Source organism: Daphnia carinata, chromosome 8 (genome assembly GCF_022539665.2).
Source record: "Daphnia carinata strain CSIRO-1 chromosome 8, CSIRO_AGI_Dcar_HiC_V3, whole genome shotgun sequence".
NCBI classification, from domain to species: domain Eukaryota; kingdom Metazoa; phylum Arthropoda; class Branchiopoda; order Diplostraca; family Daphniidae; genus Daphnia; species Daphnia carinata.
This window is the reverse complement of record NC_081338.1, coordinates 2,158,103-2,276,672: the sequence shown is the minus strand read 5'-3', so window position 1 is coordinate 2,276,672 and position 118,570 is coordinate 2,158,103. Positions and strand designations below refer to the sequence as shown.

At 39.2% G+C, this 118,570-nt stretch overlaps 4 protein-coding genes and 4 pseudogenes across 5 annotated transcripts; 3 read left to right on the top strand and 5 right to left on the bottom strand.

Moving 5' to 3' along the window:
• Positions 1-32,877: 32,877 nt before the first annotated feature.
• LOC130704139 (uncharacterized) lies at positions 32,878-35,567 on the bottom strand (annotated as a pseudogene).
• A 26,733-nt stretch (positions 35,568-62,300) lies between these two features.
• LOC130703825 (transient-receptor-potential-like protein) lies at positions 62,301-69,760 on the top strand. Of its 2 annotated transcripts, XM_057525275.2 has the most exons (24): positions 62,302-62,356; positions 62,839-62,890; positions 62,986-63,107; positions 63,465-63,576; positions 63,645-63,722; positions 63,790-63,846; positions 63,996-64,138; positions 64,215-64,416; positions 64,519-64,704; positions 64,850-64,939; positions 65,004-65,148; positions 65,234-65,386; positions 65,500-65,755; positions 65,816-65,884; positions 65,953-66,017; positions 66,177-66,300; positions 66,381-66,576; positions 66,643-66,658; positions 66,724-66,887; positions 67,616-67,682; positions 67,757-67,909; positions 67,966-68,236; positions 68,474-68,983; positions 69,091-69,760. In XM_057525275.2, the coding sequence occupies exons 2-24, from the start codon at positions 62,840-62,842 to the stop codon at positions 69,545-69,547; spliced, it is 3,687 nt and encodes a 1,228-aa protein (XP_057381258.1). In that variant the 5' UTR covers positions 62,302-62,356; position 62,839; the 3' UTR covers positions 69,548-69,760. The 2 variants fall into 2 exon arrangements, with proteins under 2 accessions (XP_057381257.1, XP_057381258.1); XM_057525274.2 differs by having other exon boundaries at positions 62,301-62,356; positions 66,381-66,658.
• A 4,054-nt stretch (positions 69,761-73,814) lies between these two features.
• Positions 73,815-84,766, top strand: LOC130703831 (neuronal PAS domain-containing protein 2-like). Its single transcript, XM_057525282.2, has 12 exons — positions 73,815-74,377; positions 77,239-77,405; positions 77,869-77,933; positions 79,230-79,322; positions 80,025-80,115; positions 80,475-80,645; positions 80,740-81,030; positions 81,133-81,277; positions 81,389-81,491; positions 81,594-82,006; positions 82,106-82,584; positions 82,669-84,766. The coding sequence occupies exons 1-12, from the start codon at positions 74,349-74,351 to the stop codon at positions 82,704-82,706; spliced, it is 2,085 nt and encodes a 694-aa protein (XP_057381265.1). The 5' UTR covers positions 73,815-74,348; the 3' UTR covers positions 82,707-84,766.
• A 54-nt stretch (positions 84,767-84,820) lies between these two features.
• LOC130703851 (staphylococcal nuclease domain-containing protein 1-like) lies at positions 84,821-89,010 on the bottom strand. Its single transcript, XM_057525300.2, has 17 exons — positions 88,842-89,010; positions 88,530-88,696; positions 88,380-88,452; positions 88,174-88,319; positions 87,776-88,110; positions 87,546-87,713; positions 87,319-87,483; positions 87,134-87,258; positions 86,875-87,075; positions 86,619-86,802; positions 86,251-86,558; positions 85,824-86,194; positions 85,676-85,749; positions 85,457-85,594; positions 85,296-85,394; positions 85,111-85,227; positions 84,821-85,051 (listed from the first exon to the last, which is right to left on the bottom strand). The coding sequence occupies exons 2-17, from the start codon at positions 88,645-88,647 to the stop codon at positions 84,932-84,934; spliced, it is 2,742 nt and encodes a 913-aa protein (XP_057381283.1). The 5' UTR covers positions 88,648-88,696; positions 88,842-89,010; the 3' UTR covers positions 84,821-84,931.
• A 4,341-nt stretch (positions 89,011-93,351) lies between these two features.
• LOC130704138 (cuticle protein 19-like) lies at positions 93,352-94,272 on the top strand. Its single transcript, XM_059496564.1, has 4 exons — positions 93,352-93,357; positions 93,552-93,776; positions 93,871-94,140; positions 94,201-94,272. Exons 1-4 carry the CDS (start codon positions 93,352-93,354, stop codon positions 94,270-94,272), a joined length of 573 nt encoding a protein of 190 aa, XP_059352547.1.
• An 8,051-nt stretch (positions 94,273-102,323) lies between these two features.
• On the bottom strand, positions 102,324-105,237 carry LOC130703841 (uncharacterized; annotated as a pseudogene).
• Positions 105,238-108,180: 2,943 nt separating this feature from the next.
• LOC130704135 (uncharacterized) lies at positions 108,181-111,766 on the bottom strand (annotated as a pseudogene).
• A 3,616-nt stretch (positions 111,767-115,382) lies between these two features.
• LOC130703840 (uncharacterized) lies at positions 115,383-118,297 on the bottom strand (annotated as a pseudogene).
• Positions 118,298-118,570: the final 273 nt, after the last annotated feature.

Sequence of the window (118,570 nt, the reverse complement as noted above, 5' to 3'; positions counted from 1 at the left end):
GTTGGGCGGAAAATGCTTCATCCGACACTGACAAGCCTTTCGACTTAGGTTGACGAAGGCAGTGGTGCGTTGTATTTAATAAACATCGATTTTAGTGAAGAGTATTTCGTCAAACTCGAAATACTATTTAATGGATCTCCAAAGAAATACGACGTAACGACACGAAATAACCCACAGCAAAAGACGCACTGTGAGAACTAAAACATTCTATTGTTATGCTAAAGCCATCTGTTGTCAGAAATTGTAGTAATATTTTTGGTTCCTAGATGGTGCCATATGTTAAAAGTACCGGGATCGCAAGCCTCAATTTATGCTTCCGATACCGGTATCGATACTTTTTTAAAAGAAATATCGCGGTACCGGTACCGGTAGTATCGCATACTTCTTGTTATCGCGATAGTCCAACCCTGCATCTAGCTTAGTCGACTGGTTTCTTTTTTGTGAATGGCTTTGCTGACCATTTAAAGAAATGAAAGGCCTGTAGTTCAATGTTGTAGTTCATCACCTTCGTCGTTTTCCTCCGCTGCTGAAATTTTCTTCTTCTTTGTTGTTGGCTGTTCCGTAGACGTGTCCTCTTTTTTTCTTGTATTGGTCTCCGATATGTTGGCGTCCTCTAGTTGGTTTTCTGCAACTAAAGATGTTATACTATTAGAAGTTCATAGCAATTGGTTTTAAAATTTAAACAAATTTACCTTCGAATAATCGAATTTCAGCATTCATTTTCAATTGGCGAACAAAGTCTTGTAGTAGTGTGATGGCGCTGTCCATGGCAGGAATCGATAGTTCTTTAATTTGGTTGTTATAAAAAACGCTGTTTGGAAAAATTTGAAATACGGCCGTAATCTTTGGGTTTGAGACCAAACATCCTTTGAGTCCTTTCTTCGCTTTATTTTCTGCTGATGGCTTGCGCAAAATTTCTTTGGCTTTCGATAGTGATGCCATTTTTCCCACAAAAGCGGCAGTTTCATTATCGACAACTTGAAGGCTTTTTCTCTTTTCTGGACAGTTTCAGTCAGCTCCGCGCACTCTGATTCCGATGACGCAGAAGCCAGTTTTGTTATTAAATCGTTTAGCTGATCTTTTGCTTCTCGTATAAATTTTTCATAAAGCTTTTCCAGCTTTGAAATATCCTTCTTTAGCTAACCACTAGCGTGTAGTTTTATGGGCACATTGACTTCCGGTTCAGACTTTTTCTCGGAGGCGATGTCGTCTACAAGTTCCCTCGTTTCTCTCTGGCACGCTTCCATTTCGTTCTTAATGGCCTCTGATACGCGCAGCTTGCACTTTTTGTGCCTTTTTTCAGCCTTTTACTTTTCTACCTTGATCTGCATGGTCAATTAAGTTATCAAAGCGTGTGTCAAGTTGAACGGAGTTTCAGGTTCGGCATCCGAATTAACTGTTGTATAAATCGCAGATTCTTGCCAAGCAGTCCCAGATTTTTGCTTGGCAGGCGAAGATGCCACAACGGCCGTTTCCGGATATGATTCTGTTGGCTGCCTTTGAGGAAGTGTATTGTTTTCCTTTGTGCGTGTAATTTCCATTAAATGCGTATTATCTTGATGTAAATGGAGTTCGTAGAAGAGTCTACGACCGAGATAGTGAGGCATAGTCTACCTCCTTCGCACACGTAAATTGGGAGTATAATAAGCATGCCCTGCAATTCAATAACGGCGTAAAAAAATCCAACGAACTCCTCCCATTTTACGTACTTTTTGTACTTACCTAACCGACGTGACCAAATTGTCCCTTGTTACAGGCTTTAATTCGGGTTCGCCTAAATTTCCGTCATTGATCTTGACTGATGATCGACTCGATGCAACCTCTGTCGATCACCATATCCACTTGATGCTGGTTCATTGTTACCTGCACGAATGACGTTTTGCTGGCATCGGATTCGCTGAGAAAGCCTTGTTTGACCACTCGCTCAAGGTACCTTGATAGCTTCAAAGTACTTGGATTTTCCTCTACATCTTTGACGAAAGTATCTCGTTTAGTTACCTGCATTGATGCTGTTACGTTGTCGTCTGATTTGCAGCTGACTCCGATTTTTCATAGGATTTTTTCCATGAACTGGATCTGTTTAACTCAGTGGTTGACTATGTTCTGTACTTGCTCCCTACCGTACCGTGTCGTTTGCATCCGCGAAACGATAACATCACACGAGCTTGAGATAAACAAACGAAGAGAAAATAGCTTAAAAATCCATAAAGCGCTAGTCAGGCAGCACTATGAAAGAGTATCTTCAACAGCGGGTAACACAAATTTCTTGAATTTTGCTAGGAACTTGATATTTTGCAGTGATATTTGTTTTTGTTGGTTTCTTTTTTTTGGTCGTTGACATCATTCTTGTCAACGTTCAAACAGTAGTTGTCGATAACGCTGAGTACTTGATACGTAGCTGGATACTCCATGTTGATGATGTAATAGATGGAGACCAGCTTTAAAAAGGCAGCACCCACTGAGTTGACTGGAACGTTCTTGTATTTCAGGATACCACCCCATAATAAAAGCATGGAACGGAACATACTCGATTCATCAAAGAAAAGCACTGCGTACGGATTGACGCCATTGGGGTGAGGTTCATAATTGTGTCCAATCTGCAGTTACATATTCGGGAACATAGAAATTGTAAAATATAAAAATTAATGAATCGATAATATAAATGGAAAGGGGCATACTTGACTTGCGATAAACAGTTCAGGAGCCTTACAATCACCTTTTGTTGTAGAACAAAGCTTGTTAATTTCAAGTATTAGAGACAAATTGCCTCTTTCGTCGTTCGGTATATCCACTTTGTTGCCAAGGAACTGACGAAACCTCAATAGCGTACTTGTAAAGTTGTTCATAAATAGCGTCTCACCCATTCCATCAGCTGCCATTGTTTCCATAAGAAGAAAATAACTGTAGACAACAGCAAAATCGTTGCTGGAATAATTTGGAGCAGATGCTCGGTAGTTAGTTGGTTTCCCTCGGCAGCAGCTAGGTTACGTCTTAATTTGAAGCCTTTCGATAAGTCGTCTCTTGAACCTTTTTCCTTTTCAGTTTCGTTGAAAGAGGAAGATGCATCTGAAAGTTTCCTCTTCATTGCTTTTTCTTTTCTTGGAACCTTGTGTTTACTGTTTGCAAGGTGATTGGCGATGGACGTAACTACTTTCTTACGAACGTTAACCTAAAATGAAAAAGTAAACATTACTAACGAAAAAAAGCAAAAAAACAAAAATGATTTACCCATCCACCACCGTGGTCGGCAAGGCACGGATAGGCTAGAACAATCATTTCTGCATATTTACAGTAAATTGCCTTTGATCTTTGTGGGTGAGTAAGATAAAGGTGTTTGGTGCATGTTCTGATGAAGTAATCTAAATGCAATAAAAGTTTGTTGTTTGGGATTGCACTTACTAGCACCGGTCCCAATTCTAAATCTGCATCGCCCTCCTTTGGCAGGGAAAGATGTTCTGGTCCGTTATTTGTATAGAACTTACCTTTATGTATATTTTTCGCTAAATCACCATCATTGTCTTCTAGGAGAGCAATGTCATTGCTGCTAGTGCACCTGCTCGAATCTATATTATACAAGTTAGGAAGAAAAATTATTACATGTACAATTGTAAATGCAATTAACATTACCAATGATGGAGTGGTTAGTAACATTAGAGTTGTTCGAAGCATATTCCCAGCAATCAACTGAGTTTCCTAGAAAAGATTAGTGATAGATTATTTAGTTTAAAATAAAGTAACGAAGAGAACTTTGTTTTTCTTACCTTGTGTTACTGATGCGTCATGATTCTTCAACCTGGCTATTAGATTGTTCTCCAGGCTTGTATGATTTCACAGTTTCCTACTTCAAAATCTAACTGGAAGTCTTCATTAAAAATCAGTCTTTTACGTCCTGCACTTTGTATGATAGCTATCACCGAGGAATTTTAAGTAACTTTCACTTTCCCCCAGCCATTTGAAGACCATCCTTTCGAGTAGCACTTTGTCTTCCTGCCTTCCTGTGTCATTAAGAGACGGCAACACAAACATTTTTTTGGGGTTATTTGCCGTGATGTCTTTTAAATACACAACTTTTCTTTCACTTCTATTCTCTTGATTTTCTGAAATAGACGATATTTTTTTATCCTTTCGAACAGTTATAAATTTTAAACTAATATACTATCATTCTTAAGCGTTGCCGCATTACATTAAATTACAAAATCCTTTTTTTCCTATGTTTCATTTTGCATTTTTTCCTTATGTTAGACAGAAAGTATACAGCATTTGATAACAATCAGGGATGGCATGAAAACTGTTGTTATAACAAAATGAATAAAGCGGAACTTGAAATTCTAAAGACGTGGGACTTATTACATTATACATTTTTGTAGAACGTGATATAGTTTCCATGTTTTCCATAACCAAGTAAATTTTATCATCTGAAGCAATTATTTCAGTAAGCGAAAAAAACAAGCGAAATCGAGTGATGTGGATAGTTTATGTAAATAAACGGACCCCACTTAACAAATGCGCCCACATACAGTACCCACCAAATTATTAGGCACACTTCCTCCATTTACGTGTATTCATATGGCGCTACGGGGTTTTTTTAACTCCCATTGCTATTTAATGGATTCAGGTAGATTTTTTTTTAATTTTTGCTGATCAGATTAGGTCGTGATCTACAATTCACTAATACCTAGTTTTTTTGTAGAACTTACCGCTAAGCCTCTAGGTCCTCGTTCACGAAATAGGCACAGTTTTCCCCATAAGCGTAATGCTAAGACTAGGTTTTTTAAAATTTATATAAAATATTTAGAGTTGAGCTAAAAAAATATATTTTTTCCCAAAAGATATAGCATTTCTTACTTAATATAGATGTAATGTTATTTTTTCAAAAATAATTTTCCTCAATACCCCTCCCTATCCCTTGAAGTTAACTCCCTTCTAAGTTTTGGGTTTGAAAGTGTACTTCACACTTGGTCACCAGAGGCGCTGCAATGCAGCTTTTTGCCGTTAATGTTTGAAGTTGGGTTTTTTTTTTAAAAAACATAAGGGCTATCAATAAGAGCAGACAATGTTTTATTCATTCTTTGTACTGCTTATTTAGAATTCTTAGAAATAAAAATAAATATCACAATTAATTTGAGATCCTGTGTTAAATGCATGATGTTCAAACAATAAAAAATTTAATATCTAGTATGGCCACCCTTTGCTAAAATGACTGCTTTACAACGATCTTGCATTGTGTCGATGAATTTCTGCAAAAGCTCAGGTGTTACTTGATGCCACGCGTTTTCTAATTCTTTCCATATCGTACTCTTGGTTATTTTATGAGGTTCTTCAAATCTTGATTTTACAAAATCCCAAACTTGCTCAATGGGGTTAAGGTCCGGGCTTTGTGGTGGCCAAATCATTGCTTTTAAAACTCCTTTTTAACGAAACTCTATAAAAGTCAATTTTTAAACCAAAAAATACGAAAGAATCAATCAATACCTAATTTTTCTTTTTTGTCTAAATAAGAGCGACACAAAATAGAAGAATGCTTGGGATCAATATCTTCCTGAAAGGTGAACCCTTCTCCAAGCAAAGAGACACCACCAGGAACTACCTAATAATTTAAAAATTATATAACTGTCACAGTAATATTTAGCTTCATAAATACTTTGCGAATAAGAATTTGATGGTAGGTTTCTTTTGTCATCTTGCCGTCAATTTGATGCAAAGGAAGAGCTCGCTTTGATGATATGGCCCCCAGCACATAACAGAACCCCCGCCAAACTTTACTGTAGGAACTAAACATTCTTTTCTAAAGCGTTCACCCAATTTCCGTCTAACAAACGTGCGCCTGTGAGAGCCGAAAATTTCAATTTTTGTTTCATCGGTAAACAACTTTACTCCATTGGCTGGCTGTCCATTGCACATATTCCTTCGCAAATTTTAAACGCTTCTGAATGTTGACTTTCCGAAGTAAAGGTTTTTTGCAGACAACTCGCCCATTCATACCACTACCAATTAAAGATCTTCTGACTGTTGACAACGAGACGGGTGAATCGGTAACGAGATTGATTTCTTCGGCTAACACTGGCAATGTCTTACGTCGATCTCTTTTAGATAAAATGTGCAAATACTGTGCAGTTTTCGTAGAAATTTTTGGCTGTTTCTTGTATTCTCTTTTTCGGGCTAAGTCAACTTCTCCTTCAAATTTTAAACGGTCCACTACACGTTTGACAGCTGTTGCACTACGGCCCATAGTTTTAGCAATATCATGGAGACTGGAACCACCTTGTCGCATGTCAATAATTTTATATTTCTCTAGCACTGTCAAATCACTGGCTCTACCAATTTTAATTCCGATAAGAAGGAACAACGTCTTAACGCCACTACACACGAAATGAGATTGAAAATTTTTATGTAGTGTGAAATTTTATTGTTTTAGAGAGTTTGAGGGGAATTTGAAATGAGTTTGAAGTATCCAAGGTCATATGAGTCATTCCACGCTTAAGTAAGGCCTCACTAGAAAAACGAATTCGTTATCTTCTTATTAACCCCCCCCCCCAATTTCAACATTAACGGCAAGAAGCTGCATTGCAGCGCCTCTGGTGACCAAGTGTGAAGTACATTTTCCGAACCAAAACGAAAAAACCCAAAAGAGTTAACTTCAAGGTATAGGGAGGAGTATTGAGAAAAAATTATTTTTTTAAAAGTAACATTACATCTATATTAAGTAAGGAATGTTATATCTTTTGGGTAAAAAGATTTTTTTTAGCTCAACTCTAAGTATTTTATATAAAATTTTAAAAAACCTAGTCTTAGCATTACGCTTATGGGGAAAAACCGGGTGTGCCTATTTCGTGAACGAGGACCTAGAGCCTTAGCGGCAAGTTCTACAAAAAAACTAAGTATTAGTGAATTGTAGATCACGACCTAATCTGATCAGCAAAAATTAAAAAAAAAATCTACCTGAATCCATTAAATAGCAATGGGAGTTTAAAAAACCCCGTAGCGCCATATGAATACACGTAAATGGAGGAGGTGTGCCTAATAATTTGGTGGGTACTGTATTTTAATTTTCTGTAGAGAACAAATCTTTGAAAAATGTGTAAGAGTAGTGTAATTGCATAGCAATTGTGACCATCGCGAAAACTGTACCTCGACTGGAAGGCTATCTGACATCGAAATAACTTTGAAATCGTCGTTCATTTAAAAAAAATCTTCTTCGCCGTCACTTCGAATCTGCAACCCACCTAGCTTTTGATGAAAAGTGCATAGAGACCATGTTACTTTATGGAAATTGCAATTTCGTCACAAAACTCGCTTAAAGGGAGCATTTTTCGACTCATAACGAAAACACCAACCATATCGAGGAGGTCCAAAGTTTCGAATTTGTTCCGGAAAATGGATCAAGGTATGCAGTTTTGGGGTTATGGACGAACCATTTGTTTTTTGGATAAAGGATTACATGGTTATTGTTATGAATGTGGATATTACTCTCAAGAACATTTAGTCGCTTTCAGTAAAATTGTACGATCTTAAACATGAAATAATTCGCAAAAGCAACAAAAAAACCCATCTAAATCAAGCAAAATGGTTGTGTGTGACATCAGGTTTTGTAAAAGTAAGGAAACTACCAGGTTTAGAATTCCCTCAAAAACAGCATGCATCAAGTCTTGAACAAAACACTTTGTTGGATCGAAGTAGTCGAGCATTGCAAGGCAACTTTCTTTATTAATCCCGTATTTTACTGACAATGCGTCTCGTGTAGCTTGCGGCTGATTTATATCTTTAATTAGTTTTACTTGCATAGTGTAAGGACTTCAAGCTAAGATTAAGTTAATTGGAAGACTCGCATATCGTCTTTTGCTATCTCCCCACCCCACTCGACCTTATTTCTACGATTCTCCTTTATATTACTTTCTTCCGCTTGACCGAGGTGTCAACGACACCAACCTCATCTGTTAACCTCGTCTCCCTTTTTGACACTGTTTCACTGTTTTATTGCCCACGCTAAACTTAGCGTCCCCAAGCTAAGGTGCGGTATAAAACCCCCACCCGAGCTTCCAAATGAGAGTCTTCTCGTAGTCGTCGCACGGACTAGTTGTGTATTTCTGTAATGTCTTGGGGCCAATTTTAAAATAAACCTAAACAATAAACAAAACGCAACTTTCAATTGTTGCAATAGAATGAGAATGTTTTTCCCTTATAACGCAATCTACGGAGTTGTGTATCTTATCTAGGTCTTCCTTGTTAACCATGCAAGTCCTGCACGGAAGGCGAGCAAAACCAACGCCTTCCTTAAAACCACCAATGAAGTTAGATGCCGGCATATCGCCAGAAAAATTAACTAAAATGCCGAACCACTTCCGCGTCTCGTTCCTTACAATAAGATCGACACCATTATATAGGAATTTGATATCAGCTAGGAATGGTGCTATGAAAGAACTAACCTCTCTCCGTTTCAGCAAATCTGAGCTTACCGTCCCAAGTAACGGAATGTTTTTTAAAGACGACCTTGATTTAGGTGGAACATTTAAGAGCATCCAGTAAAAAATTAAAATTTTATATTTCCCTTTTCTACTTCCCAAAGGGTTTGCTAGTTCTACATCATCCATATAAACTTGAAAACCAAGAACTTGGCCTTTCTGTTCTACAAACAAAGGATTATGCTTAATAAAATTGCCATCCCAAACGTCTGAATAGAAGTCAGTTTCATCTCTTCTGCTACCTAAGGTAATGCTATGTAAAACACTATCATATACCTGGCGAATTGAGAGGAACTGCTGAACGGACTGAAGGAAGAGAAGGATGTATCCTACTTCAAAAACTTCGTCCAGAACTTGCCCAAAATTTGCATCGGTTACCCAGTGATAGGACGGGTCGTTCTCGTTTAGTTTGATTTCCTTAGACATTGTAGAGGAGAAGGTTTTTTCCCACAGCGTTTCAAGTTTTCTCCTCGTAAGCACGTCCTCGCCCTCTGACCTTTGAAATAGCTGCTTAAACGAGTTTGTGTTGGGACCGATGTACTTAATATGGAGTTAAGCTTTTCCTGTACAATATACAGTACCCTCCAAAATTGTCGGAACACTAGGGGTTTTGGGGGCCATTTAACATGGCGTCTTATGGCGGAAGGAGACTTGCGCAAATGCAAAAAAGGGACAGAAAAAATGAAGATAAAAAAATAAAAAAACGCCCAGGTGTTAATTAAATATTCCCCTATCTAGCACAATTTTTTTCAATTTTTTATCTATAAGATTGATTGACTAGCATGCTAGTCATGTATTAACGAAATTTTTTAAAGTGAAGACGGCGATAGCTTGTCATTTACCCACTTGAGGCGCTGAACTTACTACGCTTTTTTTTTTTTAGAGGGAAACTCATTTGCATAGTTTTCAAAACGAAACCAAATGAAAAATCATTTTTTCTTTTGCTTAGTTTTGTTTTTGTTATTTCGTGCAAAAAATATTTAGTTTTAGATGCTTATCACTGGTGAAAAGTGCAAAAATGTCATCGCGCACGAAAGAATTGTCTGTAAGTGACAGGGAAAAAAATCGTGTTTATGTGTAGCAATGGCTCTTCGTTTAGAGCCATTGCGAGGGTTATAGGTTGTGGTGTCACCACAGCATATAACACTATCCGCCGTTTTTCGGAAACCAACAGCAATTTGAATAGACCGGGGCGCGGAAGATATAGTGTGTTAAGTGAGCGTGACAAACGATATATAGTGTCTCTCTCAAGAAGAAACCGAAGGAAGACGGTTACCGAAATAACACAAGAATTTAATTCAGGAAGGAACCATGTAGTGTCGAAAACAACCATCCGGAAAGTTCTGCAGCAGTTTGGGATGAACGGAAGGGTGGGATGTAAAAAGCCTTTGCTTCGCAAAGCTAATATAGCTAAGCGTTTACAATTCGCTCAAGAACACCTTACGTGGACAAGAGCGCAATGGGCAAAGGTATGGAAGGCATGTAGAATATGGTGGAACGCTAATATATTCAAATACTTTTAGGTTTTATTTACCGATGAAAGCAAATTCTGTCTTTTCGGTAGTAATAGTCGGGTTTTTGTACGCCGGATGGTGGGAGAGCGATACAGCAAGCACTGTATTGTACCTACCGTCAAACACGGTGGTGGCTTCATTTTAGTTTGAGGCGCAATATGTGCAAATGGTGTATCACCTTTAAAAAGAATTGATGGAATTATGGATAAAAAAGTATACCATAATATCCTTATCCATCAAGCTATCCCAGCAGGCCTTACCTTAATAGGAAAAGGATTTTTATTCCAGGAAGACAACGACCCAAAACACGCTTCGAAACTATGTAGGGGGTATTTACAGAGAAAAGAAGATAAAGGTATGAAACTGTACAGTTACTGTAGCTTGAGGTCTCCGGTTTATTATTACAACATTTATACATAATCATATTTGAATAAGTAGATTAACTAATTATTAATTTTAGCTTAAACTGTTTCCATTTAGGTTTCCTACAACGTATGATCTGGCCACCGCAAAGCCCAGACCTTAATCCAATCGAGCAGGTCTGGGAACTGCTGGATTCTATGATTAAAACAGTGCCTAGAACGTCAGCGGCCAACTTGTTCAGTGCGTTAAGCAATGCCTGGCATTCAATTACAACTGAAACACTGGCGAAAGATGTTTACAGCATGCGTAGGCGATGCCAGGCCGTGATTGATGCCAAAGGAGGCCACACGCATTATTAATATAGGGAATTTTATTGCTATTCATGTGTTATAATTAGTGCAAAACTAGCCAATTACCTATAAACCATTGAAACAACCTGCTAATCTTGAGTTATTAGTTTTCATAATAAGAATAATTGTTTAATCTTTTTCTAGTCTTTCGTCTTATCAACACTGATTAATGACAGCCACGATGGCTTTAATGACAAATACTCGTTCAGGATATACCCTGAACACATTAGCCATAAGCGTAAAGTAAATAATTAGAAACACTCGGAAGAGAAATATGTTTACTTAGTCTGGTATATTATCCAAAAACTTGAGAGGGTTCGTCTCCCAAAGTAGGATTGACAAGGGACAGTGAGACACTTTGGGATCCAGTAGCACAAACAGCAGTTTGGGAGCTAACAACATCTTCTTTACTCGCAGGCTGTTCTATTGACGGGCTGGTTTGCAATGAAGAGCCTGACAAGGTCTCTTCAAAGTAAAAAACATCCCCTGTTATCTCTGCCACTACAGATTTCCCGTCTTCGGATAAAATAACCCTTACCATTCTAGAATGAACTATTATAAGAACAATTAAACGTTATAAGAAATTATATTAGAACGTAGTAGAAGATATAATACCTGTATTTCCTTTGAATATTACAAGTTCAATTAATAATAAGTGTAAAAAAAACTTGACAGTCGTCTTGCCAACAAATTAAATCGTCTGCTTTTACAGCAAACAGTTAGCTGTCACAGAAAAAAAAGCGTAGTGAGTTCAGCGTCTCAAGCGGGCAAATGACAAACTATTCTTGACGGTGAAAAACTTAGCACCGTCATCACTTTAAAAAAATCCCTTTCTTATTATAGTTAATTTTAAGTAATAGTAATAAACAGGGATATAGTTTAATGAATAGTCTATTGATTAATGTAGCTGCGGGGTCTATAAAACATTCCTTTGTATATAAAAAAAAAAAAATCTTAAAAACGAGGTAGTGTCATAAGCTATCCCGTATGCTAAACGCGGTGTTCCGTTAATACATGACTAGCATGCTAGTCAATCAATCTTATAGATAAAAAATTGAAAAAAATTGTGCTAGATAGGGGATTATTTAATTAACACCTGGGCGTTTTTTTATTTTTTTATCTTCATTTTTTCTGTCCCTTTTTTGCATTTGCGCAAGTCTCCTTCCGCCTTAAGACGCCATGTTAAATGCGCCAAAAACCCCTAGTGTTCCGACAATTTTGGAGGGTACTGTATGTGTAGAAAAAACTGATAAGCGTTAAACATATCTGAAATTGTTAAATAATTATAAACCTGCATGACTTCTGCCTGCTTGTGGTGATAGCCATGAATAGATGAAGAAATGAGTATGAGTGCTTCATAAGGAATGTTAAACTTTTGCCGTAGCAGCAAAAGAATTCCTGCCTCCCATTCAACATCAAACAAAGGAACCATCATCTTTGGAACTGGATCGTCCATCTGTTGTAAATTGGGTTGAAGTTCATTTGTCCATTCAGAGCTGACATAAGTGTAGCATTATTTGGAAAATCTTCCTCCGTCACCAAATCAGCTGTGTCTTTAGTAGCACCTCCTGTTGTTTATGTTATAAAGATAAAGTAATGAGTTATTGTAATTCTAACTATAGAGTTTTAAAATATTTTAAATAAGTAATTTTACCGTTACGATGTCTGGGCATACTAGGCAATATATTTTTGTACACTGCTGCCCCATGAAGTTTGTTCCATTGGCGACGAAATGAAATGTATTTGTTATAACGAACATTACATCCAGGATGCTTACATATTACGTTGAAGACAGTAGCCGAAGCATGAATTTTCATGTGGTGAAAAAAACTTAATGAACGTTCACTTGAAATCAAAACAGAACGCATTTGACACTTTGAAAAATTGGATATTTCAAAAGTATATTTTGACTCGGTTGTCAAATTCAATATTGTCGTCTGCTTCGCAGGATACTTAAATATTTTAAGCCCTTAAACCAATTTTTGTAACCTTAAAAGGCTGCAAGCAGTACTTAAAAAAAAAATTCTATACTAAAAAAAGAATCGAAAGGTAAGAAATTTGGTTTCAGTAGGGTAAGGTAAATTTTAAGTATTTTTTCAAAATTAAGTGTCATTTTAGGATACTTAATTTTTTCAGTAGCTTTCCCCTACTGAAAGACCCTTAATTAAGTATCCAGTCGCTGCTGTGTAATAAGCTCGCGGAGAACGAATTCTATAAAGGTGAATTCTGCCATGCGATTGGAAGCCATTGTAGAGTTCATTTTTAATTTGCTTGAATAACACCGCTCACAGTTTTGCTTTATATTATCTACGAACGTATACCAGAACCCACCACTGCTCAAATTCTGTTGTTTTTTCAAAACACAATTCTTAATAAAAAAAAAAGGTAATTTGAATTGTTTGGAGAGAATAAAATGAATTCGCATTTTTTCCCTTAATGTTATACAGTGCAACTATTTTAATTAATGTTTTAACAATTTGAAATAAAATTTTAGTCGAACATGCTGATAATCATCACGTGCAATCGACGAATGGCGTTGTAAATTGCGTGGAAACTTGATCAAAATTGAATAGAATTTTCTGAATTCACACAGCACTTCAAATTAGAGGTTTTATGCAATCCTGATGGGTTTTCCTTATTAATTTTGTTCATTTCGTGTTTTCCATGTATTGTCATTAGTAAGGCCATTCAAACATTTAGCCGTCGTAATGAAATACCACAAGCAGTGAAAAGTAAGTGTCGATCTTGCAGACAGCTATTAAGCTTCACCATGGATGTGGTTTGCTACCCTCGAATAAAAGATAAAAGCTTGCGAACATAGTAGACGGGGTTCATAATTTTTGAAAATATAATTTCCGTTGAATGTTTTATACAAGATTAACAATCAATGACATGAGGCTTCTGTATTTGACACAGGCAAACATGTGTTCCAACATATACGCAACGTTAACAACGCATTTTTACTCAATAAGAATAACTACCAGTGTTGCAAATTAATCCTGTATGAATCGAAATTCGACGTAGCGAATAAAAAAAACAACGCGTACGTTGGGAAAATGCTATATTAAACTTAAAACATAAAAACGGAATGATGCGAAAAATGGCGACAAGACAGGTAAACGGCCAAAAAATGTCTGAGCGATTGACACGTCATGAATCATGCCACTGAGTACGAAAAGCATAGACTTGAGACGAGCGAAACAATAGGCCACAAATGAAAAGAAACGAAAGGAAATCAGGGAGCGTGCGAAGTCCGCCTGTTGTATGTCATGGCAACTAGAAAACAACCGAAATTGATGAAATGTGAAAAAAGAGCCCTCAAGAATAGTTACCACCACGATGTCGAGGAAAACGGAGAAAAGGAGAAGAACGTATCAGTCAATTTACAGACTGTGAAACAAGTCAAGTGCCCCTACTAAACACAACAATAAGAGAACAACGTAACGAGATAGAAAGGGGAGAGGATTTTAACTGCTGTCCCATATTATCTATATATCATAGCTTAATCCTGTCATTTATATATCATGATCCATTTCAGTTAAAATATTATGTTCTCTTATACTAAGAGATGGATTTCAAAATTGTGAAACAACTTTTAGGTTTTTTTTAGGTTTCTAAAGCTAAACATTTTCACATGGCGCCCATATCTCTTCGTTGCTCAGCACCGTTCTTCTCGACACTACTCCTGAAAATGGGCGTAATTGTTGTAGCATGGAGCATCATTTACTTCCTAATCGAAGGTAGAGGTTTAATTAAGAATCTGGTGTATTCGTGTAAGCAATTCCTAGTCGAGCTAATGCTCTCACCACTAGGAAAGTCGATGGCAACCATCCTTACATTTTTATGTTTAATTTTCGAAGTTAAGTGCTCCAATGTAATTCTAAGCCGAGGTGTTGGTAACTCCTAGAATCCTTGTTCTAACCTTCGCCAGACTCTCTCAAATTGTCCTCCAGAATCTCCCTTTCAAAATTGAAAGAATCTTAAAAATCATAAAGAGTCTCTAGAATCTTTCAAAATTGCATTGAATCCTCAGAATCTACAGAAAATTTCAAAATCTTTCTACCTCTTGCTTAATTTTTTTTCTTTTAGCTAGAAATATGATGAAACCTTATAAAGTATATTACATCTGGCTGTACCTCTTTACGAGCCATTTCAAACATTAACGAGTATAAAATAATTGGCATACAGTCAAAGAAGTCAAAAGTACACTAACTCCAACTTCACCAGAAACTAAGCGACAAGTAATGGACATTCAGAAATTGGGCAACATCAAATAAGTTCCATCAAATATTAGTTTTTAGGCTAACACGAAGAAGTAAACTTTGATAAAGCTAATTCGTCGTTCAATGAAGCAAAGGTTTCGTTTCCTGTGAACAATGCAATGTTAATATTAGTAATTCGTTGAATAAAAAACTTGTCAGTTGAGAATTTCAAATGTAACTTGTCCCATTTTGGTAAGTATGTATGAAGTAGACTACTAAATTCCTCAATACCCTATTATCACTGTAATCATTGTTCTTTAGAATACACACAACGAAAGCAAGCAACAAAGTCAAGGCCTAGATCAAGGCAGCAAACATGAATTTGAGAGATATGTAATCAAGCAGTTTCCTCGAAAATCCAGTTGAAGAAGCAGTAAAAGATGCTACAAACGAGATTGCTGAAGACCACATTGATATTGAAGAAGTGGGCCGTACTAGTGATGATAGCATTAAAAAACTATAACTGCAGTTAACAATTAATTTTGCCAAGAGTTAATAATGACCCATTTGAGATGATAGGAACCTAAATGGAAACGTTAACCCATACAAGAATATGAAGGGTTCTCCAAACGTCTTTAAAGGAATTTCCAAAAAGGATTTCTTATTGTTGTTGGGGGTTCGCCGTCTGGTTCCACCACAACAAATTGGAACTCTCGACAAATACGACGGAAAATCAAGTTGCAACATAAAGCCTCAGATAAAATACAACCACAGATCGAAATGTTACTTCCATGCACTTGATGAATTTTTCCAACTTGCAAAAACAAATAAGATCCTACCTAAGCACCTTCATGCTCTTTGTGAAAAAAGGAAGTTTACCGCTGATGGCAAATAATGTGCCCACTAGTGACGAACCCGGCTCAGCTTTGAGAAAAATGTTCACACATGTCCAGCAATCCCTATCCCAGAGCCAGAATAAGAAAGAGAAAGGATACGCATATGTCGACCAGGCTTTAACCAATTTCTGTCTTAACACCTACATTCTTGGAGGTCTTTACACCTTCATTCTTTGTGCATAAAAAGCCCGTAATACGTCTACCACATTTGGCACTAACTGCCAGTCCCCCTTGACCTAAAGACCTATCTTAATTTGCTGTTTGTTTCAGGTAATCTGGCTCAGCGACCATTGTTCTATTTCCTCGAACACAAAACAAATTCTAGAGTATATGGAATTGACCTTTAAGTACCGCGAATTCCAAGGCAAATGGAAAGTACTGAAGTATGCCATTGGCTATCTCATCGCCTACCCGCGCTTTGTCGACTTCGAGAAGGGCCCACTCGTAAATTAACATTAAATATGTTATAATATATGTTCTAATTATATTTTTATTCTAGATTGTCAACGACTTTAGGCTTCGTTATCCTTCTTCTAGAAGTTTTGAGGTGAACTTCAGTCAGATATATCTACTCAAAATCATGAAAATTGGAGTTCTCAAGGAGAAACAGCTGTCCATCAAACCTAATCCAAAAAACAACGCTATAGGTACCTTTTTTTACATTTCAAATATTACATGGGTTTTATTACGTATTTTGATTTTCAGGGGTAATTTCCGGGCTGTACTACCTCATCAAACTTACACAGCGGCGACTGAATACTTAATTTTTAATACTTAAAAAAGGCCAGCGTACTAGATTTTTTTACCGTACTTAACTGAAATAGCATACTTAATTTCTAACTATACCTCCCTGCCTACTGAATAATTCAGTAGGCCACTAGGCTACTTAATCTTTGGGTGGATGCTTAAAATTGTTATCCACTTTCGGAATTATACATACTCAGACAACAATTGTAAGCCAGAAGATCCTACCCCCTAAATCCGTCCCACTAGGACAACCAGGACGAGACCGATATAGGCGCGCTAATAGATGTGCTTCAGCCACCGTTGTTGTCTAGGAAAATCACAACATCTTTTTCTGACTTCTTTAGTCCCACATTTGGCCAAATCCTGTGTTGCCAGTTTTGACATACATGAAATTCAAACGTAGAATGTTCAAATTTTCTTCTTGCAACTAAAATAGTAAGTAAAATGATATGTAAATTTCATGAAATTGAGGGAGTTAGAAAAATATATTTTATTTAGCATAAAAAATGCTCAAAAACAAGCATTAGTTATGATAGGACTATTATCTCAAATAATTCATTTTCTTAAAATATTTACAAATCATAATTAAGTTTCAAAATCTAAAAAAGTTTAGCCTAATTTGTATAATTGCTTCTGAAGGATCGAGGGTCTAACTTAATTTCGACCTTAACTTTATGTTTAAAAATATTTTTTTGTGACCAGCTGTCAAAAAAAAACTTAAGTATTTTTCTATGTTTCTATTGTATTACTTGAAAATTGTGACATTTACAGTATGGTATGACAGCAAGTATAGTATGGTCACGTGGAAAGAGCGCCCGACTGTTACACGGGAGATCCGAGTTCGATACCAGCCACAGCCGCATCATTTAAAATTATATTACTAAGCGGTCCAAAGTGGTCCAGTTCACCGCCTAAACTCATTGTGGACGACTGGTAAAAGACGCACACGGGCTCCGTTTCTGCCAGACATCTAGATGTGCAGAAGGCAGCCAAAACACGTCATTTATGAATTTCACCGCGTCTTATGTACGTCCTAGTGGTCCAGCGAGGACCAAAAATTGTCGTCTAAAGGACAGCAGTGTGCTGTGTGGGTAGGTAGAATAAATAAAATAATGTATTCCTTTGAAATTTGTATTGTTTGACAAATCAGAAATGTGATAACAATTACATTATGGGTAAGAAAAACTAATAATGTCAAATAAAACTTTCCAGTAACACTTTCAGCACTTGGTGCACGTAGCAGGATGTTCCATGTTGACCATGTAGTAGGATGAGACCTGACACTGAGAATTAAAAAACAAACAACACATTATTATTTATCAAAATGAGTTTCACCAAACTTACCAATATCATCTGCCTGTTCTTGAGCAACAACAACTACACCATGGTTGTCCTCAGTAATGGCAGAGCATCCTGCTAGGTGACAATAATATATGAATTGGTATTCGTAACAATATCATTGGCAGAACTTACCTTGGTCTATTTTTTTTTTTTGTATCTGCATTATCATTCTAGAGTAGGAATGGAATTGCTACTGATATACTTGCTTTAACCTATTGTAAAATTTTAGAAGAAAAACTATTACGCTAACCATCAATGTACATATCACTAATGTTACCAATGATGGAAAAGGTATGAACGTTAAAGTTGTTGGAAGAATAGTCCACGTCATCACTTCAGTAACCAAGAAAAGATAAGTTATTGGTCTATTAGTTTAAAACTTTAATAACAGCAGAAAACTTTGCCGATTTTACCCTGTGTTACTGCGTCAAAACTTATTCAACCTGGCTATGGAATTTCCGTTAGGTATTCTATAACTTGACGTTCAAAATTCCAAATCTAATTAGAAATCACTTTTAAGAATAAAGATTTGAACACATAGTTGTATGTTGGTTACCATCAAGCACTTTTTTTTTGTTGATCGACGATGTCTTTGAAATTGACAACCACTTTTAATTCACATGTTTCACTTGATTTTTGGAATAGACAAAATTTATCCATCCCTTTGGAACAGTGACGAAATTTTTCCCCAATCACTAGAATTTTTAAGCGTTGCCACGTAACAAAAATATAAGAATTAGTTTTTGTTTCTGATGGCGTTGTATTATTAATTGCTTTGCAAGATACTTAAATATTTTGAGCACTTAAACCAATTTTTGCAACCTTAAAAAGCTGCAAGCAGTACTTTCGTAAGTATTTTTTTATAAAATTAAGTGTCATTTTAAGATTCTTAATTTTTTCAGTAGCTTTTCTCTACTGAAAGACCCTTAATTAAGTATCCATAGTCGCTGCTGTGTACCCTTGACGTGATTGAAGTTAAAAATACCCCAATTGAAGACATTCTGGAAAGTTTCATCGTGTATCTCAATGTAATTAGAAGCTGCATCATCCTATTGCGCTCAATCTTAACGGTAGCCGGTGAAATAGGACTGAAACCAAATAGGACTGGAGAAATAGGACTGAAAATTTTCAGTCCTATTTCTACCGGAGAAATAGGACTGGGAGAAATAGGACTGACTTTTAAATACTTTTAGGACAGTCCTATTTCTCCACGCCATCGGTCCTATTTCTCCTTGGCCTCAGTCCTATTTCTCCTTAGAAATAGTCCTTTTTCTTTTATTTTGTTCCAATAGGAACGATATGCCTCCAATCCGGTAGGCAACATATTGCGTCAGAGCGTCGGCTTATATCCATTTCCCTTTGCAAAAAACCGATGGTGTTAACGCGTTACTTAAATGGTTCACCAAACATTTATCTCTTATCATATTTTAATTTAAATTGCAGAGTACCCTGAAACATACTATGTCTAATATAGTTCATTTAGTAAAATACTACAACGGCTACACCAGAAATATTTATTATATTTTTCTTACTTTTTAGTGCATAAAATGTTTTCCAGTTGCATTCATTTTGTACTTGCTCTTGCAACTAGCAGCACCAACTTACCAACTAAGTCTTACCATATCGGTAGTGCTCTAAGCTGTGACACGGGTAGTCCTGTGTTCGATTCTCCCTGGTTTCATATCATCTGAGGTTTTTAATAATTATTCTATGAAACAATTTTTGGGAAGAAAACAATTACTGGTGTTTAGGGTAATACTAGTGAAATGGAAAATAATGGTATTCCTGACTTCCCAATTTCCACATGCGGTTTCAGCATTACAGCCAGTCAGTATTTAGCTCTAGAAGGTGTTGGGTGCTGTGAATGTGCTGTGAATGTGTGAATGTGCTGTGAATGTGCTGCGAATGTGCTGTGAATGTGCTGTGAATGTGCTGTGAATGTTTTGTGAATGTGTTGTGAATGTGCTGTGGATGGAGTTTGTGGATATGGCTGCTTTCCCTGCCTGTTGTTCGTGTCCAGCGGCCTGCCCAGTTCCTGCCCAGTTCCTGTCCAGCTGCGGGTTGTTTCTAAGGAGTCGCAAACAGTAAGTACATTTCGATAGATATCTTACTTATACCTTGCTTATGTTTTACTAATAATTTTTTTTTTCTTCTTTTTCTTCTTTATAGGTTATGCCTGGTAATTTTTTTTACAGTTTCCTCAGGCCGGTTTAACGTTTTTTTTTTTTCTTAAGTTTTTTTTTTATCTTTTTCATTAACTTTATTTTTATTTTTTCGTAGGGAGCTGATCAACGAATTTTTGGATGACGAATGGATTTAAACATGCAAGGTAAATTCATTTATAGTTATATGCAGTATATTGGTATAATTATTGCAATTTTATTTTTTTTTAGGTCCATCACCTTCTCGAGAATTGTGGCCACTAACCAACCACCATCAAAAGGCACATTAGTCGTCGGTTGTACAAGAAGTTTTCTCCTAATAATTCAAGCAAAATGTATTACATTACATGTTATATTAAAGTAAAAAAGTCAATTTAGATTATTAAAGTTTATTTATAAAGCATGTCAATTATTATAAAGTATGTAAACAATCGTCAAATAAAATACATGTACAAACAAACAAACGTTATTCAGTTAATGTCATATCCAGTTCATCATTAGTACTATTAACAGCAACATTTAGGGCATGTGATGAAACAGTAGAGGGAAAAGATGAACGAAGTTCTAAAACTATTTCTTCTAGAAGATCCATTGTAGACAGCTGGGAAAAAATGATCAGTTATAGGTAAGCTTTTATTTTTTGCATGTTTAGATAACATACCTCATTATCTTGGTAACGCGCCCAAAGCTGGAACAGTACGGAATTCTTCAGTTGGGTCTCCTTCTTGCGGTGAGCCCTTATTTTATCATGGCAGAGTAGCGTGCTGGTAAGGGAAACTTCTTCGGCCAGTTTCCGCAATACCATTGTCATCTTGTAGAATTTTAAATTAGATCCGCCTGCCAACTACAAACGATTTGGTTCAAAATTATCCCTTACATGTTTATGTTCAAATGTAAATTACCTTGTTCCATTGGTGGTGCATTCCTTCACAGTCGTTATTGGTACGCGTTAATGTGTTGAAGCATGACCAGTTCTCTGGAGTCCAGAACTTGCCCCGAATCCAATTCCGCTCCATATACTCCATCAGTGCTGGAAGTTCTCTAGGTGCTGAGCTCTTCAACGCGTCAAACACGCCAGGAATTTTACCAGCTATGAAAAAAATGTAAGTTAGTAAATGTTTTTTACGACCATTAAATTTTACATTTTTGTGATAATTACCAGGGAGATATGCAAGGCATAGCAGGCGAAAAACAAAGTCTCGCACTGGATTCGGTCCCTTGTTGTTATATTGGGCGGCAAGGTGAAGATCCCGGACCTTTTTCAGAACGGCTTGGCACCAATGGAAATTGCAGCCAAAATGCTGAATATCCACAAAGTGCCTGCGAACAGCTGTAAATATAGCGCGTTCGAAATCGGTCACGATCCGCTGGACTCTAGGAAGGGGGATAATTTCCTATAACAATATAACATTTATTATTTTTACATGATAAACTATTTGTAGACGATATAGTAGCTATACCTTTATCTTCTCGAAGACAGCGCTATAGTCAGCTGCTCTTCTCCTGGTCATGCAACAGAACAGTAGGGGAACTTGTTTTATTTCGTTCTTGTCGTTCTTGATAAACCCATTGATCGTGAAGAGCTATATAGAAATAAATAGGTTATAGTTAACTTAGATTACATTATTAAGATAATTAAAAGCACCTGTTTGATGGGTTCATCAACAAAATAGAAAGTTGCGTCCATGAACCATGTCTTGCAGTCTTCCAGCTGCCGCTTCATAGTAGGGGTGAAAAATAAAAGGTGCCGGGCACGGTCTTGGGCCGTTCCAGCGAAGATGGCGCCCTGATACCAGTTTGGTGGGAAAAAATTCTCCACCACAGGAAAGAAAGGGTCATCTTTCCTGGGGTTGGCGGGCATAACCTTCGCTCTTTTGTACCTGGAATAGAAACGTTAATCATTAACCCTAATCCTGATATAATTCATTTATCTAATATACCGTAAACGACGTGTGGCCAAATCAACATCCGGCATGTGTCTTCCTTCTATGGACTTGCGTTTCTTTAATTCGGCAAACAAGATCTCCCTGGGGTCCGTAAACTGTTGATCAACGCAGGCTTTCTTCGACTCTCTAAAGATGTCAACCTATAAAGCAAAAAAAATCCAACTTACACATATAGAAACTCAAATATATTTTTTTCTAAAACAACTTACCCTTCTCTGGTTTCCAATGTCTGGTGGGTGATTGTGGGTGTTTTCTTGATCGTGGGGAACAAGGGTGAAGTCAGCGTTATTGTAATTCACCAAGCAGTCCAAAAGGGGGGTTTTCTTTTGTTTCACGATAGCTTTACATGGGTTTGCAGAAGGTCGGGAGGTACAGCGCCATGTATATGTGCTCTTACTGATGGCTTTTTTGCTGAAGCAAAATCCTGTAGTAAGAAAGGGAACCTTCAGTCTGATTCAATAAGCACTTTTATTTTAATTATTACCTAATCCATCAGTAAGCTTATGGAGTCCCTTGTTCGTTCCCTCCTCATGAATCTTGTAGGATGGTTCCGTCGGTTCCTCATACGATGATTGCTACCAAAAACGTTTAGTTAATGAAATACTAAGACAAGTTGCGATAAAACAGAAATATATACCTCCATTGTCGATTCGTTGGGTTCGGCAAATGATTCTTCTCTTCTTCCATCGCTTTCGTATGATCTTCTCGGGATTGCAGCTTCTGGAGACAGGTCTGGTAGGATGTTGCTGGTCGATTGAGGCTGAAGTTGGGCCATGCGTTTTCTTCGTGGTGGTGGAACTGGAGGAGTTGACCTAAGAAGAGGAGACAACATTAAAAGAACAGGAGACACAACAAGACTCACCAAGGGTGACATTGTCAACGGAGAATGTGGGGAGGGTGGAGAGGACGGAGCTGCTGGACGATGGGCAGAATGAGTCTGAGGAGATGTGCGAGGAGTTGAGCGCTGACGTGGTGATGATGGACGACGTGGAGAAACTGGAACTAGAGGCTTTTTCTTGACTTCGTGTGAAGGATCGAAAATGCTCCTGGGCTTTAGCAATCTTTTTGGACGACCTCCTTCGGAACCAGCAACAGCAACAGCAGCTACATCGCCATTGGATCCCCCAGATACTGCACCATCAACATCCGCTACATCTACGTTGGAACCTTGAACTACACTACCACTAGAACACATGGCGCACCGATAAAAGTTGCTGAATTCCTTCCATGAAGGCGCAACACCCTTACGGAAGGTAACACCACAACAAAGACGATGGACAGGAACATGGCAGCTAAGGCAAACGCAGAATTGCTTCCGGCCAAGAATACTGGATTTGCATCCCGAACATTGAATGAGAGCTGAAGACATGATAATGGTAAGTGCTAGAGCGAAGTCTAAGACGAACTATTGAAGTTGTATGGCCTTATTGTATCCATATATAGTCTGTCAGACATGAGGAACGGAAAAGGGGCGGAACCAAACCTCTCGGCAAATAGGAAGGAAGCACTTCTTGCTGTTGCATTAATTGTGGTGAAATACTAAGTCTTAAGCTGCTTAAGCCGTTGATCTTCTACTTCTTCAAATCTCTTCTTTCTTTTCGCCGACGGCAACCATCATCAACCTCCTCGTCTTAATCACCCATAAGTCTTAAGCTGCTTAAGCCGTTGATCTTCTACTTCTGCAAATCTCTTCTTTCTTTTCGCCGACGGCAACCATCATCAACCTCCTCGTCTTAAGCACTCATAAGTCTTAAGCTGCTTAAGCCGTTAATCTTCTACTTCTGGAAATCTCTTCTTTCTATTCGCCGGCGGCTATCATCTTCAACTTCCTCGGCCTTAACACCAATAAATTTTAATTAGTTTTATTTCAATGGCATTACAAATATCAACTTAAGCCATTGGCGAAATACATTACTTGATGAGTAATGCTATGTCATTATGGGTCATCCACTTCCGTGGTAGAATCCTCCTCTTGGTAAAGAAGTTGAGGAATAGTTAAAATGTTAAATTTTTTTCCCCATCTACCATCTTCTACCACCTTCTACCATCTTCTACCAGCTCCTCTCTCATCCAATCTCTTTTATCTCAACAGTTCTTCTTGCTCTTGGTGAGGAACTTGCTTTCATACAGTTGAAGATTCGTTAACATTCTTTCACTTTTCATATTTAACTTAACCGTAAATATTATCAAAAACCCCTGACCATATGCCACAACATGGAATCGAACTCAGGACAACTCGAGTCGCAGCTTAGAGCGGTACCGATTTGGTTATGACTTGCTATATTATCTTATTTGATAGTAGTATTAGAAAGTACAACATGAGTGCAACTGGGAAAGTTAATTACCCTAATAAATTGAGACAAAATTAATAAACAATTCTGTTTTAGTTTTAATTGTATTTTATTCAATGAACTGTATTAAATACAACATATTCCATGTGCACCAGCGATTATAATTAAAATATGATAAGAGATAAATGTTTGGTGAACCATTTAAGTAACGCGTTAACACCATCGGTTTTTTGCAAAGGGAAATGGATATAAGCCGACGCTCTGACGCAATATGTTGCCTACCGGATTGGAGGCATATCGTTCCTATTGGAACAAAATAAAAGAAATAGGACTATTTCTAAGGAGAAATAGGACTGAGGCCAAGGAGAAATAGGACCGATGGCGTGGAGAAATAGGACTGTCCTAAAAGTATTTAAAAGTCAGTCCTATTTCTCCCAGTCCTATTTCTCCGGTAGAAATAGGACTGAAAATTTTCAGTCCTATTTCTCCAGTCCTATTTGGTTTCAGTCCTATTTCACCGCCAATCATCTTAACATCAATTTGCTTTTCTACAGGAAAAGGCTTCCCTCGACGAATTCATCAAAAAGAAGCCAAAGCATCTTTCGTAGCCATTCATCATCTGCCGCGGCTCCGCTGAAAACGTTATGGACTACACCGTGGTTCTGGACTTCACGCTTGTTCCTGTTGGAAGTGACCTGCCCCATGCTTTTCAAGTGCTCTACGCGTCGTTCCACGCATTTAACTTGCAGTAACCTAAATTTCCGAGGCAGTTCTACAAATTTTTTGACATGTTTGTATTTAAAATCCAAAACATTGTTTGCCCGCCTGTTTCAACACTACAAACTGATATTTGCAATTATGTTGTGGACGAATCTTCATCTGACATTTCAGATTGAACTGGAACCAAATATTCCCTCCAATCAAGAATATTTGTATTTTCTTGTGTGTTTTGGATATACGCCGTATCCAAGGAAATAAACAGTGGAATTTGAAATTTGTTTTATTATTTCCAAGAATTCCTGTGTTCCAACAGGTAAATACGTTAATAAAACTGGGATTTCTATTTTGTTTGGTCGATACATCTACCACGTATCTAGTAGATCCCACTAGCAGCGTGGTAGCTGCTTCTAGTTGGTAGCTACATGGTAGACCTTTGAAATTTGGCAGATACTTCTACTTTTCTGGTCGCCTAATGGTAGCTGTTTCCATTTATCTACCATTTGGTAGGTATTTGGTAGTACCAAAAGATTTACAGTGTATAAAAGCACTAAAAAAAAACAATCTGTGGCTGAGTAGGAGTTTACTGCTATCGAATTTGCTTGTTTATTCTAAAGAAAAAGAGTTTAACCATTTTTGGAAGATGGTGGTTATCACAAAAATGGTATTAGTGGATTTTTGAAGGTGATTCCTAGGTCAACCTCCACGGACAAGAATATACAGATTCTGAAATAAGCTCACTGAGGGGTACAGACCTTTGGCTCTGTTAGGCTGTACTACATTGATGTAATGCAGTCAACAGAACAGCATTGAGTGCTGAAAAGGCTTGTTCTACCATGAATTTGTCCGAATCACGAAGTCTCTACCACGAACGAAATTTGGTCCATTAACAGATATAGTTTTTCTTCCACAGACGTTTGATTCAACCATTTAAAAAACACATAAAAAGTAAAAATATAAGGAGATAAATTGTTTTTGCTCTGTATTTTGGTATTACAAATAAGGACAAATGAAACAATTATGTTGAAAGAAATAGGGGAGACCGGGGCTAATTGGGGATAGCGACGATTGCCCTGTAATGTCCTGTGTTATATCAATCCAGCAACTAGTCGGATGCCAATGATTCAATTTAGATTAGGCGGATAGGTTGTGACCATGCTCCTTGGCTGGCTATCACGTACTGTATTCGTCTCTAGTCCCCCCACATAGCAACAGCGCTATCTGGTGGCTGTATCAAACATTACATCACATCCAACCTTTAACAAATGAAAACACAAAGAAAAAGGACACATACTCTGTATCACATGGATGGATGACCAAAATTTCTAGGTTGACTGCGTTACGAGGGTAGCACTGAGTTGCAAGAATAGTCATACATTACGACAAGAAAAAAATTGTGATACGAAATTTGACAACAGGTAGAGAACACAGCTACATGAGCGAATCAATGGTTTTTGGTTGCTAGTTGACTTCGTAATCTTCGAATCTCTTCGGGAGGTTACAGTTGCGTCTGGGGCGACCGGTTGGCCTTTGGTGACCGATGTGTTCTCCTGGATCTGGAGTGTTGGAGTCAACAGGGCTTTCCGGTTCTGTTCTCTCCCTGTCGTTGCTCGGCACATTTACTAAAAGATTTTCGTTATGCTGATTTTGCTGATCAAGTTCTTCGTCTTCTTCGGGGTTGCAATGAACGTCTGGGCTTCCGACTGTTCCGGTTACTTCTTTGAAGTAAAAAATGTTTCGAGTGACTGTGTGGGTCCCGCGGCTTGCTGTGATCATGTTCCCTTTGACAGCGACTACAGTGTAGATTTCCGGATGGAAGGGAGGGTCAATCTTGTTGCGGACGCTGTCTTTTCGGAGAAGAACCTTGTCGCCTAAGTTGAATACACGGAGTTGAGCGTGCTTGTCTGCGTGTTTTTTCATGTTCGCTTTTTGTTGGGCATCTTTCAGGCGGATTTTGTCGTCTGTTGCGTTAGAGTTGGTGAATTCTGGAATCCGTGTTCTTAGCGGCCGGCCAAATAACGCGGTTGCAGGTGGTACTCCTGTTGTTGAGTGGGGTGTTGCCCGATAGTTTAAAAGGAATGTAGAGATGTTCTCTTTCCATGACAGACATTCGCCGGCCAAACACCGGATTGTTTTCTTCAGGGTCTTCATAAAACGTTCGACGCCACCGTTAGCTTGTGGCCACAGAGGGGTGACTTTGCGATGTTGAAAGTTGAATTCCTCCGCGAAGTCTTTCATATTCTTGTTCGAGAATGGTGAACCGTTGTCACTTTTGAGTGTTGTTGGGATGCCAAACATGGCGAAAACCTCTTTCAATCTGGGGATTACGGCGTTCGCCGATGTGCTGGAGACTTTTTGTATGACCGGGTAACGTGAGTAATCGTCATAGATTACAAGAAGATAATTGTTATCGGGCAATTGTGCAAAATCCACGCTGATCTCGGTCCATGGCCCGGACGGGAGCTGTGACATCAGCAGAGGTTCAGGTCGCACAGTTGGGTTGGCTGCCATGCATGGGATGCAAGAGCTAATCCTTATTTCGACCAGCTTGTCTATTCCAGGGAACCACACTTTTTCTCTGATCAGGCTTTTCGTCTTCACAATTCCCGGATGACATTGGTGCGCTGTCTTTATTACGCGATCAGTGAGCTCTTGGGGAATGACCAGCTTCGAACCCTTAAGCAGTAGTAGACCTTCAGTGGATTGTACTCGTGACAGTTGGTTCAGGACAAGTTTGAATGCTCTGACGCGCTCGGACTCACCAGGCGTTAGGTTTTCTTGTTTGGTGTCACGTTTGCGATCAAGTATTTTAGCTATGGCCTGGATCGCTTTGTCTCGTGCGGTAGCTTCTGCCACTTCCTTGATGGTAACGGCTTTTGGTGCTGACGTCATTGCGATGTGGTTGACATAGTTCTCAGCGATTACTTCTTCTCTTGACGGGGTCCTGTTCTGATGGGCTGGATGGCGTGAGATGAAGTCAGCCGGGTTGTTCTTACCGGGTTGATACTTGACTTCAAACTCATATTGCTGAAGCTTGAGTAACCATCTTTCAATTCGGGCTGGAGGTTGAATCAACGGTTTGTTGAAAATGGTTTCCAGTGGCTTATGGTCCGTTATTACTGAGAACTTGGTACCTATGAGATACAAATGAAAATGCAGTATTGCCCAGGTGATTGCGAGAGCTTCGCGCTCTGTTTGGGAGTAGCGAGATTCGACGTCGGTTAAACGTCTGCTGGCGAACGCGACTGGGGTTTGACTGGCGTCTTTTGATGTTTGCGCTAGGATCGCACCAAGCCCGGTTGGGCTGGCGTCAACAATTAAAGAAGTCGATTTTTTTACGTCGTAGTACGCCAGCGTTACTGCATTCTTTAGACGGTTCTTGAGCTCCTGAAATGCTGTTTGTTCTTTGGTACTCCATGCCCATTCGGTTTTCTTGTGGGTGAGTTTTCTCAAAAGTTCACTGATGCTTGCAGCGTCCGCTATGAACCTACTGCAGAATGTAATCATGCCGAGGAAACTTGATACCTCGTCCGGTCCAGATGGAGGGGCGGCTTCGTCGATAGCCTGAACCTTGGCTTTGTCAGGGGCGATCCCGTCTTCGCTAAAGTGAAGACCAAAATACGTGACTTCCCTGTTCCCGAACTCACATTTTCCAAAGTTGAGGGTGAGGTTGCGCTCCTGGAGCCTTCGTAGCACTTTCCGAAGATTCTGGTCATGTTCACCTCTGGATCTTCCGGTCACGAGTATGTCGTCGCTGCGGTTGACGACACCGGGAATGCCACTAATTATTTGCCTTATGATATCGTCGAAGATTTCTGCGGCGCAGTTTATGCCAAAGTTAAGTCTCTTGTAGCGGAACAGTCCACGATGGCTAGCGAAAGTTGTGATGAAACGAGATTCCGGCATGAGCTCTAACTGATGGTAACCTTGGTTCATGTCGAGCTTTGAAAAGAATTTGGCTCCATTTAAATCGACCACGAGGTCTTCGATGGTGGGAATGACGTGGCGGGTGCGCATTATTGCCTTGTTTGGAGAGCGCATGTCTACGCACACACGAAACTTGCCGGGCTGCTTTGGTTTTGGAACCACAATACAGGGTGATACCCATGGGGTTGGACCTTCCGTAACTGGTTCGATGATATCTTCTTGCAAAAGCTTTTGAATCTCCTCCTCGACGGCTTTCCTGAGATGGAACCCAACACGCCGGTGTTTCTGCGTGACTGGAGGAACCGATGGGTCGATGTGTAGTTTCACGGTGTAATTCTTCATTTTGCCAGTGCCTTTGAAGAGTGACGTAAATTCGCATTTTAGCTGTTCGTATCTGGCTTGTGTATGAGTTGTGTTTATGATTTTGACGAGCTTCAGGTCTTTGGCAGTTTCACAACTCAGTAGGTTGTCGGCATTGTTCTCAGCGCCTACGTACACCGTAACTTTCGACTCTGCATGCTTGGACCTGATGATTGTTGAGAATTTCCCTTTAATATCAAGCGGTTTGTTTCCGTACGCATTGATCACTGTGTTGGTTGGTTTCAGAACGGGCCTCGGATTTAATTTTTTAAATGTTGTCAACCCGATCATGTTACATGTCGATCCTGTGTCGATCATCATTGCGATTTTGGTTTCGCCGACCTGTATTGACGTCATCGGTCTTTTCTGGTTGTTGATGGCGCAGACGGAAAACACCGACTCATCGCTTGATTCGTCGGAAGAGTTTATCGCTTGGTTCTGTAGCTTTTGTGTGATTTCTTTTATCTCCTGTGTGCCACTTGAGGGGTTGCACTGATTGGAGCTTCTGCACATTTTCGCAAAATGATTTGGCTTGTTGCATTTTGTGCATGTTTTGCCTATAGCTGGACATTGTACTCCATCCGCGTGTGGGAATTTCATTCCGCAGTTCCAACATACATTTTTGCTTGGGCAGATTCTGTTTTTGTGTGGCCACTCTTCCCCGCAATCCCAACATTTGCCAGTTTCTTTGCTCTGAAGTGGTGCTTGCCAAGAAGTTTTTCTTCGTTGTGGATACTTTTTTTGTGTGTGTTTCATTGCGTTTGCGGACTTCTGGTTGTATTTCTCTATGTTTTCCTCATAGTGATTAGCTGCTTCGGCTGATCTAGAGTGTTCTAGCATCTTACTCAGGGACAGCTGATCACGTAGACAGAGCTTCCTAAATGAGCTTGACAGGCATCCTTGGATGACTTGAAACTTGATTTCACGATCGTCGTCTGGGAAATCACAGAGTGTTGCTTGCTTGCGAAGCCTGGTGACATAAGCGTCCATTGTTTCACCATCTTCCTGTCGCAGTTTCCTGAAATTCTATACTTCAAGCACAATGTTCTGTTTAGACTGGAAGTAAGTTTGCAGCAAGGGCTTCGTTTTTGAGTATGATTCTTTGTCTTCGTCTTCGCCCGATAGGGTGTCATACACGTCGGCCACTTCAGATCCGGCGTAGTGCAGCATCAGGGCGAGTCGTCGTTTGTCGATTGCTGCTTTCTGTGCGTTTGTATTAGAGTCCTCTTCTACAATGTTCATGGCCAAGAGCATTGTCTCGAACCTGGACACCCATTTCTTCCAACGTGCGCCAACGTTTTGAGGGTCGTCACTAATGGAGAAACTTTCGAAGGCTGGTAATGCGAAAGCCATTTCAGTGGGCTTAGTTTATTCCAGAAGCACTATTTTCACTGTTTTCCTTTTATACACTTTCACCTCGTCGCCAATGTAATGTCCTGTGTTATATCAATCCAGCAACTAGTCGGATGCCAATGATTCAATTTAGATTAGGCGGATATCCGCCTAATCTAATTTACTCTGCGTCTCTCTTCCCAACTTACTGCTGCATCTCCTGCTTAGAACACATTATTTAAAACATTGCAAGGTAAAGGACTTATTTATACTTCCCTTCTTAATAGGTTTTTAAAATTTATTTATTGTTAGTCAGCAAGTTGACGACGGAATTCTAGGGTTTATTTACTCGGTGGATGCTGTATGCTTTTTCAATGGAATCACAAAACGTAAAACGTTTTTTCATTGTGGACTTGCTGACTGCTACGGTTCCATATGTAGCAATTGTCCCAGACTTCTGGGTACAAGAAGGGAAGTGCTGGTATCCTCAAACCAGAGGTGACCTAGCGGCGATGAGGCGTGAAAAGCCAAATGAAAAGTGGCTGGTTTATGATTGCATTATTCGCAAGCGATTTGGTAAGAATTCTATAATATAAAGTATAATCGTAAATTTGTAATTACTTTTTTCCCCTCTGCAGATTCATATCAGGCTGCAAAAGAAAAAGAAAGTCGTGCTTGCCAGCAAAACGAATTAACAACATCCTCGGAGAGTGAGAATGCTGCTGCGGCAAGCTCTGGAAAAGGCTGCCGGAAGAAAATAGCAGCCAGACGATACTCGCCTACTGTCGAGTCAGAAAATTCAGCTGAAAGCAACGACGAAATGTCTGGTGTTGCTGAAGATGACGTGCTACCGTCAATTACAATACCATCCAGCCTTACCTCTAACCAGTACATACCACCGCATGCTGGAATGCCTTCCACTTGGCATCAAACCTTTCCAGATCAACATCAATCAAACGAACAAAACTATCTGGACGGCTCATACGTTGCACTGCCGGGCGCTGGACAACGTACCTTCGAGACTCCATCACTTGAACGTCGGCCACTGCAGCCTCAGCGTTGTGTCCAACGCTTTAGCCCAACGGCACGCAAAGAGCACGCGGGAAATTGTCACGAAAACGCTAAGATTATGGATGTATTGTCGAAGATGGTACGTGAGCTTGCGAAAAATCAAGAAGCGCAAAATGCTGTTATGTCCAAACTTGGGGCAATCGAAGTCAAGCTGGATAACCTGCAACAGTTAGGAAGTGCAGTGAACTACATGGAAGACGAAAACACCGACCCCTTACAGCTACCTTTATTGGATATTGCATCCATTAAGCCGTTCGAGGAGAGCCTAGGAGATAAAGATAAATATTATAAAATGGTATGTGGAAATTAATGTAACTCTAAAAATTGAACTATTAATTATGATATATAATTCCTATATTCAGGTAGCATTAATCCGTGGCATTGGAGGCTCTTCCTTATCGGACGCCATGAAACGCGCGTGGAGCAAAGTGCTTAGTGTCAACGTCAGGGCCGGATGCAATTGGGAGGGGAAAATGCGAAATGGAATTCGAAAAAACGGACTCCAAAAATCTCCTATTACTCGTGCAATTTTCGGTGAGTAGACATTATCAAAATTATTTCGCTTATTGTAATCATAAATTTTTTTATAGAGGGCGTAAAAGGGGTTCCTCAATTTCGGAATGCAAAATATGCTGAAATGGAATGGGAGACCAAGAACTTTATGAAAAGAGACCCAGAGCAAGTGAGGTTGTCGCAAGAGGCAGGTGAAGCTGCTAATGCGAACGCTGGACCACCAGACGGAGGGGAACCAGCCGGAGGGGAACCAGCCGAAGTTAATCATCCTCCCAACTGAGACGTCGGTAACTATTTGACGCGGTTTTTTATAAACAATAACTGATGTTTCCTTTATTTTATAGGACTTTCAGTGAACGGAAAAGAATCGGTTTCCGTTCACATCCGCAAAATTCAACTTAATCAAGAAGGCTTGATGCCAGCCGTGACTCCTGGACGTCATTTAACTAAGAAGACGGATGACACCGTGATTTCGTGCACACAGGCAATTGTGTGTACTTTGCGTTCAGTTACCATCATTGATGATCATTGATGTATCCGATTGATTGATTTATGTATTCAATGCAGTATAAGAACTTACTAAATAAACAAGTTTGAATACTATATTTATTTATTATTCATTTATTTAAATATTTGGAGGTCCTTGCTACGTCCCATAAATAACCATAACAGTACGCACAATATCCTTACTTTGCTTCTGCGGGACGTTCGGGGGATGTCTGTTCATGGACATTATGAGGATATCCATACGTTAACCGACAAGGGACGTCCGATGATTGATATCCATTGAACATCCCTGTTGGGATGTCCCTAAGAGCGGACATTAGGAAGTCCCTGTGATATCCGTCGGACGTCGAAATGGATATCCAGCTCGGATCCGACGGATATCCTACGAATGTCCCTGTGACGGCACAGTGCTAGTAGGGATAGGTTGTGATCATGCTCCTTGGCTGGCTATCACGTACTGTATTCGACTCTAGTCCCCCCACATAGCAACAGCGCTATCTGGTGGCTGTATCAAACATTACATGCCCCCTTTGACAAATGCCCCCTCCCGGCTTTGCTACAGTTGCCCCCCCCCCCGACTTTTGCCCCCCAAAACTAATGCCCCTCCTAACTAATGCCCCCTATTCAAACCTAACAATAGCCCCCTTCCCTAGGCAATATGATAGACAATAAGTAAAACAGGTTTTATTTTTGTCTTCTCCGGGTACATCGTCGACTGGGAGGCGTAATTGGGGAACCACCGTCTGCTGACAGGTGACGGGGTACGTGAACTATACGGCGTGGCCGACTGGTTACAGGTGTTATTTCGGCTTCAGCCGAAGGATCATTATCATTGTCGGCTGGCTCGACTGCAGGAGAAGCGTGGTTAATTGCAGGCGCTCTAACAGTTCCCGGTTGAATTGTTGTCCTTTCGGTCGAGTCGGCTTGGTTTTGTGTAATCAGCTGAAAATGTAATTCAACGCCATTAAGATAAATTATAAGTTACAAATTAAATGCTAACTTACGTCTGGCTCAGTTAAATGCCTGGATTTTTTTAGAAAATCCCGCATAGAGATGACACCCTCAATAAAATCCTTTTTGATATGACCTCATTCCGTTTTTGCTGCGAAAGGGGTTGTCGTCGGGTTGGTAATCACGAGTTTTAGAATCCTCGGCTTCCTTGATATAATCTAAAAAATATGAATTGTTCAAATTATCATTCTGAATTGTACATATTAAATGCATTTAAAAATATTCGAAACCCCACTTACAGATGAAATCCCAAACATTAAGATGGGATTTTCCCATGCGGTCATTCAGCCACCTGTGCCACGATTCCACCAAATTATTTGTCCGGTTCACCAGGCCAAAAACACTGAAGACTTGCGGAGTAATTTCACCAATCCAGTAACTAAGGAAATAGTTGTTCAGTTGCTTTATTCCTGCCTGAATTGCTGCACTTTCACGGCGGAGAACATCATGATAGTAGGCTTTTATATTCTGTTGTAAAAAAAAACTGTGTAAGAATTTCGAAATTTCAATTTAAAATGTCAGGCACTTACTTGATAACCGGCCAAAATTTCATCCGACGGCAAAAGCGCTAACGCGATAAGCTCCTTTACGTATTTTTCTATGACAGAGCGGTTCTTATACGCAAACTAAAGGCCATACTTTTGTATCCTTCTCCAGATAGCCTGAATAAAATTAGATTAATTAAAGTGCCTGCAACATATTCAAAAGATAAATATACCTGAGAGTACGGAAAAAAGCAACCAATATGTTGACTTCCATGAAACGCGGCCGCCATCGAACCTTGAATTGCTGCTTCATAATCAGACATGATGAGATCAACCGAAATGAAACGGTCCGGATGAAGTTCATCAAAAATATCGATGACTTTCTCTAGCACAGCATCATAAAGGATGCGTGATTTTCTAGTCATTAGAATGTACGCAAATGGTAATGCCTAATGGAAAATTATGGTAAAATACCAGTTTACAGCTTTTTTTTACCAATACCCCCTACAATAATAGTTATTTACCAAATGACCCCTTGTGATGTGGATAGTGAAGAGCTGTATAATCAATCCGGGGACTGTTCGAAAAGTTGCGTCAGCCTGAAGTTCGGTCGCTTCACTAAGTTCCGGCAGTAGTGTCGGGGATAAAAAGACCAATGCTTCTCCCTCAACCGTCTTTACCAGGCCTCTAAAAAATTTTCCATCACCAAAGGCATCCCTTTAAAAGAAAAGAGATATTGAAATTTTCTTAATAGTATTAATTTTTGGCATTACCTATACTCCTGATACTCTTCAATCAATCCAGCTATTTCTTCTATAGTCTTGGGTATTTGTGATTGCCTTCTCCTTTTTGATCGCTGCATCCGACGCTGCATTGCATCACCATAGCCAATGTTAACCCCAGCATTTCTTGAATAATTTAATGATGAATATTTAATGATTTCCTCAATGAAGATGGACTTACTCTCTCCGAACGGCGTCAAACACAATCCGAGGTTTACGGCGATCCACAGCAGCAGCATCAGCACACGCGTTGACTACACGAAGCAACTGCTGTTCTTCCAGCTCGGGTGGATGATTATGCTTAGTATCACCGTGTTTGCTAAAAATAGCATCTTCAAGTCCCGATTTAACTCTCACCTTGCAGCTCCCCTGAAGTTTCTTATGGTACTTGCAGTGATATATGTTGTGCGTGTATCTGTAAAAATAATATATTAAGAATTACTGCTCAACTATGCTTGAATACAAAATCAAATTCTTACGTTTTCTTCTGTAGATGGTAAATAAATCCTCCTCGGAGTTGTAGCGGGTACCACTGTATTTAACTCCTTTAACGGGTTCAACCATAGGGAACTCGTCTTCTTCGTAAAACATTTTACAAATTAAAAGAGTAGAGATGTAAATCAGAGATGCGCAAGATGTGCTAGAGAAGAATGAATTGACATTTGTGACTTCCTACTTCCTATATATAGGTTTATTCAAAAATAATAACAATTACAAGGTCAGGTTACAAAATTACACAAGTCGGAAACCAATAAGAGTCAAAGAAGGAGAAAGGAGGCAAAAGCAAAAATGGGCTGGAACACACAAGGTAGGTAACTACAAACAAGCCTGTTTGCTGTGACATCCCTAAGGGAGCTGTGCTATATCCGATGCGCGATCAAACGCATGACCCGACGCGCGGATTCCTTATTTTACTTATCTTTTACTTTCCTATGATTGGTACCTACCTCCAAAGTCCGATAGATCAAAACATAGCAAACACACAGACACACGACATTCACCGCTACACTTTATCAATAGCAGACAGCAATATTTTATTTGATGACAGTATCGAACAGGCCAGTAGCAGGCGCAATTAACAATAACAATGAAAACAAACTCAAGGTAATTGCCAATAATATTTTATTGTAGCGGTCACTTTTTGTGCAAGACAGTTAAACACAATAAATGGGGGTCAATTGTTATATTTGACAGGGACTTTAGTTAATGGGGCATTAGTTAGGGGGTCGTTAATATTGGGGGGCAAAAGTCAGGGGGCAACTGTTCCGGAGCTGGGTGAGCATTTGTTAAAGGGGGCAATCGTCCACATGCCGCTAATTGGGACGCGTTTCTTTTTTGTCGAATAATTTTCGACTAGTGAGAGATAAACAAAACCTTTCTTCTCCATTAAAACCGCACTGTCTTTATCTATACACAGTATTCTTTTAAGGAAAATATTTTCACTTTTAGTGGTTAAAAAAAATACTGAAACTTACCTAAAATTCGTTGGCTCACTCGATGAGCGTGGTAACTTGGGACGGACATGGGGTAACTCAGGACAGAGCTAATATCGTGCTACTGGCTGGTCCTACAATTTAAAAAAAAAAAGTTTTCAAGTCCTACGTTGTCTTATTACAAACCAGCCAGTATATATTTTGGCATGGTTTGTTTAATCAATCGACGAGAATTTTGTAAAATTGCTGGAGACTAGAAAATTGACAAGATGAAACGACAAAAAGTGAGGTCAGCATTAAAAAACCTTTTTAATACTGAAATAGGAATAATGAAAATACAAAATATTAAATCACAGCTGAGTTCTAATTTTGTTTGGACCAAAATTAACATAGTGACAAGAAAAGAATTTACATATCCGGGAAACGGAATAGCTTTATCCCGTCCCATTTTACCCCAGAATTTGTTTTCCCAACCTGCCCCATGGGTGGTGTCTCTGAAAATGTGTGATTTTCAGCAAACCACGTCATAATTTTTTTTGGAAAACCAAAGAAATGTGTGAAAATGAACAGTGGATTTCACTATATTTTTTGCAAAATTGTACATCAAATGACGTGGCCGTAAATAAATATTTTTTATTAGAGCACAACATAATTTCGACCCCTTAAAAATTTCTTATGGCCGTATCTTAAGAATGGATGCCACCTCTATCACAAAAACTCATCCCCAAATGCCCATGTAGTTAATAAACATGATGTGTAAATTTCATAATTTTATAATTAAGCGTCTCTGTAAAAAATAGCTTGTCCCAACTAACCCGTGTCCCGATTAGCCCCGGTCTCCTCTACATACCTTAGCATCAACTGACTGCTATCGATCACAAACTGGACACATTGATGTTTCCAGTTTCAATTTGGAATCCAACTGAGGCAGCACGTTAAACTTTGGCCAAGTATAAACTATGATGGACTTCCCCCAAAGCTTAATGTTGCCAGAAAACTAAACTAAGTTGAAAAATTATTTTTTAAAGAGTTTTATTCAAAATGACCTAAAATCTTTGCAATACATTATTCCATTGATTACCACCTGTTCACAGCTTTGGTTACTACAGCTGCAAACATTAGGGGCGCGCTAAAGATCAAGCGAATGAAGAAGAGGAAGACGGGTCTGAAAAGGCCGGAGACTGGACCGCACCAACCAAGGTAGTTCAGTGACACGGAGGTACGTAGGTGACAAATTCAAGAACTCAATCGCTTTGCCGCAGCAACTGCTGAACCTCAAACTTTAACTCCCCCCCTCAACTCACTGCTTCCAATAGCGGTAAAGCTTTATCCCTGGCGTCCCATCAAAAAAGCTCGAACTCTTAAGTATAGGGGCGAAACCAGATACTGTGCGGACAACCAAACCCAGAAAATGGGAAGACAAGATAGAAGCCAAGATAGAAGCTGCATCGGCTCCAAGTTGGTTGACTATCGCAAAAACTGAACTAAAAACCGACTCAAAGATCGCCCCGAAAACTGAAACAAAGACCGACCCGAAACCGGTGTTACACTCATACCCGTGTGGTATATACTAGCATGAGAAAGACCATTCGTCGATCCTGAATGGTACGTTGGGTTCAGGCCTCCCTGCGGCAGAGAACGAGGTCGCTGCCTCCTCGCACAGTATGAGATACATGCTATCAAGACAAGGGAGGACACACGGACGAGGTCGGCTAATTTCTCTTAACACCCTTATCCAATATGAACATTCTTATTACGCTCCAAGCCGATATACCGGACCATGGAATTGACACCCACGAAGGCTGAAAGCGGTAATTTCGCGGAAGAAAATCGGGAAGCTGGAGGTGGAAGATGAAGAGGAAGATATTCTGTCGATCGATGCAGATCCATATGACCTCATCAACTTTCACCAAACATTATAGAGCTTAAAACTTACTATAAAAATATATCTAAAACATAACCTTGTTATTGAATTTGGCTAGGAGAAACGATTGTAATATTTTACCTCTACATACACAAACAAACTATCTTACATTCTGTTAGAGTTTAAAACCAACTCCAGATAATGTATTTTTCACCCGTAACTCTGACGCTATTTAGCTTTCAGAGATACAAACCTTATTTTTCTTTTAAAATAAACAGAAACAATTTTTTACGGTTGTCGTTTATCGAAAGATCGGTATCGGAAAAAACGGCTGAAACCGAAATCATATATCACTTCGGAAAATTCGATATGTGCATATGATAGGCCTACCAATTATTTGTATAACCAATTGCAGATTTCCGACACAATTTAACAAAAGATTCGAGAACTTTAAGAATGTTAACAAATTGTTGACTTGCCAGAATTAGAGTAACGTTTTTTTTTTGGTAAACAAATCTCTTTGATCGACGATACATTAATATTTCATTCTACTAGTTTAGTTCCTCTCATCGTCAATATTCTCACGTCTCAACATTTGCGAAAAATGCGAAATAATGAGAGCTTATTGTGGAATTTTTTTTATTCGGTGTAATAGATATACTGTTTACCACTAAGTTACTGCAACAAATATGGTAATACTATTTTGGCTAGCGGGAACACCTCTAATATGAAAGAAAATTCGCCAGGCTTATCATTCTGATGCACAAGATAATATTTATCAAAATTATTTCGATGAGGCTGCCAAAAAAAACACTGCACAATGCCAAGCCATCCACTCTAGCTCTACTGATGCATAGAACCAAGGTAAACTATGATAAATTATAATATAACAACATAACAATATCATTTTAAACAACAATGTTGATAAAAAAGGTTCGCCGAATAACGTTTCATCATCAGCAACCAGCTGTCGACGTCCCAGTGGTGATAATCAGGTTATTCCTTATCCAACATAAGGAGTCGTTATGCAAAGCGTTTATAAAAACTTGACTGGATTCATCGCCAGAGATACGCAACTCATTCAGTGGAAAAAATGGAGGTTTATTTTGGTACATATGCTGGATTTAATCGAACTTTTAAAAATTGTTCTTTAAAAATCTATGCAGGCTTCAGAGATCTACTATAGTATCTAGATCCTCGCTTCATACGGCCCTCTTAAACCACTCTGACTAACACGATTCCTCATGATTTTCTATGGGCTAAGGCAGAGTTGTTTGGAGAACTTCAGTCCGCATCCTTTGTTTCTTTGACAACCGACTGTTCGTTGTCTCGCCGTATGTAACCATTCATGACTAATGTGGGTGACTATCTAAACTTTCTAACGATATATCGCTATTCTTCCACGATTCGACGATATATTATAGTTTTTAGATAATTGACATTTTTAGATAAATGTTGCATCGATAATTTCCAATAGATATCTCATTGAATAATAGATGGTGATTGGTATAATAGGAAAAAGAACAATATGTTCATTTATTCACATCTGCCTATATTTGAACTCCGACGCGTCGTGATATGGACGCTTTCTTTATCCACATCGCTAAACCAATGAAGTAAATCTGACACAGAACAAGTATGGTTTTCGTTCGCGAGTATGCATGCAAATACCAGAATGAAATACAATGTTTTTGTCCGCTTCTTTATGATAGTAGTCTTAACAGACGATTTCCAGCTATAAAAATTGGTGGAATCTATTGCACCGAAATCTGTCGTTGCAATAAGGGCTTTTTTCACTATTGTACCGAAATCTGTCGTTGCAATAAGTGGCTTTATTCCCTATTGCACCGAAAGATTTCGTTGCAATAAAACAACTTTGCCCCTATTTTACCGAAAGATTACTTATCAAACATAGGTATATATAGTATCGGCAATAACACACCACAAGACTGAAAATCTGTGGGGCATTTTTTTTCTTTTTAACGATTGCAAAATTTATGTAGTGAATTTTTAAATAGCTTTTTGTATTGTTTCGTCACTTAGTGTTTATACATACTTTGCAAATATAATCCTTAGCTTTAATAAATACATATCTACAATACATATATTACGCTTGTGGCTACCAACCGACAACAGTACTAAGCGTTAATTTTTTTTTTAATGTTTCTATTTGCCCAGCATTTATAAAGGTATTGTACAAGGACATTGTATGGTGTGTTATGTTTAATGGTAGCACGAAATTGATGGTGACTTATGGATTATTCTTCTACGATTATCCATAGATTAGAGATTATGTTTAATGGAAGTGGCCTGATGAAGAGAAGTTGTTCAAGTTTTACATGTTTTTAAGGCTTAAAAGATTATTCCTGGAAGAGAGATTATGGAGTACGGAAGCGGCCTGATGAAGAGAAGTTGTACTAGTATTACATGAGCATTAAGGATGAAAAGATTATCCACGGCTGAGGGATTATGAAGTACGGAAGCGGTCTGTTAAAGAGAAGTTGTTCTATAATTATATGAGTATTACGCATTAAAAAACTAAGAGTGCTGTTGCCTTATGAATTTGAAAAAAGAGGTAGAGGTGTCGACCAATTTATTATATACCCGATATTTATCCAAAACCTGTAATTCGATATTCGGCTCTCATACTGACCACACGCGCATCCTCCGCTTCCGATTTTTTTTTTGCAAATTGACTACTCATTTTTGACAAAACTTTTTTACTCTTAACTACTATTTTTTAATTAATTTTGTATTTCATGTTTTTTCTAGTTCGAAACGCGTTATTTACGCTTCTTTTAATTTCGACACGCGTTATTTACGCTCCTTTTAATTTTGACACGCGTTATATACGCTCTTTTTAATTTTATCTTACATCAATTTCAGTTATTTTTGTGTTTTCTACAATGGCTCTTGCTACATTTAAACCAGGTAAGGCTTTCGCTAGTTGGGAGGAGTTTGAGACTTTTTTGTAGGAATTCGAGACTGTTAATTACTACACGCTATGTTTTAAGGACAAGAAAACTATCGTTGCTTACAATAAAGTGGTAAGTTTGAAATACTGATAACATCAACTTCCAATTAATAATAACAATAATTTTTTCCGCAGTTGAAAGGTGCAACTTTGGACGAAAAGTCGAAAGTTAAGCATGCTACCATCGTTTGTAAGCACAATGGAAAGCCCCAATCCCGCCCGAAGGATCAGACTCGTCCCAACCAATTTCAGTTTGCCTGCAATTGCCCTTTCACCTTTAAGGTCGTTTTCAACCCTTTGGATGAGAAATTCGTTGCACAAAAAACTGGATTCAATTTAAATCACGAAAACCATGCCCTTTCCGCGGAACATATCCAGCTCTATCATCGCATGAGGTATTAAAAGAAAACATCATTTATTTATGCAAATGACCGCAAAACCTTATTTTACGTAATTATTTTCTAGAAATCTTAACGAGACTGAAACTCAGTTGGTCGACAACGCCGTTAAGATGGACGTTTTACCAGGAAAAGTCACCAGTGAACTTAAACTTAAATACAACAAGTATGTAACATCGAAAAACATAGAAAATCGTCGGCAGCTCGTGCAAGGTATATATAACAATGGTCTAATTTGTCTATGTATAGATTAAACAACTTTATCTTACTAGGATTATCTACCTCTGAATGGACCTCCACGTCCGAAAAACTAGAGCATCTCCGCGCTGGAGGTAGCATAATCCACGTCGACACCGATGCCGACGGTGAAGTTAACATGATTTACATACAACTTCAAGAAAAAGTAGAACTATTCGCCAAGTTTCCTGAGGCCATACAACTCGACGGAACCCGTCGGACTAATAAATTAGGAAAGCCTCTCTACACAATTATGATAAAGGATAACTTTGGACTTGGACAGCCTGTTTGTTTCTTTTTTGTCCGTGAGGAAACAACAGAAAGGATTAAAGCCGGCCTGACATTCTTTTCAAAGGTAACTGCAATTACTATAAATATTTATCTAGATCAATACTAACACACTCGCATTACCATTAGGATAACAACGTACTGAAAACCGAAGTGATCATCACAGACAAGGTTTGCGCAGAAATCGGAGGCAAAGGATATATTCGTAAACGCTAAGCATAAACTTTGTCATTTTCACGCTTTTCGGGCCGTAGACATCCGTCTGCGAAAAGCAAATACCGAATTAAACCACAGGAAAGAAATTTATGACAGCTTCCAGAGAGCTGTCTACGCAAAAACCCAAGAGGAACTGGAGATAGAAAAGGATTACCTCGTTGCATTAGGTCAGACTTGCCGCGATCACGATCATCGATCACCGATTACGATAAAAAAAACGAACGCCGATCAAATCTTTTGATTTTGATTTGATCGGCGATCAAAAAACTCGTTGATCGGCAGCGATCTTTTTTTCGATAGAATTTCGCGCCACCAAACGTAGGAGTTTAGAACTCATATAAATTTTTGTGAAACCTTTTCCCTGAGGAAGCTGTTTAGCCCTCATTCACAGTACTAGAGCTTGTAAAATTTATTGCTGATGACGCTACTTCAAATCTTGAACACCCATTTCACATCTTGAAGGTAATTATGCTATAATTTTGATAGTGTATATATAATTTCCTAAAATTTAAAGTTCGCAGGAAGTTTAAAGAATATACGAAGAATACGATCGCGATCTTTTTTTGATCGCGATCACGATCACGATCAAAAAATTGATCAGCGATCAAATCATTGAAAAATGGTCTTGATCGTCGATCAAATCATTGAAAAATGATCTTGATCGTCGATCAAATCAAAAATTCTGATCGCAATCACGATCATTTATTACGATCATTTTCAGATGCCACCTATGGACAAAATACAAAACATCTTTGAATTTTAGTTACTGTTTAGACTTTCTTTTTTACTATAGTGCTAGATTTGCATTTGAATTGTGATAGAGAATTGGATGGTGACAATGTCAGAAAGTGAAGAGTTTACCGACGAAAATCAATGTGACTTCCAACAAAGCAGGATTAAATGAAAGGTATTATTTTGAATTTGAAATGTTTCATACCTACGCCCACTAAAACTTGTTTTAAGAGTACGTCTGTAATCGTCAAAGTGACAAACGATTGTTTCGCCACTGAAAGTAGTTTAAAAATATGTGTTAACTTGTGCCATTAGCAGTTTAACTACCCCAAAGAAACTGAATGTTCGCGAGGAATTTTTCGAATATGTTGGGGATGTGGAAGGAAAAAATGCAAGGATGTTCAAATGTCTATTCCCTGGTGCGTTCCAAAAAAGAACAAAGATGGATCTCATAAACCACTCGTGGTTTCTAATTACACAAGACATAATGCGAAAAGACACTATTTGGTAAGTTATTCAAATTATACAATTTGTTAATAGATTTAATACAAATTGTATCGCACTTCTAGAAACATGATCTAACTCAAGAGTTGGGTCATCTTCAGCGATGGAATGAAGCAGTGCAGAAATTAAAAGATGAAGATAATTCTACAACGTTCCTGTCCCCTTCAATTCCAACGAAGAGAAATGAAATCATAAAACAACAAGACCTGGACAGATTGGTGCTGGTAACAAATGACTTCAGTATCCATATTGCTTTAAGTTGTTTAATTTGCTTCATTAACAGGATTACATAATTGTTGACGTCGTTGCCTATTAATACGGTTGAGAAGCCAGGGTTTATGAAGATGATTTCAACGATAGCACCTAGGTTAGTGTTACATGGAAGGACTTTCTTCACCAACAAACTGGAGAAGGAATTTCTAGAACGAAGGCTACAGCTAGTGGAAGCGCTAAGCAAATGTACGGATGCAGCAACTACGATTGATGCGTGGACTTGTAGAAGGCGATCGTATTTGGGGGAAACCATACATTGGTTTGACGCTGATTCACTACAGCGACATAGTGCCTGCTTAGGAATTCGTCGCATAAAAGGACGACACACATTCGACGTACTCTCCAATGTTATCGAGGGGATTCACGCAGAGTTTGGAGTACAGGGGAAACTACGGGGCTCAACCACTGATAATGGATTAAATTTTCTTAAGGCTTTTCGGGAGAGAGGGGAAATATCGACTATGCCAATCTACGATGAAGAATTTGATTCCGAAGAAAACGAAGAAGAAGAAGAAATGGCGTATTTCGAAATCGGAGAAATATTGGATGGACATCATGGAGACCCGAAGTGTTCGAATACCGTCAATTATACTCTTCCTTTACATCACAGGTGTGTTTGCCATCTGTTAAGCCTAATTGGAAAAGCTGATGTGTTGAAAATTAAAGACACCAATTTTCAACAATTACGTAATACAACACAAGTGAAATTGCAATTCCTCTGGAACAAACAGACGTCAAGCTCTATTTATTCGGATCTAATCATGCGTCATCTGGGTCAACTATTGATTTTGAAAAATGACACGCGTTGGAACTCCGAATATTACGCTGTAAGCTGCATTGTCCGGCTGTTGCAAAAGAAAAATCGTGCTATGCGGAAGCTATTTGAAGAGTTGAATGTCTCACATTTTACTCCGAACGAGGAGCAATTCCTAAAGGAATATGCAAAAATTATGAAGAACTTGGCTGAAGCACTGGACGTACTCCAAGGAGAAAAGAATGTGGTCATGGGATACCTCCTACCAACAATTTCCATTTTGAAAGAAAAATTGGAGCTTATGCAAGCTGATGAGGGTATTATTCATTGTCAACCATTAGTTACCTGTATTCGGGATGCGATCTATTTAAGGTATTGTACTGAAACAATAAGTAACAATATTTACATTTTTTATAGACAACATCGCAACATTTACTTGATTTTAAAAAAACTTTTATTAACAGATTTGAACATATGTTCTGCAACAATGAGCTGCGGTTGGCCACAATGACGAACCCTATGTTTAGGCTTTCCTGGCTGAAAAGTGAAGATGAAATTCGTCGAGGAAAATGTTTGCTAAGAGCAGAATTCGCCCGTTTTCAGGGTATCATCACTGAATCTGATACGTAAGTATTTTTACTTATTACGGCATATAGCAATTTCCATGCATAAATAAAATTGGTAACCTTATAACACAGTCCAGACGATTCCAGTGACGGGACTTCTTCCTCAAGATCAGATCCTAGTCCTGTAAAAATAAGGAAAAAGTCTAAGGATTATTTTGCATCCATAACGAAAAAAAATGTTAAGCAAAAGTTCAGCGAGGAAGTAGACATGTTTTTGAAGACTTGTAACGGATTAAAAAACATGGATACTTTTCCGACTATCACCAAAATGTATAAGTACGTTTTTCATAGAAGATGAAACTAATAATTTGTACAAACACAATAGTTTAATAATTGTTCATATTTATAGGCGATACAACGTTGCCCTGCCATCTTCAGCTGCTGTGGAGCGACTATTCAGCCAAGGTGGTTTGATTTTTACCCCAAAAAGACTTAGTTTAAGTGACAAGCACTTCGAAATGTTGCTTTTTTTAAAGGTCAACAACCATATGTTAAATAAATGGTAAGAAACCTTTACCTTTTATTAAGAAACACTTACCATTTATTCAACATATGGTTGTTCTTACTAAGAATAAGAACTTTTCGAAAATCATTTATCCTTCATTCTTCTTGACGGAATCGTTTTTAAAAAAGGCAACGTTACATGAAGTCAATACAGACATTTGAAATAAGCATAATGCTTTGAAAACATTCCGCCTTTGTTTGTTAAAAAAATTAAACGGCAGTTCGTGGCTCTATAATAACCCACATAATATTTCCGTTTGAAAGAAATAGGTTACATTTATAATTTGAGGTTATTATCTCGAGCTTTACGAAATAGGTTCATTAAGTATTTTAATAGGTGTGATTTGCAAATACTGGTTTTCATAATCAAATAAGAATTAAGTAGCAACATTTATTTCAATTATTGCAAATATTATTTAAGAAGTTACTTTTTTTAACGCCAGATAGCGAGCATCAGTAAAAAAATGATCGCAAAAAATGATCAATCATCGATTTCCGATCAAATCATCGTCAAATGATTTGATCGCCGATCACCATCATTGCAGAATGATTTGATCGCCGATCAAAATCAAAAGTTGATCGAACGGCAAGTCTGGTTGCTGACTAGAGGTGGTGACTAGGCTGTGCAGTGCCGTATTCATTGTTCGTTTTTCAAGTACTAGAGCTTGTAAAATTTACTTGCTGATGACGAATTGCTGCTGATGTTTGAAATTTAAATAAACAAGAGACGATGTTTACAGATCTGAAATATTTTTTTTATGGATGTGTTCATCAGCAATACCATTAAACATTATGTTACCTTATCTGGTATAAATAGGATACGTGTTAACCTTTCTTATGCCAGGGTGATAGGAAAAAACAAGAAATAATACGATATATAAATTAACGATAAATAAAGAAAATAATTTGACGTAGGGGCAACAAAATTCAGAATCGTACGGATGCCCACCCGCCGCCCTCTTCCTCCAATTCTTCGCGATCTCATTTCGTTCAACTTAATTGGTATTAAGTAAACAAATTTTTTAATTAGTTGAAATTTCGACCTCCAGGTGTCGCTAAAAAATGATCGCAATCGCAGAAATTTGATCGCCGATCAAATCATTTTGAGAAGATCGAATCGCCGATCAAAATCAATCAGTGATGATCGGATCGGCGATCAAAATAAAAAAAACAATCGCAACGGCAAGTCTGCATTAGGTAATACACTTAATTTATTTCATTAAATATTTTAGCAAAACTAATGCAATACGAGGAAAACGATCTTGGTTCCTACTTTGACGACAACTGGTTCAACAATAAAGAAATGTGGGCAATGGTTTATCGCACCAACATCATGACACTCGGAAATAACACTACTAACCAGATTGAGCGGTAAAAGGAATTCAAACTTTTCCTTCTAAACACTAATTTTATTCCTTTCTACAGTTACCACAGGACTATCAAGGACTATTTCTCTCATCGCCAAAGAAGACGGCCAACACTCATTGAATGCCTTGTCAACATTGTGCGATTCCGGATAATATGCAACGACAGAAAAACTCAACAAGCAGGCATAAAATTTAGCGTCCAGCACCTTACCCCTCTATTGGAAAACCTGAAGAAGCAACTTACACCGTACGCATGGGAAATAGTCTTTGCGCAGACTCAACCAAAGACAGACAACTATAATTACGTTAAGGTAAAAGTAATTTAAATTTGCAATTAGTAATACATGTAACTAATAATTGCTCTTTTTTTGCAGGAATCGCACCAACATGGCATAGTTTCTATATCAAGAACTTTTATTATATTCTTAGATTGAAGTAAATGTTCTTGTTCTTCATATCTTAACCACCGTTTACCTTGCAGGCACATACTACACATCGCAAAACAAACGGGAGTGGATGAAATACCTATCTACGGTCGTTAGCGCATTCAAGTAAAACATTTTAATTAAACAAATTATTTATACAATCTAATTAACCTATAACATCTTAGGCTGGCGATGAGGAACTTATGCATCACCACCAGGAACAAGAGTATATTAACTTGCATCCAAAATCTCCCGAGAAATTCCCAGCGCCTACGTCAAGATCAAAGCCGAAATCCAAAAACAACATGTTAAGGAACCTACATGCAGTTTTGACCGAAGTAACAGAAGTAGTACAAGAACTACCGATTCCTGCCATGGACAGCGCCATCAAACTATTACAACACCTTGTTCGCCGGTGGAAAATAAATGCTAAAATTCAATTATTCGAAGGTAAACATATTTATATTCAATTACTATGAACTTGTAATAATTCAACATCTTTAGATGCAGATAAACAACTAGAAGACGCCAACATATCGGAAACAACAAACGGAAAAAAGAGGACAAGTCAAGATTGCTCTGAACCTTAGGCCGGTAAGGCCGGTGCTGGGGGGCCCGGGAAAACGAGGGGCCAAACGTCCAGGTTATTAAAAAAAATCAGGCTACGGTTTTAAATCTCAACGCCGCCGCTTCCTACGGAACAGCCACCAGCAAATAAGAACAAAAAACTTTCAGCAGCGGAGGAAAAGGACGAAGATAGAGAACTACAACATTTAGAAGACGTGCATGAAGGAAGCGGTGTCCCTGAATCTCCAACTACTTCCAGGCCTGCTTATCAAGACGAATTTCCAAAAGCAAGTCCCTCTACGGATGCACCGGAACAGCCAGCAACTAGGCTGCCAGAAAGAAAACGAGGGCCTGGACGTCAAGCAAAATCTAAGGCCCCTGATTTCTTTAAATGGTCAGCAAAGCCATTCACAAAAAAGAAACCCGTCGACCAAGCTAGATGTAAGTTACACATTACCAATGCAGTTACAATTAGCTCTAACAGATTATTTCTTCTTTTATTTGTGCTTACAAAGTTGCTGGCAGGTGGAAGCGATGCGGCCAACAAAGTACTAAAGGAAACATCTCTTGTCACGGAAGAGATGGTTTTGACATTTCCACAGGAATTGTCAACCGCAATCCTAGAGGAGGAAATAGGAGATTTGGGTAGATGCAAGAGGTAGTTCGACGAAGATGCATGGTTAGGAGTAACAAGTTTAGGTAAATACTATTCCTATTAATAATTTGTAATTTAAAATTATTAATTTATTAATAACGACAATTGTTTGTTTCGCAGTTGCAGAGAAGAAAAGACTTATCGAGAAGAAGAAATCCAAATTTTATTTTAATAGTTGTTCTAAAGTTATTGGGGAGGTGGGCACTGTTATTTGTTCTTGTTGTCTAGAATGGGTTCACTGGAAATGCGGCGGTTTAAAAGATGTACCTAAAGCTAAGGATTATATTTTCAAAGTATGTATAAACACTAAGTGACGAAACAATACAAAAAGCTATTTAAAAATTCACTACATAAATTTTGCAATCGTTAAAAAGAAAAAAAATGCCCCACGGATTTTCAGTCTTGTGGTGTGTTATTGCCGATACTATATATACCTATGTTTGATAAGTAATCTTTCGGTAAAATAGGGGCAAAGTTGTTTTATTGCAACGAAATCTTTCGGTGCAATAGGGAATAAAGCCACTTATTGCAACGACAGATTTCGATACAATAGTGAAAAAAGCCCTTATGCAACGACAGATTTCGGTGCAATAGTGGAAAAGGCCCTTATTGCAACGAAAGATTTCGGTGCAATAGATTCTACCATAAAAATTAGTGTTGCCTTAAACAATACAGTAGATTTTTGTAAAATTTTGAAGTATATTGTCACACTGGACTTAACTTTGTAAATTATTTGTATTGAACTTGAATGAAAAATACAATACACAATAGAAATAAAGAGTGACTACGCTTTTTACTTGAACACAGGAACGTGAAGGGAACTAGAAAAATCCGGGAGAACAAGAGGGCTAAAAAGTATGGGCTTTTATACCATCGTGATGGAAATACGCCCCATCTCTAAGCTTACATAAATTCTAAGACTAACTATCTTTTACTAACTTATTTGCGTGTTACAGCATCTTTTCATGAGAAGCCGTACTTTTTGCAATTAAAACGTTGGTTGTCACGTCTTTTCAGAAATGATAACCACGTCAACTATTTTCCCCTCGCGACAACATATATATATAAAATGCCAAAGAAATTAAGAGTACCATTGCTAAAAAATACATTGATGGTAAGCATTTAAAACACGTATTTGAATTCCTCAATATAAAATTAAATTCTCTGTGTTGGAATTTAATTCCAGTACTTCGTATTCTGAACGCTTTATAGATTCACAATGCAAACTCACCAACATTTGTTTGTGTCATGCAATGAATCCAACGTTTGTTGCCTAGTATCGATACAAATTGCAGGTTTGTTTACTATCAAGGTTGCCACAAATTTTTTTTCAAATATTAAAAATTGTGCAAAAATTATATCTCCATTCAGGCTAGAAATTGGTACGTTTAAATCCTAAATTACTTCTTGTTCCACTTCGCCATGTATATCTCAAATCAAAATAAAATTGTATTGTTTTGGGTAGTATCGATACAAATTGAAGACGGAAATCTAATATTTGAGTCGTTTCCTTGCATTACAAAGTTTAACACAACACCCAAAAGTTGAGAAAAACATACATTTGTACCTAGATTTGAACTCGGAACTACTTTATCACAAGCGCAGTCTATACCCATAGCGCTACGACAAAACATTATTGAGAAGGAGTTTGCCGTCATAACGTTTTTGTTAATGATTATCGATGCAAACCTGATAGACTACAACCACAATCGTTTGGGCAGTGCTTGTTTTGGCCGATAGATGAGGGTTATTAGGTATCTTATCTGTAATCATATCGTTATCAAAAAGTGGGCGTAGATAATTTGTATCTAACAGAACTAGATAATCGCCAATACCATTGTCTATCAACATCTGACGGTTGATTAAAAACCGGAGCAGACAAGACAAAACCGATGTGCAATTGGTTGCTCCCTTTGCTTAGGCCATCAGGTGAGTTCCAACTATCCAATAATTCCGAAGAGCCACTTCCTTATAATAAAAACGACGAAACGCCCAAAGAACTTTCCCCCGGGTAAGATCGGAAGGAAAACTGTTAAGAATTGAAGTAGATAACAAGCTGCATAATTCTTTTGATACGAGGGTTCGAGAGCGTTGCCTTTGGTAGGTAGTTTGCTTTTTTTTCATCGTGGAATCCACAGTATTCTCACAAGGCGATAAAAAAGATTAGCGATGTCTATGGACCTGCGGTGGGATTGTATATGAGGCCCAACCAAGCAATAATTTCTGGTTGCAGTCACGAAGCTATAAAAGAGGCGTTGCTTAATGGCGACCTTACCGGTCGACCCGAGAAAGCTATCATGATGGCTAGAACATTTGGAGAAAGACTGGGTAAATTTGTTTCCTTAACCTCAAATGCCGCAAGAAGATGGTTCCTTTCGATGATAAATTGGATTACATGGATTATGTTCGCCATGGGCCAATTTTGGCAGAAACAGCGCCGATTCACTTTGAGACACCTCAGAGATTTGGGATTCGGCAAAACTTCTATTGAAAACCAGATGATGCGTGAGGTAGAAGACCTAATAGAAGAAATAGAAAACAAAAGTCGATCAGATCCGGAAAGAATTGTCGATTTGAAAGGCGTGTTTCAAGTGGCGGTAATAAATATCCTATGGGTTATCACAGCAGGTGTGTATATTACTATTGGTTGTTCTCTGAATAATTTTTTGTTTAAGCCTCCGAATTGTCCTCTTTTTCTTCAGGCGAACGTTTTAAGCGTTCAGCTAATTTGAATAAATAATTGACGCGCTTTGAACTTCAACTTCTTAACTTATTAACACAACTTTCAAAAACGACTGTCCTGATTAATTGAGAGAGCAACACAAAAACGGCTGAGAGATTAGACCACAAATTGTTATTGCTACCATCACCAACAGGCAATGGCGATTACGCAACACTAAATATAGTTCTTTAGATGTACTTGTTAATTTTGTCACGAAATGACCTCGAAAACAACGCAAAATTGATATTCTTAGTTTAAACCTTGATCAATTTGACTAAAAAGGCGCGTTCGAGGGGTATAAACGTGGGATGGTTCATTAAGATAAGATTATCCTTAAGCTAAACACCAGGTAATGTAAAAAGAAGAAAAGAGTGTCCGGGGATAATCCTACATGGCGAAGATGTGGAATGCGAGTGATTTCGGCATGAAGGATAGTCCCCGCATGTCATACTACCCCGCCATATCTTTGCTACTTGGTCGTTAGCTTTAGTTTACCCCTTCTAATTATCCAATAAAATGAGTAGTTACCGTGTTTCGAAAAGATTTCACGACCCCCGTGGTTTCGTTTAGAATTCTTCTCCTTCGGCTACTAAATCGATTCTCCTACCTGCTCTTCCTCGATCATGATTTCTTTACCACCTGCGTCATTTTTCGTCATTACCTTTAACCAGAGGTCGCTTCCTTTATCGTAAATCTCTGTTTTTAATTACTTGTACGATATGGTGATTTAGTTAACAGGAAGCTTGCTGGATGCCAGGCATTGATAGGTGGCGCTGCAGGTATGTTCGGGCTGAATCGGCTGGGCCGACTGCTGAATTTATTGGGGTCTGATCTTTTGGACGACCCTGACGTGTCGTGAATGTGGCCAGGCAGGCTAAGGTAAAGACCGAATTACTGCGCTTTCCCAAGCTGAAGCAACTCAGCCTGATTTAACTGCTGTTGTTCCGATGACTCGTGCTTGAGAAACTCTTGATGTTTTTGGTAGTCCCTATTAACTTGGATATTTGTAGCTGTTACGGCTCCCTCTCTTGTCAGATACCTGATGGCAACTGAATAGTAATCCGTGTCAAATCGAGATAGTTTCTGATCAATGGTGACTCCTAGGAGTAAGGGGTTACTGGTCGTCTCCCGTTGTGGTTTAGGAGAACATGGCCTCTCAGCAAAATTAATTTGGCTAATGAAAACCCCATACCTTTGGATGCTGTCTAAATACTACAACGGAGGTTAGACAAAACCTTTCTAAAAATTACGTTGAACTGTAATAGTTTGAACTTCCGAATTTATTGCCCAGGAGTTAGGGTACGTTGCGTGCTCATGCTGGTGACTTCAGGACTCTGCTTTATGGGATTCTGGCTAGGGAAAGTGTTAGAAAATTTAAACGCAGTCTTAATAAACTACACTTATTTTTATTATTTTGCCGATTATTCACGAAAACGTGGCATTTCAGCGCTGTGCCTCCTGATTTCACATCAAAAAAATTTTTTTAATAACTTTTCCAAACTCTAATTTATATCAGTACTCGAAGGATCATGAAAGTAACTGCATTATTACACTTCAGTATGTCCTATTTACTTTAAAGAGATGTTGCAGGATAATGACTGGCAATGATTCAACCACGTTTTAGCGCTACAATAAAATACGTCTGCTTGTGTGCTATGGAAATTTCGCGACGTTAGTTGACGAGATCGGTCCACAAGAAGAAGCTACTAGATAGTGCCGTCTGGTGGTTTCACCCCCAAATCTGTGAAAAGCTTAGGACTCTTGACAGTATGCCACAGTTAGCTTAGCCACCGTTAACGGACCTCGCAATACGGCACACTTTACAAGACACGGATGTTTTACTTTATCAGTTGTCTACCGTTGGCATTTTAAAATTCCTCAGGTTGGACCCTTATACCAATCGATTATCTTAACCGTTTCTGTAAACTACATTCGCAAGTATGAAAAAATCTGAAAAAAATGAAATTGATGTGGTGCTTCCTGTCGTATTAAGGATCACAAAAATATTGCGGAAATTACGATTTCTTCTTGCGAGCGCCAACCGGATAGCCAACAGGTAGTAAGACCATAGCGTACTTTCAGAATAACGTCCTACTTTGAGCACTAGATGGCATTTGAAAGGGAGGTTGATAATTTACAGACGGGCATTTGCTTTGTAGCAGTCTTTTCCTCCTTGCCTTTTAAAGCAACATAGACTATGCATCTGATTGCAGAAATCCTCTACATATAATGATCAGCAACACGAAGAGTCCATTTGTCTCGTTTGTTCCCTTTTGTTCTCTCTACCTGTCATCTGCTTCCGAGCAGAAATAGTAGAAGACCCATTAAATCGTTGAAAAATCTAAGGTACTTCGATTCTGCGTTTTCCACGTACGCTGTGGTATGCTCGTGGTAGGTTTATATTCATCTTTAAACATGTAATTGCTTACATGAGCCATTGTTTTGCCATAAGACGTTAGCAATTGTACCGAACACTACACTGAAGTCTGGAAAACAACGGGTGTTCTCCGAAAGATCAGATAAGATGGAAACGATGAGGTCGTCGGATTAATCTCTATTTCCGGCAACAGCCCAATCAAGCCTTGTTAATAACAAAGATTCGCCAGTCTAGTTACTTTGGGTTTAAGGCTAAATTGGTTACATGGCTTCCAGACGTCGGCCTCATAATTAAATTTTCCAGTCATTAGATTCACAAAATGAACTTTAAAATAATTCAACATATGATTTCGGGAAATCGATCAAACGATTCGAAGCAAGTAAGTAATAGTAAGCTTTAAATTTTACCGGCTACGTTAACAAATTAATAGCCAGACAGGCAGGATCACGACGGACAGTTGGGTCATGAAGTACACCAGGTTTACTTCGTGGTTGAGTGTTCTTCCTAGTTGGGTGATACAGAATGCCTGGGGTGCCATAACTCTGGACTCTTTCGGCCAAACCATGTTGCTTACGAGTTGACAATTTTTATTGGCTTACCTCGTACGATGAAACACTCTGCCATTCATTAACGTCAAAAAATACGAATTAAGCTAGCGATAGTTACCTTCACTTATCCTAAGCTGCCATTTGCCATCGCCTCGTGAATGGCTATAGTGTGCAATGATAAGGGATCAAAATTGCCCTTTCGACAGGTCGACTGCAGTGAAATACAGCACCGTTCTACAGCTTCTGTAATTCGTGACCAGAAAGCACCTGATCAGGTAGACTTGATCAGCACCTGATGACGACTATGGTGCCAAAGACTTGTAAGGAAATGAGAGGGACCCGTGCACTTGATCATCCTGCTGGAGAAAAGCGCATGTACAGAAGGTGCTGTTATCGTCTACTAACAACACAAAATGAACAACAAAAAGCTGAATGTAATACTTACCCAGACAACTATAACTTTTGGTCTGGTAGGCGTAGAGTACAATGGAAAATCTCGATTTTGTCGTTGCTTTCTTGACACTACTAGCACCTCCTGTCCACCATCTTGTACATTTAGTTTTAGCAGCCTGTTAAAAAACAGACGGCTTACATCATTTAATATGCTTCCTGCGCTGAAGCAGAGCCTTTCTGATTCAACCAGGGCGAAAAATCCCTTGCAAAACGGCCACGAACAGGCACAGGCGTTACGGCTATTACGATCAGTCCGATATGACGAGTTCTTTGACAAAATGTTTAGTGGGATCTTCAGCTTTGGCTTTTGTCTAACGCAGATGCGTGTCGTACAAAGAAATGGCATTGTCAGGTGCACTCACTCTTCGCAATTTTGTGTTGCATAACCTAGAATGAGGCTTGAGCCTTGTTCAACGTGTCAAAGACGTTGATGTTCGTTTAAATAGTTGCATTCCTTTCCCAACAAAAGTGGCGTAGTTGGATGAAAGACTACATACTTCTTTTCTTTTCCGTGTATTCTTCCGGATAGTTTGCTGAACAAAAAAAAAGCAATAATAATAACAAGTAAGGTAAAAGAGCGAATTGGGACACAGGCCCGGTTCCTGCTAATTTGGGACAAAAAACATACATTTCGTCGCATCACGAATGGTATATTGATAGGGGTTCTATTGGGACATCTTATAGGCGAATTATAAACTAAAAGGGGGGTTACGCAATTTATCAAAAGGGCAAAATTTAAAACATAACAATATTCGAGAAAACGGTAATTGAAATCTGTGCGTTTTGCTTGCGGGCGAAAAACCTAAACAGCGTACGATTTGTTAGCTGACACCTGGACGGCACAGGAAATTTCTAAGGTAAAATTGAAGAAACCCATTAAATAATTATATCAAACAGTAGAGCAAGTTAAGTTCTACAGATTAAGTACAAGTCTGTCCCATTAAATGCTAGTATTATTCTAATATTACAAACCAGAAAAAACCCCATTCCTGCTAATTTGGGACAGCCGACGCTAATTTAGGACACAGATATTTTCGAAAAAAAAAAAAAAAAACTTTTTTTCAATATTTTTACATCAATCGACGCAGAATTCAAAAATAAATCGATTGATGTAGGATATTTATCCGTTTTTTGAATCATTTTCATAGAAATAACGCAAAAATACTTTAGGGACTTAGAATCTAGTCTGGGTTCATCCACGCAGCTTTTTTAAAAAATTAATTTACATTCTTTCATTTTTTTTTTCGTAACTTCAAAGCCAATAACCTTTTTATATTTTTAAAGGTAATTCCGTATTTTTTATTTCATTTTACCAGTGACTAAACGAGAAATTTTTCGGAAACTGTTGTCCCTTATTGGGACACAAGTTTATTTGTAGTTTTTTTCAGAAATTTCAGTGGTTTTTTACGCTTTTCATGTTTCTTTTACTTGTCGTAGAAGAAATTTGTTAATAAGTCATTGGTTTTAAGTAAAAATTAAAAAAAAACTGTTTTGTTGTTCTCGTCATAGCCCCATTTGATTGTGCTTTAAGCGAAAGCGCTAATTCTGGACACTGTTTTCGAAGGGCGTGGGGTGGCGGTAATTTTCATTTTTTATCTTACGACATGGCACAGTGGATGAATGCCTGGATGGTGAGACGGAGGTCTGAGGTTCAATTCTCAGCAGCTCAAATATAATCTTGTGTTTAATTAATACATTCGATGTATTTATAGGGACGATAGACGATATCTGCCTATCATGTCAAATAAAATCCCCAAAAAGTAATATTTTTGTCTGCATTTTGGGTTAACATTTAAATAGTATTTATAAATAGAAGTTTTATCATCAGAAGTTTGGTAGCTCAGAGGTAAAGCATTAGACTCATGATAATAAGGACTGCAGTTCAATGCCAGATAGAAGTTAAAACTGAATAGCTATTTTGCAGAACGCTAGGAAACTATCATACAGCAGTAAACATATAGTGACGAAGTAAAAAATTCTTAATGAGTTTTCTTTTTTCTGCAATTTTTCTTACAAACTGCGATTCAACAATATCGCACGAAATGTGAAAAAATCAAGAATGATGTAAAACAACAACGAAAAACAACAACAGCCATGTAGGGAAAATTTATATGAATCTATTAATCGCAATGTTTGTTGATATTGCGTTAGTTGAATATGTCTTTAGTGATTTCAAAATTTCTCACACATAGGGAAAAATTGCAAATCGATTTAATTGAACTTTGCATGTTGTGCACTGTCGGTATAGAACCATACCATTTGGTGTTAGCAATCCAACGTCTTACCACTACGCCATGGCTAATAAATTTTATTGAAAAGCATAATATGTCACTTAGTATGTAGTCTGCTGTCCCAAATTAGCGTCACGGGGGCTTATGTAAAAAACATAAGAATTGCAATGACTAATTAGATTAATATTATCACATGATTTTCATGATAAATTCAACTGCCATGTAGAGGAAAGTTTATCGATTCTATTGATACCAGTGTTTGTTGATATTGCGTTAGCTCAAGGCGTCATTGAAGATTTAAAAGAATCTCACAAAATGTGATAAAAAGTGAAAAATTTAGGCAAAAGTAAATTTTGATTTTCTACAACTGGAGTTGAACCATGATTCTTCAGGTTGGCAATCCAACGTCTTACGACTATGCCACCCTTGACATATTGTAACAGAAAACTATAACAAGTCATTTAGTATGTAGTGTGCTGTCCCAAATTAGCGTCATGGGAGCTTATGCAAAAAACACAAGACTTGCAATCACCGATTAGATGAATATTATAACATGATTTTCACAAAATATTCGACAACCATGGAGAGAAAACTTCAACGAATCCATTGATCCTAATATTTTTATATTGTGTTAGTGTAAGGTATCTTAAGTGATTTAAAAATATCTCACAAAAAATGGGAAAATGGGAAAATTCAAAAAATGAAATAGTAGTGACTGGTCAGTATAGAACCACGATCCTATTGGTTAGCAATCCAACGTCTTACGACTATGCCATCTTGAATTAAACATTTTTCAAAAGCATAATATGTCATCTAGTATGTAGTCTGCTGTCCCAAATTAGCGTCACGGGAGCTTATGTAAAACACATAAGAATTGCAATCATCGATTAGATGCATATTTTTACATGATTTTCATATGACATTCAATAGCCATGTAGAGAAAACTTAAACGAATCAATCGATCCTAATATTGTTGATATTGCAGTGGTGTAAGGTATCTTAAGTGATTTTAAAAAATCTAACAAGAACGGGGAAAATGAGGAAAGGAGGATTAAAAAATTTAAAACAATGACTTTACAGTATAGAACCATTAACCTTTTCGTCTGGCAATCGAACATCTTACGACTATGCCATGGTTCACACAAAGAAGTTCAAAAGCATAACATGTCTTTCTGTATGTAGTCTGCTGTCCCAAATTAGCGTCACGGGAGCTTATGGAAAATAGATAAGAATTACAATCAGCCATTAGATAAGTATTCTCACATGATTTTCATAAAATATTTAACAGCCATGTAAAGGAAACTTAAACGAATCTATTGATACCAGTATTGATGATATTGCTTTAGTATAAGGTGTACTAAGTGATTTCAAAATATCTCACCAAATTGTAAAAAATTACAAAATAGAGAAAAAAAATATATACATAGTTCCCATAGAGTATAGATCCGTCAGCCTTTAGGTTGGCAATCCAACATCGTACGGTCATGCCATGCTGAATAAAAATTTCTGGAAAAGCATAACATGTGTCATCATCACATGTGTAAAACGTAGTCTGCTGTCCCAAATTAGTGTCATGGGAGCTTATGTAAAAAACATAAGAATTGCGATCACTGATTAGATAAATATTGTGACATGATTTTCACAAAATATTCAACATCCATGCAGAGAAAACTAAAACAAATCAATTGGCACCAATATTATTGATATATCTTTAGTTTAAGGTGTTCTTAGTGATTTCAAAAATATCTCACCAAATAGGAAAATTTCAAAAACGAGAATAAAAAAATTAAATGTGGTGCCAATGCGGTATAGATCCATCAACCTTTATGTCAGTAACCCACCGTCGTACAGCTAAGCCATTGTTAACACAACTTGACAGAAAAGCCTAGCATGTCATTTAGTATGTAGTCTGCTGTCCCAAATTAGCGTCATGGGGGCTTATGTGAAAACATAAAGATTGCAATTACCGACTAGATGCATATTTTCACATGATTTTCATAAAATATTCAACAGCCATGTAGAGAAAACTTAAACGAATCTATTGATCCTAATTTTATTGATATTGAAGTAGTGTGAGGTATTTTTAGTGATTTCAAAATATCTCACAAAAAAGGGAAAAATAAGGTAATGAGGAAGACGAAAATTGAAAATAGTGTGTTGCCAGTATAGAACCATTGTCCTTCAGGGTGGCAATCGAACGTCTTACGACTACGGCATGGTTAACAAAATGTGGTTAAAAAGCATAAAATATCTTTTTGTATGTAGTCTGCTGTCCCAAATTAGCGTCATGGGGCCTTATGTGAACAACATAAAAATTGCAATCACCGATTAGATGGATATTTCCATATGATTTCTATAAAATATTCAATAGCCATGTAGAGAAAACTTAAACGAATCTATTGATCCTAATATTATTGATATTGTAGAGGTGTGAGGTATCTTTAGTGATTTTAAAAAAATCTCGCAAAAAAAGGAAAATGAGCAATTAGGAAAACGAAACTTAAAAATAGTGCGTGACAGTATCGAACCACTAACCTTTGGAATCGCAATCGAACGTCTTACGACTATGCCACGGTTAATAAAGTATTGTTAAAAAGTATAACATGTGTTTTTGTATGTAGTCTGCTGTCCCAAATTAGCGTCATGGGGCCTTATGGGAAAAATATAAAAATTGCAATTACCAATTAGATGCATATTTTCACATGATTTTCATAAAATATTCAACAGCCATGTAGAGAAAACTTAAACGTATCTAATGATTATAATATTATTGATATTTTTGTAGTGCGATGTATCGTTAGTGACTTTTAAAATATCTCAAAAAAAAGAAAAAATGAGGAAAATGAAACTTAAAAATAGTTTGTGGACAGCATAGAACCATTATCCTTCAGAGTGGCAATCGAACGTCTTACGACTATGCCACGGTTAACGAAATATAATCAAAAAGCATAACGTGTCGTTTTGTTTGTAGTCTGCTGTCCCAAATTAGCGTCATGGGGCCTTATGTGAAAAACATAAAAATTGCAAATACCGATTAGATGCATATTTTCACATGATTTTCATAAAATATTTAACAGCCATGTAGAGAAAGCTTAAACGTATCTATTGATCCTAATATTATTGATATTGTAGTAGTGTGAGGTATTTTTAGTGATTTCAAAATATCTCACAAAAAAGGGAAAAATGAGGAAATGGGGAAAACGAAACTTACAAATAGTGCCTTGACAGTATATAACCACTAACCTTTACGGTGGCAATCGAACATCTTACGACTCTGCCATGGTTCACAGAAAATAACTAAAATGCTTAACATGTCTTTTTTTATGTAGTCTGCTGTCCCAAATTAGCGTCACGGGGGCTTATGTAAAAAATATAAGAATTTAAATCATTGGTTAGATGAATATTGTCATATGATTTTCATAAAATATTTAACAGCCCTGTGGAGAACATTTAAACGAATCTATTAATACCAAGATTTGTTGATATTGCGTTTGTTTAAAGTGTCTTTGGCGATTGTATAAAATCTCACAAAATAAGATTAAAAATTACAAGTAATAAAAAAACATTTTCACAAGAGCCCTAACTGGTATTGAACCACCAACCTTCGAGTTGGTGTTCTAACACCGTACGACTAAGCCACTGTTGATTGATAATAGAAACACAACCTACCAACGTTATTTAGTTTATTGTCTGATGTCCCAAATTAGTGCCATGGGAGCTTATGTAAAAAATATGAAAATTGCCATCACAGGTTAGATGAATATTGTAAGCTGGCTAAGGTGATGAAGTTTCTGATTTATAACCGGAATTTAGGCGAACCCAGGGAAGTAATAATAATTGGAAAAATGTTAGCTTTGGATGATTAAAATGAATTAACAATCTCTCTTGAAAAAAAAAATTTCGTATGGTTAAAAAGAGTGAGCTGAAATATATAAGCAAAGAAATACAATCAGTCACTATGTAGGGTTGAACAACCGACTTTCAAACTTGCACGCCAAAGCCTTATGACTGTGCTATGAACGTTTTGTAATTTTTGGTATACAACTTATACAAATCAATATAGTCTGCTGTCCAGATTTAGCGTCATGGGAACTTATGGGAAAATAGACTAAAATCAGTCAGCAATTAAATGAATAGTATATGTCTATGTTAGTAACAAATTTTAACGCATTGTTACGAAACAGTCGACGAACATTCTTACGGCGATATTTGGTAGGATAGGGCAAGTTAAAAACAATTTTTTTCGGTTTAAAATTTCGGACATTACGGCGTGTTTACGGGAAGTGCTTATGCTTTTTTCTCGAAAATTTGAATCACATTTATTTTTTCGTTTTTACCGTGGAACCTATAACCTATTGGCTACTTAAAGAGCGAAGTGTTTAATACAATTTTAAAAATCCATATTTTATGTTTTTGGGGTGAATTTCAATTGCAAGTTACCAGGCCTGAAAAATGAAGTATCGTTTTGACAGCTCATTGTTTTGGTTGTTGAAACATAAATTTCGCAATATTTTTCTATTGCACCCCCTTCGGTGTCTTAAGCTATTCGATTCAGAATTAAAAACTGAATCGAATGAATAAATTAGTTTTTAAAAATAAGAATGTCCAGAATTAGTAGAAATGTCCAATGAATTAGGGTTTTTGTCCGAAATTAGCAGATCGGCTTTACACGCATTCCCCATAAGAAAGGCTGTTAGCCCAAACGCTGTCCCAATTCGCTCTTTTACCTTATACCTTTCTTCCGCGTGAATCACAGTAAATACTTGCGAGAAAATCGATCAATAAAACCAATATATTTGCGTGACAGCCTTTTGTTTGTAAATACGCCATTATGTTCGCTGCTCATGATGTGCGCCTTTTGGAGCGACTGCGTGTGTATAGCGTACCGCATGCAGCGGATGACACTGGATTTTTGCCGGAGGTGTACGAAACCAGGAAATGAAAATCGGATGAATAGGCCCTGTTTCACGTAGACGGCACTAGCTTAACGATCGTAATTTAATTAGTCGGAACAAAAGAATCCTGACAAAACATGTGATGGAACAGGGAGGGGGGGGGGGAGGTACTATAAATCCCAGTCGAATAACTTCATTCCCATCTTGTTCCATCACGTGTCAGCGTAGTAATCTTATTGTTTGATTTTTAAATACCCAAGGTTACTGACAGTACATCGTTCTATAAGAAGTCAAAACATTACGTCCTCCAACCCAGTGAGAATTTTTCCGCCCAAAAGTGAGCATCACATTTTTTTCACACATAATAGATTGTGTTTAGTTCACCGTCATGTTAAGAATTTTAGCTGCTACGCTTTAGACAACGAAAAAGCACAAGTGTTCTCGGGATCGACACAGTTTTGTTTAGACCTATATTTTAATAAGACCTTCGTATCCAAAGTCAATCTGTAAAACAAGAGGCAGTGAGAACACAACCGGAAGCTTTCGGATTCTGCATCTATAGCAAACAAAATTAAATCTTAATTTATTTGTTTTTCAAGTGAAAATAAAATTTGGGCCTGTTTCTTTTTTCCCATCATAGCGATCGATAGTAAGAATTTAGAACGAAGAGCTTGTTTAAACACTTGTACAGTCACGTTTTCTGAAGTCAACTGGCAAACATAGATAGCTCGATGATAGCTAATTAAGCAGCCTATTATTAGCAATTTTAATTTTTTTACATTGTTTGCTTTCGTTAATGTGGTTATTTTATTCTAACAGAATGGAGAAACCTCCTAACGACATGGTTCCGCAGTTCGACAGTGTTGAAGAGGTTTCTGATTTCATTATTTATTGTTTATTCGTTTTAAAATGTTAAAATTCAAACACACAACATCTTTAATGATACAATTCTTTCGATTTTAACAGGGATGCATCCGTACGGAAAGCTTTCGCGATCTCAAGATGCCGATCCTTCCGAAGTCGTTAACCCTTGAAGAAAAAAAGTTCTTACTGGCAGTCGAACGAGGGGATTTGGCAACAGTTAAAAGGTTCGTTTCCCACAGGTTTTGCCTATTCGAGCATTTCCCTGTGCCCTTTCAAAAGACTCCTAGGAACCCTACATTCTGGTGTAGGGAAAGCTCTGGAACGAACCCTCAAAGATGCTAACCCCAGCACTTTCGTAGGTACAATTCGAAAATGGACAAGCGCTATAGCTATAAAATTTCATTCTGATGTGGAACTGATGACGTACGCAGATGAGAAAAACATCTATTATTATTAGACTTATTCAAGTAACCATCACCAATAGCATGTCATCTTCTAATTTCGTCGCTGTATTCTTACTGGATACACGTTGGCGGATGTATTTGAACTCTAGTAATGTGTGTACGTCCCTCGCGTAACAGAATAATCCACCGTGTTAAGCGAGGATTTTATGGGAATTCCATTAACCTGGATTGCATGGACCCACTAGGAAGAGGTGCCCTGCTAATGGCGATCGATAACGAAAATCTGCAGGTTACATTCCTTTTAAAGATTTGTTTGTTCATCCACATAAGCTGAAAAGCATCGTTTTATAAAAAAAGATGGTAGAATTGCTCGTCGTGATGGGAGTCGCCACCCGAGATGCATTGCTTCATGCTATCGATAAGGAGTTTGTTGAGGTAAAACAACTTAACACAACGGAAGCTTGAAATCCCAATAACTTCGGAGTTTTGTTTCATTTCTCAGGCAGTGGAACTTCTTCTGGAACACGAGGAGCTCATCCATAAGGAAGGAGAACCCTACGTAGGCTACAGTTTTTTATAACTCATCATTGACACTAAGCTTTTTCTTCTAATAAATCGTATAGTCCACATGTGTGCAAATATAGTGCGAACAGTCTAAATCTTGAAGTGGTTACAAACCTGACATTTTTCTGATTGGAATGTAAACAGAGCTGGGAGAACGTGGATCGCACGACCTCCTCATTCACCCCTGATATAACACCGCTGATTCTGGCGGCGCATCGTAACAATTACGAGATTCTCAAGATATTACTGGATCGTGGGGCAACTGTACCTATTCCGCACGACGTTCAGTAATAACTACCTTTACCGAATTGCAACTTTTTTTTTTTTGCTTCGAATTGCGACTAATTCGCTCCATCAAACCAGGTGCGGTTGCAGCGATTGTATCCGAGGAGTGCTGGAAGATTCGTTGCGCCATTCCATGTCGAGAATCAACGCATACCGTGCTCTGTCGAGTCCTTCGTTGATTGCTCTGTCGTCTAACGATCCTATTCTAAGCGCGTTCGAACTTAGCGGCGAACTGAAGAGATTGGCTTACATGGAGACAGAATTTCGTCAGGAATATATGGTAAGAGTGCAAGCGCAATAGACAGGTCATCTTTTTAGACGATTATGAACTAGTAACGTGTTCATCTAGAGTCATAAAAATGCGTGTTAAAATTGATGACAGGACTTAAGGCGTCAGTGCCAACAGTTTGCTTGCGATTTATTGAGCCACACGCGCAGCTCCAGCGAATTGGCGTTTCTCTTGAATCACGATCCCAGCAACACTGCGCGTCGTAGTTCATCAACCGACGATTACCAAGAGTTGAAACTAACACGACTCGAATTGGCAATCGAGCAAAAACAAAAAAAGGTATTTGGTCGCAACAATAAGTTTTGTTATGTTGTCTCGAGAGCAATGACGCAATACGGTCGTTATACGCTCTTCGACTATACGAACAAAGTTGGTTTACGTAATCTTCCGGTAACACCACTAAATCCCAAAACTTTTTGCGTAGTTTGTTGCCCATCCGAATATCCAACAGCTGCTCGCTGCCATTTGGTATGAGGGTTTGCCCGGTTTTCGTCGCAAATCTGCTTTAGACAAGGTGATTTGCATGGACCATAATTTTTATCCTAAAATGCTCATAAAGTTCTCTTATGTTCAAATAGGTGGCCGAAATAACTCTAGTCGCTCTACTTTTCCCTCTCTATTGCGGGTTGTATATGATTGCTCCACTATCCTCTTATGCGCAGCTGATGCAGAAACCTTTCATGAAATTCTTAATCCATGCCTCTTCCTACCTCTTTTTTCTCTGTAAGTATCTACGAACGAAACCATAACGAACAATTTTCAAGGGGCATTGATCACTGTCATGTTATTAATTAACGCGTTTCAAAAGTTCTGCTGATTTTGGTATCACAACGATTTGACGTGCTGGTCATTCAACTTCTTGGAACGGAGGCGATGCGTAGAGACCTGGAGGATCAACTGAGACGACAGCGAGGCAATGGGCCCACATTTCTCGAATGTTTTGTCGCAGTTTACGTCTTGGGTGAGAGTTTGCATGTTTTTTACAACAAAATTTCACAGTGTTATTCGCGTAGATATTAGATTTGACCGGGTTCGCGTAGATTACAGTTTTATCGCTTTAATTTTCAAAATTAGGATACGTCTACGAAGAGATTTACGAAATGTGGAAAACTGGTGTCGGGCGCTACATAAGAAACCTGTGGAACGTGATCGACGTTTGCCGTGACTTGTCATATCTTTTGGCAATGGGCCTGAGAGTGGTTGCGTATATTCAACAACAGCAGGAGATTGAAGAAAATCCAGCAGCAGCTTACATACCTCGAGAGGAATGGGATGACTTTGATCCCCAACTGGTTGCCGAAGGAGTATTCGCCATGGCAAATATTTTTAGGTAATACTTGTTACATGTCGAATGGCAATCGCACGCTTCTTGTTGACATTTTCTTTATAGCGCCCTCAAGTTGGTGCATCTCTTCTCCATTAACCCGTATCTGGGTCCTCTACAAATTTCTTTAGGACGGTGAGGCTATAGTATATTGATTCACTTCCACCTTTCGCCGTGTATTGACGCTTCTTTTCTTTGTAAAGCATGGTGATTGACATCGTCAAGTTCTTCTTCATCTACACACTGGTCTTGTTTGCCTTCGCCTGTGGTTCGTATATAAATTGCACAATTGATTTTTTTTTTAACACCCTCTTTTTTTAAAGAACTCTTATTGGGAAAACGTTCACCTTGTTAAACTTTACTCTTGTTGATTGATTTACACTGGATGAACATGCCAATCATTTGCTTCTGATGTAAACATTTTCAGGAATGAATCAGTTACTGTGGTACTTCTCGGATTTGGAGAAAAAGAAGTGTTATACATTACCCGGTGGATTGCCGGATTGGAACAAGAATCCTGATGCTTGTGCTAAATGGCGACGATTTGCTAAGTATTTCTTACAGTTTTACCGCAAAATACTACAAAGAAAACGCTCTAATCGTTGCCCAACGTCTCTTTGCGTCAATCCAGTTTGTTCGAGTCTTCGCAATCTCTGTTTTGGGCCAGTTTTGGCTTAGTAGACTTGGGCAACTTTGAATTGGCCGGTGTCAAGAGTTACACCCGTTTCTGGGGCATGTTGATTTTCGGAGCTTACTCCGTAATCAACGTGGTGGTGTTGTTGAATCTCCTCATCGCCATGATGTCTAATTCTTACTCGCTGATCACGGTATGTTCATTATGTAATATTGCTATACTCGTGTGCCCTACAATTCTTTTGTTCTTTTATTTCCAGGAACACTCAGACACAGGTAAATGAGCACGTAGCAAAGGGAATCAAAGGATTTTATAATATTCAGATCCGCATTACATTTAGAATGGAAATTCGCTCGTTCAAAATTATGGATGAGCTACTTCGACGCAACTGGCCACACACTTCCTCCGCCATTCAACCTTTTACCAACTCCCAAGAAGATAATGCGACTCTTCTGTCGTAAATCGAACGCATCGAACCCCAAGCTTCGCCGTACTTCGACGAAGGTAAGTGTCGTAAAACATCAGAATATATGCATAGAGGTACTAACAGCTAGCTAGCGTGATGCAAATCGTATTAATTACTTCCTCTTGCTTTCGAAGACTGGTCCGGGGTTATCCATTATCGTTTGCCTCAAGACACACAGAACGAAAGCGTAACTTCATTGGGTTTGTGCAATCAGCAGTATAGTGATAGATTCCAGTAGATAAAAGCAGGCGAATGTTTGGTGAGAATGTGTGAAAACTGTGCCGTATCGATGGCTGTAAAACGCCCACTAACTAGACAAAATTTGATATAGTATAACACAGATATCTTACTTGGAGAAATAAGCGCACTGAAGGAGGCGTTCATGTAGTATTTAATAAATAAAAAAAACGTGATGGAGAAAACTCTAAAAACTGCATCAAACGAAGCTGAGTTGTATCAGCTTTTAGTTCGACGACTTCACGGAGTATTAAGTGCTCGCGTCTTCTTACTGAATAAAAAACGATGCAATGCATGGGCAATGCGATGTACAGTAGTTCAACAGGTATAATCGTCCGGGAGTAGTAGGATATTGTTCTGTTAGATAACACATGTTACGTTGAGATAAAGCGCTTCTTTAAAGCACTTTACCCAACCTTTACTTGTACACACCCGGGCTCAGGCCAAGCGCAAATTAAAAAAAAAAAGATAATCGGCTAAACAATAGAAATGTTTCATAGCTGTTACCATAATGCCGTGCTTTTTTAAGGGACGACATGCATCTGAGAGGGATTACTGTTATACGGCGGTGATGCGTTCACTCGTTTGGCGCTATGGTAACGTGTTTTAAACTCAATTTAATCTGGGAACATTGGTCACAGACTTACCCCAAATAAACTTTACTATACAGTGACGGCAATGCATCGACAACAAGAAATGTCTCAAGTTACCGAAGATGATGTCAATGAGGTCAAAGGTGACATTTCAACGTTACGATTTGAACTGCTGGACGTCTTCAAGAATAATGGAATGGACATTTCATCGGCTAACAAAAACACCAAAGGTTTTATTTTGATCGATATTCTCCCTATGAGCCATTATCACGTGTGTTTCGTTTAGCTGCACTGGGTCGCAAGATGAGGATTTGGGAGCGACGATTGCTCAGAGATTTTCACGTGGTGTCCGTGGCCGGAGCGGATGAGGAAGTCGATCAAGAGTCGCCCAGCACCGATGGTATGGGAATCACGAGATCATTATCATCTGGAGGGAATGAAGCAAAGGTCAACGGTGCCGACAGATTCCGAAAATTGGCGAGCGTCGCTGTTGCCATGAATGCTGCTGGGTTAACACAAGGCATAACAGCTGGGCAAGGACGCACCATCAAACCACTGTAAGCCATTCTTTTAAAATTTCTACATCAAAAGAGATTTAGTTTCAAAGAATGTGGGATACTTGTAAGACACTGGAACGAAATGAGGAAGTAATTTGCAGTAAAATATTCAAATTTCTGTTTAAAAATGCCTTTGATAAAAGTCTAATGGGGCAGACAATTAAAAAAGAAAGAACGACCAACAGAATTTGGCATGTGCCACCAAGAATGTAACCTTTATCATCGGTATAAAAATAGGTCCCAAATTGGCCGGTCGATGAGTAACGAGTCATTCAAAAGTTCTCAGAACCTACGTAAAGCGATGGAGGAAGCGCAACGTCTAACAGTGGTGGCGCCCACGCCAGAACCCTCTCCGCAACATGGCAAGTATTCGCCGGATATGGCTCTCGTGGCCGATTCCGGGTCCAGTGTTCTACAGCTACTCCGTAGCATGTCTGAACAAGAAGATGAAGAAGAAGAAGATTGTGAAGACAACGAACAGAAGCCAAAAGAGTTTAAGTTTTTCTCAGCCAACAAAAAGGTTAATCAATTTCCAACGCCGACTGTAACCGTGTCGCAAACTTCATCATCCCATCCGGGCAAACAGAATGAAGTGAAAGGATCCTCATCAATTATGGAATCCAACTCAAAACAGCTTCGTTCCATCAAGAAAGCCCCTTCGCCTCCATTACCTGATACGAAATCAAGCAACACAGCCAGCGCTATCGAAACACCCAACAGCCAGAGCATCACTGCATTGCTAACGAAGTAAGCAATTAAAATATTAATTTTTGAAAGCGTAGCCTTCAGCTATTGCATCGCATAATCTTCTTTGTAGCCGACGCTAAAATCTCAATCATTTACAATTGCCCTAGAATGGAGACAAAGCCTCTACAGAGCAATGGCCTCTCTGAAAACAAAGTTACCGTCGAGTCAGAGGTCCAACGGCTCGATACGAACCCTACAAACGTTGGCGCAAGCGGGCCAACGCTATCAGCTGTCAACAAAGAATCGAGCGTTCCAATGACAGGACAAGACATCTCTTATGCAACAACGGTATCGAACGCGGAAGCAACTCTGACCGATGATACGCCACCTAGTAACTGCGCTAACGCTGCTACTAAATCTGTGCCCGTTACGCTTCCTAAAGAGCAGCCTCCAATCGTTATGCCAGATCCTGTTGTTGCTGATCGCAAGTTGGTCATTCAAAGTCAGAATGCGTCAGCGATGCCTAGTACTGGGGTGCAACCGAATTCACCGAATGCGGAAGAGAAAAAAAACCCTGCTGACGCAAAGACGGTCAAGCGTGAAAACAGCAAAGGCTGGTTTTAAAAGTAAAAGGATGCATTATCGATTTTTACGCAACGCTGGACGTATATTAAAATCGTTGCATATTCTATGCTTCAAGTAATTCTATATAGAGGAAACAGTGCTAACCAATTATGAGTATAACCACCCAAGTATAACGCGCTGATGCTGTGATATCGTTCTTATAAATGAACATCATATCACTGAGTCGGTCAATAAAAAGACATTAACTACAAACGAACGGTGGATTATTTAACTATATTGCACTGTACTTGCACCTGTTGCAGATCGTCGATTTTGTTTTTTTGTTTCAATTTTATCCAACGCCATTTTTTCCTTATGACTACCCTATTTTTTTTTGCTTGGTGTAACCGAGATCTGCGTGTATACTATTTTGGAAAGATACAGTTAGACTCGGTAATACTCCCCTACAATGCAGCTACCGTATGCGTCACGCAACACAACGTATATAGGCTATTGCAGCTTTCTACCAGCACTGTAGTAACCAGAAAAGAGAAAACAAAACTAAAGAAATGGCACATCTGATGTAATCCTATGGCGCCAACTAGCATTACTACTAATTGGCGCTTTTCTAACTAATAGCTGTACAAAAATAACCTACGATTTAGTTAGTATAACAAGTTTATCATAGAAACACCCTCTTCTCGGTTGGTTTAGTTACCAAGTACCTACAAATTTACTCCGAGTTCCATTATAAGACTAAATGGCATTACGACAAGATAAAGAACATTATGTATTTTTATTGGAAATCTAAGACAGAGGGGAATTCCCATAACAAAACAAAAAACAAAAAAACGATGGCTTTACGTAACTGGCCACCGGTTGAAAATGCGCATGTCTGGGAAAGAAGGATCCATATCTCAGATTCCTGCTGAGGGGTGAAGGCTGGTGCGCCACGCAATGAAATGCTTACACTTTCATTTCAGGTCGTTGGAAACCATTGCTCCACATGAATTCACAAACATGTACTACAGATTGCAAGGGTACATGGATACAACAGGATGGTAGAGATCCGCAAACGTACCACCGCGACCCCATTTTTTTCTATGCCGACACGAATGTATCCTTAAAAAAATGCAATTTATTTTTAATGCGGTTACGGCATAAGAGGAAAATACTTTTTAAAAAATATGAAAAATAGGAATACTAGGGAGTTCACTACATCAATAGAGTATCGTCAATAAATGCGTCCGTCAATGCAATAAAATATGTTTTCATTTGATGACCAAGTAAATCAATGAAACTGTGACAGCTCTACGTCAGCAGTTGCCATGACTTATACATATGTAGGCTAAGCGCGCATTTCAAATGATACTGTATACATATTGTAAGTTAAAGGCCTCCGTGCTGAAGTTCGAATGTTTAACCCTTAATTTCCACTAGGTGCGCAACTTTTCTTTTATACTTAAATGAGACGAATGCCAAAAAATTCTCCATAGATCCTGTGAATCCGTCTTTGAAACCCGAATCAAAATGACAAATTTCATTACCTGCTAAGATGCAAAGGGCAGTGCAGCAGTGGTATTTTTGTATGCATAGTATCGGGTAATTACGCCATAGGGTCTACGTTTGGTCGTACATTTACGGCTGCGTTTTTAATTGCTTGCTATAGGTTTGATCGAATGTGTCTTTCAAACGGTTACTATGAATGCAAGCCTGCTGCATTTGTCGTGAGTGAACTAATGTTATTGATTTTCCCCTTGTTGCTAACTGCACTTTCGGAGCAGAATGCGTACCAAGCTTTGGGCTGTTTTGACGATCACAGCAGGAATCCAACAGGGGACTTCGAATCTTCGACCGGTTTGAGTCTGTAGAGGGGGAAGGAGAGGGGAGGGAGGTAAGTCGGCTCACCAAGTAGTTAGAAACCGACGCAACCTGACGCTATGTAAAAGAAGAAGTCATCATAATGATGAATGGTGCCCAAGAAGTATGTGGAAAGGAACCCCCATCTTTCTTGGTTGCCAAGTTAGTTCAATCAATTTAGTCACTTCCTATTCATGGAACGTTATGTAGGCTAAATAGCTCGTGGCATCAGAAATGCGTATATCGCTATCGTTCATTGCTGGCAAATTAAACAGTAAAAAATCCATTTGTGATACATAGTCGTATAATGAACTTTAAAAAAATGCAGGCATAACAGTGCAGCTATACACGAGATAAAATGTAGTTAATTAGGCTTGCTGGTTTCCAGAGAAAGCAATGTATAGAACAGAGACAGAAGCTTAACAATCGTTCTGCCTAGATGCAATGCAGTCACGAAATGTAAGGTCAAATGAACTTTCGTCTTCTGCTTAACGTTGCATCACTAATCGATCCGAAAGGAAACGTCTTCGGAGCGTCACTACCAAGATATAGACAATCAACTTGAGCATGCCTTCCTATACAGAATATGGTGCAAAAAAACAAAACAAAAAACTAAATATCAGAACTGTTCTACATAATCATTCTGCTTTGAACTTGTGTAAAGTGTTATGAAACACGAGGATCCGGTTCTGCTTAAAGGGTTCCGTGTTCTCGTTATATGGTTGGTTATATTTGAAAAAGAAAACAAAAAAAACTAACTGACGGAACTTGATTCGAAACGAAAAGACTTAAATCTAGATGAAAGAAGTGTCAAATCGTTGATTTATCAGAAGAAAAACGCCCCTGTTTCAGTTCCACAATGATACAAATAATGTCGTTCGAACCAAACAAGTTTCTCGCTGTCGTGAAGTGACACCACGACAAAATGTTGAGCACCGTGTAGCAGTTGATTAGCGTCTGCACATTTGGAAATACCAATTTCTTGGAATCCGTGCGGATTTCAACTCGATTCGCCCCCTTCGAGAGCTAACCTTTTACTACAGTATAACTCTGGGTCAACTTCAACCAAACAAAATGTTAATGTCACCGCGCACATTGCTTACTTATGCACCAGTTACCGCGTAAATCGAGGGGAAGTTTCGCCGTTGAAATAACGCAAACTTCAATGAGACAAGCAAATCAAGTGTATGTGAAGGATGAACAAAAGACCTAATGATTCGGCCTTTTACTTTTAATGCGCTAAACTACAATTGAGGAAGAACGTAATTTAAAGACTAAAACAGCAGTTCTAACGTATTCGACAAAAGTTTAGTGCTCGAGGAAAACCGTGCTAGAGAAAATTTGAATTTGGCAGCAGGACTCAGTTTTCATTTCCAATGTTGCTGCATCATAATCTTTGATGAACTTGATGAATTTCCGTTGGGTGTTACTGCAACCGAAAACAAAATCGTTTTAATCATCCGCGTTCGAGTTCAATTGTGATATCAAAGGGTACATGTACTAATGACATTCATCACACTAGTATTTCAGCTGCGGCGCAACGTATACCAAGAAATCCGGGTATAACGAAATGGGAGCAACTATATCAGCAGGCATAGCGATTTCCGACAACGGAACATCGTATAAGGATTTGGTAACCACAATAATAATAATTATTAAAAAACAGGCTTTATTTCGTTCTGTGATTTAACATAACAAGATTTTGAAACAGAGCCCTTGTGACAATGAGCCTTTTAGATCAGTGCTCTTTCGTTTTCGATGAAATTCGATTTTGTTATGAATTCAAGGGCCGCTGAAAGTCCTTGACTCTGGCTTTGAAATTCTTTTTCATTTCTCACAATTTCTTAAGATAGCCGTATATCGCATATCACGCTCGCTCAGTTTTCTCTAGGGAAAGAGGGGAAACAGAATGTCGATAGGAAATAGCGATATATTTTTCTTACGGTTTCAACGAAGCCTCTGCAGTGTAGAGAGAGAAACATCTTGGGTCTTTCTTAGCGTTGCCTAAGTGATATTTACTCGTTTGAATTCTCGTTTCCCATGAAAACTTGTTCCGAAATGTTCAGAAGCACCAAGAGAATAAGTAAACGAGGTGGACGAAATTAGTTTCAACATCACCACAATTGTGAAAAAAAAAATTTATATGATTCAGGCATGAAGATGCTAATGGTGATGATCTTTAGTCCTCAAAATGCATTTTTCGGAATTCGTTTGTCAATTCACGATTTATCATTGCGGCTTTAAAAGCTTGAACTAGGAGGCAGAACGTAGTAACCGGGGTAACGGAATGTAAACGTTCGTAGCTAGTTATTAACATTAACGGACATTGTTAACAAAATTCTCAGCGAAACTCATAGTAGAAATCAGCTCACTAGATGGCAGTGAACAAGAGAAGTTCAAAATTCTACTACTAGATGTGTTGTAAGCCGTGTCGACATCAGGCGCTATCCTGACTCGGCCTGGCTGTTTTCCAATTCTCTATCAAGGTCACAAACCATTCGTCTAGAGTTGTGCGTCGAGATCAGGCTGGCTGTTTTGTTAGTTGTGTCCGTCGCAGTTTCAGGGGTTTCTTCTTTGATCGAAAAAGACGATCTCCGTTTCTCCTGAAGAAAAGTTAACAAAAGTTAAGCTCTAATTTGATTTCGAATCAAAGATGGCGCAGTGTCAAACATGGTAAGAGCAAAGCAGCAACAACGCCTCTAATGGTCGTCTCTGTTTTCCGAGTGCGTGGTGGTGCCTTCAGCTCGTCTTCTCTCCACTAGTTTTTCGGTGACGGTAGCTCTAGAATTTTCCCGAAAAAATCGAGAACGAGAACTTTGGATACGATACAAACAGACACAGTTTAAGCAGCTCTTGCATAATGTGTGATCGTGACGGAGGCCACAACCTTGCAGCAAACATGACCTCGTGACGGACATGATTGGGTCATTATTACGTGCCATCGATCGTGGCCTTAACAAGAAGCATCCCTAGTAACAAACGATTGGAAACACAGTGAATTATGGACAAAATGAGCGAGACATTACCAAGGTACCGTCATACAAAATTCAATTTCTATTTAAACCTTCTCAGTTGCTAGCCCGGCTCTAAGTTAGGGGATGTGCTACGAATTTTTTATTTTTAACTCTTAAAGTTACCAAACCTTCTAAACAACAAGCGTCGGTAGAAGGCCGAAACAAATGAAAAGCTTCTACTATATGCCGATAGATAGAAAAAGACAAATGAGTATTTAAAAAGAAACAAACAGTATCATAGCGTAAGAATTTGCCTAGTGACATAATAAGTCGTAACCTTTGCAGCCCACTAGATTCACGCTTGAAAGGCGCCACAGTATATGGCAGAGAAACAGTGTAAAGGAAAAATAAGAAAAAAAAAAGGAGGACGGCCCCTCAGGCGGAGGGGGGGGAATAATTGAGAGAGGGGAGAGAGAGGCCGTAGCACCGCGGTTTTTTCGTCCTTGAACGCAACTTTCTCCTTTTCTATCCCCCTCCTCTGCTTAGGCTGACATTTTGGTGTGTGGTTCGTTTCGTACCATCGAACATTCTTTTTTTTATTTGATAGTCTACACGATTACAGCATATTTAGTTGACTTTGTTCCTTCATTTTTTGTTATCTTCAAAAAAATTTTTGGGCCTCTCCAATCCTCTGATTTAATAATCACTTTATTATTATTATAATTTTTTTCTTTAAACTTCGACTCGTAGGGGAGGGTTCCCAGATAAGCTCAAGTTATATCAACGCTCCAGATAGGACGCATATCATGGATTGATTAAAAAACAAAAGATAGTTATGTTGTACGCACTGATGTTCGAAATAGGGGGTGGGGTGATGGAACTTTTAAAAAGTTGAAATAGTTATGGTTTTTTTAACTTAACAGTGCTGTGTTTTGGGTTAACTAAAAATGGAGTAGAAATAAATATATGAAGCATGCGTGGCAACGTGCCAGTAACGTCCATTTTGTCGACAATGGCCAGCCTACTTTGTGCATTACTCGGGGCGTACGGTGGTGTGACGCAATAGAGGCCAATGGTGCCGCGTGAGTCCCGATTGACAACTTCCTCGTTTATGCCAAAAAGAATACGACGCAATAGAGACGGACGCTATCCTTTTACTTTAATTATTAAAGAATACATATGTCAGCTGGTTTTTATTCTCACATGTAAAACTGTTGTTTATCAATTAAACGAAAAATTGATTAAAACAAACAAAAATGAGGAATGCCATAGATGGTAATTTTTTTTCCCCGTCGGACAAAAAAGGATACCGTGTGCTCCTTTGATTGTAAAATTTGTTAACACATGTGAGTTGAAATTGGAGAACTAATGTGGCTCAAAGTTCACTTCTGGTTCGAATTAGATCTGGCGTCAGCAAAGAAAAGGAAACTTTGCGGTGACGATCACTAAATGATTTGCTTCTCTTTTATTGGGCTTCTCGTTCTCTCTCTTAGTCTCCCCATCTCTGGCACGGACAGTGGAAATGTGTGGGTTGCCTCTCTTCTAGCTTTCGCTTTTCCGGATCAATAATCTACCTGTGACGTCATCGATGTGTTACGTAAAAAATATACCCCCAGCTTTTGCATTAGGATCTCAACGCCCAGTTTGAAGATGCTTCCCTAAAAATGATGTGTGCGTGTCTTAACGCTATGCAAGCAGAAGGACGGAAGAAAGAAAAGAAAATTATTCGTAGGATGAAAATGGTGTTGGCACAAGCTTATACCTGGTCCCACCAATTTACACGATGAAACGGTCTATATTGATTTGCCCGCGTGAAACCAAGCGACCGTATTTTAAGCAATCCGTAGCAGCAGCAGCTTAAGTCTTCACTCGCTGATGGATGAGGTTGCTAAGAGTTGAACCCCCCCAACATCCAGTAGGAGATTGGTTGACTATCGATCTGAGGATCCACCCCCCTTTTTTTTTGGCCATCAATTTTTTGTCTCAACTACCTTACTGTTTATCCCTGCCCATCTCTAGTTTTTCGTTTGCCTAACATGTTATTGCCGTAAAAAAAAAAACATACACACACACAAAGAATGATCTGGAATTCTATCTGTTCCTCTTCGGCCGTTGGACCCTGCTCACGTCAGTTGTGCCTGCGGCATAACCAGACCTGTGTAAGAGGTTATTTTGAGAGACCCTAATGGGGAATGAGGTAAGCGATAAATAGGCGATGACGCACATGTTTTTTTTTCTCTCTTCCCGTAAGGTTACGTGATTCTTTTGTATTGTTACGAGTATTGGATAACGAGTGCGTTTTGATATAGTGTCACGCCCGTTATGTATTAGCGTGAATGTGTGGGGGGGGGGACATAATGGTTCGTGTTTGTTAGTGCTATGACTACACGGACGGTAATCAGTTGTTTGATAACAAAATAAAAGATGTGCTAGAAAAAAAAACATATTCAATGAAAGATAAGAACGTTTTTATTTTTCGTACCCGTGAGTTGCTATGCGATTCATCAAATTGTGTTGGCCTATGAGCGGTGGTTTCACGCTCTGAATTCCTTTGTTGCTGTTCGTATCGAATAGATTTGATCGGGAATTTTTTTTTTTTTACGAGGAAGAAACTATTTCTTTCCCCTCCCACGTTCTTAAATCGGCGGACTTGGTGTTCTCTCGAGAAATAATTAGACATGTAGGGCAAAGACCTTTAGTTGGTCATGACTTCCGTTGGGGATGATGAACACGAAATGACGACATCGATTCATTCGTTTGCTCGATGGTGCTATAAAACGTGTTCCCCAATCAGAATGATAATACCTAATGAAAACTAATATGGCTCTGAATGATTTCGTTTGTTGCTACTACAAAATGTAATAGACCTTGTTTTTGCACGAAAACGGTCAGGCCTCGTTGCGTAATGGTGTTTGACAATGCTATTGTTTTTCGTAGTTCGAGCAGGGAGATGCGGAATAGGGCGGAAAAGCAGAGACGAGACAAGCTCAATGCCTACATCTCGGAGCTTTATAGTCTGGTGCCATCAGCAGCCGCCGCCCCCAGGAAGCTGGACAAGACTAGCACGCTTCGTCTCTCGGCCAATTTCCTACGAATCCACCAGAGTAAGATTCATACCATCATCGCATTAAAACTGCCTTTCCTTCCCAATTTAAATATCTGTCTAAAAGCCAATGTTATCCACTAATCTGTTGAGATTGGAATGGCGTTGCTGGCCAAATACTTTTTATTTTTTTCGCCTCCATTGGATGTCGGGAGTTAGAAAAATTGGCAGTTAAAAGTGAACTCGTGTCTTGATCATAACTCTCACCATTTCGCTTTGCCAAAATATCAAGTGTTTTAATTGATTACAAGAGAATTAAAAGAAAAAGTTAAAACATCTGGTTTTGCTCCAGCACGTTTGGACTCGTGTAACAGAATATTGTATTTTTTTTTGTTTTTGTTTTTGTTTTTTTCGTTTGTGTGCGTATATGGATAAACAAATTGCCGCAAGACGTCACGTAATTTTTTCTAATTATTCGTTTTTTTGTTGTTGTTGTTGTTTCCAACGCGTTTCGCTTTTATTAGATGTGGATTTACGGATGAAACCGTACAACCGATGGAATGCGATAGCCGGCCACACAATCTTAGAGGTAATTTCTTTTTTTATTTCCATTAATGAATTTATTTGATTTCAAAAGAATACAGTTTGCGTGCCCTTCGCCCGAAAAACTGGTTCGTCCCCATATCAGTTTACCTGCCTTCGTAATGAGGTCGAATCTACTACTGTCTCCCCTCCTCCTCCAAATGATTGGTTTGTTTTCACCATAAGGAAAAAAAAAAAAATATGGACTTTGTTCCAGGGCCAAAACCTTCTTGCCAGCTCCCCCCGGTCAGTTCGTTCCGTTGGTTTGCTCACGACTTTGTCCACCAATGAGCTTGGGAAAAAAAAAAAAAAGACGAAGGCCTAAAGGCATTGCTTCCAGCTCTTGTGGCAGGGCAGTTGGACCGTAAACCCTCCACAATTTTCCTATATATACTGTATATATGTACAGTATATATTTATACTATGAGAGATTCTAGTAGGGGAGGGCTTTTTTTTACGACTTTTTAGAGAGTAGTGGTGGTAGTAGTGGAGGGGAGAATTTTGTTTTCTGGTTTCCTTAGCCCTGCAGCCAAGACGACAGACCGGTCTATTGCCTATTTTTAAATGTCCATGGAAAGACCTACCAGCTCTGTTTTTTTTTCTGTCTTAAAATTCTGTTTTTGAATTTTCTTTTTGGCAGAGATAAAAGAATTTTCTCTTTTCCATTCAGGCGACACTAGTAGGAGAAAGTTGTTGTAGAGTTTCAAATATCTTTTTGATTGAGTCACGGTCGATGCATAGAAGCGAATCCTTCTTGTTTGCCATGCGTATCACCTTTAGTTTTTTTGTTTTTTTTTTGTCAAAAATATGAGTGTGTAACGTAAAAAAGAAAAAAAAAATCCCCTTGATACGGATTTAGTATTGTCCTTGCTACGACGAGATGGCAAATATTGTCATGTATGGGACGTTCATCTCGAGTGTTCCGTTGCCAAGGGTGTTCGAATACCGAGCCGGTGCAGACATTTCACATTGACAGGAATGAAGGTTTGACTTACGCAAAGGACGACGACATGAAACCAAATGCTTGTTTCTTTGCCTGTAGTATGTTTTCTTTAAATCAGTCGTCGTTTTTTTAGGCACTAGAAAATGTTTACTTTTACATTACGTGAACTAGTATTTTTTAAAATCAGGATGCTATCAGGGAAGAGAAAGGTAGGAGAGGAATAAATTGGGTTGACCAGCTTAGAAAGTTGATGGCAACCATATCGATATCATTTACATAAGACGGATTTTTATTTCATTGTTGATGTTTCTTTACTTAATTGTTTTTTTTTTTAATGTTGTATATTTGAAATCGTAACAGAAATTGGACTCCTTTTTGCTTGTCGTCTCGTGCTGCTCTGGCAAGATCATCTACGTAACGGATCGAGTGGAGAAATTGCTCGGGCATGCGCAGGTAACGTAGAAACCCCAACCGGTTATATTGCATAAATCTTGTAATTCCTTTGTTAGGAAAATTGAACGAATGAAAAAGTGCGGCAAATCGCCGGCAAAATAGTTTCTAAACACATACACACACAAAAAAAGAATCCATTAATAACCATTACCTATCATGGAAATCAATGTGTCAGGTTGCATAGCGTCGGGATGACATCTGTTTGCCAGTCCACTTTGTGATCTCAAGCGTTAACGCTTTTTTTTAATGTTTCCGCCTGGTTGCATGAGGTTCTCAGAATCACTTGATTATAAAAATGCATATCTAAACGCTAGATGTTGCCGTAATCGAACTCCATAAACCGTAAAACCTTCTTCATGTCAAGCAACTTGCAAGACGTTAAAAATGAATATTTAATCGTTCAAAGACGTCAGTGTTGCCCTACAGCAGATATTAAGGGCCATGTAAAATATGAAACATAAAGTAAAAGAGGGAAAAAAGTAGGGTTTGCTAGTTCTTGCGAGTCATGCAGCTTCAGGTAAGAAACAATTGAACGAAGGACAAGCCAATGGACCAGCACAATTACAACCAACCTTGTAAGCTTTCAATCGATTGCGTAAGCTACGTTCTTGGCTGTGATCCATGTGGTTTACGAATTGTTTTGGTACCTAAAGTTTTTAATAATTATAATTTTTTTTTTATTATTTATTTTTTGAAATTTAGGTTGATATGATGGGCTACCAGTTATCCTGTTTTGTCCACCAGGCAGATCAAGATGCAATCGAAAAACGGCTCAGTGCTTTCGCTACGCAAGGTAATTATTTTGTGTGTATGAAAATGGGTATTTTATCCGCTTCTCGCTAATTGGGGTTACTGAGTACAACCGTGTTCTCGCATTTTTGCAGTTGGTCCGTGTAACTTTCAGAATAGGAGGTTGTTGACCGGTGCAACTTTTGGAGACCTTAGGCTATGGTTTTGAATAACTTTAAAATTTAAGCCACCCAAACACGTTAAAGAGCTCCTATCCCGTGTCCTAATGTAATCATTCATTTTTAAAAGAAACAAAAAAAAAATCGTGTCACACGTTTGTTGTTTTGTTTTTATTATTTTCTTTTGTTTTGTTTTGTTTTGTGAGTTTGATTTTTACAGTTGACATTTTTTTTTTTTTTTTAGTGGCTGCTAATCCAGATGCTACAGATTCTGCCGATGGACAAGTCTATTCATTTGAATGTCGCCTAGCCGGACGCCAACTCAGTCGGGGCGAACCGACCGTCTATGAACGTGTCAGCGTCTCAGGGACTTTCCGAGGCCCTCGGAGGAGACGTGACTGGGCTGATCTCAAAAGTAAGAAGTCGGTTTAATGGAATTTGTGTAATTTTTCGCTTGCTTCGTTTTTTAACGTTAACTTAAAAAAACGAAACTGTGTATTCTATTTTAGGCAGTGATAGATCTGTGGCAACTGTTCAACAACACAACGACTACAGCGAGCCGCTTTTTATCGGCTTGGTGCGCATTCTACAAACAGCCAACACTTTACCTCCACTGACGATCATGCAAGCTGTACAGGACGAGTATGTCACTCAACACACAACCACTGGCACCATCATGCAAACAGACCATCGCATCGCCATCATTGCCGGATACCTTACCGGCGAGGTGACGGGCATGTCCGCCTACGATTATGTTTACAAGGAAGATTTAGAGTACACTCTCAAAGCTCAAAGTCTGAGTAAGTAGTTTTGTTTATTTTATTTTTGAGGAATAAAAAAAACAAAAAACAATTGGTTGCCATGCCAGTGCTTTAATTGAAATATTGATTTAAAATTTGCAGTGTTGAGTCGAAGTGAAGGAATGGTGACTTACCGTCTGAGAACGAGTACGGGTCGTTTGATTTTTCTACGATCAAGAGGCTTCATCCAGTACGATGAAAACACCAAGGAGATTATCAGCTTCTTCTGCATCAACTCACTTATCGAGTAAGATCATTTAGAGCATTTTATTTTTTGCCGCGCCCCCCCCCCCCCTTCTTGATTAAGAGACAATGGAGGTCAAATGATGAATTATTTATTTCTGTGTCGTTAAAACAGCGAAGAGCAAGGAATGAAGGAAATGCTGGAAATGCGGGCCATGTTAGACAAACTTAACATTGGAACTGTTACGCCAGCGATAGCGTCATCGCCAACCAGCACGGTAAGCTGTACAAAAATAAAAACGTCATCACTTATTCAACGGAGCTCTGACTCAGACGTGGCTTTTTCTTTTTTCCTTTTTGATATGCCTATGAACGAACAGATTGAACCGGTTGGAGCAACTTCTACTCAAGAGCCACTTTCTCGTTGTGTTCGGGCTTCAGTGGGGAAACCACCGCCTTCTTTTTCTTCTAATGGCTGCCACCTTGCGAATGGGTCTAGGGCCTCGGGCCTGCCTAGACCCAGTATTATGCCCAACGGACATAACAGTTTATGCATTTCACCCTCCTCTGAACTTCAGTACTCCCCTTCAGGATCGTCTTCATCTTCTTTCAGTGAAGAACGTTGCCAATCTTCTACACCGCATTCGCTCGTGTCATCTCCCATGGAAATTCCTAATTTAGTTGCTGTTTCCTACCCATTTGCACCCGTACCTTTCCCATGGCGACCATCGACTGACTGTTCTCCGATCACCACGACATCTAACGGTCACGTTAACGCTAGAGAAGTTAGCAAGTAAGCAGGAAAAAGAAAACGTGTTTTAGTTTGTCCTTCCACCAACCGACATGTTCTTTAAAATTTTGGGTGAACAACATGTTGTTTCATTTTGATTAGATCCCCCGATGTCGATCAGAGCGATCCCCTTGGTGAACCAGGATCGCTGGCTCTTGCGCTAGATCATCAGTGGGAAACGGCTCCCAATAGTCAGAGCATGATCGTTCAGCACAATGGGCCACAAAGTCATCAGCAGTCCTTGGTAGCCGTTAGTCCCCTTCAAGCTCATTTACTTCAGTCATCGCCAAACGATAACACAGAACCGATTCGGCCTACGCTGAAGTCGCCGCCGTTATCCACCAGCTGTGCTGTTCGATCTCCCTACCAACATCAGGAAGATGCTCTGAAAATCTCGATTCCCGATCGTTGTCCGACGAATGAACTGAGCCGAAACAACTGTCTCAACGGCTACATCATTTGGCCTCAAAAGATGTCGCCCAAAAATCGAAAGGAGAATCTAATATTGTCGTACTTGGACGTCGACAAGCATGCCTACAAACAGCCTGAGATTGCCGGAACTGACCAGCACTACTTTCATGGTAAATCGAAATCATCGTTGCTTGTTGTGTTTTCCTATTTTAAATTTCCTTTTTTTATTGGTTTTATTTTTGTCATCGTGTTAGGTGATTTAAAAGTTAATGCTGGAACCAACAGTGCATAGCTTTAGCCGTGACGGTTTTGCTAGAGCCGCAACCGGTGTACGACATTTGGAAGATTCAGTGACTGACGGTATGATGTCAACGAAAGTCTTGATGACTTGATGTCTTCTAATCAGCTGTTTTATTCATACGTATCACTTTGTCCGAGGGAGAAATCGTGTTCATTCATTCGTTTAAAAAGAGGGAAACAAATCTTTTTTTTTCCTTTCTTTCAAACAGCTATGTCGGCCGTTATTCTGATGCAAATGTCCAGTTTAAACAGAGTCGATAGGGCTTGGATGGTGTCACAGAATGCGCGGTATTCTTTATTTTAAACCATTACTCTGGTGTTCCTCTCATCGACATCTCCCGATTTCCACTCATCCTGTTGATTTAATTTGCTGCGTTGATCTCGGGTTTAGTTAAATCGCACGTTGCGGCGTTGGCTGGGGCGGGGGAGAGGGTGTTGATGATGGCACGTTATAAGGGGTGGTGCTATCGTACCTTTGATTTCATCTCTCGCAATCGCTCATTTTTTTTTATCGGTTTAGTTTGATTTCGTCATTTTTTTTTCTTGATTTCCTTGTCACTAAGAAATTTGCATGCAGACTTGGAATGTTAGAGGAAAAAAAACATTTTTTTGGTTTTTCTTTGTTTGTAGGGTCAATGTTATGCTGAGTTTGAATTCCGATTCAAACTTATATTTCCCCTCTCCGCTGCCAGAATCTATTTCCTCTTCGTCCCTCTAGGCCTACTTGTCCGTGCAGACCAACTTTGCGGCTCGACATCTGGTTTAAGTGCAAATATCGTATTTGTTTCGATTTAGAAAAAAATTCGGATTTTAAAAACCTTCATTGTGTGTTCATAAACCCTAAATTCCCATCGTTTTGCTCAAGCAGAATCACTGCTACGGGAAAATTCAATGGTTAACTATTAGTAACAATTTTTGGGAAGTAACCTATATTAGCTGTATCGAAAATTGAATTTATTATATCATACCAGTTCTACCAAAACCGAAAATGTGCACATGCGCAGTGAGACGTCTATTGCTCAACGCACTGCGAGCCATATAAAATTCAAGTTCAATTTGCTGGTATAGACACAAAAAAAAAACGATAATAAAATCATGAAAAAAATGGTACGTGAAGCTGTGTCGCTCATAATCTTAGGATGGTGGTGTTAGACCAACAAGTATTTCATTTCTCTCCGATTGCGAGGCTTAAAAAAAAAAAATTCGTTTTTCTTTTCTTTTTCTCTTTTTTTAAAAAGACCGTTCCGGTGTGTTCGTGTTTCAGTCTTGACACCTTCGTTGTCATTAGATAGTCCAGTTGTGTCAGTTACTGTTATTTGTTCTTTTTTTTACGGAATTCGTAAACTAAATTACGTGGCAGTTGCCAATTTTATTTTTATTTTACCTTTTTTTTGTGTTCGGGGATGGGGAGAGGAATTTAATGCTGTCACATCAGTACACGTTGCAGCAATGGTCTACGATGGGATTAGTTAAAAAGACACATGAGAAAACGCACGGGAGAAGCTTTTTTAACTGGAGAAAAACGGTAGAAACGTCACCCACCATTTGTCGTCAAAAGCATTATTCTATATTATATGTACGGGTGTATATTCCCACAAGTGTACACTCTTGTGTGATTCTTTTTGTTCACTTTTCTCACGATTGTGTTGTTATTGCCCCCGTGAAAGAATAAAGTTTTGTTATCTTTTTCCTCGTTATACCCTGATTTTCAATTGAGAACAAATTCGCGTTGTGGTGTTATGCATTTACGTTTACGCGAAGTCAAGGACGAATGTACTAAAGTTAGTTCCCTTCAAGATGACCGCCTGAATCAACGGCAACGTCATTAAAATAGAAGTATAACTGCAGTTAATTTCGCGTTTATTTGATTTCCGCACCACAACCCAAACTAACCAAACTTTGATCTGCAAAAAAACAAACCTTTCATTCCTAACAAAGAGTAGGAAGGACTGCCCCAGCATGTCGTACAAAATGTCACGGAAGGCAATTAAAAACCTCCCGAGCGTGAGATGCTCGACCAGAAAAAAAAAATCAAAGTTTAATAAAAATAAATGCATTCTTGAACAAGAAAAAAAAAGAAAAAAAAAGAAAAACAATAGTTGATAATAAAGTAGATTAACTTGATATTGGTACTGAATTTAATCAGCAAGAAATTTCAAACAATTATTCCTCGTGCCAATCAAGTGGAATGAGGTTGGGAAATATAAAAACATTGATTTAGATTTTACGTTTCCCCACACCAAATTCATTTGCATCATCTTCGGTGATATCACCATACCGCCAAATGTTCAAGTGACGCTTTTTCGCAGAATCTTGGGCCGCGATATAATCGTTCACCTGACAATGACAGTCGCTTGAAATTAGCTCTCCTTGTTATCTCTTAATAAATTACTAACCAATTTAACAAGTCGTTTTTCACGCCGGGTCTCGACGCACAAAAGTCCGTCAGCGATTAACTCACGTGCGATGTCTTTACGTTGAGCAGCATCCGTTTCATTTGTAAGCAAAGTAACCTTGACAAGGAAAAGAAAAAGTTCGTACTTGATGTTAACATCAACAAGATAAAGTTTCTATCACTTACACAGTCGCCGTTTGCTCCTTTGTACTCGACGTTCAGCAGTAACTGCCGACCATTAGTATCTTCTCCGAAGGCAGTCACAGCTTCTTGAATATCTTCCGGCTAGAAAAACAATGACAATTAGATAACATTGTGATGGTGACTCATGCCTTTGGGAGAATTACATCACTCGGAAGTGCGACACACGCCAAACTGTAGTCATGAGCAAACGCTGCTGGCCCTGCGTACACCGCTGGAATACTCACACACTTCACGGCGGTAGAAACTTCGCGGTTACCATAGTCAATATAAAGCAGGTGGACCTGAAGGCAAAATAGAAACAAGAAAGGAAATTAGGCTTAACTCACAACACGAAGTGCTATTCTTTTCTATTCTCTTCGAACCTGATTGCCAGCTACTTTCTCTACACGAGCGCGGTACCATTCTCCATCCGAGAACTTGGCAGCACAGATGTCTCCTTCAATTTGCGCAAATCAAAATAATTATTTGAGACAGAGTCAACTACTACAATTTCGTACAAAAAAACCATACCTTTCTTCGGAACGTAAGCGCCAGCAAGTGGCGGGTTGGTGTTCAGTTCTTGACGAAGTTGGTTCATCAACTGTTCCAATGCTTGCCCCTGGTCTACTTTCTGCGCATAGAAACGCAGTTCAGGCGTTACTTCCGTGATAACAACAGCTTGATAATTAGTTTTTCGCTCGGCGCCAACATCTTCTTCAGGCACAGCTTTCACCTCTTTTTCGACATAATTTGCCCAAATCCTCAATTTTTTAGCTTTAGCATTCTCCTCAGCAATTTGCATGGCTCGGTAATGCACCGAACGCTCTGCGGTGAAATGGACGCTTGCAAGCCCTTCTTCGACCAACTTAAGGGAATAGTTGTGGTTATCTAACCACAGCCATCTAATGGCAACTAGATTGGAGTGCAGTTCAAGGAAATACTTTTAACGTGAACTTACCCAATGAAATTGCCACCCTTGTCCATGCTTTCGACTTCGATTTCAACTTCGCGTTGAAGGCAATGTTCCTTGGTAAATAACTGAGCAGCATCACCAAACGGCTCCCCATCCTGAACGCCTGGAGCACCGTTCAAATTGGGGCGAGTGCCACGAGGACAGTTGATACCGGCAAGAAGGAAAGTGATAAGACAAGTTTCACGCGGAATGTACAATCGCAGACGAGATCCAGAGGCAACAAATTCCACGACAGCTTCCGAACGACCAGCTCTTTGCAAAAAAGGCAAAAACTGCTTTGATTTTGCAAGATCCTGTAACCACCTCATGAATTAATAAGAATGAAGATCGACCGAGCTCACGAAAGATCTAACTCCAGATAAATCGGCAACGCGGTGCGTTGGTGCTTCTTTCTTGTCATGTACTCCTTTCGATGTTTTAGAAGCTTTCATTTCAGCAGCCAACAACTCATCATATCGAGAAGATCGTTGATCATCATCTTGCCGGTAACGAATGACTGTTGCAAATCCTTTGGATACGAGAGCCTCGGCAACGTTCCTGTTAATTTAATTTAGTGCTTAAATCCCTACCCATTTAAAGAACTGTATAATCTTAATTGAAAATACTTACGCTCCTCCGATGAGAACGGTGCAACACGTTTTCTCCGGATAATTAGCACTTGCAGGTTGAACGTAATCGACAGTCACATCCACTCGTTTATCAATAAGCTTCTTGCGCAAGAATTCACGAGCCTCGTACAACCAAGGAATATCGTAAAGGGGTCGGAATCCTTTTTTCTTTTCTCCCTTTTCTTCAGCTTTTTCTTCCAACCTAAAACCGATTGAGATCAAATGACATTCGAAAGAACAAAACAGGGCGCGAGACTTACCTTGGAGGACGAATGCTGGCCAAAAAGATCTTTCGAATCGTGCCATCATGCAGTTTAACCATAATCGCATCGGCGTTGACAATTTCAACAACTTTGCCATTGAATTGTTTTTCTTTCGCGCTCAACTAGTTAGACGCAAAAATTTGTGAATGTAAATAATCAATCATTCTTGAAGGCCAACACACCTGTGGCGCCGAAGAGACGTAATCCTTCCAGATGCGCATTTTCTTTTCTTTTGCTGCTTTCTCGGCGGCGCGAAGCTTCTCTGCGCCTCCGGTCACCATTGCGATCGACCAATCGACGCAACGGGCAAAACCATCGCGCAACAAGAGCTCAGCGATGTTTCCGTTCTGGAAATAATTTTTATTTTTTTTTTAAATGGTTTTCGCGCTTGTAAATTATGCAAAATTACCGGGTGAATAACACTGCCGACAAAGTTGTTATTGTTGACGGATTCGAGAACGATTTGAACATCTCGCTGAAGAAGTCTCGTTTCAGTAAAGAACTTTGCTTCTTCAGCCAAAGGTTCCGTCGCGGCTGGGTCAGGTTTACCCTCAGAATCCAGCTTAAATCCTGGGCACTGCAGAATGTAATAATACGATTAACATTATAAAGATATTGTACGTTTTCACAATGACTTACCCTAATGCCTGAAACCATCAACGTGATGTGATAAAAATCAGGCAATAAGAACGCCCTAATTGTTGATCCATCGCGCACATGTTCGACAACAGCTTGAACTGGTTTTCCCTTAAACTTATCAACAAGCTGACGGGGGTTTTCTACAACCCACTTAATATCGCGGACATGCTCTTGCAAGCCAGCTGAAGCCCATTTTCCTTTGCCAGCAGCTTTGGCAGCACTCTCAAGTTCAGCCAGACGAGCTAGCTCCGTTGAGCCTCTGATTCCTTCTTGGCGAACAGTTACCAGACCTTCACTTACTAAAGCCTCAATGACATTTTCACCGGAACTAGCATCTGTAGGAAGGCATGTTAATGTAAATTTTGGAAAAAGAACATTTACAGGTAAACAAACTGTACCTTTCCCTAGGTAAAGGAAACCATATTCTCGACCAGATGATGGAACTTTGTACTCGATAGTGAATACAACTTCTTTTCCAACAAGCTTCTTACGTAGATACTCTCTAGCATCCCAGGCAAATGGCTCATCCTTGGTCTCCTCAGCACTGATAATACACAACAGCAATATAATGGTGTCTATGATTTCCAAACAGGTGTTCTCTTACCTTCCTCCCGCTCTTCTTCCCAAACGTGGAGCATTAATTCCAGATAAGTTCAATTGTCTTTCAGGTGGTGGTCCTACCAAAAAAAAAGAAGACCGAGGAAAGGATATGACAGTTTGATTGCATTCAGGATAACATTTAGTTTTTACAAACCTCCTTTTGGTTGCCCACGAATGATTACAGCATCTCCAGAGAGTACCAATTTAACTATCCCTTTGAAATACTGAGGGGGTTGTTTCTCTTGTGGAGCCGGTTGCTGTTGCGAACTCATAGTGAAGCACGAGGATCGTCGAGGAGGCGGATGCGGTCAAATAGATTAACTAGGAACAAAAAGACATGCTTCAATAAAAATCTTTTTTGCTCAAATAAAATGTGATACATTTGATAAAATATCTGATGTTATGAATAAATAAAGAAATTAGAGATGAGAACAGCAAGTTTTCTATAAAGGCCATATGTTCATACCTCGAGGAAGAGATCCAGGAAATGGACTTGACAACACAGTGTAAGACAGCTTGAAATAGCACATTCACATAGGCTACCTTACTAGTTCTCTTCGGCTGCAGTTGGCTGGACAAAGAATGGCAACCAATGAGAGAGCACTTCACTCGACTATTTTCACAGCATTGAGACAAACGTCACGAAGATGGCAATAGAGCATTTGTCTGCCACGTCTTTGACAATCGGCGTTGCCAGATTTCAACTGTTATGATTCGACAGCCAACATGCAAGAAAACAAGATCGGCAAAGGTAGACAGCAGACGTCTAGACTGTACACCCTAGCGGTAAAAGTGAAATGAGTTAAGAAGTGTTGGTGCCACTAGCTGGCGTTATTAGCCAGCTTTAGGGCTCAGCCCCGTCTACCCATGGGTTGATCCTGACCATCTTACTACCGGACGTTACTGGCGCAAAGGTGCAAAAAAAGTGAAAAAATAATTTTTTTCCTAAGACAAAGCAGCACCTTCCAGTATTAAGCTGGTCATGCTTTACTCATGGGTAGACCAGGGCTAAACCCGAGCCAGCATCAACTTGGGGCAGCCTGCCCTAACCGTTGCGATGGTAGAGTATAGTATTTTGTGCCTTACGTCGTGACGACGTTGGTCTACGCTGGCTGTAGTCGTTGTTTCCATCCCCCGCATCCCCGAAAAAAGACAATTGGGGCACATTTTTAATACAAGGGACCACAAACAAAATGTAAATATGTCTTCATTAAACATTTTTACACTTATTTACACTTTTTAAAATTTGAACTTGGCGCGGTAAAGACAAAAAGTAAACGTTTAGAATAACTTGTTCCTGGAATCACCAGGAACAAAAATATTATAATGGTTTCCTGTTTTGACGAAGATTAAGCATCAAACAATCAATGCAAAGTTTCGTCTTTTTCACACACCCCCTCCCCTTTCTAAAATCATGAAATTCTTTCATAATTATTTATGAAGAAACTAAACAGTGACAAATTTTGCATCAATCGATAGCTCTTATCAAGAGCTATCTAATTCTATGAAATTTATGTTAAATTTTCAGAAAAGGAAAGAGTTTAAGTGTAACATCTATTTTTTTATTTTTATCGGTTGCGTCCATTAGAACCTTAGATCGAAAAACAACAAAAACACATTTTGCGTTTAAAATTTTTTCGATTTGAAAATATTGATTACAATTACCTAAAAATGGATAGCCCTTACCAAGCATATTCCTTTATTTCAATTATTAATAGTAATATATATATTATAATTGTATGTATAAATATATAAATATAATTGTACGTAGGTATAAATATATATATGTATAATTTGTAATATACTGTATATATATGTATGTGTATTTATTATATTGTAGTATTTATGTACATTATCATAATATTGGGGACAACCCATTAAAGCGGGGGAGGGGTGGAGACGTGGCAAAAATCAGGTGTTACCCCAAAAGCCTCGACGCCATTTTAAAAGATGGTGGCTTCTACGATTTCGGGATAAAATTAGCGTAGGCGGGTAGAATGAAAAAGCGCCCTGATTGGTTTGGATCCAATCGCTAAGTAGTGCACCATTTTTCGCTTGTTTCCCCATCATGCAAGGGCAAAGGATTATCCAAGCCGTTGCGTCTTTAAAACTTTCAGTAAACGTTTATGATTTTTATTTCGATTTTGTTTATGCAATACAATGCTACAATTTTACCTTTATTTAATCTTTTTAATGTTATAAATATGATTTAACTGAACAACGTTGTGTTGAAATTGAAATTGGTGTAAATTGTCACTACTGTCGCGCTGTGGAGCTATTGCAACGAAAGATTACTTTCGCAAAAGGCTTTTTTCCGCTATGACAACGACATTTTTCCTTGCGCTAAGTCCCTTGTACATTATTACAACGAAATGTTTCTTGCGCTGAGGCACACAATTCCCTATTGCAACGAAAGATTTAAAAATTGTTTTATTCCTTTTAACAATTTTTTCTTTTTCAAATTGCCATTTCAGTTATTAACGGCTCTCATTTCGTTTGAAAAGGTCCCTATAGCGATCGGCCCTGGTCGCCACTGAAGCGCGGCAAGTGTACGCTCTGCCTTCTAAATTGACGACAGAGGACACTCGTTCACATTCTACTAATGAGTATCAAGAAAATCAAGTAATTTTTTTCCGTAGGGCTTCCAGTTGTTTTAAGAAACGTAAAAACTACGGATAAAAATTGTGGCACAAGCAGTGCTCGAATTCTGTTTATTTCTAAAACAAATAGCTTGACGAGAGAACGACTTTTTACAAAGTCAGCTTTAAATTTCGATTATACTGACATCCTGTTTTTCATTTTTGACTAAATTCTAGACTTAATTTAGAATACGTGATTTCGTTTCAGAGTTGAACAATATAATGAATATCAAACTTGTTTTTCTGCTTAACTTAAAGTTTTAGAAAAAAAGTAAAAAAAAAACAACGAACAATACTACTGGCGCGCCAGTGGCAAGTTAGTCCTGTTTATGTCCAAATTGGTTTGGCTAAAAAGGCATTGAACAATTTTCTCGAATTGCGCGTTCAATCTTGATTATGCTTAGTTATGTTTGTCAAATCCAAAGACACTTAAGTTTTTTTTTCAATGGGATCATGTATGCAGACGTCAAGTAAGCTGTCATCTTGTAGAATGGGACTGAATAGACGGGAGCCAGATAAACTGACGCGTCGTGACAGCGACAACGGCAGAAACAATCTTAGTAATTTACAGATGCCAAGTTAACATTAACGTGGAGTATTTGTTAAGAGGATTGAGAAATAATTGAATGACTGATGTATTATTTAATCGCCACTTAGCCACCTCTATACTATGTGATAGCCTACATAATGTCCTCTGTACAGCGTTTTGTTTCGATTTACCTAAGAGTTATGATCTATAAACATTCTCAAGTAAATATCGTCACGCAAAAAAAGTAGGCCTGTACTAGAAATTTCGAAGTTTGTTTATTTCCCTTCAAAACCAAGTTTTTTAGGTATGTTCCTTCCAAATTAACCGATGCGGATATTTTGCCATGATTTCTCATCTCAAACTTGCCTACTTATTGGGATCCCCTCATTTCACATAACTCCAGTTCATCACAAAACTGCTATACTGATATTTGTTTACTTTAACTAAGTCAACTTGGAAAGTTTCAGTTAACTAATTGGTATTTGCCATTACCATGACCTATGACACTCCATTTCAGAAGCCAAATGCACTGTATCAGACAAATCTTGTGGCGTACGCAAAGCCAGCTTTGCGCTCTTGTTAAAGACTATGCATTAACTTGGATTCGTCAACTTATTCCTCGTTCGTGTACCAAATTTATCGTAGTAGATATCGATCTGGGCAATGTATTTGCAGGTCCCACGCGCACTATAAAGATAGTGAAAACGATTGAATCAAAAACTATTTTTTGTACTAGAGTGACCTACTTGATTTACTTGGGTGAAAGTAAAAGGTTTTCCAGATGATCCATTAAAATTCGCTTCAAGACTGTGTCCATTCATCCAGATGGGGTATTAATGCCTAGCTTGCGGCATCGTTTTCAACAGGTTTGATTTACAGAGTTCAACCATTTATTTCACGACAGCGGCACTGGCTGAAATTTAAATGTGGTGCAGGGCATAGTGGTTGGCAACTACCTTGTTGTTCTAACTTGTTTTACTTTCACACGTGCACATAGCCTATTGTCAACACCAAACTCACAGTATTGCACCAACCAAGTAGCCTAACTCGAATATTAGGCTAACGTCGATCGTCGTTTTTATCTCAATTAGGAAACGAGGTTAAATTAACCAAATGTTTTTCATAACCGATCAGAAGCATGCTTGCAGACAACGCTATAATATCTTGTAAAATAGTCCCGTGGAATAAATATATAAGTGGGATTATAGTTTTAATCTACCTGTCCTTATTCTGTTCAAAAATAACCAATCCCAGGAAGGAACGGCAAATTTTAAAAATCAGTTTGAGTAAAGAAAAAAAAAATGTCAACTGTTCTAGCCACAGAACTCACGGAGTGAAGGCAATAAAATATGATAAACTTACATGCGTATAGTGTTCACGGTTAAACCATATCGAGAAAGTGAAGGTTTATCTTTCTACATTCTGGTGTAGCGACTGACTTGGTTTGGTAATCGAGACAATTTTTGGTTACCAAAATAAAAAAAAAAAAAAAGGAGCTTCAATGCTGAACGTATATCGACACTCCCTCCCCCTGTCTCATTTGCAACTAGCCCAAGTTACCAGGTGAAGTACCTAGATTGTTTAGCTTTGTACTTGATTCATTTATTCTTACCTATTTTCCTAACCTTCTCGGACCAACTACTTTTACTTTAATCACATTTCTAAAACAAAGCAACACCTCCCACGTATTGCAGCCTAACGGTCACCACTCTCTACTCTGGTTTTTTGAATTTGGTACAAAAGGTGGGAATGCTGTTTCTGAAAGTATCAGTCTGCAAACTGCTTCTGCGAACTCACATCACTTTAATATGAAGGTACAAAATAATGCTAATAGTAGCTTACTAAATAAATAATAATAAATAATATAAATATAAGCACCGTTTTATACTGTACATATCGACAGATACTGCGGGCTCGCTTAAGAAAACATTACTGATGTCCGTTGTTTTTTTATGGAGCCTAAAATATTTTTAAAAATTAAATTTGTATCCTTTTTTTACGAATCTAGTTCATCATCCTGGTTGTTCTCTTTGCCGCTGCTGCTGCCGATTCCTACAAGGCGGTGGAATATGCCACCAAGTACGAAGCACCTAAATACGTAGCTCCTAAGTACGAATCACCCAAATATGAATCACCTAAGTACGAAACACCAAAGTATGAGGCCCCTAAGTACGAGTCCCCTAGGTACGAATCCCCCCAGTATGAAACTTCTAAATACGAAGAAGTGGCATACGTAAGTCTACTTTTTTTAGACTTAGTAATTTCTATTATTTCAGCCCTTTCCTCCAGAGGACGCCGTAAAATAACTTTTTTCTCCTTTCTAACAGGCCCCTCAGCCCTACAGCTTTGGGTACGACGTCCAGGATAAGGAATCGTTTACTGATTTTGATCACTCCGAGAAATCGTACGACAAAGTTACCACTGGATCTTACCGTGTTGCCCTCCCCGATGGTCGCACCCAGATCGTTACCTACAAGGCTGACGCTTACGGATACACCGCTGATGTGAAATACGAGGGAGAGGCTCAATACCCGGAAGAGACACAATACAAGACCCCCGCTTACCCTGCCCCTGCCTACAAAGAGCTGGAATACAAAGTCGCCTCAAACGTCGCTTCAGCTTACCCCGCTCCGACTTACGCTACCCCAGTCTACAAGACTCCCAAATACAAAGCTCCAGCTTACAAAGCTCCCGAATACAAAACCCTTGCTGCCTATGCCAAATACTAAGTCACGTGAACTATCTTGGAAATGATAATTATTTAAAAGAGAGTACAATAAAGTTTTTCTATGCAAGTTTGGGAAAACTGCAATTTGTCCTTCTAATCTACAAAAATATTTCGAAACCACAAATCATACTTGTAAATTCCTCGTGTTTCCTCGGATACGCAGAGAATGGAAAAAAACTAAATAAATACACTAAAAAACACAAAAATGCACTTTACGTATTTACATTAATATATATACTATACAAATGTATTGTACACACATATTTTGCTGGTAACAGAAAAAGGCTATAAAGTGATTGCCATTTCATACCAGTTTCATTCTTTGTTGCATTTCTTGAACCAGCTTGTTGGTGCAAAAATTAATGCTATCAAACCAGACAGTAAAAAAAAGTTTAAGCCTTCATATGATTAGGCTAACGAAGGGATTCAACTCACGAAAACCACATAGTTTCTAATTAAATAAACGCCGCCCCATACTTTGAACATCAGGCAATAGGAAATGGATATTGGAAATGCCTTGTTGGCTATTAACTAGCAAACGTGAAATTTTAGAAACTCACTGACTTTGAGGTATGAAGCAATCGTTGGTGATAGTCTGCGGTACTTCCCGCAAATTTTCTTTCTCTCTCAAATGGCATTTCCTTTCCCGGCGCCATTTCTGATACTTCCATCCGAGGCCGGTCTCATAGTTATTAAGTTTACTCTCTAATCATCTTTCGTGATTCTCTAGTCAAAAATGGAATTCTTTGGTAATTCCAAGACAAAAAATGATTTCGTGTGGAAGTGATTCTGTGCGCGCGCTGTGATTCGCTAACAGAAGTGCCACCCGACGCCGCCGGATGTGCCCTTCTATTTTTGACACATTGGATGGCTGAATTGGCCGGATGACGTGGCTGGGTTGCTAGCCTACGAACAAAAATGCATCTCGCACAAGAGGAGATGATAGCTAACGCTGCGGCTAGAGACGCAGGCATCTACGACGGGCGAAACGGATAGGTAAATACAACCCGTTGATGTCGTCGACTAATTACAAAGAGTAGTTTGAGGAAGTGATACGGTACGAAATCCAGGGGCATAGTGGCTGGGGTGAGCTGCAGAGATATCTGTGGTACGGGCGAATCCGATGAAAAAGTTGACGGGCAGACGCAATTTTTTGATTAACCTGATATAATGAGTAGGTGGACGGCCAAAAAGACGAGTCGTTTAAGTCGCAGATCACCGAATGCCACTAGGGACGAGCAAATTCAACCCAGACGGCGGGGGACAGATGCTTGTTCCACTGTGAGTTCGACGAGCAGACCTGGAAATATAACGGTTGGCCAACTAGCTATGGACCGCAAACGGTCATGGCAATCGGCGGAAAAAACCGCTAGCCAGTCAACGCGTATGCTAAGCAAAAGGTTTGAGAGACAGAGATTAATGGTGAGTAGAAGGACACGCATTGTGATTGGGTCAATGGGAAGAGCTAGCGAATGTGATGCACATCAAAGCAGCCGAACTACTTGAGGGGTAGAAATGATGAGGGGGTTTATGGGAAGGGGTGGCGAAAGAGTTGACGGACAAAATTTGCAAGCGGATTGACGAGCAGAGATTGTGAGCGTCCGACGGGCAGATGCAACGAAACAGTTGACGTGCAAATGACAAAAAGCGGTCGAAAGGGAGGCATAATGGGAACATTGTGGTACATATAATATAGCCTGTAGCGGCATTGCAACGCATACCATAAAAAAGGCAAGCTTAAAAATCATGCTAGCGTCACCTCTTCCCTCTCGGACGGGCTTAAAGTGGAAAAATAGGAAACAACGGAGAAATTTGTCCAAAAATTATAACAAATAATACAACTTTTAAAAAATACCTTATCCTTTAAAAAATTGTGGGATCCTCGGAATAATTTATAAAAACCTTGTTAAAAGTGTTTGGCTTTGTCAGGTAATTTGTGATTCTCTAAAAAACATGCGAGTCTTCTCAAAGCTTTGGGATTCTCGCTACACATTTTTTCTTTCTCATTCCTTGTGATCTGATTTTTTTTGTGTTTTAAAATTTAAAAAATAACAATAATATTAAAAAAAAATAAATAAGTAACAAAACTTACCCGATTTTCCACATAAACTTGTCTGGGTGCACAGTTCATTCATCCGAAGAAATCGCAAAATTTATGGGATTTAAAATGGTGTCAATGAATCTTAAAACGATAATGACTTTTCTTAAACAGTAGAAAATAATTTAAATAACATTCGGGAGTAATGCATTTAATGTAAACAAACAACTATTGTTGCTTACTTATCACTGAAAACACTGTTCTTCTTCAAAACTCATTGGGAAGCACCTGTTTTTACCAATATTTCCACATTTTTCTATATCTATATATTCGCTATCAAACCCAAATTTTCAATTCAATCATAATTTTTTTTCCGGGTAGTTCTTTTGTGAACTTTATTCGATTTTCGGCGGTTTTTAAACGATAGTTATAAAGATAATGTTTAAAAATAAAAAAAGCAATTTTCTATAAAGGAAGGCAGCTCAGCTTATTGAATAGACCGTGATTAGACCACGGAACTGAATTCAATTTGTTTTAAAGATAATGTTACAATTCTGTTGGAACAACATTTACATTACACTTGTCTTGTGTATAATGCTTTAAAGAGAAATGCATGTTTCTCTTTATGCTACTTTAAAGGCACGATTAGATAGGAACAGTCAGCGTGAAAACATCTAACAACATTGAATCCTTTTCCAAAAAAAAAGCACCGTTTCGGAAGATGTAGCGTTGAAAATCTGTTATTTGTTTTAATTGCTGATCGGTCACGTAAACCTCATCGGCAATTTTTTACTATTTGCACTTCCACCTCGACTGATCGGGTGATAATAGAAAACGGGCAAATTTGCGATAGCGATTTACTATTCAAAATTCCCAAACTCTGCAGGGAGGTCTCAGCTTTGTAAATTTTTCTGCCACGCGTGTTTTGCTCCTGTGGTGTAGGCTGACCTAGTAACTAATAAATTTTTGTTCATTAATAATCGTTTACCTGAATGTTGTTGTTATTTGCATTTTTTTTTTCTTTATTTGTAAAACGACAACAAAACGGGTTATACTGATTATTGACCGATTGTTAGTTTGTTAGTTTAAATTTATTTTGTTGGCATTAGAGATAAGACGGACTCTCCTTCTCTCGCCCCTAAACCGTTAAATTACAAAACAATCTTGTTCTGGAGGTTTTTCCTCAGTATACTTTACACCAACAGTTAAATTGGCACTTCAGCGATCTGCCTATTTGCGTCAGCACACTCCTTTGAAGGTGGGACATTTTCATGAGAAAAAAGGTGTAGTACAATGGAGTTGCCAGAGGTATGTCTAGGCATATGAGTATTTTGAAAATATTTGATGCATCTGTTCTTGTTCTAGGTGGAAACATGAGTGAGGAAAAAACCGAGTACTTGTTATGACTTAACTGGTTTTTCTTGAGGCTATCCAGAAAGACTTCCTTGAAACGAGCAACCTTAATTTTTTAATATTGCATGACTGCCGTAATGTTATGAATGATGAAGCTTTGAAAAAAAAAATATTGGCTTTATATGAAAAGTCAACCAACAGTCTACATCCAAGAATCCTAGAATTGACTGCATCAATTGTGACTAACATATGCAAGCCGATGGAACTATTCCAATTGATAACTATTCGGTAAAACAAATTGCAATCAGCTATTTACTGTTCAAACAATGTTTTATCAGCATTACGGTGAGGAACTATAAGCATTAAAATTTTGATTTCTACTCTAATCTATTTAAATTGTTGATTGAATATAGGCAATATGATATGGTATGATCACCCAAGCCGGGCATAGAAAATGCAAGGATAGTATCACTATTGCCAAACATCCATCACACAACGGTAGACCTTGTCGAAGAGAGATCTATTTTCAAAAAGGAGTTATTCGAAGCGACTACAAAAGTACAAAACATTACAACAAGTACATACAACAAAATAAAGAATTATGCAGAGTGCATATATATTGTTAAACTGCATTCTTTTTTCATTTATAGCTAACTGTGCTACAATCTGCTGTTGGCCGTTTCTTTGATGGCTGGACAGGCCATTAGTGGGCCGATAGGCTCGTCTTCATCCGGGTACTACACCACCAAGGCTCCTGAGTTCTACACAACGAAGGCGGAGTATTACACGGCAACATATAGTGCCCCTAGCTACTGCACCGAGGCTCTCAAGTACTACACGACCAAGGCGCCCGAATACTACACCACTACGTATGCTGCTCCGACGTACTACACTACAAAGGCGCCCGAGTATTACACCACAACATATGCGGCTCCTACTTACTATTCGGAGGCACCGAGATACTACTCCGCACCGAGCTATTACACAGAGGCTCCAGCATATTACACAACAACGTACGCCACTCCCAGCTATTATACTGAGCCATCGAAGTATTATTAATCGTGAAAATTGCGCTATCCGTCAAGCTTGATGACGGAAGAATTAGATCTTTTGTTATTACTTGTTGCCCTCGTTCCCAAATTAGTATTTCCCTGCCAAATATTGACGCATTAACTAGTCGTTCCATACAAATGTGGTCTATAAATGGAATCTCAAGTACAGCTATAATGCCGTTACCAAATCTATTTGTTTTTATTCTTTATCACATTTATCACAAAAAGACAAGACAATTTTGGTACGAGTTTTGAAGCAGTGCATTTTCTAACGAAAACCAAACTGTGACACATACAAACAACATTCACACACACACACACACACATCATTTGCAACAAGAATTTTGACTAGATTACTGATCCCAAAGATATACACATTTGGCTATGTACGTGATTCACTTCTGCTTCTTGTTCGTTTTGCTGCTGCACTACATGAGTCTTCTATCTTCGAAACAATTCATGTCTGAGAATGAAAATACAAGGAGTTTTTCTTGTAATAATCGACTAGGGAAAGGATTTAATCATATCATTCGTTATTCTTTAACGACATAAGAATATTGGCTGTCACGTCAGTACCTGTTAGGTGCGCGTGTCGTAACCGCAGGGCTAGTCAATCGAAACAGGGTGAGTTTGGACGCATGTAAAATGAGAGGACAAACATAACTTGATTCAGTGTAGTAAACCATTTGGACTCAGCAACAGCATGTGTATGTACTGTCTTAGTTTCAGCTAACTACGGCGCGATGCTGCTGTTGGTCGTTGTCTCTGTGATGGCTGGACAGGCCATGGGTGAACCAATGGGTTCGACTTCTTCTGCATACTAAACCAATTCAGCGCCTTACTACACTACGACGTATATGGTGCGCTCAGTTACTACACCACCAATGCTCCCTAGTACTACACAACAAAGAAGGCCGAGTATTATACAACAACATATGCTGCCACCAGCTACTACACCGAGCCTCCCCAGTACTATACGACCAAATCGCCGCAATACTACACAACTACGTATGCCGCTCCGACGTACTACACAACGACATACGCTACACCGAGCTACTATATTGAAGCTCCCCCTACATATTATGCTGCGCCCAGCTACCCCACCACTATAGTTGCCTATTACACAACAGAAGCAGCTACACTCCACTATTTTAATTCACATACTACACTGAAGGCCCGAAGTCTTACGCTGCCCCAAGTTACTACACCACGGTTGCTACTTCGTACTACGTGGAACCTACCTACTACACAACAACTGATGCTGCCCCGTCTTACAACATCACAAAGGCTACTGAATACTACACTACCACGTACGCTGCCCCAGCTTACTACACAGAGATCCCCATGTATTACAAGACGGCGGCTCCACAATACTACACTACAAAGGCTCTTGAATACACCACAACCTATGCTGCGCCAAGCTACTATGCAGAAGTCCCGAGGTACTACACCACCACTTACGCCACTCTTCCTTATTACACTGAGGCTCCGCAGTACTACACTACAAAAGCTACCGAGTACACAACAACGTATGCTTCGCCAAATTACTATATGGTGCCCGCCAAGTACTATTCTACTACTTATGCTGCTACGCTTTACTACACCGAAGCTACCCAATACTACAGCACGAAATCCGCTGAATACTACACTACTGCTGCGAGTATTACACCAAGAAAACTGAGTATTGCACAACCACTTACACATCTCCAGCTTACTACACTGAGGCCCCCATGTATTACAACACTGAGGCCCCTCAATACTACACTACAAAGGCGTCCAAGAACTACACCATAACGTATGCTGCACCAATTTATTACACTGAAGCTCCAGCATACTACACAACAACCTATGCCAGTCCTAGCTACTACACCGAGGCACAGAAGTACTATTCAGCTCCCACGTCGTCCATCATGTTCGATGATAGGAGAATTAGATTTAGTTTTATTTGCAGCCCTCGTTCCAAGGTGAATATTTCCCTGCCATTTACTTACTGTATGTATTAAAAAGTCTAAACGAATGTGATTTATAAATAAAATGTTGAATACAGCTATAATGTCGTTGCCGAATCTACTTGTTTTATTCTTTATTACATAAAGCTGATGAAGGCGTTTTTAGTATGTGTTTGTACAACATTGTAATTGCTGAACACAGTATCCAATTGGTATTTATAAATATGCTGGAAATTTATACATTCAGTTGCGTAGCACAGAGTCGCATTGATTCGTTATGTTAGCCCTATGGCATTGTGTAGTTGATGTGGTTAAAATCCATTTATCTTTCCGTTTGTAATTCAATATAACAGAATGAAATGTAAATTTTTTCTGCCAGTTTGCATTTACAACGCTAATGGCTATTTCCTAGTTTCAATCTGCAAATGTCTATGTTAAGGGAATGATCAAATGTTTGGCAACGATCGAAGTTTCGCTTTGTCAGTTTTTATTTTAGTTATTATAAAAATAATCAAAATGGTTGCGCTAAGCACTTGACTGACATGCTAGTATCCTCCAGAACTGTCACGATGTTGGCCCGGATCATATTACTGTACCATATGATCCCCATCGTGACATCAGCTGAAAGCTCTTACTTCTCTATTCAGTTTTGCATTGGAATGGATGGCCAATCCCATACCAACGCTTAACGTTTCGAGTTGTAATTGCTTACAGACTCTTGGTTACTACTGATCCCAACATTGGGAGGGTGCCATACTCAGTCATTTCAAGTGCCGCTACTGTTAGATGTTCACGCAACTATTATATACAGTAAATGACGACCACAAACCATGTTGTTAACGTTATCGTGTATTTTCCGTCTTAAACTACCTCTCGTTTAAATTCGGTGAAACTATTGTACAATGTAATAAATGAACAGTATCCAGAAAATGGTGATAAATAACATACGAGGTTCAGTGTTTTCCAATTACTACCGCACTAAGAACAAGAATGAAAGGTAACGTCAACTTTAATTAAAACATAGAGAATTGTATCAAACAAAACAATTAGTATAGAAGAAATTTGTTTAAGCTTGTCAGAGTAATCTAAAATGAACCATCACATACTGATACATACGCAAATTTCAATACTAACCAGACAGCTGAAAAATGAGTTGCATGTTACTGATAATTTACAGTATTATACGATGCAGGAATAGAGATGAAGAATGACTTACATTGAAGACTATGGTTGACTAAGTTAAGCACAGGTGTTGAAGATAACTTTATCCGTTTGCTATACGCTCATATTGCCCGCTCGTATTTCTAGGATTGCCGTTCGTGCCGCTGTGAGACGTGTGCGAAATTGAATACTTCATTCCACCTGCAGATAGGGTAATAACGATTGTAAACTATTCTTCTACGGTAACCCAATTGGAAAAGGGAACTAGAAGCTTCCATACCTGAAAGAAAACGTAGGGATGATCGGACAGAGAATCTTCCCAGAATTTCCAGTCGTGAAACTGAATATTTTCCCCACCCAGTGTAACATCGATGAACGTGTAATTCTCCGGAATGTATTTGAGCTTGTAAAGTGGTGGACTGGCCAGATGCATGTCGTATTGATCCAACAGTCGCTCAAGCTCCCGTCCGCGTTGATCAATCTTCCGGTATACCTGTAATGTTTGTTTCATTTGCATACAATAAAGCAACTTGTTTTGTGTTTCCTTTGCTAAATTATGCAGCAAAATATTTATTAGCACTATGACAAACCATGCCGTTATCCATTTTGGATGTTTGGCGCTGGCATCCATCCCAATCACCACAAGTCGGTGGCGCTTGTTCCAGCAATGGCAGCAAAGTGGAACTCAGATTTAACGAACTTGGTCGGCAGAATACGGAATAAAAAGTGGTATGCTTTGGTGCCCGACCTCAGTTGAATCTGTCGAAATTATAATGGTTATAACTTATCGTGCAGCCATCATTCTATTCGCTCTTGGCGATTTATTAGCTTTTATAACTCTTACCTCGGCAATATCGTTTCGTTTAACGGTTGGATCGGCCAATACAACCGAAGGGCGTGCTTTAATGTCCGTCATGAGAACAGATGAACGAGATTTCAGCTCGTCTGCTGGATATTTGACTAACTGCAAATGCCGGTTTTCCGCCACCAAATCCTCAAGACGAGTTTTCCATTGCCGATTTTCATGTGTTAACCTTTCAACTACCTTCTCTAGCTCTTCACTTCGCTTTGTCATTCGTTCTTTTTCTTTATTATGCTGAAGTCGTTCGCTAGTCATATCACGGTGTTGATTGATTTGGCCGGCTCTTATTTGCGGTGCAACCAGTGCGTTCTTCTTACCACCATCTATTAGGAAAGACATTGAAAGTAGAATGTTTAAATGAATTTTGTGTTAGCAACTGCAATAACATCGATGCATCTTTACTCTCTTATTATGTTTTGAGTGTAATACCATTGTAAATGGTTACACAAACGACTAGAATTCACAAACTCTAAACATAACAATCTGGCACGACATGTCAAAATACACGAAGAACGGTGTACCACAAGCAAGTATTGTTTTAGGATTAAAAGCACTATGTAAAATCAATTTAAACAAGCCACAGTCTAGGCTTTTTTGGTTATAAAAGTTCTCGGTATCAGTTGGTTCTATCCATGTCCCTATTCTCCACTGTTCTCATTCTATTGATTATTCGTTATGCGAGGCGACGTATAAGAATGTAAGATACGTTACGAGTCTTTGTTGCGTTACACTAAATGGCTAATATAATTTAGCAGGAAAGACCAAACTTCCCCCTGAAAAGAGGCAGTTTGTTCTCTTTTGGGAATCACGCGTTTTTACTGGGTACCGGTCGTTTGTTTGTTTCTGTGGAAGCCCTGCTATAAAAAAAGGAAAAGCTTCAAAAGCACTGATAAATGGCTATTGTAAGGGATACACGTGTTATGTTCCCAGGTCTTTGTAACGCAGCGAGGAAACCCTACATAATTTACCGATAGGTTACAGGCCAATCCCATCAAATAACTCACGCAAAGGTATCAAATGATGATTGCCAAGCCATTGAATACGGTTTATGACTGGGACTTACTCGTTTCAGACCACGGCTTATTCTACGGAAATGTTGTTAATCGTACGAGAGTATGCTTTTTGACAATAAATAAAGCATTCCAAGTTAAATAAACGTGGAATACTTTAGCATTCTTTACTGCCTTAGGCCATTCAAGTCCGTACTTACAAGAATGCATTACTTAGAGTGCATTGTAAAAAGTGTTTTAAACAAAATTACGTACCATTCGTTTCATGGTCGCCGATCAGTTGATCCAACCTTTTGAGTATCCCGTTAATTCTTTCTTCGATGTTTTTCCCCCACTACTTCGCTGTTTCTTTACTCTGTTCGTGCTTTTTATGTAGAGCAATCGGTACCACATGATGAAGAGGCTTTGCGTGCAACTGATGCTGACGCGGAGTACGATGCTGTACGGGCTGATGATGGATTGTCATCTCGTAAAGATCGGGGGGATTGCTACGCGTACTGCTGTTGTCTTCCAACATCAGTCGTTCAACATGACTCGTCGTTTGATTATCTTGATTCAAAGACTCTTCAGCAGGCTGCTGATGGTCTTCCAACTCGTGTATCGTAGCACCACGCTTTTTTATATGTGCAGGACCATCTCCACTTGAGTCGTAACCATTCTCTTTCATGGATTTCATAGCTTCTGATGACCGGTTGAGTTTACTTGTCTGATTGCAGATATTGGTGCTGCTGACTTCCTCCACTTTGATATCACTTATGCCCACCATCTGATGTATTTACACTTGGTTAAACAAAAGAATGTGTTATGATAGAAAATCTTCATGCGAAAGAGAATTCAAACTTACCATACCATATGGTAGTCCACTGGGAAGAACTTAGGGCAACACACATGCACAACACCATGGCCAAGACCAGATGCTCCTAAAACTATCTTACCCAAGACTAAATGCTGCAATTTTGTTGGAAATTTGTTTCAATTGTTGACAAAAACTGAAAATCAGTAAAATAACAAACACTTACCTCCTTCCCCAGCTGGAGCCATAGCAATTCCTTTCAGGGAGAGGGATCTAGTAGATCTGCATGTTAAACTAACACAAGTCTGATTAGTCAATTGTCTTGACGTCAAGCTGTAGATATTTGGCTTTGAGAAAAGCACAGTTGCTTGCTTCAGGGAGGTTTTCCCAACAAAGTTCGTCAAACCACTACAGAGAACGTAGGCCGACAACATTTTCAGTATTTCGTGAACTTGTCAACAAGCAAGCTTTTGTACGCCAAATTCCTACAGTGGAGAAAAATAGATGTAATTTAACGTAAAACGTTCTTGGGTAACAATTCTTCCCAATTTACCAGTCTGGGCAATTTATAACAGTATAGGGAATATGATGCCACTGGCTGAACAGTAGTCGTAACAAAAATGATGTAACAGACAAAACGCAATTCAACGTATTTAATTTTTGCAGACGATTCGTGGTACTAGAGAGTTCGACGCATGTTCTGTTTGGAAATGCGTCGTCTTGCGTCACAAACTCATGAGACCGTGACGGTGTTGGATGTATGCTGAATCCTGTGTACTAGATGAAATATTATACCCAATTTATATTACATTTGCTAAACATAGAAGAATTTTACAAAATGGCGTTGTTAATACGAAAAGATGTGTACAGTTTAACTAAAGAAAAGAAAATACCATATTGGAATAATACTGCAATATTGCATCCAATCCAATAATGCATAGCACTAGATCGGTCGTCCGCTTCCATAACCTTGAGAGCGCCTTTGTTTTTAAGGTAAGTAGTTTACTATCAAGTTTTTGTATATCCATTTTAATGATTGAACAATGTTTTTTCCATTACATTAATTTGAAAAATAACCCAAATGAGCCGTTAAAAAAAAAAATTCCCCATCAGAAACACCGAAAATGCGAGGCCAGAAGCTTTGGTCTGCCCCCGTCATTTGGACCTACCATACATAAGAAAGCTTTTTATTTGAATTAAACTCAATCTCCTGCTTTCCAAGTATTAGTGCTCAGTACTAGTATCAAGGTTTAGTTATCAGTGCTCATTCCAGGCTTTAGTGATCCATCCCAAGTGATTCTTCAAAGCAAAAATGAATCGAGTAATCTTCGGAATTGCTGCGGGAGTGTCTGCCTTAACGGTTTCCCATTGGTATACGGCCCGAAAACGCGAAGTTATTTCTTCTGCTGACGTTGACAGTTTGAACGGGAGAAGTTCTGTCAATGCCCATGTTTTGTCCGTCGACATCGGTGAAGAATCTTCGTCTTCGGGAAACGTCCCAACTGAAGACCGTGAAAATGAGGTTGCCCTGCTCAAGGAGGAAATGTTGAGACTGGAAAAGGAAAGAGACGAATTCGCTTTGCAGACGCAAAAATTATCCGAACAACTTTTGGAAGAGACATCCCGACGCGAGCATCTGCAAGCGAAGAGCTCATACCTTCAGGTGGAAATCGACACTAAAGCACGACTTTTCGAAACTGATCTTGATGATCTTCGAGCCGCCAATCGTGAAGCGATGATTGCAATGCATGATGATTTTTCCAAACAAAACGTGGCATTGGAGTTGGATAATGCTCGTCTCCGCTGCCAAAACGATTCGGTTTCGAATGATCTGATCAACGTTAGAGCTGAACGAGACCAAGCTCTTTTGGAGAATGCCACTCTGGCCAAAGAAGTCGGCGATGTCCAATCCAAGTTGCAAGCCGCACTGACCAACGTGCAAGACCTGCAAACGGCAGCTGATTCCAGCGAGAAGGAGCTATTGCAAATTCGTGCTGAACTGGTTTCCAGCGCAGCAAGAATTGCGGAACTAGAATCAGTAAACCTTCACCAGAGCAACAAGCTTGCCGAATTGGAAACGATGGTCCAAGAACAGAGCAGATCGACTCTCGTGACTCCGGAATCGGAGGAACCTGTTGCTGCTCTCGAGGAGAACGAAGCTTTGCCCGAATTGCACGCTCGTGATGAACAAACTGAGGTTGTTGACGAATCTGCGAAGCCATCTTCCCAAGATGACGCGCAGGACGTCGCTTCTCCTCCACTCGTGCAAGAGGCTGCTCCACGCCGTGAGAAGGTGCCAGAAGTTCCCGTGTTTCCATGTATGGATATCCGCTTTAGGAATCAAGATATCCAAGGATATACTATCGTCCTGGATTCGTCTGGAGAACTTCAGGATACCATCAGCCCAAAGCAACAACTCGTTGAGGAGTTGAAACCTGTGGCATCACCACCAGCCAAACAGGAGGCACCATCTAACGTGACGTCTTGTGCCTTTAAGGTCATCAACGCAGTCGTTGAGCACGAACTATCTGGAAGCTATCAGCTAGTGAACATTGCTTCGCAATACTACGGCCAGATTATCGGCAAGGAAGGAAAACACATCAAGGCATTCCAGAAGTCGCATGGCGTAAAGATCATGGTTACGCCTCCAAGAGGACCTCACGGTCAAATTCGAGTCACGATTACACAAGGAAACAACGAAGGGCGCCGCACCGTGGCCAAGCAAATCGTAGAATCTCTACCATCCCACGTCGAGATTCCTTTTGCGTCCTTAGGACGGCTTACACCCCAGCGAAAGAAGCAATTGTGGACCCGCTACTTTGTGGATATCGTTGAAGACGAATCGAGCAAGAAGTGCGTGTTGCGCGGAAATTTAGGCAACTGCCTGCGCCTATTCAAGGAGCAGAAAGTCTGAAAAGCCTATCCTTCATCTTGATGCTGACTCCTAGTAACAAACCAAAGAGATTGATAGACGAACCCGTGAACGGAGTTGTCCGCTGTCGTGTGTTGGGACTTTTCTCGGCTTTGTTTCCATCGTCTTCTTCATGGCACAAGTTTGCATTCGTGTGATGAAATGTCGATACTGCACTTACACTCGTTAAAAGTGCATGTCGCGTCTCACGCATGTTTGCAGCCGCCGGAAGAAGAACCCCACTTGATTTTCCTGTGGGGATGGCAGAGTACGCAGAACGTCCACCACGCCAGTTGATCGGCTACCTTTACGGGGGTTTCCTCCTTAAATGAGTCATCAATCCTGAAGGTGCGTTACTATAGAGGGAGGCAAACAAATATGGTCTCATTTTGTACATAACGTTAATATCTTTCTTTACCTATGTATATCCGCAAAATTATTGTTTTCGACGCGACACAGTTCAAAATTCACAGGATGATATTATCAGTCATGTTGGGTTCTTACCTTGTACGTCTTGTAAATATCTTTCTGTACTTATAAGTTTCTCTCCACAAAATTGTTCTTTTCGCATCTAAAGTTCAAAATTCTGTTTGATATTTTCAATAATGTTTGCTTTTACCGTGTACATATTGTAAAATATCTCTACGCATTTGTCTCTTCCCCGAAATTGTTCTTTTCGGCCCCAGTTTTCCCAAAATTCTTTGTTTCGTGTTCAATAAATTTTTAAAAATTACTATGACGTTCAGTGTTTTCCAATTACTACCGCACTAAGAACAAGAATGAAAGGTAACGTCAACTTTAATTAAAACATAGAGAATTGTATCAAACAAAACAATTAGTATAGAAGAAATTTGTTTAAGCTTGTCAGAGTAATCTAAAATGAACCATCACATACTGATACATACGCAAATTTCAATACTAACCAGACAGCTGAAAAATGAGTTGCATGTTACTGATAATTTACGGTATTATACGATGCAGGAATAGAGATGAAGAATGACTTACATTGAAGACTATGGTTGACTAAGTTAAGCACAGGTGTTGAAGATAACTTTATCCGTTTGCTATACGCTCATATTGCCCGCTCGTATTTCTAGGATTGCCGTTCGTGCCGCTGTGAGACGTGTGCGAAATTGAATACTTCATTCCACCTGCAGATAGGGTAATAACGATTGTAAACTATTCTTCTACGGTAACCCAATTGGAAAAGGGAACTAGAAGCTTCCATACCTGAAAGAAAACGTAGGGATGATCGGACAGAGAATCTTCCCAGAATTTCCAATCGTGAAATTGAATATTTTCACCACCAAATGTAACATCGATGAACGTGTAATTCTCCGGAATGTATTTGAGCTTGTAAAGTGGTGGACTGGCCAGATGCATGTCGTATTGATCCAACAGTCGCTCAAGCTCCCGTCCGCGTTGATCAATCTTCCGATAGACCTGTAATGTTTGTTTCATTTGCATACAATAAAGCAACTTGTTTTGTGTTTCCTTTGCTAAATTATGCAGCAAAATATTTATTAGCACTATGACAAACCATGCCGTTATCCATTTTGGATGTTTGGCGCTGGCATCCATCCCAATCACCACAAGTCGGTGGCGCTTGTTCCAGCAATGGCAGCAAAGTGGAACTCAGATTTAACGAACTTGGTCGGCAGAATACGGAATAAAAAGTGGTATGCTTTGGTGCCCGACCTCAGTTGAATCTGTCGAAATTATAATGGTTATAACTTATCGTGCAGCCATCATTCTATTCGCTCTTGGCGATTTATTAGCTTTTATAACTCTTACCTCGGCAATATCGTTTCGTTTAACGGTTGGATCGGCCAATACAACCGAAGGGCGTGCTTTAATGTCCGTCATGAGAACAGATGAACGAGATTTCAGCTCGTCTGCTGGATATTTGACTAACTGCAAATGCCGGTTTTCCGCCACCAAATCCTCAAGACGAGTTTTCCATTGCCGATTTTCATGTGTTAACCTTTCAACTACCTTCTCTAGCTCTTCACTTCGCTTTGTCATTCGTTCTTTTTCTTTATTATGCTGAAGTCGTTCGCTAGTCATATCACGGTGTTGATTGATTTGGCCGGCTCTTATTTGCGGTGCAACCAGTGCGTTCTTCTTACCACCATCTATTAGGAAAGACATTGAAAGTAGAATGTTTAAATGAATTTTGTGTTAGCAACTGCAATAACATCGATGCATCTTTACTCTCTTATTATGTTTTGAGTGTAATACCATTGTAAATGGTTACACAAACGACTAGAATTCACAAACTCTAAACATAACAATCTGGCACGACATGTCAAAATACACGAAGAACGGTGTACCACAAGCAAGTATTGTTTTAGGATTAAAAGCACTATGTAAAATCAATTTAAACAAGCCACAGTCTAGGCTTTTTTGGTTATAAAAGTTCTCGGTATCAGTTGGTTCTATCCATGTCCCTATTCTCCACTGTTCTCATTCTATTGATTATTCGTTATGCGAGGCGACGTATAAGAATGTAAGATACGTTACGAGTCTTTGTTGCGTTACACTAAATGGCTAATATAATTTAGCAGGAAAGACCAAACTTCCCCCTGAAAAGAGGCAGTTTGTTCTCTTTTGGGAATCACGCGTTTTTACTGGGTACCGGTCGTTTGTTTGTTTCTGTGGAAGCCCTGCTATAAAAAAAAGGAAAAGCTTCAAAAGCACTGATAAATGGCTATTGTAAGGGATACACGTGTTATGTTCCCAGGTCTTTGTAACGCAGCGAGGAAACCCTACATAATTTACCGATAGGTTACAGGCCAATCCCATCAAATAACTCACGCAAAGGTATCAAATGATGATTGCCAAGCCATTGAATACGGTTTATGACTGGGACTTACTCGTTTCAGACCACGGCTTATTCTACGGAAATGTTGTTAATCGTACGAGAGTATGCTTTTTGACAATAAATAAAGCATTCCAAGTTAAATAAACGTGGAATACTTTAGCATTCTTTACTGCCTTAGGCCATTCAAGTCCGTACTTACAAGAATGCATTACTTAGAGTGCATTGTAAAAAGTGTTTTAAACAAAATTACGTACCATTCGTTTCATGGTCGCCGATCAGTTGATCCAACCTTTTGAGTATCCCGTTAATTCTTTCTTCGATGTTTTTCCCCCACTACTTCGCTGTTTCTTTACTCTGTTCGTGCTTTTTATGTAGAGCAATCGGTACCACATGATGAAGAGGCTTTGCGTGCAACTGATGCTGACGCGGAGTACGATGCTGTACGGGCTGATGATGGATTGTCATCTCGTAAAGATCGGGGATTGCTACGCGTACTGCTGTTGTCTTCCAACATCAGTCGTTCAACATGACTCGTCGTTTGATTATCTTGATTCAAAGACTCTTCAGCAGGCTGCTGATGGTCTTCCAACTCGTGTATCGTAGCACCACGCTTTTTTATATGTGCAGGACCATCTCCACTTGAGTCGTAACCATTCTCTTTCATGGATTTCATAGCTTCTGATGACCGGTTGAGTTTACTTGTCTGATTGCAGATATTGGTGCTGCTGACTTCCTCCACTTTGATATCACTTATGCCCACCATCTGATGTATTTACACTTGGTTAAACAAAAGAATGTGTTATGATAGAAAATCTTCATGCGAAAGAGAATTCAAACTTACCATACCATATGGTAGTCCACTGGGAAGAACTTAGGGCAACACACATGCACAACACCATGGCCAAGACCAGATGCTCCTAAAACTATCTTACCCAAGACTAAATGCTGCAATTTTGTTGGAAATTTGTTTCAATTGTTGACAAAAACTGAAAATCAGTAAAATAACAAACACTTACCTCCTTCCCCAGCTGGAGCCATAGCAATTCCTTTCAGGGAGAGGGATCTAGTAGATCTGCATGTTAAACTAACACAAGTCTGATTAGTCAATTGTCTTGACGTCAAGCTGTAGATATTTGGCTTTGAGAAAAGCACAGTTGCTTGCTTCAGGGAGGTTTTCCCAACAAAGTTCGTCAAACCACTACAGAGAACGTAGGCCGACAACATTTTCAGTATTTCGTGAACTTGTCAACAAGCAAGCTTTTGTACGCCAAATTCCTACAGTGGAGAAAAATAGATGTAATTTAACGTAAAACGTTCTTGGGTAACAATTCTTCCCAATTTACCAGTCTGGGCAATTTATAACAGTATAGGGAATATGATGCCACTGGCTGAACAGTAGTCGTAACAAAAATGATGTAACAGACAAAACGCAATTCAACGTATTTAATTTTTGCAGACGATTCGTGGTACTAGAGAGTTCGACGCATGTTCTGTTTGGAAATGCGTCGTCTTGCGTCACAAACTCATGAGACCGTGACGGTGTTGGATGTATGCTGAATCCTGTGTACTAGATGAAATATTATACCCAATTTATATTACATTTGCTAAACATAGAAGAATTTTACAAAATGGCGTTGTTAATACGAAAAGATGTGTACAGTTTAACTAAAGAAAAGAAAATACCATATTGGAATAATACTGCAATATTGCATCCAATAATGCATAGCACTAGATCGGTCGTCCGCTTCCATAACCTTGAGAGCGCCTTTGTTTTTAAGGTAAGTAGTTTACTATCAAGTTTTTGTATATCCATTTTAATGATTGAACAATGTTTTTTCCATTACATTAATTTGAAAAATAACCCAAATGAGCCGTTAAAAAAAAAAAAAATTCCCCATCAGAAACACCGAAAATGCGAGGCCAGAAGCTTTGGTCTGCCCCCGTCATTTGGACCTACCATACATAAGAAAGCTTTTTATTTGAATTAAACTCAATCTCCTGCTTTCCAAGTATTAGTGCTCAGTACTAGTATCAAGGTTTAGTTATCAGTGCTCATTCCAGGCTTTAGTGATCCATCCCAAGTGATTCTTCAAAGCAAAAATGAATCGAGTAATCTTCGGAATTGCTGCGGGAGTGTCTGCCTTAACGGTTTCCCATTGGTATACGGCCCGAAAACGCGAAGTTATTTCTTCTGCTGACGTTGACAGTTTGAACGGGAGAAGTTCTGTCAATGCCCATGTTTTGTCCGTCGACATCGGTGAAGAATCTTCGTCTTCGGGAAACGTCCCAACTGAAGACCGTGAAAATGAGGTTGCCCTGCTCAAGGAGGAAATGTTGAGACTGGAAAAGGAAAGAGACGAATTCGCTTTGCAGACGCAAAAATTATCCGAACAACTTTTGGAAGAGACATCCCGACGCGAGCATCTGCAAGCGAAGAGCTCATACCTTCAGGTGGAAATCGACACTAAAGCACGACTTTTCGAAACTGATCTTGATGATCTTCGAGCCGCCAATCGTGAAGCGATGATTGCAATGCATGATGATTTTTCCAAACAAAACGTGGCATTGGAGTTGGATAATGCTCGTCTCCGCTGCCAAAACGATTCGGTTTCGAATGATCTGATCAACGTTAGAGCTGAACGAGACCAAGCTCTTTTGGAGAATGCCACTCTGGCCAAAGAAGTCGGCGATGTCCAATCCAAGTTGCAAGCCGCACTGACCAACGTGCAAGACCTGCAAACGGCAGCTGATTCCAGCGAGAAGGAGCTATTGCAAATTCGTGCTGAACTGGTTTCCAGCGCAGCAAGAATTGCGGAACTAGAATCAGTAAACCTTCACCAGAGCAACAAGCTTGCCGAATTGGAAACGATGGTCCAAGAACAGAGCAGATCGACTCTCGTGACTCCGGAATCGGAGGAACCTGTTGCTGCTCTCGAGGAGAACGAAGCTTTGCCCGAATTGCACGCTCGTGATGAACAAACTGAGGTTGTTGACGAATCTGCGAAGCCATCTTCCCAAGATGACGCGCAGGACGTCGCTTCTCCTCCACTCGTGCAAGAGGCTGCTCCACGCCGTGAGAAGGTGCCAGAAGTTCCCGTGTTTCCATGTATGGATATCCGCTTTAGGAATCAAGATATCCAAGGATATACTATCGTCCTGGATTCGTCTGGAGAACTTCAGGATACCATCAGCCCAAAGCAACAACTCGTTGAGGAGTTGAAACCTGTGGCATCACCACCAGCCAAACAGGAGGCACCATCTAACGTGACGTCTTGTGCCTTTAAGGTCATCAACGCAGTCGTTGAGCACGAACTATCTGGAAGCTATCAGCTAGTGAACATTGCTTCGCAATACTACGGCCAGATTATCGGCAAGGAAGGAAAACACATCAAGGCATTCCAGAAGTCGCATGGCGTAAAGATCATGGTTACGCCTCCAAGAGGACCTCACGGTCAAATTCGAGTCACGATTACACAAGGAAACAACGAAGGGCGCCGCACCGTGGCCAAGCAAATCGTAGAATCTCTACCATCCCACGTCGAGATTCCTTTTGCGTCCTTAGGACGGCTTACACCCCAGCGAAAGAAGCAATTGTGGACCCGCTACTTTGTGGATATCGTTGAAGACGAATCGAGCAAGAAGTGCGTGTTGCGCGGAAATTTAGGCAACTGCCTGCGCCTATTCAAGGAGCAGAAAGTCTGAAAAGCCTATCCTTCATCTTGATGCTGACTCCTAGTAACAAACCAAAGAGATTGATAGACGAACCCGTGAACGGAGTTGTCCGCTGTCGTGTGTTGGGACTTTTCTCGGCTTTGTTTCCATCGTCTTCTTCATGGCACAAGTTTGCATTCGTGTGATGAAATGTCGATACTGCACTTACACTCGTTAAAAGTGCATGTCGCGTCTCACGCATGTTTGCAGCCGCCGGAAGAAGAACCCCACTTGATTTTCCTGTGGGGATGGCAGAGTACGCAGAACGTCCACCACGCCAGTTGATCGGCTACCTTTACGGGGGTTTCCTCCTTAAATGAGTCAATCAATCCTGAAGGTGCGTTACTATAGAGGGAGGCAAACAAATATGGTCTCATTTTGTACATAACGTTAATATCTTTCTTTACCTATGTATATCCGCAAAATTATTGTTTTCGACGCGACACAGTTCAAAATTCACAGGATGATATTATCAGTCATGTTGGGTTCTTACCTTGTACGTCTTGTAAATATCTTTCTGTACTTATAAGTTTCTCTCCACAAAATTGTTCTTTTCGCATCTAAAGTTCAAAATTCTGTTTGATATTTTCAATAATGTTTGCTTTTACCGTGTACATATTGTAAAATATCTCTACGCATTTGTCTCTTCCCCGAAATTGTTCTTTTCGGCCCCAGTTTTCCCAAAATTCTTTGTTTCGTGTTCAATAAATTTTTAAAAATTACTATGACGTTCAGTGTTTTCCAATTACTACCGCACTAAGAACAAGAATGAAAGGTAACGTCAACTTTAATTAAAACATAGAGAATTGTATCAAACAAAACAATTAGTATAGAAGAAATTTGTTTAAGCTTGTCAGAGTAATCTAAAATGAACCATCACATACTGATACATACGCAAATTTCAATACTAACCAGACAGCTGAAAAATGAGTTGCATGTTACTGATAATTTACGGTATTATACGATGCAGGAATAGAGATGAAGAATGACTTACATTGAAGACTATGGTTGACTAAGTTAAGCACAGGTGTTGAAGATAACTTTATCCGTTTGCTATACGCTCATATTGCCCGCTCGTATTTCTAGGATTGCCGTTCGTGCCGCTGTGAGACGTGTGCGAAATTGAATACTTCATTCCACCTGCAGATAGGGTAATAACGATTGTAAACTATTCTTCTACGGTAACCCAATTGGAAAAGGGAACTAGAAGCTTCCATACCTGAAAGAAAATGTATGGGTGATCGGAAAGAGAATCTTCCCAAAATTTCCAGTCGTGAAACTGAATGTTTTCCCCACCCAGTGTAACATCGATGAACGTGTAGTTCTCCGGAATGTATTTGAGCTTGTAAAGTGGTGGACTGGCCAGATGCATGTCGTATTGATCCAACAGTCGCTCAAGCTCCCGTCCGCGTTGATCAATCTTCCGGTATACCTGTAATGTTTGTTTCATTTGCATACAATAAAGCAACTTGTTTTGTGTTTCCTTTGCTAAATTATGCAGCAAAATATTTATTAGCACTATGACAAACCATGCCGTTATCCATTTTGGATGTTTGGCGCTGGCATCCATCCCAATCACCACAAGTCGGTGGCGCTTGTTCCAGCAATGGCAGCAAAGTGGAACTCAGATTTAACGAACTTGGTCGGCAGAATACGGAATAAAAAGTGGTATGCTTTGGTGCCCGACCTCAGTTGAATCTGTCGAAATTATAATGGTTATAACTTATCGTGCAGCCATCATTCTATTCGCTCTTGGCGATTTATTAGCTTTTTAACTCTTACCTCGGCAATATCGTTTCGTTTAACGGTTGGATCGGCCAATACAACCGAAGGGCGTGCTTTAATGTCCGTCATGAGAACAGATGAACGAGATTTCAGCTCGTCTGCTGGATATTTGACTAACTGCAAATGCCGGTTTTCCGCCACCAAATCCTCAAGACGAGTTTTCCATTGCCGATTTTCATGTGTTAACCTTTCAACTACCTTCTCTAGCTCTTCACTTCGCTTTGTCATTCGTTCTTTTTCTTTATTATGCTGAAGTCGTTCGCTAGTCATATCACGGTGTTGATTGATTTGGCCGGCTCTTATTTGCGGTGCAACCAGTGCGTTCTTCTTACCACCATCTATTAGGAAAGACATTGAAAGTAGAATGTTTAAATGAATTTTGTGTTAGCAACTGCAATAACATCGATGCATCTTTACTCTCTTATTATGTTTTGAGTGTAATACCATTGTAAATGGTTACACAAACGACTAGAATTCACAAACTCTAAACATAACAATCTGGCACGACATGTCAAAATACACGAAGAACGGTGTACCACAAGCAAGTATTGTTTTAGGATTAAAAGCACTATGTAAAATCAATTTAAACAAGCCACAGTCTAGGCTTTTTTGGTTATAAAAGTTCTCGGTATCAGTTGGTTCTATCCATGTCCCTATTCTCCACTGTTCTCATTCTATTGATTATTCGTTATGCGAGGCGACGTATAAGAATGTAAGATACGTTACGAGTCTTTGTTGCGTTACACTAAATGGCTAATATAATTTAGCAGGAAAGACCAAACTTCCCCCTGAAAAGAGGCAGTTTGTTCTCTTTTGGGAATCACGCGTTTTTACTGGGTACCGGTCGTTTGTTTGTTTCTGTGGAAGCCCTGCTATAAAAAAAAGGAAAAGCTTCAAAAGCACTGATAAATGGCTATTGTAAGGGATACACGTGTTATGTTCCCAGGTCTTTGTAACGCAGCGAGGAAACCCTACATAATTTACCGATAGGTTACAGGCCAATCCCATCAAATAACTCACGCAAAGGTATCAAATGATGATTGCCAAGCCATTGAATACGGTTTATGACTGGGACTTACTCGTTTCAGACCACGGCTTATTCTACGGAAATGTTGTTAATCGTACGAGAGTATGCTTTTTGACAATAAATAAAGCATTCCAAGTTAAATAAACGTGGAATACTTTAGCATTCTTTACTGCCTTAGGCCATTCAAGTCCGTACTTACAAGAATGCATTACTTAGAGTGCATTGTAAAAAGTGTTTTAAACAAAATTACGTACCATTCGTTTCATGGTCGCCGATCAGTTGATCCAACCTTTTGAGTATCCCGTTAATTCTTTCTTCGATGTTTTTCCCCCACTACTTCGCTGTTTCTTTACTCTGTTCGTGCTTTTTATGTAGAGCAATCGGTACCACATGATGAAGAGGCTTTGCGTGCAACTGATGCTGACGCGGAGTACGATGCTGTACGGGCTGATGATGGATTGTCATCTCGTAAAGATCGGGGGGATTGCTACGCGTACTGCTGTTGTCTTCCAACATCAGTCGTTCAACATGACTCGTCGTTTGATTATCTTGATTCAAAGACTCTTCAGCAGGCTGCTGATGGTCTTCCAACTCGTGTATCGTAGCACCACGCTTTTTTATATGTGCAGGACCATCTCCACTTGAGTCGTAACCATTCTCTTTCATGGATTTCATAGCTTCTGATGACCGGTTGAGTTTACTTGTCTGATTGCAGATATTGGTGCTGCTGACTTCCTCCACTTTGATATCACTTATGCCCACCATCTGATGTATTTACACTTGGTTAAACAAAAGAATGTGTTATGATAGAAAATCTTCATGCGAAAGAGAATTCAAACTTACCATACCATATGGTAGTCCACTGGGAAGAACTTAGGGCAACACACATGCACAACACCATGGCCAAGACCAGATGCTCCTAAAACTATCTTACCCAAGACTAAATGCTGCAATTTTGTTGGAAATTTGTTTCAATTGTTGACAAAAACTGAAAATCAGTAAAATAACAAACACTTACCTCCTTCCCCAGCTGGAGCCATAGCAATTCCTTTCAGGGAGAGGGATCTAGTAGATCTGCATGTTAAACTAACACAAGTCTGATTAGTCAATTGTCTTGACGTCAAGCTGTAGATATTTGGCTTTGAGAAAAGCACAGTTGCTTGCTTCAGGGAGGTTTTCCCAACAAAGTTCGTCAAACCACTACAGAGAACGTAGGCCGACAACATTTTCAGTATTTCGTGAACTTGTCAACAAGCAAGCTTTTGTACGCCAAATTCCTACAGTGGAGAAAAATAGATGTAATTTAACGTAAAACGTTCTTGGGTAACAATTCTTCCCAATTTACCAGTCTGGGCAATTTATAACAGTATAGGGAATATGATGCCACTGGCTGAACAGTAGTCGTAACAAAAATGATGTAACAGACAAAACGCAATTCAACGTATTTAATTTTTGCAGACGATTCGTGGTACTAGAGAGTTCGACGCATGTTCTGTTTGGAAATGCGTCGTCTTGCGTCACAAACTCATGAGACCGTGACGGTGTTGGATGTATGCTGAATCCTGTGTACTAGATGAAATATTATACCCAATTTATATTACATTTGCTAAACATAGAAGAATTTTACAAAATGGCGTTGTTAATACGAAAAGATGTGTACAGTTTAACTAAAGAAAAGAAAATACCATATTGGAATAATACTGCAATATTGCATCCAAATCCAATAATGCATAGCACTAGATCGGTCGTCCGCTTCCATAACCTTGAGAGCGCCTTTGTTTTTAAGGTAAGTAGTTTACTATCAAGTTTTTGTATATCCATTT

Excerpts from the sequence above, each read along its gene's own strand:
- LOC130703851 (XM_057525300.2), bottom strand. The coding sequence starts at position 88,647 with ATGAGTTCGCAACAGCAACCGGCTCCACAAGAGAAACAACCCCCTCAG. Across the intron at positions 87,076-87,133 it reads GCCAGCATTCGTCCTCCAAG|GTTGGAAGAAAAAGCTGAAG; the intron begins GTAAGTCTCGCG and ends AATCGGTTTTAG. Across the intron at positions 86,195-86,250 it reads AAGGGTGGCAATTTCATTGG|ATGGCTGTGGTTAGATAACC; the intron begins GTAAGTTCACGT and ends AGTTGCCATTAG.
- LOC130704138 (XM_059496564.1), top strand. Across the intron at positions 93,777-93,870 it reads AATACGAAGAAGTGGCATAC|GCCCCTCAGCCCTACAGCTT; the intron begins GTAAGTCTACTT and ends CCTTTCTAACAG. Across the intron at positions 94,141-94,200 it reads ACAAAGAGCTGGAATACAAA|ACTCCCAAATACAAAGCTCC; the intron begins GTCGCCTCAAAC and ends CCAGTCTACAAG.
- LOC130703825 (XM_057525274.2), top strand. The coding sequence starts at position 62,840 with ATGGAGAAACCTCCTAACGACATGGTTCCGCAGTTCGACAGTGTTGAA. Across the intron at positions 62,891-62,985 it reads AGTTCGACAGTGTTGAAGAG|GGATGCATCCGTACGGAAAG; the intron begins GTTTCTGATTTC and ends CGATTTTAACAG. Across the intron at positions 64,940-65,003 it reads GCAAATCTGCTTTAGACAAG|GTGGCCGAAATAACTCTAGT; the intron begins GTGATTTGCATG and ends ATGTTCAAATAG.
- LOC130703831 (XM_057525282.2), top strand. The coding sequence starts at position 74,349 with ATGGACAAAATGAGCGAGACATTACCAAG. Across the intron at positions 82,007-82,105 it reads AACGCTAGAGAAGTTAGCAA|ATCCCCCGATGTCGATCAGA; the intron begins GTAAGCAGGAAA and ends CATTTTGATTAG. Across the intron at positions 82,585-82,668 it reads TGACCAGCACTACTTTCATG|GTGATTTAAAAGTTAATGCT; the intron begins GTAAATCGAAAT and ends TCATCGTGTTAG.